Source organism: Nannobrachium achirus (genome assembly GCF_963921795.1).
Source record: "Nannobrachium achirus genome assembly, chromosome: 17".
NCBI classification, from domain to species: domain Eukaryota; kingdom Metazoa; phylum Chordata; class Actinopteri; order Myctophiformes; family Myctophidae; genus Nannobrachium; species Nannobrachium achirus.
The window spans coordinates 32,288,605-32,419,754 of record NC_137824.1 but is presented as its reverse complement, the minus strand read 5'-3'; the positions used below and the strand labels follow the sequence as shown (position 1 = coordinate 32,419,754).

Sequence of the window (131,150 nt, the reverse complement as noted above, 5' to 3'; positions counted from 1 at the left end):
TTTTGTAATGTATACTCGAAGAGTTTTGCAAATGTTTTGCCCAAACAAGCGAAATGAAAACATGGAGTATTGGGTTAAAGTTAGATAAAATCAGCCCTCCGTCTCTTTGGTTTTGAACGTGACCCAGATTCTCCATCAAGCTGAGAAGGGAGCTAATTAAATTTCCTTTCTTCAAACTGTCTCCATCTTTGTAGAAGAACTCTGAAATGTTAACAATAAAAATTGTTTACCGTGGATGTTGGGAAATGTTTCGCATTTACAATCGACACTCAACCACGTCTGCCATTGTCTCTTTTTCTTTCCCTAACAGAGTTTTTCCGCGAGCTGCTAGAAAATGCTGAGCGCTCCCTCAACACCATGTTCGTGCGCACGTACGGCATGATGTACGTGCAGAACGCCGAGCTCTTCAAGAACTTCTTCGCGTCGCTGAAGAAGTACTACCTGTCGGGCGGCGCGGCCGTCAACCTGGACGCCATGCTGTCGGACTTCTGGGCTGACCTGCTGGAGAGGATGTTCCGGCTGGTCAACGTGCAGTATGAGTTCAGTGACGCCTACATGGAGTGCGTGAGCCGGCACACAGAGCAGCTGCAGCCGTTTGGCGACGTGCCCCGCAAGCTCCGCCTGCAGCTGACGCGCGCCTTTGTGGCGGCGCGCACCTTCACTCGTGGCCTTTTGCTCATGCCAGAGGTGGTCCATAAAGTCTCTACGGTATGTGTGTTTTTTTTAATGCTCGCACTGTGTGTCTCTCATAAATGTAAAACTGAAAAGCCCCGACACAAACAACAACCACTTTTTGTTCATCACAGTCAATCATAGCTGTGTACACACTTGAGCCAATGAGCAAGCGTTGGGTATCACAAACTCTAATATATGATTTAATCAATGATGTTGCCATCTGGCTCAATTGCAAGGTGACTGTTATGAATCATAAACGGCTTTATTATGTTCCAAGGTGACATGTCAACGCTGTCGGGTGGAAACCTTGTATGTCCAAAACCATTCCTTTTCAAGATGCGAGTAAAGCGACGCATTGTGAGCTTGTAGATCGGCTATGTTCGCTTCTTTTGCTTGCCTCACTTGTATCAGTTGTATGACAAAGTAGGACATTAAAAGATGAAAACCTAAAAAGATTACATTTGGAGATAAATGGTTTCTGCTCGACAGCTACGATATGCCAACTGTTCATGGTGAACTGCCCAAATTTGCATAGACCAGTGCAGTACCTCAGCATAAAGTAGTGTTTTTTTTAGGGTTTCTTTAGAAAGGTTTTCCTGGTAAGTTGATTAAAAGGAACCGTGATGTGCACTTAAGCTCTTTGTTGATGTGGAAGCTTCCATGAATCCATAATGAGGTCCTAAAATGGAATTATCACCAAGTAGATACTCTGTGTGTAGCCTACTGCCTAGAGCTTTGTAATGGAATACTTACATAGTGTCAATACGTTTTGCCTAAACAAGCAAAATGAAAGCATTGATATATGGGTTGATAAAAATCTTCCCCCAGGCTCTATATTTTAGTGTATTGAGTGTTGCGAGATAGTTTTTACACAACAGCTGTCTTATCAGGAGAGCGGGTCTGAACTGCAGGATTCTTTCGAGTAAAGTTCCTTATGTTCTATCTTCTCGGTCTGTTTTTTGTGTCTGCTGGGTCTAAAAGGTCAAGGTTCCACTACAAAGAAGACATTTGTGTGTGTCTGTGTGTGCTTTGATGCCATGACAACTTTATGATCGCTCAGCAAGTGTTTTGGAGGACTGATTAGATGATGCTGATCTTTGAACTTTGGCTGTAAAACTACTAGTGAACTCACCCCTCTCCCAACACCCAGCGTTGATGTACCGTTGAGCAAAGCAACTAAACCTTAGACTGTGGTTTTACTTGGCAGCTCCCAGGTGTGGATGTGTAATGAAGTGTATGAGTGTGAAAAGGCCCCGGTCCAACAGGACGGAGATAATTGATATTTGTGGCACAGACAGAGAGATCAGACAACCGAGTCCATTTCTTAGTGTGTGGAAAATATAGTTTGCCAATCAAATAGATTGTGGTGGTTTTCAGTAGAGCCCGACCTATGCCAAAGCTTTGCTTTCCGGTCCCGATTTGGGCGAGTTCTAGACTACTGATGATTGCCTACATTTTGACCAATATTTAGTCTAAAAGGTCAATAAAAATTGAAATCAATTTGAAAACTTGTCGGAAATCTCTCCTATAATGTCATGCCCAAAATAAGGATGCCAGGTTGAAAAAACAGGCCACGTCGACTGCATAATTGTAGATACCGATCAATCATCCGAAAGGTAATGGTGGATATATTGCTTTCAATGACAACCAGCTGCCGTAGACTGACTGTTGCTTGCTCTGGTCCCTCAGGTCACCGCCTCACCCAGCTGCGTGCGAGCAGCCATGAAGATGCTGTACTGCCCCTACTGTTCTGGCCAGGTGGCCCTCAAGCCCTGTCAGAACTACTGTCTCAACGTGATGCGAGGCTGCCTGGCCAACCAGGCTGACTTGGACACGGAATGGAACAACTTCCTGGGTGAGGACACTTCTTCTGTTCCCGTGAGCCTGTGATTCAGCTCTTTACCTTTCAAGGACTCACAGTTTCATGATCATTAGGCCACAGACACTACTGATCTGTGTGCTGTAATGTTTTGCTTTCAGTCTTGTCCTTTTATTAAGAGCAGGATGACTGTCAACTGTTATTTAATGCTGCAATCTGTGCCTTATTCAAGGAATACATTTTAATTTTGACCAGTCTGTATGGTAGAGTATGTTAATACAGTATAATTAGTACATCTGTAGTGGTTGGAGGTTGTCTCCAGACTCTTCTATTGAGACATTTAGAGTAGACCCTGATGTTGAGTGGGAAAACTATTGTTTGATAATTTCAATAGAGTTATTAGACAAGTAGAAAAGGGCAGAAACAAACATCAATGACGTCTGAGGAAGAGCCACTAGGCTCAAAACGTCACGCTTGATCGTAATAAACCCATCGTTTGGAGCATGATCCTATTTTCTTTTTCTTTTTTTTTCAATAACGTTTTTTGAGGCAGGAGTCACACCAGATTGGACACTAGATATGCCGCCATCTGTACTATAGTTTAGACAACGTTGCACATACCTCTGTCCATCTGGAGAAACAAAACATACAGACTGCAGATTTAATTCTAACACAAATAAATGGAATATAGTGTTCTCACAGTATGTTATTCCAAAAGTATTATATAATACTGTTCATTTATTTTTAGTATTATATAATACTGTTTGCTGTTTTATTCCATGTCCCTCTCAATATGAGATTACATGACAATTATTTACATGACAAGGCAATACTTGCATACAGTATACAAGAGGCCTCTTTTATTCCTGGGTACACTACTGGATTCTGCTGCCACCTGGTGGATGTGTCCTGTGCCAAACAGCATGACACAACTTGCTGTATGCTTCCACCTAGTGGTAGTTTCATGCAACTTCAAGAAGTGTCTTTGTGCCCATATATGTGATTCATGATTCATTTTTATATTTTTTCATGACATTTGATGGTTGTTTTTTTTGTTTTGTTTGTTTGTTTTTTCAGATGCCATGTTAAGTCTGGCTGAGAGGCTGGAGGGTCCGTTTAACTTTGAGTCTGTCGTCGACCCAATCGATGTCAAGATCTCTGAGGCCATCATGAACATGCAAGAGAACAGCATGCAAGTGTCCCAAAAGGTATGTAGTCACATTTATAAAGAGTGTGTGTGTGTGTGTGTGTGTGTGTGTGTGTGTGTGTGTGTGTGTGTGTGTGTGTGTGTGTGCTTGCTCACTGTGCTGACCATTCCCTCCCTCTGTTCTCCAGGTGTTCCAGGGTTGTGGACAACCCAAACCCAGCAAGGTTTTCCGTGCCCGTCGATCCGTCAAAGAAACCAGCTTCGCAGGTCGCTTCCGCCCCTACAGCCCTGACGCCAGACCAACCACCGCTGCTGGTACCAGTTTAGATAGACTGGTAAGTCCACATCAAACTTAACATTTATCCATGTATCTTATTAATTAATTTATTTCAACAGTTGAACCCTAGCATCCCTATTATTGGCCTGTCATAGTAAGCCAACGTCCTGCAAAAATAACCGATCTACAAGCTGAGAACGCGTTGCAGTGCGTGTGTTTGTAGAAGAGCTATTTTTGCCAGAGATTTGGAAGAGAAAGAAGAGGGCCAAGTATAGACCCCTGGGGGACCCTGGTCAACAAAGTATATAGGGGTTTAAATGGTTATGGTTTCCCAGCTGACTTCCTCTTGTTTTTCTTCTCCCAGACAGGGGATGTCAAGAAGAAGTTGAAACACGCTAAGAAGTTCTGGTCCACGCTGCCAGACACTGTGTGTGCCGGGGAGAGGATTGCACCTGGAGATGAGTGCTGGAACGGGACAGCAAAGAGCAGGTATGCATGGATTCAAGTTCTGTCGAACTCTCATAAGTTTAAAGAGTATTAGAATGTGTCACATTAGCAATGGAATATATGTTCTATTGCTTAAATTGTTAGTTGATGTTCCAAAGCGTCTTCCATAAAACCCTAATGGTCTGGTCTCAGATAGAAGTCTCATAGAAGCAAAGGTTGAAGCCTCAATCTGCAATTTCCTCCTCTGGTTGGCTGAGCGTAAAACGGCACAGCTTAATCTCTGCATCCCGTTGTTCGTCCTTCCGTCGCAGGTACGAGTCTGTCGTCATCGGAAACGGACTGGCCAACCAGGTGTCGAATCCGGACGTGGATGTGGACATCACCAAGCCAGACATTGTGATCCGCAGTCAGATCGCCGCCCTGAAGGAGATGAGCAGCTGGCTGAAAGCAGCACACAGCGGCAACGACATCTCTGTGGAGAACGGCGAGGATGGTGAGCTTCCCGTCCAGCCGTCTGTCTCTCTCTCACTTTTATCAGGGGTTGAAGATATATTTTGGTTATTTTGCAAGTTTAAGTGGTTAATCGATTTGCTGATAAAACTAATTCTGACAGGGAGTCCACAGATGACAGGTGAGGTGACAATTTAAGGACTTAACTTTTTTTCTTTTTTAAGAAAAAGACCATTACTGCATCAAAAGTAATTACCCAACTATACTATAAAAACTGGTCAAACTTTGGCCAATTTGTAAAATAATTTAAGGAGGATGCAAAACTTTTGAAAATAGCGTGAGCTTGCTACTGCGATCTGCTATTTTACAATATTTATCTGTGGAACCAAGTCAAATTAAATTACCTCAACACCTACATTCCAATTGCTTATCAGGGTGGGGGGGGGTCCTCAATTAAAATATGATTATTTTGGGGGGTGGCCACGGCCTGAAAAGGTTGAGAACCACTGCTCTAACCTCCTGGTTTGTGTCTGCGTGTGTTTTCAGACGAGGACGGCAGCACAGATGACGGGAGTGGGAGCGGGAATGGCGAGACGGACAGAGACATGTACTTCTCCACGCCCCCCTTGGTGGCGTCGGTGCATCCTGTGGTCAAAGGGATCGCGCCGGCCGAAGGAGGCGGCCAGCGCGCGGCGTCTCAGAGCAGCCTGCTGCTGCTGGTGGTGCTGTGCCTGCTGGGCCTGCTCGTCCCGCACCTCAGATAAAAACAAAACAAAAACGCACACCGCTTTGGAAAGGAACTATGGATGGAGTGAAGGGGAAAAACTGTGTCAGAGAGACTTTTAAAGACAAAAAGACTGCCTTCAGGACGTCAGTCTGTCCATCGCTGGGGGGAGAGACTCTTATTAATATTACAATAACTTCACTTTAAAGATTTCTTTTTTGTTGCTATGTTTTTTAAAGGACGTGTACAGAGATTTTACTTTTCTTCAAAAAAAAAAAAAAGAATTCACCTTTTTTACCCTCCTTGATGTTTTTCGGGGGATAGATGCTCACTCCTCGCTGCCCCTCTGAGCTGTGATTCCTCCTACAACATTACAAACAGTGTTCCTTTTTTTATTTGACAATTTAATCCCACAACTGGTTTGTTGTTTGTTTGTTGTCACGATGGCGTTTGGTTGAGCGCTGAGTGCCTGTGCTGAGACATATCTGATTCTGTGCATTTCTCAAGATATGTTCATTTCTGTTATCTAGAGAGCAACCAAGGAATAATGTAGCAAGTAGTCCTTCTGCGTGAGCGTGTGTGTGTTTGAGAGCGTATGTGTGTGTATCGTTGTTGGATGTGTGTGACAGAGACTGTGCTTCCATTTGAGATGTAAGCCACAGTAGACCGTTGTGAAGCCGATCAAAGCTGAGGACATTGATCCGGTATGATACCAGTTTTATTTTATTGACTGGCCTTTCACCTCTGTCAGAAATACTTATGAGAGAAATGACAACACAGGCATTTAGCTAGTTCAACTACAGATGGAATCATTGTGTGGTGGAGTTTCAGGGCATGCTGTGTGCTGAACATGCAGTTAGCATGGACACATAATGTATGTACATGTACACAGCCTCATTGTCAGTAGAGACGAGCAGCGCGCTACCTGAAAGTGTCTTGGTTTAGTTTAGTCGTGTGGTACAGTAGGTATCCCCAGTGTTTTGGAGCAGAGATGGACCCACACCCCCCCTTAAAGAAGGTTAGCTGACAAAGACAAGTCCTGAATGCCCTCTGGTACTGTAAACTCAGTCCATTACAGAGTTCTCTGACTCCGTAACAGTCCGACCCGTTTGAAAAAGGACAGGATGTGACTTGTGTGTCTGGAATGTTGGAGATAAAACCAGATAAGAAGAACGAAAGACGTGATGGCTTTGATCAAATTAAATCAGATCAAAATGACTTTATTTTTTTTTAAATACAGGGTTTTATGTTGAAAGCTGTTGAAAGTTTTAGCTATTGTTACTATGAAGATATCTACTAGGTACTACAGTGAGTTTTACTGCTAGTTATTAGGAGCTGATGGAGGGGGGGTGGTCCATTTACCCCCCCAACCCCACTCCGCAATACACATTCGTACCTCTTTAGATTAATGGACTGAATGAGTGCAAAAACACACTTCAACAATTGACCCACTTAATTCTTTCATTTTTTCATTTCAAGGCAACATTGAATGTCTTTATCACAAGTGCTACCAAATTTGATACATGCGAGAGTATCGGAGTTTGTTTGTATTTTTATAAACCTTGGTACTTTATTAGCTTCTTAATGTCAGAAACAAACGAATGTAGACGTTAATGACTGCTCAAGGTATTCATTTATAATCAGTGATCTGCGCAGATTTTCTAAAGTTTGTTATGTTCAACTCAACATTCAGTTGTAGTTTGATACTCTGGTAATTTCTCCTCTTGACATAGTATGTCATCTCCAGTTGCTTTTGTACAGTAAATTATGTAACTGCATGTTTTTTTATGGATTCGCAAACATGCTTCCAGAAATGACAAACATAATCATCTAAAAAATACAGTATTCAGAATACATTGATATACATAATTTAGATGGAAAAGAATATTAATTTTACAAATTAACTGACTTATTTCTACTGGTATCAGATGTCTTGGTTTAAATATGCATTTTGTAAAAGAATATATATATATATATGAATGGATTTGCATGTTTCAGGATTGTGTGCAGGTCTAAAGTGATTGGCTAATGTTAAGATGCGTGGTGAATACTGGACATGGCAGTTTGCTCACAACCTTCGTGCCTCTCGTGTATCATGACTGTCAGGATGATTGTACGTTAAAGGGAGATATCCTTATGAAAGGTAAACGCTCCCGATGATCAGTACAATCAAGAGGACTTGAAACGAATCAGTGAAGGACATCAAAACATCGAGAAGTTGGACTTGGCGGGACTAGATGTCCAAGCAGCAGAAGAGCTATGCAACCCCCATGGAAAGATATCCAAGCTATGTTTTTCGACAACTGAATTTGGCCCCATGTCTGTATTTCCACTGTTTCGGTTCCTCTGTTCCCATGTGTACCACCAACATTTCTACAAGGGATTGCGCATGTGTTAGTGTCATGTGGGAGAGCTGCGCTTGTGCACGATGAAACACCAACAGTCTACAACTGTGGTTCTCACTGTAGGGTCCAGGGAACCTCAGGGGTTTCCTTGACTTGGGTTGCAAACGGACCCTTAGAGGTCCGTAACTCTGAGAGTATACAAATGGGGTCCATTTGGTTCCATTTGAATACTCTCAAAGAGTTGTTGGGGTTCGAGAGTTTGAGAACCACTGGTCTACAACTCCAAACTGGTGAGGAGATGTTTGGGATGATGATGATGATGATTGATTGATGGTGGTGGTGGTGGTAGTAGTGAATGTCTGTGCTTGCGGGCCACAAGGCGGCAGCATTTCCCAGCTGGCTGGAGGCCATCCAGCTGCAGGGAGTTGTTCCATCTGATCCACAGAGACGACTTAAGGTCTGGTGACCGTTTAAGTTGAGCTAGAGACGGAAGAAGAACGTCCTCCATCTGCCTTTGGCCCACAAGTACGGTTCAGACTCTTCTTTTTCTGAGAGGAGAGCGAGTGACTGAAAAGAATCAACAATATGTAAATATAAGGAGCAGCCGTTTTTAGATGTCTCTAAAAGAGGCCATCAAAGTCCATCAGATTTTTACTTGTCAGAGTATCTCCTAAATGTTATGGAAAAAACAAGATGACATAGATGTTAAATTGTAAGAGAAAAGGTATATTAAACATTTCCTAGTCTTGTTGAAATAAAGACTGCCAATATTTAAATTGTTGTGGATGCTTGTTTTGGTTTTGTTTTTTGCAGAATACCCTTTTAGGATATTTAGGTTTATAGAAGTGCAATTTTAGGAGAAATGTGATTTCATTCAAATCTAATATGTGATTGTAAATGATACATTTGAATGTATAATAATTATACAATGTATATATGCAGATCTTAATAACTTAATTATACATAAACCTAACAACTAAATACGTTATATTACTTTACCACCCCCTGCTACCAAATGCAGTGCAAAGTCTCCGGCCAGGCATTCAGTAGAGTATGATAGGAAACCTTTAAACAATTACATTAGATCAATTTGTTCTATAAAAATAAGTATACATGAGACAAAATAAATGATGGAGAATGGAATTTCTATACTTGCCTCAATGTGTAGCGTACTTGCTAAACTAAAAGAAAAATGCATGTTCTTCATAAATATGTAGTTAATGACCAGCAGTAGCAAACACACATACTACATACATACAGTTCATACATACATACAAAGAGAGAGATAGATATAGATATCTATATATTTCTTTTTTTTTTTAGTTTACACACAAAATATCATGGTTTTGTAGCCTTTATTTATTTAGGTTTTATGCTAATACATATATTTTAAGATTTAAATGACTTCTAGGAGTGGTCGGTTTTGCTGTGATATTATATAGGGATAGATTCAATTGTTGGACATCCTCCAGTTGTCTTCATGACAGCTATATTTTTCTTGATTCAGACATTATTTTACATGCTGATATTGGAGTATCTGCCATTACACTTTTCTGAACTTTTAAAGGGGTGTATTTCAAATATTTTATATTCATGTTCAAGCACACTCATCTCCATAGTAAGCTGAACGTTTTAAAGTTTGAATGGGGTTTCTAGGTGTTAGTATGTGAAATTAAAATCAAACCTCGGTTCGAAGTGGAGTGGTGAATCTGAGCAGCTATACCATGTGTGTGCGTGCGTGCGTGCGTGCGTGCGTGTTGAGTGTGCCTGGCCTGCTAAACAGCACCCCTCCTTTGAGTGTGCCTGGCCTGCTAAACAGCACCCCTCCTTTAACATGTGTGTTGTGTGTGGCCACTAGAGGTATTGCCAGGCTACAGACATAGCCAGCCAGCCAGCCAGCCACCCACCCACAGACATACCTGTCTATTGGGAGTGCTTTCACCACTCCAAAAACTGAGATCCACAAACAAACCTTGGGTGGCCACTGGCCAGTGCTGGTTATTCTACAGTAGTTTCACCTGGTGGAGATAATGTTATCATCCTGGTAATGTTTCAAGAGGTTTCTTTGCTGCCCTCTGGTGGACCTTTTCTTTTTCATCTTGGCCACAGGGCAACGCCATAGGTTGGCCTTGGCCTCGGATCACTGCGCTATAAAAAGTAGTTCGCAAGCCCAAGTTGCTCAGCGTTTTCACGTGTTATTTTGTTTTTAAAACTACGTTCTATAAATACCTATGCCATTGCCATTCGTTTAGAAATGCGTACTGTCCATATTGGTGAAATAATTCGAAATGTAAACCTATGTGCAAAACTGTTTTGCGGAGTGATACCATGACGAATGATACGGACTATGATAGCTGATTGAGAACAGAAGTTGATGCTCAGTAACACAGCTGGTCCATATCACAGTAATTGATCGGAGTCTCTACTGTAACACGTTTGCAAAGGTTAGTTGGCATTTTGGCAATTATTAATCTACACACACGGTACAGTTTGCAGAGAACTGCCTTTTCCTTGATGTTCTACTAAGATGTTGTACTTTTATGAGCAGTTCAACCGAGTGGTGAATGATAATAATGATAGTTTAATGATGAATACTGGTCAACCAGTAATCATACCGGGGCGTCGTGTAGAAGCTTAGTTCAATGGGAGCAATAAGACTCTTTTTTTATTTGGCCTACCCAACAATTTGACAGTTTTATACTAACAATCATTTTATATACACTATTTTCTTTTAACAGTGGTGGAAAAAGTACAATGTTGAGGAGGTATTTATACTTGAGTATTTCCAGCTATTTCAAATTTGAAAACTAGTGTGACATATTTGCACAGTTAGTACTTTTACCTTTGGTACTTTTAAGTACATTTTGAATTATGGACTTTTACTTGTAGGCCTATTTTTACATTCCAGTATTGATACTTTTACTTAGTAAAACATCCAAGTACCTTTTCCACCACTGTTATCTAACGCCAAGTCGATTGGTTTCATTTGATGACGGACGCCATCTTGCAGGTGTAGCACATGGCCAATTTGTGACATTTCATTTATAGTTATTGTTTTACCATGTTAAGAATGGTAAACAGGTCTTAAGGAAAGGTGACGTTTTATAGTCCTCGATAGCCTTATTCTTGCTGACAAACGAAGCATAGGCCTAGATCTTACACGTCTGGGTAGCTACTAGCTGCATGTTGCACCTGAACAGTAACTAACTCCATAATGAGTAGCCTAGTGTTAACTTTTTAATGTTTTTCTTCAAATGCAGGATTGAAAATTGATCAAACGTCAAAATGAGTGGACGAGCACGAGCCAGATCCAGGGGCCGAGCACGTGGTCAGGAGACCGCAGCTCCTGGAATGGTAGGCCTACTGTCACTGCATAACAACATGTTTAAAATGACTAAACATATGAGTTTAGTTGCCTTGCAGAAGCATTGTACTTGGAATTATATTATAAATACACACGTTCAATACAATTATTACCATATTCTTCTGTTGGTATTTACTCATTTTGAGCTTCAAGTGCTGGCAGGTGTGTGCCAGTGGCACCTGAGTATGGGTCCAGCAACTGTTCTGTTTGCTCAGGATATAATAAGGGTCATGCAATAGAGCAGTGGTTTTCAACCAGTGGTCCTTCAGGGGGTTCCAGGTGGTCCCCAGATAAATGATGGAGAGTTGGTAACCAAATGGACCCCTATAGATCTTTAACTCTTGAGTGTAAAATGAAACCAATGGTTTGCTGTGTAGCTCTTTCCATTAATGCAAGAGCCTTATAAGCTGTAAAGGTGATCAGGCTTTCTAATTATATAAAATAAAAAACATTGGGTATCATTGAAGGGGAGAAATAATGGACAGAAATAAAGTTGACAACTTTTTTTATAGGAGTTTATCTGTGTAGGGAAAACCAAATGATGATGTACAATCAAGCTTGTGCAAGTGTACTAGATGTTAACAATAAATCATGCAGCTTACTTGACAAATTATTCATAAGCTCTTCCCACTTTTGGAACTGTAAGGCAGACCTAGTTGTAAAAGGAAGGGACTATAGAGTAGTTCCACTTCCACCCTTATCTGGGTCTTAGAACTGATAAAGTAGCCTAAGAGGAGAATCAAAAATGTTATTTTTTGGGGGCGGGGATATCATTCCAATGCCACGTCCAAATGAGTCTAGTAGGATTCACCTCGAAACATGGGCTGCAGATTGTTGTAGTGTTGGTTGTTTGATTTCTATTCTGAATGTTTTGAAGGTTTACACAGGGCTCTACATCCGGTATGGGTCAGGCTCAGATTCTGAGCCTGGGACAGCTTCGTGGCCAGGAATATCATAGTTTTGGCCCAGAAGTTCTTCTCGCCCCCCTAGTGGCAAAAAAAGAACTTCTGGGATAGGAACTCAGATTAAGTCCAAATAGCTTGGAAGCTACATGTATAGTAAGGACATTGTTCAATGTTGAAAATTAGTAGTAATGCATGCAGCCCATAACAACTTCCTTAAACCTTATATTCTTAGTTGAACAGGGTCCCCCAGCTTGGCCCCTTCGTTTCTACACTTTGCTGTAAATTGCTGATCTCCAAGTAACGCTTCACAAATGCGTTGTGAGCTTGTAGATTCATTGGCTATTTTCACAGAATGTTTTATTATGACATGCTCAGTATCACAACTGTAGGGTTCATGTACTATGTCGGTGGTTCTCAACCTTTTCAGGCTCACAGCACAATCTGAGCTTGCCTTGTAGATCATCTATTTTCAATGTTTGCCTCTTACTTTTGATGCAGTAAATGGTATTTTTATATATATATATTTGTTATTAAAAAGGTCAAGTCCTTATGATTGGGGGACACCCCTGGGGGTCCCGAGACTCCCGACCCACAGGTTGAGAACCACTGTACTATGTAGTGAGTGATGCAGCCTAACTCATTGACATCAATGTGTTTCTGAAGACCCCTCAAGAAGCTGCAATGGAAGGAGCTGTTCCTGCTCCTGCTGAGGTTGAGCTGGTTGGCAGAGGCAGGCAGAAAACTGCCCCAGGAGCTGTAGCTACAGAAGGTGCAGTCTACCTTCTATTCTTGTGGTGTTTCTGCCTTGTCATTCTTCAAAATGTAATATGTACAATTTTGCATGGGAAATTTAGATCTGTTAAATCAACTAGCCCTTACCCGTTCAAAGATATGAGCTCCGAAATGATGTGCAGTGTGTGGGTTATGGGATGTGCACTGTGCACACAGTATATGAGGGATGGAAAGTAACTTTAACTGGTGCTTGCATGCTAATATGTAGGAGCATCAATGTAAGAAATACCCGTTCCATTTAACGGCTACAGAGATACTGTGTACCGATCTGCATGATTTTTGGACAACATCTGTAACAGGTCCAGAACCCCCCCCCGTGTGTGTGTGTGTGTGTGTGTGTGTGTGTGTGTGTGTGTGTGTGTGTGTGTGTGTGTGTGTGTGTGTGTGTGTGTGTGTGTGTGTGTGTGTGTGTGTGTGTGTGTGTGTGTGTGTGTGTGTGTGTGTGTGTGTGTGTGTGTGTGTGTGTGTGTGGGGTAGAGGTCTTCACGGGTCCAATTTGAACTACCCGAACCCAAAAGGACCCGGGGGAAATGGACCCGGACCCATATGGCCCCGTCTATCATTTGGAATTTGAGAACCGTTACCCGATCAGCCCCGAGACGTGATGGATCCGATCCGAACGGCCCCGCCTGTTATTAGAAAAATTGGATCCGAAACCCGAGCAGAACGGGAGATCCGAGACCCGAACCTGTCGCCCCGAAATGAAAGAATGCCAACGTTATTATATTAAGAGTTGTATCAGACATATTTCTTACCTAACGTCGCCACGGTGCTGCTGTTGCTGTCAGCGGCGCTGTGCCTCTCGCCAAAAGATGATCTTTTCCCAGACCAGTAAGTCAATGCGGACAGTTTGTAAATACAAATAAATCCATGTTTTTATTCCTTCTTCTTTGGCTAGCAAATGCTAATGCTATCGTTTTCTGTCGCATGTGTTGTTCATTATATCTTTCTGCTTTGAGTGTCCATTTTGCTCTGCAGAGCATGACAACACGCAATGACAACTCCATTGTAAACCGTTAACCAAAACGTTACGTTAATATCTTTGATAATAATAACAATCCAACTGATACAGTCAGTGTTGTTGTGACTGAGTGAGTCAGTTCTCACAACCAATGCAACAGATTACATGCTGCATCTTTAGTGCCATCGTGTGGCGTTATCTATTTGGTGCAGTTGTTGCGTTCGCTTTCACTTCAATCTCGGCCTGTCTCGGCTCCACTCGGGTAACAGGAGATACCCGGGGAACCGGGGCAGACGGCCCCGGCCCCGGCCCGCCCCGCGGTAAAAGCTCGAAAACGGCCCCGTTACCCGGCTCGGGGCGGTTCGGATCGCGGGTAATTTCGGATCTCGGGCAGGTCCGAAGACCTCTAGTGTGGGGGTTTGTGTGATTGTGCATGGCCTGAACAACAGCGCCCCTCCCTTAACATGTGTGGTCACAAAAGGTACTGTAGGCTAAATAGATATAGATACACCATAAAAATGCTAATATACAGCATACGATTTGTGAAAGTGACAAACGGGCTTCACAGTTATGTCAGGTGTGTTCATATGCTGATGGTGATGCGATTTCAGATCAATTGCTCCAGCCACCGAGGAGAAACGCTGTGACAGACAGACAAACAGACACTCACTCACTCACTCACTCACTCACTCACTCACTCACTCAGACATTCGCAAAATTATAGTATAGATGGAAATGAGTCCCTAAGACTTTTCTGTATACCTTTCAACGTCTTACTGTACGTCTTACTTTACATCATTTGTGTCATGCGTTTCTTTTTTTCTTCTTCTTTTTTAGAGGATGTGCTTCAGATCTCTGGAGGCTTCCAGAAGGTGAAGATTGGAGAGCGAGGACGTCGCCGTGATTTTCATGATACAGGAGTGAACACCAGACAGGCCATGGAGCATGTCAAAGAGTGCAAGGCTGGTCTGTATACGACACATACGAAATATGAAAACAATAATCGCAATAAACTAATTATTATCAGAAGAAACAGTTGATGAAAGGGATGTTATTCACAAATGCTTATTTGTGTACAGTATATACTTTTTTCTTTTGGTTCCTATTTCTGAAAAGCTATAAACTCATGTTTTACTTACTACTTACTAACCTTAATTTAAAAAACACAATCTTTCTTCTGCTGCTATCACATTTCAATTTATACTTAACCCTGTATACAACATGAGACCCACCTGCAAACATTTTGCCATAAATAATATTTCTTCTTCGTGTTCACCGATTGCTTTCCAAGGAACCACTGGCTCTGTCATTCAGTTGAAAGCCAACTTCCTGCGCATCATATCACGTCCCCAGTGGGCTCTGTATCAGTACCATGTGGACTACAAGCCTCCCATGGAGTCCCGCCGCCTGCGTAGCGCCCTTCTCTACCAGCACGACGAAACGCTTGGCAATGCACGCTCCTTTGACGGCGCCCTCCTCTTTCTTCCTCGCAGACTTCACAACAAGGTACTAAAACCCAGGCAGTCACATCTCACCTGGCACAGACATTTTGCACTTTACATTTTTTTTATTGAGAAGTCTGGCGTGGAATCTTGGAGAATTCCGGTCTTTAGAAGTTATCTCCCAAAAAAGTAGTCCAGGTGTTTTCTTTTGCCATAAAAGGCAATCTTGTCTATTTGCCCTACCAGACCACGGCTCCAAACGAGTGATTGGTTAAATTTGTATTTTATTTTTTCTGTAAATATCTGCCGCACATAATGCCACTTGGCAGTAAACGGTGTCTATTTCCAACAGGTACCCCATTATTGTCATGAAGCCTATACTTTAGACACTGTTTACTGACCAATGGCATTATATACGGCAGACATTTACAGATTGAACAATATAACCAATCGCTCCTTTTTGGAGCCATCATCGGGTAGGGCAAATGGACAAGATTACCTGTTATGGAACAAAGAAACACCTGAACTACTTTTTGGGAGAACTTCTAACCGGAATTCTGCTTTAACGATCATATAGCCCAGCTGATAAGGCCAATAAATAACAAATACCAGTCTTGATATTGTGACAAAAAGAGACTAGACAACTGTTATGCCTTATCACAGCATTATGATGAACAAAATCCCAAACTCTGTCCCATAGTGATGATGATGTTTGTAGCCCTACTGATGATGTGTTGATGTGTGTTCAGGAGACGGTGCTTCACAGCGAGACCCGGCACGGAGAGAAGGTCCAGATAACCGTTACACTAACCAATGAGCTACCTCCTACCTCACCTGCTTGCATTCAGTTCTACAACATCATCTTTAAAAGGTCAGATTCAAGAAAAAGAAAAGGGGGCGTCTCATAATAAAATCAAAATACTGAAGCAAACAACTTAAATTACCCCAAACGTGTTTGAAAGTGAAATATCCCTTTAAATGTAGTTGGATCTGCAATAGGTTCACTGAGGATATACACTGCATTAACCAACTTAAACCCAATTTTATGGTATCTATTCTTGGTGTGCTAATTTCTCCCTCTACAACAGATCTCTTGGCTGGAAATATCCCATCTACAAGCTCGCATCACGTCAACGTGTTTTGAGCTTGCTGATGAGCTATTTTTGGCGAGTGTTCACCTATTTGGCTCTGTAACTATGCCTAGTTCTGCTTAGCAGAAGGTGGCAAACCGGTTTCCTGTTCCTGGTCGGTTTCTCATTGCTTTATGATTGTCTAGATTTTAACCTGAAAACGCATAATGGTATCGTGTGGTTGCAGTTCAAATCTACTGCTGAGCCAATCAAATGAAGCTATGAGAGGCTTTTGGAAAAAACTACAGCCATGCATGGAATCGACAATAAATAATAATGAATCCTTATTTTGGTCAAGTCAAAAATGTACACCCCGATGTAAACATGCCATAGTACTTTATTGGGTTTGAAATCTATTAGTAGATCTTGTGTCTGAACTGTACTATCATGTGCTTTTCTTATGCACACAGCTAAAATCAATAAAAAATATTCTGCGTTGTGAGCTTGTAGAACTAGTATTTTTGCTATTCATTGTACAACAAAGTAAATGAGGCTTAAGTGGTTAAATAAGCATGTTGGGACCAAGAGTTTGATGTTGTTGGAATGATAGTTTTGACTTCTCTTGTCAAAGGGTTATGGTGTTAAAGAAAATTAACATTCAGTGAACCTAATATAAGAATTCAACTTTGCACTAGTACATTTCTTAGTGAGTCCCATCATTTCGCTTTGTGAGCTTGTATATCAGCTATTCTATTTTTGAATGTTTTTGAAATGTTTGTCATTTTTTTTATAATGATCAATTAACACCCTGCTTTGAACAGCTAATTATTTCTTCACTTTGTAATTATAATACATTTGTTAGGATCCTGAGAATGCTGAACATGCAGCAGATTGGACGGCACTATTACAACCCAGATGATCCCCTCAACATTCCACAGCACAGGTACTAATCCACTCCACACAACATGGTTAACTGATCCACTCCACATCCCACAGCAGAGGTGCTGTATGAACCATATAGAAAATATAGTCTGCACCCTGAAAATTATGTCCTTTCAACACATTGATTCTCAGATTGACGATCTGGCCAGGCTACCAGACCACGATCTTGCAGTACGAGTCGAGCATCATGATGTGTGCAGACGTGAGTCACAAGGTGCTGCGCAGTGAGACGGTTCTGGACTTCATGACCAACCTGAAGCAGCAGAGTGGCATGCAGCGCTTCAAGGAGGCATGCACCAAGGAGCTGGTCGGCCTCATCGTCCTGACTAAGTAAGAGGAGCTTCAAAGGTGTTCTGGGGTTCTTTTGGCAGACAGATTGATTTAGGTTTCTGAATATTGTGATATTAGTCTAAATATTGTCTGGTAGTTGGCGTTTCTTGGTTTTAACTTATGCCCTATTTTATACTTAAAAATGTTCAAAGATTGCAGATCTACAAGCTCAGTTTTAAGCTTGTAGATCTTCTATTTTTGAAAATCTTCACAATGTACACCTTCACCTGAAATGGATGCTACTGAGTTTCTATAATGCACTGATATATTTCTGCAGAAATCCCATTTAATCTTACTTTTCACAGGTACAATAATAAAACATACAGGATTGATGACATTGCATGGGATCACACTCCAAGCAACACGTTCACCAGGGGAAACACAGAGATCTCCTTCTCCGACTACTACAAGACAGTACGTTTTCCAGCTGTCAACAAATGTATATGGCTGTCACCATAATGAGCATTATCTCTCTAGGTCATTTGATTTGTAAATACATAAGACTTTACAGCAAGCACTGATTTTTCTTTATTGTGAGCTCAACTGGACTGTCTGTGTACTGTATTTAACGGCCAACACTTGACTAATGGAATCATTTGAATCTTTCTGAAGCAATATGGGCTGGAGATCCGCTGCAGTGACCAGGCGCTGCTGATCAGCCAGCTGAAGAGGAGGGGTCCTGCTGGGGCACCAGACCCTGGACCTGCCTTGCTGGTCCCAGAACTCTGCTACCTCACAGGTACCAGCTCGTTCACGCATCTTTCATCTCCATAACCACTTGACACCCCTATTCAGGGCTAATATGTGGTGAAAATAGCCGATCTACAAGCTCAACACTTTCGGTGAAGGATTTGTTGAGTGGGGAAAAAGTAGCGTACCTAGTATATTCAAATAAGCTTAGGATTAAAGGGGCAAGAAACCCAAGGCCCACGGTTTGTTTTCTTTTGTACAGAAAGGTAAAAAAAACACTAGGATGACATATTAGAGGACACAGTATAGAACACAGTTGCAGCCAATAAAATAAATAATGTGTTTGTTCAATTTAGTTGTGCCAGTGTGCAAGTATAGACAATGCAGTTGACTACTGTCAATGCATGAAATTTGGTGCACCTGCTACATATAGCATAAATAATATAGAATAGAGTTGACTTCAAAACCAGAATGCCATTACCAACAGGTCTGACCGACAAGATGCGCGCCGACTTCAACATCATGAAGGACTTGTCCTCTCAGACCAGACTGACCCCGGAACAGAGAGAGGGACGCCTCAGCACATTCGTAAACCAAATTCAAAAGTAGGTAACACTCATATATTTGGCAGCAGGCATGTGTACAAGACTTAATACAATCCTGGTACAAGAGTGCAACGGTATGTTTTAATTCTGGGGTTTCTAGCAGACAACAGAGATACCGTTTTGTTGCCAAAAAGTTGACTTGAGCTATAGATTTTTAAAACATTTGTTTCTGTTTTTCATCAGCATCTGTCTCCTAACTTTATTTTTTAAGGAACACTGAAGCCCAGACGGAGCTGAACACCTGGGGTCTCAACTTCGATAAAGAGCTCCTGAACTTGAAGGGCAGAGTCCTCCAGTCTGAGAGGATCTTCCAGGGTTCTCGCTCGGTAAAAAGAAAAACGGCTTTGGCTCATGGTTTTGCATTGTGCAAGAAATCTGGAAGAGTATTGAAAATGTCATCAGTCCTTTCCCTTCTTCTTTGGAAACTATCCTTTGTACAAATATGACTTCATGTAGTTATTATAAATTGTATTTGTTAGACACTTAGTACCTGTCATCCCTATTTTGTGCATGTCATAGGCCAAAACCATGTAAAATGTTCACGAAGGAAATGGCAGATGTAAAAGCTCAGTTAGCTCACAAGTTTTAAGCAAATGTCATCAATGTCAGTTGTCTTAAGCATAATTTATGCTCTGCACGGCGAAAATAGTCGACCTACAAGCTCACAACACGGTGCATCTGCGCTGCATTGGGTGCTTGTAGATCGTGAGACGAATTATGAATTGGGCTTTAGAACTTGTTGAGACCCTGTGCAGAAGGTTGAGGATGCAATTAACTGCTTTTGTTTTCAACTCAGTACGACTACAACCCCATGCAAGCTGATTGGTCCAGAGAGATGCGTGGGATGCCTATCATCAGTTCCCCTCCTCTGCGTAAATGGGTGGTGTTCTGCACCAGACGCAACAGCAATGAGGCCCAGGGACTGGTGCAGACCCTTGGCAAGGTCTCCGGTCCCATGGGCATCCAGCTGGACAGACCTACCATGTGCGTTCATGAAATGTGTTTTTGTCCACATGGGGGCAGTATTATCCTTAAATTATAGACCTAACAAATTCCATAGTTTTTGGGAGAGTTTTGAATACATCTTGTAAGCTGTCACAACATAACAAGATGTTAAAATGTATAATTATGTCTGTGTTGAAAGAACATACTGTACGTATGTAGGTCACATTAAACGGTTACGTTTTCTTTTTAAAGGGTGGATTATGAGGACCGGCAGGAGGCTCTCCTCAGAGCTCTGCAGCAGAATGTGACACAGGACACTCAGATGGTAATGGGGCTGCAACTATCCATTATTTTTGAGATTATTCAGATAACTTAATTTGAATAATCAACAGAAAATCTTTCTTGTTTATATATCAACCAATCATGAAAATATTGAAATAGAATTTTTTTACTAAATTGATAGTGAAGATGCACTGAACAGTACACAGTAAGGTTTCTTTGCGAGACTTCACTGTAAATGTAAAGTCATTTTCTGGAGGCTATATTATTCAAAGAGGATATCCTGTACGGTAATTGCAATCATGCATTACTGAAAAAATCCAACAAAGCATTTTGATAGGCTAAGAATCTCACCTAGGTTTTAGTTTCAAGTTCTTAAAATATTAGTTACAATAAAAGAAATGATGAGGAACAGGAATTGTGACCGAAGTAGACGTGCATGTACACTGTGGTTCTATGGGTTTGTCTGTGTTTCTATTGGTTTGTCGCTCTGACATCATGCTCTGATGTCACTGTGATGTCATGGGAACCACTCTGGGGAAACACTCTTAACAGAATGGGTTTGCCGCTCTGACGTCACGCTCTGGCTTGATGTCTCTTTTATGCCCATATATGGAGATCGCTGATGTCATCACGAGTCACACTTGCAAATGAATTGCATCCTTGTCCGTTTTATGCCCATATATGGAGATCCCTGTCCCAATGTCAATATTAAGGGCATTTCTGGGAATGCCCATATTTGGTAATGCCCATATATGGGCATGTTCTGACATCACATTGTAGACTATCATGCAGGGGTCTCCATATATGGGTAACTGGTCCGATATACATCACTGGCCAGATGGCCAAGAATTGGCACAACCTCGCCCTATGCGGTCACATGTTTCCCTGAGGCGTCTTACTAGTCTATACAAGTTAGTGTAAATACCGTAGCTGTCACAGATTCTGCATTTGAACAAATATAGCTATTGGCTAACAAATGGCAAAGTAATCATAATCTTGTGTAATGTGATGGAATCCATGTGATCCATGAGCTGTTGATCCCATGCCCATAACATGAACCTGGAACTGTTCAGCCAGTGTTGTCATTAATGTACTCCCATAGGTTGTAGTGGTCCTCCCAACCAATAAGAAGGACAAGTACGACAGCGTCAAGAAGTTCCTCTGCGTGGACTGCCCCACCCCCAGTCAGTGTGTGGTGGCTCGCACTATCAGCCGCCCACAGGCCCTCATGACCATAGCCACCAAGATCGCTCTGCAGATGGCCTGCAAGATGGGAGGAGAGCTGTGGAGTGTGGAGATCCCGGTTAGTCCCTGTGTTAAATGCAATCATTACAAGATGCATTCATACCTGTCGACTCAACTTCTGAAACATTACACCTCCTCTCCGTTGTTGTAGCTCAAGCAGCTGATGATTGTAGGAATCGACAGCTACCACGACACCACTGCTGGGAAGAGGTCCATTGGTGCTCTGGTGGCCAGTCTGAACAATGGCATGACCAGGTTAGTACAACATATGGGGTCTAATTATCTTATTATAGCGATCATTCTATTGATAACTTTCTTTATTGAGAAGCACAGGTCTTTATTTTATTGAGCTCTCAACATCTGATAAAACGTGAGATTGTAGATTTGCTATTTTTTTTGTTTTTGAGCATTGATTTTTATTTAAAAAAATCTTATATAATGAATTAACTGTTGCAACCCTAGTCTGAACATTGTTTTACCTCAACACCTCCACCTAACAGTGAGTTTAGTTGGCTTCTCAGTCTTAGATTTTGTGCATTAGAAAGTCGGAACATAATCTGTCTACGGTATATGAATCACCAAATCTCTGCTTGTCAGACTGTCTGGGGCATAACTCAGAGGGCAGTAGACAAAATTGCACAAATGCAGGGCTTTAACAGGTCGGTTTGCATTGTTAACTATAATATCACAGATAATGCATGAAACTTTGCGTGCAGACTCCCTAGAGGCCAAGGAAAAACCCCTGCCTTGCATTTTTCATCAGCCTGTTATAGCGCCACCAGGAGGAAACATCACTAAAATCGGTATACATTATCTCCATAGTCATGTGATCAAGAAATAAGAAATGCCCCCCTTTTTGCATTGGCCTATTATAGCGCCAACAGGAGTCCAATTTTTCAAGACACTGTTACTCCACATTTTTCCAAACATCATGCAAATCGGTACACATGTCTATAGTCATGACTGGATTCCGAACATTGCTGGCCCACTACAGTAACCTACCTGACCTGGCGGAGACCTTTAAGTGACCTTTAGGTGACAGTCTTCTCCAGAGGTTTTCACATGTGCCACTGCTTCCATTCCTAGATTCCCAATATCATAATCGACCAATATTGAGGACGCCAAACTGTGCTTGGTGTTCTTGCTGAATCAATGTGTGCGTCTGTGCTGTAATATGTAGTAGCATTCTTGTCTAAGATTGCCACCCATCCGACAGCACAAGTATCATTTAATGTCTTGTGAATATATCTGTGCTGTTGAATAGGTGGTACTCCAAGTGTGTTCTGCAAGACAGAGGCCAGGAACTCATCGATGGATTGAAGATGGCATTCATTGGTAAGTTAAGCTAATTTAAATGTTTTACTGTTGTGAGTCTGTGCCCTCATTCATCTGATTCAGCCTAATTTGTGAAATGGAATTTGTTTTTGCAGGTGCACTCAAAGACTACTACAAGTTCAACAACTTCCTGCCTGCCCGCATCATCGTGTATCGAGATGGAGTAGGAGACGGGATGCTGGCAACCGTGGTGGATTATGAGGTTGCACAGCTCAAGGATTCCATCAAGACGATGGGGACTGACTACGCGTAAGAACTTTGAATGGACAAAGTTATGACTTTACATGGCTTATTGTTGGCTTCTAACCATGTGTAGTTAAAAAAGGAGATAAGCAGAGACATTAGTAGGATAATTGTATACTATTTAATATGTGCCAGAATTGACAGCTTTCCTGTAATGTAATTCTATGGGAGCAAAGGTTGGAGCGTCTTGCTGGCAACTTGTTGACGGCTTTGAAGCGTGTGTGGAGTGCAATGAGTTTAAAGCTTGGAGTTAAACATTGAACACTGACCGAGCGTTCATTTGGCCAGGGTAGTTATCCACTTATGATTTTTAGTTATCTTGTTTTAGATTCACACCACTTTATTGTGAGATGGTAGATTGTGTTGTTTATTCTCCTGATATTTAGATGTCTGTTTGACATTTCAAAGGTATTCATGCATTTATTTTTGTGTATTAGTTATTGTTTGTGCCTGATTAATCAATTGAAATAATTAAACTACCTCAGGGTGCTCCCTCCTCCAATGACACTGATCTGTGTCCTGTCTCTGATAAATGTCTTCCTTACCTGTCCTTTTTGAAACCCTGAAGATTTTGAAACCCTGAAGATTTTGATCTCATAATAATAATAATAGCTACCTATCTTATCCCACGGGGGCACTTCAGTTTTAAGCTTAACCCACTGCCCACAGGAGCGTGGAGGGAGCACGGAGGGGGGAGTAGTTATGGGTTAATTGTCTTGCTCAGGGACACTTCGACACATTGCTGGAGCTTGGAATCGTACCTGGGACCTCCAGACCTGCCCCAATCTCTAACCTTGTCCTCTGTTCTAGGCCCAAGTTGTCTGTGGTGGTGGTGAAGAAGCGCATCTCCTCCAGGTTCTTCGCCTACATGAATGGCAAGCTGACCAACCCTCCCCCGGGAACTGTTGTTGACACAGATGTCACCAGACCCGAGTGGTAAGTTCTCTCAATTTAAGGTGAGGAACTAAACCATAGCAAGTGTCTGGTATTTCACCAAACGCACAAGCTACATTACAGGATAATATACTTTTTAATTTGGGGATTGACGTTGCAGGCATCCATGCATTAAATGCTTCTCACGTGATCCACATTTCTGTCCTTTCATAGTTGAACCCAAATGGCAGATCTATAAGCTCGATCACGTATTGTGATCTTGTAGACCTGAAGACAAAAAGATATGGTGTAAAGCTGGAAAACGAGGGACCACAATATGTATATAGGGTCTAAGTGGTTAACATAAAGATGTATTTATGAGGGTTGATTGTGTAGTAAACGGTTGGGTACACGAGTGGTTTTGTTTTTCCATCTCCCTCCACCCTGAACACTTACAATAAATTATTTCTTGGCATTTTTTCCTCCCAGGTACGATTTCTACATTGTGAGCCAGGCCGTTCGCATGGGAAGTGTGTCTCCTACCCACTACAACGTGGTGTACGACACCAGTGGACTGAAGCCTGACCACATGCAGCGACTAACCTACAAACTCTGCCACATGTACTACAACTGGCAGGTAACTGCAACTTCCTGCATTGACTCCTTGAAATGCAAGACATTCTGTTGACAATGTTTGCTTATGTTAGCCAAAGATATATTGTCTTCTGCAGTTTTACCTAACTGTTATGTAAGCGTACCACATGATCTTTCTTTTGTGGATGGCATATACAATGGTATGTTTAATTGTGGAAATTCATTGGATAATGCCTGGAAAAGCACTCGCACACACACACAGACGTGTGCACTGTTCTATAGTTAACTTTGGTGTACTTCTCTCGGTTTCCCGCCTGCACTCGACCGGCCAAGCTGAGCTGTTGAACCTTTGCGTCACAGAACAGCTATTTTCACTTTTTTCATAATTGTTATGTATTAGGTTTCTATGTATCGGAGCCTTTAGTCAGTCAATATGTTTAGGTCTGTGGGTAAATGATTAGTGTATAGTGTAAATCTTAGTGTATAACTTGTATTTTGCTTTAAGGGCATCGTTGCGGTTCCAGCTCCCTGCCAGTACGCTCACAAGATGGCTTTTCTGGTGGGTCAGAGCATCCACAGGCAGCCCAACATTCACCTGGATGATTACCTGTTCTACCTGTGAGGAAGAACAGATGGATGTTCTACTAGTGAGGAAGAACACATGGAGAAGCCATTACGCCTTTGCACATTGCATGCATGTTTGAGTAGATAGCTTGAAATAGTGTTTGTTTGGTGACCATTGGAGTTTCAAACGTATCGTTTTATTAGTGAAACAACAGTTATTTTGCCTGTGATTTCCTTTATTTTATTTACTACTGTTACAGTATTTATTTTGCCTCTAACGAACATTTAAGTTAATACTGTATATTATTTTACAGCTTAAGTAAGTCTTAAAGAAGGTTTATTTTATTTTTTACATTTGATTTAGAGTGTAATTTGCTCACCCGTTTGTGCTCACGAACCATGTTTGTGAGCATGGTTACCTGGGTAGTTATGTTTTTTGATGTACACAAATACAAAATAAAAACTCTGGCACCTACACAGTTACATGTCACATGTATATTTTTAGAAGGTATGTTTAAGCTGTAGCATAGTCTGACATAATGTGACAAATGAGCCTGATTTATACTTTGTATGAAGAAGCATAAATTGCCTTTGGGTGTTCTCATTTTGAATCTCGGAGAGAATGATTACTTGTAGGAAAACGTATTGCCAAAAATACTTCACTGATGGCCAAGTCTGACTCCTCTGACTGCATATCATCTTGCATAGTCTCACTAGTTAAGTTACAAATTGAATTGAAAATCTGACTGGAACATGGATAGAATTACATTTTTAAATTCTCAGGTCTTTAGAACAGTAAGGGAATAATACAATATCTGCTTGTAGTTTAATCTGTTGGCTCCATGTAATAAAACCACTTAAACTATAGTTTACTTGACTGGGGTAGGGTTCCCCAAGTCTCTAATATTTACCTCTACACCAAATGTCTTGCTGAAAATGGCAGTCTATAAGACGGTTCATGAATCTTAATGTCAACTTGTACACATGTTTTTGAGTGTTAGACCCAGAATCGGGACGCTAGGATGTACCGGTATGTGGTTTCATCAGTACCAGACCATGGGCAAACCACTGTGGTAGTCTTAAATTATACTTAACCGCTTTAATCATCACATCATGCAGGTCAAGAAAAACACTGAACTGTTAGATGCCAAGGTTTTAAAATGAGATATTCCTCTAATCTGGGAATCACGACCTGTCAGCCACATTTACAAAATACACTTTTGTCAGGTGCTCCATCGAGATCCATTGTTAAATGATGCATTTTAATTTATAACCAGAATCTGCACAAGAGTCTAAATCTCCAATTCTTTTAAATCCTAAACCTACCAACTAAATATGTTTTTTAGCACAAAGCCAGGCATTCAGTAGAGTAGGATAGGAAACCTTTGAGTATGGCAAATACACAACAATTACAGTAGGTAACTTTTATTCTTTAATATATAAAAAAAAGCATACATGGGACACAGTAAATGTATGACATTAGCAAGTATGCTACACATTGAGGTAAGTATAAAAATCCCATCCTCCACCATAAACAACTTCATAACTGTTCTGCATTTTTTTGTAATGCATTTTAGACAAACCAACATTTTGGTCTTTATAAACATGTTAATGGCAGAGGGAGAAAAAAATAGCCGTCGTGCAGAAACCAACTATCTCCATTGTTCAACTTTAAAAAATATATATAAATCAGTGCTATTGAATACCCTTGACATCTGTGTGGGTAAAATATTGAACCAATGAAAAGTATTAAGAGGTTTATTGACAAAATCTCTTAACCTCAAACTGTCCTTACTGATGTAATTTATGCATCCTACTTGGGTCATCCCCCCCCCCCCCCCCCCCCCCCCAATCCAGAATTCCCATAGATGTGTTTAATTTTGCTAATATAAGAACTGTTCCAAAAATAAACAAATGAGCACAGAGGTTTGACTCGTATGGATGAAGCATCAACCAAATGAATTACATTATCGCCAGAAACATCCCGGGACAATCTTTTTTGAACCACAATTCTTATGAGATGGACCTAAGATGACCCAATGTTATTCTCCATAGAGAAATGACTTCGGTGACCCAGGGGATGAGCCAGTGACGCTAGGACTTCGGTACTGTGTTATAAAAAAGATAATATAATTAATATTTTAGACATACAGTATTTGGGCTCTGTCCGACAGCAGAGATACACTGTGTGTGTGTGTGTGTGTGTGTGTGTGTGTGTGTGTGTATACACACACACACCTTTTCTTTTATGTTTTGCATATCTCATCATTGAAATGTAATGGTAAGAGTCATGATGTATTCCTTTAAAACGAATTGTCCCTTATGCTACATCTTATGTCATGAGAACATTCTAAAAGGCTATAGTGTTGTGAAAGTTAGGGGGACTATTGGCAGCTTGGACCAACCTTTGTTATATAAAAGACGTGTATTGGCCACAATAATGTGTGTGACAAATTAATACAATCAAAAATCAATAAATAAATGTGCATAAATTAAAACTGGCCATTGTTGATATTAAAAAAGTTTAAAAGGAACCTGCTAAGCAAAACGGTTGACAAGGCAAACCTGGCAAAGTCATCAAATATTAATAACTTGACCCCTATATACCAGGTCCGCTAGTACTTCCCTCTACACACAGTCTGAAAAATAGCAGATTTACAAGCTCACAACACGTTGTATAGTGGCACTTTGTGAGCTTGTAAATCTGCCATTTTATGAATGTTCGCCCCAGAATAGGGAGGCTAGGTTTCAAGTAGTTATAACCACTTGAACCCCAGCATCACAGTTCTGGAGAAAACAATCGCCAAAAATAGCCACGTTGCATTGTGAGCTTGAAGATCGTCTAGTTTTGGCAAAGAGATTAGAGGGGTTTAAGTGGTTAAGACCCCCTATTGCCACTACCATTGTTCCACGTTGTCCAGGTAATCCTCCAGGGTGCTGTTCTCTTCTAGATCCCACCACTGTGGGAGCTGCACCTCAGGCTGCACTGTCTCTCTCTGCCTCGTCTCCGTTGGGGGAGGGCGGCCCTCAGGCGTCGTCGGGGGCCTCGTCGGCCTCGACAACAGCCGGCCCCGGAGCCGCCGCCTCCTCTCCTGGTGCCTCCTCTCTCTGGCCTGCCTTCTCTCCTGCTGTCGCGCCGCCTGGAAGCGCTGGAGGAACAGGTCTCGGGCGTACTCGTACAGCTCCACGTCCCAGCGGTTCAGCTCACGGATCCTCCTCTGCGTCTCTGGCGCCACCTCCACGCTGGCGGCCCGCGTGCCGTTGAGCTGGGTGAACGGCGCGATGAACTCCAGGCTGAAGGCGCGCTCGAAGAGGTACTGCGTCTTGCGCTGGTACTCCGTCAGCCCGAAGAAGGCCATCCCCCGCAAGTTTCGCTTGGCGCTCTCCAGCAGCACCCCCCAGCGCTCGTCCTCGGTCATGGCGGAGACGTTGTAGCAGCCCACCAGGCTGAGGTCGGCAAGCATGCGGGTCTGCCGGTTGCTGGCCAGGTTGTAGGGGCAGTCCATGAACTCCTCCAGGGAGCAGCCCGACCAGTCGTCTCCGGGGTAGCAGCTGGGCAGCTCGGACAGCGTGGGGGCTCGTCCGTCACACACGTGCAGGGAGGCCTTCCACGTGGCTCCGCGCTGCACGTGGCGCCACTCACTCAGATAGCGCCACACAGGATCCCGTAAGATGGTGATGTAATAATAGTTCCTACTAGAAAGAGAAGACGACATAAGGGACACAGTAAAGATATGTCAATCGGCTATTACTGAAAATTACAATGTGCATAAGTATACCAGGCCAGGATTATTATAGTCAATTAAAACTAAGGGAAACCTAGTTGGTTTTAGTTTTTCCACCAACATACCGTAACTTATGTCATGCAGTCTTTCATCCAGACCAGGTATTAAATGAAAACGTCCTTAGCACATAGAGTACATAATATGGGGGGCACTCAATTAACTGATGCGTTACTTTTGGTGTGGGGTACATGTATTTGGGATACAGTAAATGTATGTAATATCACAGCCATTCTAGGGCCATCTCCCATCCTCTCTTTTAGACTAAGTTTTACAGCTTCTATAAATCAAAGCTTTCCTCAAACAAAATGCTGCTGCTGCTTGTACCCGACTGTATTAGTAGGAAAAAGGAACATAACCCCTCTTGTTTCTTGCGTTTGTTACTCAATACTCACCTCGGCAGGGTGGTCTTGGGGGTTTCGCCATTTGTGTCCATGCGCGACGGGACACAGTTGATGAGTTCTGTCCAGTCTGCATGAAGTCCACAGCTCCAGCCGGTGGAGAACCGAGAGAAGAGCCACGTCTCTCTCCTCCCGGGCCGGTAACAGGTGCATTTCTTCTGCCCTGCGTGACACTCACACGGTCGCTCCAGCTGGATGTTGCGCACCAGGTGGCGACCAAACGTTGTGCCCCCGGTCTTCTGGATGTGCAGGAACACGATGACGTCCTCTCCTATGATTAGGGATGGGATGATAAAAGTTTAAAAAAAAAACACTCAAAATAATCGTGTCGTGGAGATTTTCATTTATTGTGAAATTGTCCTCCATCATGCACTGGGATCAATTCACCTTTATTTGCTGAGCTGCATACCTGGTACCATTTAAACTCGATATTGGTGAAACATACTTGTAATATATGTACTTGATACACTTTTTTTCCCACTATCTACCAAATCTCTGCCAAAAAATAGCAGATCTACAAGCTCACAACGGAGATTGTAGACATTTTTTTGGCAAACGTTCCGCCCATGATAATGGATGTTGGGGAATGGGGATATTTTGATTATCGCGATAATATCGTCAGTCGCAATTTCTTTGGTCTCAATATCGTGTCATGACACATTCATATCGTCCCAGTCCCATCCCTACCTTTGATGTCGAAGTCCACGAAGCGGTTCAGGTCGGCCTTGGAGAAGTTGAAGCGAGGGACAAAGCGGACCAGAGCCCCGTCCTCCGCCACGTACGGGTCCTTCTTCGTGACCGTGCCTCGCGTGTCGCTGCCGCCGGACCCGGGGATCGGGGCACTGCCCGGCGCCCAGGAGGCCAGGTGTAGCAGCTGGCAGTCGGAGCCGCCGGGACAGACATACTGGAGCACGATGACCCCGAAGAGGACCAGCATCAACAGGAGGATCAGGACCCGGTGGTTCTGGCTGCTGGATTTCTCATCCATCTTCCAGGTACAGATAAAACATCACTGAAGCGGTTCGGGGCCCCTCCTGGGGGCAGTGTTAATTTGGTTGAATAAGACTAAAAGACTAAGATTTTTTTTATATTTAGTCCTAAGACTAAACAATTTCAGAAAACTTGTGTTATTCAAAAGGCTAAACTAAATCAGAATTTGCTGAAAGAATGAACACTGCCTGGGGGACACTGTCACAGTGCTCTGTGGAGACTGGTTTTAGTTTAAGTTCCACTCAGCAGCCATAGAGTTATATCTATAACTTATGATAACCTAACAATTAATAGCTACCCGCATATGGTAGCAGCTACCAAAACAATAACAAAGCTGTTGCTAACGTTAGCATAGCACTGATTTCCTGCGATAAAGGACGATTCGCCCCGAACCCGTGACGCGGCTGCAACATAAACGTGTTTCCTTTAATTCCAGAACTGGGGTTTCAATGAAGATCGTTACATTTATGTTTTGTAGTAAAAGTTACTACAGTCTTTTTAGCTCACAGAAGAATGTAACGCTAGATTGTCCGTCTGATCCTGTCCACCGCCCAGCAGGGAGCCTGGCTTTCTTCCCACAAGTCAGTGCGCTGGATCCCATAGCCTGAACGGACGTCAGCTCTGTCATTGGCTAATTGGTTGTCTAGGTAACAAACCTATCTTATTCTTCTATTATAATTTTATTTAATTTTATTAAAATAATAAAATAACAATAATCACACTAACTGTCACACACTGTGTGATAGTTAATTGCTCATGTGTTAAAATAGAATACATGAATTGATTTGGCACATAGGCTATATTAGCGACCCGACCTCTACTGGAGTTATGATTTATGGCTAGTGAAGTGAAGGGGTCACACATTTGGCCAATGCACCTGAAACCATAGATATATGCCTGAAACACTGATTTAAAAATGACAAGCACTTCTTCGATGTCATGTGATATATAATATACTGGAATCTGGATAGCCTACTAAAGCAGTGACAATAAAGCAAGTCAACTTTGATTCACCATGGAGTGTGTTTTTGGAGCTGTGTGAAACACAGGCTCCCTATACGTGGCCGTGTGGGTCTGTGTGTGTGTGTGTGTCTGTCTGTGTGTCTGTCTGTCTGTGTGTATGTAGCCTGAACTTCCTAAACTTCGGCACGCCACTAGTCCCACAGTTTTGCCACCACACACTCGCGCCATATGTCAAATCGACCGGCTTACTCGGGAATCGTGGGCTATTACTTTTCTAAGAGAAAGGTTCTATAGTTTAATTGATATTAATTTATTAGTGAATTAATTTTCCCCATTGACTTATAATGGGAATCGCAAAAACTCACATTCAATTATTTGTCTCTCGCAAACCACAGGGGCTAGAGTTTCAAGACTTGGAGAGGAGGTTCATAATGATTTCAAGGATTAAATAAAAAATAATTTTGTCATTTGGCCGCATGGTGGCGCCATAACACCCCACTTTACGTTTTGGCCTGTAACTCTTGAACCGTAGGTCGGAAAATTAAAAATATTTTTCCCCTGGATTCCTTGGGTCATGACGCATCTCCCCATATAGGCCACGCCCATTTGCGCCATGATAGATTTTCCGCCATCTTGAATTTTCTCCAAAACACACTTTTTGCTCCTTTTCCTACATATTTTCTTCAAATGTCACAAACATCGGTACACATGATCCACACACACACACACACACACACACACACACACACACACACACACAGCTCCACTTCACACGGGTGTGATTTTATATCTTATATCAGATATATCTAAAGGAGACACATTTGACTGTCTATCTCTCTGAAGTAGCAAACACAATGGAAACAAGCCACAGTGCTTTCTTGTCAGTAATTGAACTCTTCCCTATGCTTTTCTGTTAATAAAGTATTCAATCAAGCTTTTCTATGATTAATATATTTGACTTTTGTCACACAGCAAGCACAATAGCTCACTGTGTTGAGATGCTCTAGTCTACATGTACAAAGGTCCTCAGTTTAAATTTCATAGATAGCAGATTAACATTTTAAAGTTTTAAACTTTGGCCAAGTACGTATACATTTTAGTAAGAGTGTTCACTTTTGAAGCCTGATTTCTCCCACTTTTCAACAAATAAGCTATAGTATAGTGTTATGTCCTTACTGGTGTAAGGAACAATAACATCCAGCCGATTCCAGTGAAATGATGGCTTGAAACAGAGGGATAAAGTGTGCTAACTGTTTTATTTAGGCTACAACCTGCATGTGTCTGATTCTCAACAAAAGTACAGGTGGTTACACTCCCCTCTAAACTAACACTATAATACAGGTTGTACTCTTTGAAAGTTTAAACTTCTGGCTAATATGTTGGCAACAACATATTTTTTCTAAAAGTGAAGAAAAGGCAGAACAATGGAGGATCATTTAACTTATTTAAGCCCCTGGGTAGAGTGGTGTGAAAGTGGTACTAAACATGGTACTAAAAAGTATCCAAACCAGAGTAGGTCTGAGCTAGGCCAAACACGGTCAAACACTTCATAATGACTGATCACTCACTGACTTAGACCACCAGGATATAGTTGTAATACATGATAATATATTGTGTTATAACTACTATTATAATCTATTATAGTGTATTATAGTTAGAATAGTTGTAATACAAATTTATATTGTATTATAATCACAGTTAAAAGGGTCCATTTGTTTCTTACCGATAGGAACATGTAGATATTTTGATGTGGTGCGATGTAGTGTTGTGTATAGTGTGGTGCTAAAGCTGCAGTCGAAAAGATAGAAAGGTTTCTTCTGCAGGGATTGACACCTGGACACAGGTGTGCTTCAGTGTTATTTTGAAAGCAATTTTTGGTTTAGCTTAGTGATAGTCTTTTGATTAAAATGACATATTTTAGTAATTTGAAAAGTTTTAGTTTTAGTCTTTTAGTCAACTAAAATCGTATGAGGGACGCCTTGTGATCTTGTAGACCTGCCCCTTTTTGAGGGGCCTAAAATTAAATGAAACGCTGTTGACTTAAGTTTATAAAAGAATAATTTGAGGAAATCTTTTGAGGCCCCAGACAGCTGCCTAACCTCGCCTAATGGAAAGACCGTCTCTGCACTCGACATTGTAGGAGTTGAGGCATTACATTTTGTTTGACTGTTTTAACAATCTACAAGCTCACAACGCCTCACGTTGCAAGTTGTGAGGTTGTAGATCGTCTATTTTCTAAATGTTTTACTCTTTCTTCATTATTATTATTATTTTTTATTATTGGCCAATGTCTGACCAGTTTATATTGTATAGTTTGTTGATTACTTTTGATGCAGAATGGTATTTTTTCTTTTTGAAGCATTACAAAGTCCTTAAATTGTCACTTAAAGGAGTAGTTTACCCCCAAAATGATTTTTTTTCTAATGATTACTCACGCCATGGAGACTTGACTTCAATAATATATGTATATATATTATATATATATATATATATATATATATATTGTTTTGTTTTTGTCGCATTCCTAAGACAATAATGTGATTATAGTAAACTTACCCTGATGGTTTCCCCATCCAGTGCCATGCATTTGGGTCCCCATCCAGGGCCATGCATTTGGGTCCATCCAGAATCAATGGGGGGGAAATTACTATAATCACATTTTTGTCTTGGGAATGCGCCAAATACCAAAAACATATTATTGAACTCAAGTCTCTATGGCACGAGTGATCAATAGGGGGAAAAAGTCAATTTGGGGGTGAACTACTCTAACTAACTACTTTAACTGTTATCTGGGGACCCCCGGGGTCGGGGACCGCCCGGGGGCCCTGACCCACAGCTTGAGAACCACTGATTCTAGCTGAGGACCCTCTGGAGGCCCTTGAGGAGTCCTGGGAGGGGGTCCTTGGACCCCAGTTTGGAAACCACTGCACTGGGCCATGGGAGGGATGCAGTGACGTCAGCACAGTGTTGCCTGGGAGAGGAGAAGAGACAGCAGAGCAGGGTGTGGATCTATCTCTGCCTCACTCACACCGCTTTGCTTTACTGTTCATTACGGCTGCTAGACCCATCATCGAACACCCTGCATGCACATAATACCGTTAGCTGTCCGCCGCTGACCTGAGATCGGTAGCTCCTATCTTATCATGTGAATCAGACGATCAACGTCCCGGACGAATTTGCAGGGCCGTCCGTCCAGGCAGCTGACGCATCCTCCACACTGCACAGATAGATAGACAGCTAACACTGTAGCCTATTAGCTAGGCTTGAACACATACAGCAAGTGATATATGTTTCTATTATTATTAATTAGCATTCGTGTTATTATCATTTTGTCGTTAGTTTTGCTGGTAGATCTATTAGCTGGCTTTTTGCTATCGAGCAGCAAGCATGGACGACAAGTCATTCACCAAGGAGCTGGACGGATGGATCGAACAACTCAACGAATGCAAGCAGCTCTCAGAAGACCAGGTCAAAGTGCTGTGTGAGAAGGTAACGAGATGAAAACCCATATTTTTTTAAATGTATTTCAACGCCTCTGTTGCCTAGTTCGTCTCGTCGTAAATGAGAATCGGTTGCCTGCCCTGTAACGTTAATGCTGCCTGCCTGGTAGCATCCATGTGCCACCACCGTCCGTAGCAGGGCAGCATCCCTCTCCTCTCCTCCTTTCCTCTCCATCACATGCAGGGACGTTGTTTTTAGGCCACGGCACATGCCAAGAAGATGGAGGTTGGAGGAGAGTCTGTTATCATCTGCTGCTACGCCCACTTTCATTCATTCACCTCGTCACCACCACAAACATCATCCATCCCAAATAGCCTTCAGTGACTCTCAACCCTTTTAATTTCAAGGACCTGGCAGTTACATAATGCGTTAGGCCAGTTCTCACTTCTCAAACATTTTCATGTCAAGGAGCACCAAATTGATAGGTAGGCTAGGTATTATATTTATAACAGTAAAATATAGATTTGGCCACGAATCCCCAGTGGTGGAAAAAGTACTAAATGTTTTACTTAGGTAAGTACAGTACTTAACTTAACTTTGTTACTTTACACCAGTGGTTCTCAAAGTGGATTCCAGGGACTTTGTGGATTCCTTTATAGGGGTCTAAATTGACCCATACCAAGTCTGTAACTCTAACAGCATACAATGGAAACCAAATGGTTTAATTTGTATAATGTCATAGTTAAGGGGAGACCTTGAAATGTAAAAGTTTGAGAAACACTGCTTTACGCCACTGCTAATTCCCCTTTGATTGGATATCCAATCATCTCAGCTGCACTCAGCTCTCCTCCTCCCAGGGGTGAGATGCCATGGGCTCGCGTGGGCTCAGCGAGCCCACACTTATTTTGCTGCACGCACGCGCGCCTCATATGCACACACTAATTAACAATAAAAACACTAATTAACAATAAAAAACAGCGTGCGCGCATGACGTCATGAATTTAGAGGACCCACACTTCTAAAATCCATATCACACCACTGCCTCCTCCTAAGCTCCTGGTCCTCCTCCTTCACAGGCGAAGGAGATCTTGACCAAGGAGTCCAACGTGCAGGAGGTGAGATGTCCGGTGACGGTCTGCGGAGACGTGCACGGCCAGTTCCACGACCTGATGGAACTGTTCCAGATCGGCGGGAAGTCTCCCGACACCAACTACCTCTTCATGGGAGACTACGTGGACAGGGGCTATTACTCCGTGGAGACGGTCACACTGCTGGTGTCACTGAAGGTAAATGACGACAGCAGTAGGGATGGGACGATAACCGCTATTATCGTTTATCGTGATAAAAAACACTCACAATAATCGTATCGTGGAGATTTAATATATCGTGAAATCGTCCTCCGTCATGCACTGGGATCAATTCACCTTTTATGTGCCGAGCTGCATATCCGGTACCACTTAACTTAAACCCTCTATAATTGGTAAAACGAATCTGTAAATAACGTACTTGATACAGTCTTTTTTCACTCTCTACCAAATCTCTTTGCCAAAACATTGCCGATCTACAAGCTCTGCGAAGCGCTGTGAGTTTGTAGATTGGCAATTTTTTGGCAAATGTTCTGCCCAAGGATAATGGATGTTGTAACAAGCTTTTGAAAATAGCAGATCTGCAAGCTCACAAGGCGTCGCATAGTGGTACCAAAGTAACTAGTAACTAACGTTTTCAACTAATTGTAGTGGAGTAAAAGTACAATAGTTGTCTCTGAGATGTAGTGGAGTAGAAGTAAAAGTACTTATAATTGGAAATACTCCAGTAAAGTAAAAGTACCTCAAAACTGTACTTAAGTATAGTTTTTAAGTAAATGTACTTAGTTACTTTCCACTACTGGACAACAGAGTACAGCCAAAAAAGCTACAGTGTTGAAGAACAATGTTATGGCCTGGAATGGGAGACAACTCCTCGTTTCCATCCACTGAACTCTATGTAATGTCTGTAATCTTTGTTTAACAGTTTTACTGCCAGATGTTGTTATTTATTTATTGGGTTTTGTGCCAGCAAAAGCACGTTACCTTTGCGATGTTATAGACAAAGATGTATTCATTTTTTTCATCATTATTATTTTCTTTTCTCCTTAAATAGGTGTACTTTCGCTATACTAGCAGTAGAGGGCAGCCTCATGCAAGAATTAATGTGAAATGGCCGTGGTAGGCTACCGTCCGTCAAGACAGCTCAATCGCTACAGAGCAATAGACCCAGAGAAAATAACAAGGAAGAGTGTTGTTCCTCCATTGATGCTAACGTCCAGTGGGTTTTTGAGAGCACTTTTACGGGAGCTGTCTCTACGGTACACACCCGCTCGACCCCTCATCAGTTTACAGACATCAAAACAAGGTACAAAAGAACGAGCCAAAGAACGTACAATTGGCATCGCGCCGCCGGGAAAGATGGGGCGAACGGGAACGTCCAAAGCGGTAAAAGAGTTAATATATGCAATATTCCCTCTAGTGTTCAACACAAGGACATACAGTCATTTTATAGATTAATCAAAATGATCATCTTAAATGAATTACCGGTACCCGCAAAGCACTCAATAAATATCTTAACATATTCAAGCAACTGAATTGAATGAAATTGCATAATAGAAGAGCCCAAAAACTAATAATAAAAAACAACCCATTTTATTTATAAAGCACATTTAAAAACAACCAGATTTGAATAAAACCGCATAAAGATGTAGCGTGCAATAATCAACATTAAAACGTGAGATCGACAGAACAAAAGATAAAAACATTAAACGCTCTTTACATGTGTTTAAGATTCAAATGCTAGAAAAGGTGTTTTGACAACCTTGACAGCAGGGTCCATCGCAACAATTTAATGAAAATGTCTCTGAAGTATGACTAATGTCTTTCTAACTAACACAGATCATATTTTCAGGTACGGTACCGTGAACGAATCACAATCCTTCGAGGGAACCATGAGAGCAGACAGATCACACAGGTGTATGGCTTCTATGACGAATGCTTGAGGAAATACGGGAACGCCAACGTGTGGAAGTACTTCACAGATCTGTTTGACTATCTGCCGCTCACTGCACTGGTAGACAACCAGGTGAGATGATGATGATGATGCATTCAGATGTTAATCACTGTGTAAACTATCGATCATATTTTTAGCGATTATTCTGTCCATTGCTTTTTCCATCAATCGAATAATTGATAAGTGTTTTTTTATATACAATATCAACAAATCAATGATAAAAAAGTCGAATAGATAATTACAAATATTAATTCGATTAACTGTGATTAACCACTTAAGCCCTTGTTGTACAATGGAGTAGTGGAAGAAATGTCAAAAATAGCCGATCGATAACCTGTATAACCTCACATTGCGTTGCATTGACAGGTTGTGAGGTTGTAGTGTAGTGTCTATTTTAGTTATTTTTGAAAAGGGATTATTTTACTGATTTTCTAAAAAAAATATTTGTTTGATTAACTGTTGCACCCATAGATAGCATGAACTTGAGCTTTCAGAAGTCATAGCTGTATTATTTCAGTGTCTCTGATCTTCTCTTTCAGATCTTCTGTCTCCACGGAGGACTGTCTCCATCAATAGACACATTGGACCACATCAGAGCGCTGGATCGTCTACAGGAGGTTCCACATGAGGTACTGTAATGTGTGCTCCACATTCTTTCCTCTGTAGTTTGTTTAATGGTGTTATGTGATATTTTATTGTTAAAGCAAAAAGGGTTTCTTTTCTGGTTGAACAGCATCCATATTCTGGGGGGTACATTTAGCCAAAGATAGCAGATATACAAGCTCACAACACGTCCCCGACGTGACGTGTTGTTAGCTTGTGCATCAGTAACAATTGGCTTAGAGATTTGGTGTAAAGGGAAAAAAGCATTCTTGCTACAGAGCAAACCCAGGTCAAATTTATTATGTCTAGAGCAGTGGACCAATCTTTATGATAGGCGCGGCGTATGTAAATATAACATAACACAACTGTGGTGGCTCAAACTGACTTTCTGTATTAGCTGCTTTCACTGCTTACCTGGGTTCGAATCCGAAGACATGATAGTTACAGACTGCCGCTTTGAGTGTGAAAAACCTAAAGTTGAAAATGTTTGAATTGCCATCCAACCATTACCATACGGTATGTGTATGTATTTTCTCACATGCCAGTTCACTACTAGACCCCTTTGATCTAAAGTATGATCTAACATATGTTTTTGACCATCGTTTAGGGTCCTATGTGTGACTTATTGTGGTCAGATCCGGATGACCGCGGTGGTTGGGGTATTTCTCCCCGTGGTGCAGGCTACACTTTCGGGCAAGATATCTCAGAGACCTTCAACCATGCAAATGGCCTAACACTGGTCTCTAGAGCCCACCAGCTGGTGATGGAGGTAGGTTGATCTTCTTTAACCCCTAGTGGCTCTATTATAACAAAACAAAAACAATGTTGTCAGTTACCGGGAAGTCGGAGGTCAAGAAATTCCACAGACAAGGGAGAATCTCACGAAGGGGAAGTGTACCGGATTGCCTGCATGGTTGAGTCAGTATCATGATGGAGTCTCTAAAACTGAATTTAACTGAAACTAAATTCCTGGAAAGATTTTGTATCTGAAAATAGTGGAAATTGTCCTTTTATGTCTTTTAAACAGGGTTATAACTGGTGCCACGATCGTAACGTGGTAACGATCTTCAGCGCGCCAAACTATTGTTATCGTTGTGGCAATCAGGCAGCAATCATGGAGCTGGACGACACACTGAAGTACTCTTTGTAAGTACAGATACACTATAAGTACACATTACTAACACAGGTGTAGCGGCTCAGCAAGTGCAGGTCTGGTGTACACATTTCAACCAATCAAACAATCAAATTTATATACTACATTTCATAGATCAGCTGCAACTCAATGTGCTTCACAGAAGAAAAAAATAGAAGATGTAAACCAAGGAAACATTCTTACAAAAGGAAGAATAAAATATCAAAAAAATCAAACAGATGCTAAAAATGTTTGTCTTAAAATTTGAGCCCACTGTTTCAAAGTCTATAGGACCATAATAGCTAAAAAGCCTTCTCGTGCCTCCAGTGTCGGAGCAGGATCTAAGGGCTAGATTCACACCCTAATGCCTCATTCACATACAGAAAAGCCAAGCTAATGGTTTGCTTGGTAATTCAATGTATTCTCTATGCAAACCAGCTTTTAAAATTTCCAAACTGGAAAAAAAGCTTGGAATTTTTTAAAGCTGGTTTGCATAGAGAATACATTGAATTACCAAGCAAACCATAAGCTTGGCTTCTCTCAGTGTGCATGCAGCATTAGTTGGATAGACTTGGAGGAGTGAAGTTGCAACATTGTTGCATTTTTAAATTAGTGCGTTTGCGTTCGCACTGCACTTCGCTTGTAAGCGAAGCGAGACCACCGCTTAGTTTTTTAGCGAATTAGAATTAGTTTGTTTGATCCGCACCAGTATTCGCATGAGACTTCACACCAGCCCAAATGAAGCACACTTTCCGACAGTACGTTCCAGACTTCGTTTTAATCGCAGTAAAACATTGTGGTGTGAATGCCCCTTAAGTGTCCTACAGGGCACACACAAAAATAGTTATAATGATAAAATAATCAGTTATATTTGGGACAATGTAACTGATTATCGCTGTTGATTGAGTGTGAGGGCTTCGTTGTTTACGCGTCCTTTACATGTTTCAGCTTACAATTTGACCCGGCACCACGCCGAGGAGAACCCCACGTGACCCGACGCACGCCAGACTACTTCCTTTGAGCGTCTTTGTTACTGTCGAGGAGGTCAAGAAAAGGGCAACTGGTCACACAGAGGTTTGAGGAAAAAGTATTCATTACCCCATGGACCAAAAATGTGTGCCATAATTACAATAAATGGAAAATATGCCACATGTAGTCAAGACCACATCCATCCTGGCAACCTTCTCCTCTCTGTGCATGACGTTTTTATTTCCAGAAACGATTGTCATTATAAACGGAACAGTCACACATTACCTGCTGGTTTTGTCAGGAAAATATATTTGCAATGAATAAGATAATACTGAGATATAAATGCCTAAATGTAACTTTTTGTGTTAGGATGTTAAAGATGACAGGTGTGTCACCATATACAGTATAAAAGCTGCATCTTTCACTTGGCATGGCCTCAAATTAAAAGTTGCAGTAAATATGATGTGAAGTTTCTTTTTTTGTTTGTTTTTGTAACTGAGCGCAATGATTTTTTGTGAAGTGAGATGATTGAATTAGATGTTTAAAAGGAATTTGTTCTCTTTGCACTTTTGTATTTGATTTTTATCACATGGCACTGACCAACTGCATTGTTTTTATACCCCATTTTAGTGTTTAAGTTGCCCTCTCTGCTCTGCTGTCTCTCATGAGAATTACACTTGATTTATATTTTGTCTTACTACGGTGTCATTCGCCGAAAATAGACGATATACAAGCTCACAACATACCGCAGATGCGACGCATTGCGTTTGTATATACGCTATGTTCAACATGTGACACTATCGTGCGACGGAGCATAAATTAGGCATTATTGTATTTAATTTCAGTAGGAAATATTGTTACAAAATAAATCCACTGTACAATAACTTAATGTTTTGCAGCCCCAGCTATATGAAATAAAGATTGAAGTTACTCCTTCATTTATGTATTGTTGGTGTATTTGCCTTACAGCTTTCTAGAAGGATCCCAAAAATCACCACTAGGTGGAGTTATAATGTCAGAAATGTCTCATGAATCATACCATGATTGTACTTCTTCCATACAAGTGACTTGTGCAGGAACTATTAAGGTAACAAAAGCATGAATAGTATGACACATGGCTGTTTGACATAGTCAAGTTGTTAAAGGTGAAGCAAGATTATAAATAAGTAAAGCCCTTGTTGATAAGAGCCTATTATGTAAAAGCTCTTATCAGCTCTTATCTTATTAGCTCTAAGGATTAACAATATTTTACAGTCAGTCGATATCAGTTATTCTGAATTAACTCTGTATTGTTAATAGCTTTAACTGTTTTCCCATGACTTCTTTACACAACGCTTTTGTGACAATAGCAGTGACACGGTGATGCAACCCTCCTGTCTAGCTTTACGTTCTTGAGATCTTCAGTGTTGTCGCGCCGTCGTGTCTACATTGGTGGTGCGCGTCTTTCTCTCCTAGCTGAGCCTTCAGTTGGATACCACAATGGCAGTCAGTTTGCTCACTGCCAGCCCAGTTCCAAGTGCCTGCTGACACAGTGCCCTGCCAGCCTTACCCTTCTCTCTCTGACCTTGTCCGTGACCAGCGGGAGGCCTCCGTAGTAGAGGTCCATGTTTCTGATGTGGTCCGCCCATGTGACGTCAAGTACCATTCGTAGTGCAGATGCAATCAAGTGCCTTTTTCCTGCTGTGCTGTGAGTGTCCATGTCTCAGGCCTGTACAACAGTACCACCGTAGCCACGATCAGCCTCTTAAGGTCATCTTCCAAGTCCACACCATCATCCCGTGCAAGGCATTCCAAGTGCCCACCTCCAGATCAATGACACATACATGATCTGTATGTGCACACGCACGCGTATCATTAATCTGCTTACTTTTTTATTTCTCCATACAAATACAAATACAAACAATAGTAGTTAAATGATGTTGACACATGGGTAGGTATGCCTCGGTTTGATTGATTGAATACTTTATTAACAGTTTGCTAAAAGTACAGTGGTACGATCATCAAGACATTTAAAGACATGCATAACATACAAGAAATCATCAACACTAGGAACAATAAAAGCACATGTACAGAAAACATTGTGGGTCATTTCTGCAGAAGCTTGGCAGACTGGTGCTCTTTTATGGCAGATTGGCCTTCTAGAGGTCTGACTTGGACCTCATTTGTATGAGTTTTTTTTTCTCCTCCGGGTGTTTCGCCTTGATGGACTCACTTTTCTCCGGGTGTTTCGCCTTGATGGGACTCACTTTTCTCCGGGTGTTTCGTCTTGATGGGACTCACTTTTCTCCGGGTGTTTCGTCTTGATGGGACTCACTTTTCTCCGGGTGTTTCGTCTTGATGGGACTCACTTTTTTCCAGGTGTTTCGTCTTGATGGGACTCACTTTTCTCCAGGTGTTTCGTCTTGATGGGACTCACTTTTTTCCAGGTGTTCCGCCTTGATTTTGGGACTCACTTTTTGGGGATTTTTGGGTATTTTGGGACTCACTTTTCTCCGGGTGTTTCGTCTTGATGGGACTCACCTTTTTCCAGGTGTTTCGCCTTGATTTTGGGACACACTTTTTGGGGGATTTTGGGATACACTTTTCTCCGGGTGTTTCACCTTGATGGGACTCACTTTTCTCCGGGTGTTTCGCCTTGATGGGACTCACTTTTTTCCATTTTTTTCGCCTTGATTTTGGGACATAGGTCTACTTTTTTGGGTCGGTGGGGGTGCACGGAACTCCACAACGAGGGTCTGTTAATTTTCTTTACATGTTTGATACTTTTATCAGGCTTGCTTTAGTGTGGGTACAATTTCAGCCTTAAAATGCCAAATGGTGTACAGATTTGATGCAAAGTAAGACATCTTGACTTCTCATCTTTCTGTTTGATCTGTTTGACCACTGGGAAATAAAGCGCCCCAGTGGGAGATGGTGTAGTGGTGCAGATCTCAGACTCTCAGTGCTGAGGTTCCATGTTCAAATCTCAGTCCTCCTACATTGCTCTTGAATGTTGACATTTTCATTGTTAAAATACAAAATAATTACTCAAAAGCACCTGAATTATTTTAGGTGGGAGGTTGTGTAGTGGTCTACAGATCAGACCTTCAGTGCTGAGGGTCTGTGTTCAAATCCCAGTCACCCTGCTGATTGCTTCTCTACTTGGACCTTTTCAAGAATAAAATACAAAATAATTACTCAAAACAAGCACCAGATAATTTACAGTGAAAGATGGTGTAGTGGACTAACAATCAGACTCTCAGTGCAGAGGTTCCAAGTTCAAATCTTAGTCCTCATACATTTCTGTTGTGCTTTGACATTTTCAAGGTTAAAATACAAAAGAACAATTCAAAAGCACCTGATTAAAGCTGGAGTGGAATAGTGTAGTGGATTGATCATTGGACTTTCAGTTTAGAAATTCCATGTTCAAATCCCAGCCCTCCCACAGATCTTTGCTGTATTATTTGGACCTTTTCAAGGTTTGAAATACAAAATAATTGCTCAAAAACATCAGGAGATTTCCAGTGAAAAATGGTCTAGTGGTCTAACGATCAGACTCTGTGTTCAGAGGTTCCATGTTCAAGTCCCAGTCCTCTTACAGTTCAATGCTTGTGAACTTTGATCTTTTCAAGGCTAAAATACAAGAGAAAAACTCAAAAGAACCAGGAGATACCTGTTGAGGGCCCAAAGGTGCCTTGGCTCAATGGTATGGTCGCTTGATCGGTTGTCCCTGTTACAGGCAGGTTTCAGACAGGTTCAAGTCCCATGCCCAAGGTACACGGAGGACCATTGGGAGAGGTGTCTCTCCCCCTGTTTCCTGAGAGCTAAAGGTGGGGGGTTATATCTGAAAGAACTCTGTCTAACAAGCCTTTTACATAAATTAATTCTGACTTATATGCCTTGTGAGCATTGGAAGAAATTGAGGAATTTAGAAAATGGAGACAATTTTAGCCTTAAAAAGGTCAATGTACTCCAGCGATGAACTGTAGGTGTAGTGGGACTTGAACATGGTACCTCTTAGCTGAGAGTCTGATCTTTAGACCATTAGGCCATCTCTCACTGCAAATGTTCTGGTGCTTTTGAGTAATTATTTTGTATTTTATTCTTGAAAAGGTCCAAGTAATAGAGCAGCAATCAGCTGGGTGACTGGGATTTGAACACAGAACCTCGGCACTGAAGGTCTGATCTGTAGACCACTACACAATCTCCCACCTAAAGGAATTCAGGTGCTTTTGAGTAATTATTTTGTATTTTAACCATGAAAATGTCAACATACAAGAGCAATGTAGGAGGACTGAGATTTGAACATGGAACCTCAGCACTGAGAGTCTGAGATCTGCACCACTACACCATGTCCCACTGGGGCACTTTATGCTTTTGAGTAGTTATTTTGTATTTTAACCTTGAAAAGGTCCAAGTAATATACTGTAGCAATGAACTGTAGGAGGACTGGGTTTTGAACATGGAACCTCTGACATACCTGCCAACCCTCCTGTTTTAGGAAGAAGTCTCCTGTTATTTGACCATGAAACACCCGGAGGGAGAAAAAAAACTCATGCAAATGAGGTCCAAGTCAGCCTAGAATCTCTCGATTACAGACAGATTGACCTTCTAGAGGTCTGACTTGGACCTCATTTGCATGAGTTTTTTTCCTCCGGGTGTTTCGCCTTGATGGACTCACTTTTCTCCGGGTGTTTCGCCTTGATGGGACTCACTTTTCTCCGGGTGTTTCGTCTTGATGGGACTCACTTTTCTCCGGGTGTTTCGTCTTGATGGGACTCACTTTTTTCCAGGTGTTCCGCCTTGATTTTGGGACTCACTTTTTGGGGATTTTTGGGTATTTTGGGACTCACTTTTCTCCGGGTGTTTCGTCTTGATGGGACTCACCTTTTTCCAGGTGTTTCGCCTTGATTTTGGGACACACTTTTTGGGGTATTTTGGGACACACATTTCTCCGGGTGTTTCACCTTGATGGGACTCACTTTTCTCCGGGTGTTTCGCCTTGATGGGACTCACTTTTTTCCATTTTTTTCGCCTCGATTTTGGGACATATGTCTACTTTTTTGGGTCGGTGGGGGTGCACGGAACTCCACAACGAGGGTCTGTTAATTTTTTTTACATGTTTGATACTTTTATCAGGCTTGCTTTAGCGTGGGTACAATTTCAGCCTTAAAATGCCAAATGGTGTACAGATTTGATGCAAAGTAAGACATCTTGAATTCAGCACTAAAGAATGACACCCTTTTTATATATTTTTTCATCATATGGGGTGCCAACTTCACAGAGGTGATCAAGTCCCATGCCCAAAGTACACAGAGGACCATTGGGAGGGGTGTCCCTCCCCCTGTTTCCTGAGAAGTAAAGGTGTGGGGTTATGTCTGAAATATATAGGCCTATAGTAGGCAATTTGTTATTGTTCTGTTAACAATCACATGAGCCCTATAAGATGTTGAAAAAAAGAAAGAAACAAAGAAACAAACAAGCAAACAAACAAAGAGAGAAAGAAAAAAGTGTGCTATGGAAATGCTTTTAATTTGAAAGGGAGATCACTGGGGGCGGATGTCTTTCCGTGGGCTCACTACTCCCACCGTGACGCTGCTGCTGCGTGTCAAATTAGCTTCGTGGAGCCTGTTCTGGGGCCAGCCAGGAGGACCGTGGTGGTGGACTGACTGACTGACTGACTGCTGACAGACACGGAGGAGAACCCACGGTGACAGTAAGTGCCATACGAATGCATCAATCGTGTTTTTCTTTGGTGAAGCCAGATGTTCGCGTCAGTGGACTGTCATGCGCCTCCGTGCGTCACATCTGGATGGATGGATGGATGTTTCAAGTGGAGGAGGATGATGTGTGGATGTGGCAGCAGCTGGATGAGACTAGTTATCGCACACCACCACTGAACAAATCCATGGATTGTTCAGTGGTGGTGTGTGATAACTAGTCTATGACTAATAATAGATAAATAATAGTCTACTCTGTTGAATAACGACTGCATAACTGTGTGATGATGATAGCAGGCTGCATCGTTCCGCTCGATGCTGAAACAGGTCGACGTGCTGCTGTGATTTGGTCCAGATCTGGCTGGTCTGTGTCGGACTGGACAATCACAATTTATAGCGTTTATACTCCGCGGTCTGGGGAAATACAATAAATAATGGATCTATAAATTAATCTTTACGGTGAGCCATTCAGTCAAGCAGGCGCCTGCTTTGTCGCCGTCCGTCATCACCGACGAATGTGAAAGTTAACACGCTGCATAATGACATGAATGGAATGAGTTGTTATGAAGCCAGCCAAGGTTAAAGGTGCGATCCGTAAGTTTCATTACGTCGCTTAATGGTTAATCGCATCGCAAAACTCGAGATTCGAACCGTGCATGTTATCCATGCATGTGTAAGCTTATTACAAAAATAAGAAGAAGAAGAAAAAAAGAAAAATCCACCGCCGCTAATGATACCCTTTTGGGTATGGGCTTATGTGCTCCAGGCGGTACTACTATTGGTTGGGTGGGTGATGGATGTCCTACCCGACACCATGGTCTAAATGTCTCAGAGAAATAGTGTATTCCTATGAGGCCACTGCAGCTCAAACCACTGCATGCAATGCAGATGTAGGAATGTAGCTATGATTGCAATGCATTAACATGTTCTACCATTTTACGGATTGCAGCTTTAACGTGTATTAGTTAATGTGTAGCTACGCCGGTTGCGTTTGATTGGCTTAGAGAGGGGGGCAGGTGCTGGGGACAAAAGGGGTTAGAGATCAAAGGCCTTCTGCAGGCCAAAGTTCATTCTGTCATAATGTCACTTTCCATTAACTGGCGTTTCATAATAACTCTCACTGCACGATAATGATTCATTAAGAATAAATCATATGCAGAACACCAGCAGGGCATGAAGGGAGATGGACTCTGTCTTGTGAGAACCTCATGGGCTTCTAATTCAATTTAAAGGGACAGGAGCAGCTGAAGCCACTTGATTCCACACAGAATTCTTCTGCTTTATTATTGTCAGTCCAGCGGCCATCTTGGATGCAATTCCAAGAGGGATTTCATCATCCATGCAACCCTCCTTTGGTGGTGGTGGTGGTCTGTAGTACAAGTGACTTGTTTCACATGTGTGAGACCCTGTCAAACTGCTCATGTGGCACCACATGTTGTCCTCTCTGAAGGGTGCAACAGTTAATTGAACTAATCAATTTGACAGATTATAACAAATAATTAATAACAGTATCGACCTTCTAAAATTGCCGATCAACAAGTAGTAGAGTAGTAGATCAGCTACTTTTGTGTGTTGCCATTGTACAACGTGTAAAACAAGGCTTAAGTGACTTATTTACTGCCATGAAAAAGAGCGCGTTTCACATACCTTTGAAGAATCACTGATTATACTGCATCGCTCGGATCTGTATACAGGAGCATTCAAAAGACTCCCACGGATCTTCTAGAATCTGAAAATAATCCTTGACGACGTGCGACGTGACGTCCAGTAGAACTGGAAAATATTTGGAGACCCATAGGCTAGCGAATAGCACCATCCAGTGTCAAAAAACAAAACCTGTCAAACTCATCACTTGGCAGAGAATGACTAATCAGACTAATCGATTCAGTCGATTATAAAAGAATCGATTCGAAATTTTCTTGTTGATTCGTTGATAAAAAAGTAAAGATGTCTAAAAAAAGTTCTTCTTGATTATTCAATTAATAAGTAGTAATCGACAGAATAATCACTAAGAAGATAGCCTAGTTGATACAGTACCCATCATACTGTGTTATGCGAGGGCTGCTATATTCAGTTTTGGCCTTATTTGCATCGGGAAGATCAAGCATGCCTGCATGCATTTGCTATGCATGTATTGAAGCATGCATGCATTTACTGTGCATACAAGCATGCATGCATTTACTGTGAATGTATTGAAGAGGGTTCCTATTCAGTCTGCTCTGCTCTTAGCATGTTAACTGGATCGGTTATTCTCATATAACAACATAGCACATACATGCAGACATGCTGTACACGCACACATACATGTACACGCATTTGTGTACATACACATACTACTGTATTTGCACAAGGTGTTGTCAAATAGTTAATGAAGTAGACCACTTTTCACCAGTATACAGACACAGTTTGGGGGAGGGGTGTGAGCCTATTCCAATTTAGCGCTTCAGAACCCTTGTGTCAGGTCAGCCATCGCCATAGCAACATAATGCTGAATCAGCAGCAGGGAGGAACAGTTTCACAAGACAACATTCAACTAGGAATTGCAACAGAGACGATAATGATGTAGCCATAAATTATAACACTCGTAGAGGACTTTTATTTTGTAGATATTTTCACTCTTACGAGCGTTATAACGACTAGAGGAAATGGACTGTTGGACAGCCTGTTTGAGTCCCTTACTGCTCCAAACATGTACAAATGCAAAATATAAGGTGCTTACCGTCTTGCCCCAAGTGTAATCTATCCATCAGGAAACTCTCCGTAATGTGTCATTCCATATTTTTCAATAAAGAAGTGTTTTACTCAAGCTTGTCTTGGAATCTCATTGCTTTTCCTTGTTTACCACAATGTTGGGTGATCATCATGGCCACAAATATCACGTGACGTTGATCCCATTCACCTATTCATTCATACTAGGACATGACGTACCGTATGTATAGGCGGAAGAATTCCAAGAGGAAAAGCAAGATTCAGAGACAAACTTGAATCAGAGTTCAAATGTGTAATTATGCCAGGAAGTCGAGCTGAGAGGGATTACAAATAAATACAACACAACTAAGGGACCAAGAGGGTCTGAAACAGACAGATCAAATGTGCTGCATGCAATTCAACATCTTGTGACAGTTTATCTGAAATGTTTTATTTAGCTGCAACAATGAACATCCTGTCCTTGAGATATCCCAGTCCTTCAAAAGACGCAAGTAACTTGAGACAGATGTAATTGTTTGCGTTTATCCCTAGATAATAGACATGGCAGCGGAGCTATCCACCTCCATAAACATCAAGGAGCCACGATGGGACCAGAGCACCTTTATGGGTCGAGCCAAACACTTCTTCACTGTCACAGACCCCAGGAACATCCTGCTAACCAACGAACAACTAGAACATGCACACAAAATCATCTCTGAGTACAGGTAAGACAACGCAGCTGAACTCCTACACAAATACCACCAACATTAGAGAACAAACAGCCCCAGGGACTAAAGAGCAACAAGTCAGACAGCAAATGAACAAATATATGTTCGTCCATATGCATTTCTGTCAATAAAAATGAAGTGGAGCTGTGTGTGTGTGTGTGTGTGTGTGTGTGTGTGTGTGTGTGTGTGTGTGTGTGTGTGTGTGTGTGTGTGTGTGTGGATCATGTGTACCGATTTTTGTGACATTTGAAGAAAATATGTAGGAAAAGGAGCAAAAAGTGTGTTTTGGAGAAAATTCAAGATGGCGGAAAATCTATCATGGCGCAAATGGGCGTGGCCTATATGGGGAGATGCGTCATGACCCAAGGAATCCAGGGAAAACATATTTTTAATTGTCCGACCTACGGTTCAAGAGTTACAGGCCAAAACGTAAAGTGGGGTGTTATGGCGCCACCATGCGGCCAAATGACACAATTATTTTTTATTTAATCCTTGAAATCATTATGAACCTCCTCTCCAAGTCTTGAAACTCTAGCCCCTATGGTTTGCGAGAGACAAATAATTGAATGTGAGTTTTTGCAATTCCCATTATAAGTCAATGGGGAAAATGAATTCACTAATAAATTAATATCAATTAAACTATAGAACCTTTCTCTTAGAAAAGTAATAGCCCACGATTCCCGAGTAAGCCGGTCGATTTGACATATGGCGCGAGTGTGTGGTGGCAAAACTGTGGGACTAGTGGCGTGCCGAAGTTTAGGAAGTTCAGGCTACATACAGACACACAGACAGACACACACACAGACACACACACAGACCCACACGGCCACGTATAGGGAGCCTGTGCTTCACACAGCTCCAAAAACCTCAATCCAGCAGAATCGTCAATGACGTGCATGTATGAGTGACTGGAATGCGATCACACACACACATATATATATATATATATATATATACACAGTATATAATATATATTATATATATATATATATATAATATATATGTGTGTCTTTTCTGTTGCCCACACACCAGTTCCCACCTGAAGTGCGGGATTCCTGACTGCTTCAGACTGTACTGAATAACGCGTAGCTTAGACTTAAGTTCATCAGCGGGTGTGGATTCCTGAACATCCACTTATATCTGTATCCTCCAAGGAGGATAGTGATCTTCCACCATGCATGTATAATTGATTCCCACCGTATCGGTACATAACTCTGACAGACAGTGCTGAGTTGACAGTGCTGCCATCGCACCACTTGGCACAGGCACTCATTCAGGCGTGCCTAACTGGGCTCAAGGCCGCTTCTGTTGGCGTGCCCGATTTGTTTTCAAAGCATTTTAATGGAGTTTGCAGGGTCATATCTCATGGTGTCATGGCTTGGGGGTTAAGGTTAGCATTAGATATAGTCTATCAATGATATCTTTCCAATATTCATCTATATAGTTTCACGTCCAAACACAATGAATAAAACTTCCCAGCTCAGTTACATTTCAAACACAGATCAGACTTGCTATGATACATTTTGTGTCTAAGCTGTGGACCAGTTCCAATGAATCCCGATTATAATGGCTTAATTCTCATGTTTTATTTATTGTTTGCTATTATTATTGGCTATTGCATTTTCTTTTGTCAATTTGTGAGCATACGTTAATGTGAAATGTCTTTCAGACAAGGTGTGGTCTCTCCGGGCCTGACAGAGGATGAACTGTGGAGGGCCAAATATATTTTCGACTCTGCCTTCCACCCAGACACCGGCGAGAAGATGGTTCTGATCGGACGCATGTCGGCACAGGTTCCCATGAACATGACGATCACCGGGTGCATGATGACGTTCTACAAGTGAGAGCTCTTCCTCTGAAGTCTGCAGGTCCTTACACACCAGGAGCGCTTATTTCGTGTGATTCATTTGCATTCGTTTAAACAGGTGTTTGTGTCATAAGTACATCCAACAGAATGCACATATAACGAAGTGATGTAATAAGTTAATAATTCAGTGCAAAGAAGAGCATCAACCCACCAGGCACATCAGGCACCAAATTAATAGCGGGATGTGAAATATTTATATATTTCTTTATTCGTCACGCTCGTGGTGTATAAGGACCTTCAGAAACAGTCATAACACGTTCCATTATCAACACTCACATGCTCTGTGTCTCATATGCAATAAAACCCTCTGTGCACACAATGGAACCAAATGGACCCTCACAAGTCTGTAACTCTTGAGAGTGCACAAATGAAACCAGAAAAGTACAAGCAAAATAGCTGCCAAGTGCAGTCAAATGAATGACGCGACAGAAAACTGCCACTGCCCACAAGACAATGGGAAATTGAGGCATGACCAATTGACCATAGGCATATGTTGTCTACAATGATTCTGACACTGACCGGAAGAGCCTCTTTCCTTGGTGTTTCGCCCAGGTGGGCGTGTTTATATGCATTAACCAAACGTTAACCCTAACCGTAACCTCACAGAAACTAAGCCTAACCTCAAGTCCATCTGAGGCAAAACACCTGGAAAATAAGTACGGTCTGCGACGCAGACCGTACCGATAACACAGTGTTAATGTACAGTGCAGCTTATGGAGATAACATCCTGTGTACTCTTATAACCTACAGGACAACTCCAGCAGTAGTTCTATGGCAATGGATCAATCAGTCCTTCAACGCAATAGTCAATTACACCAACAGGAGTGGAGACGCCCCTATTTCAGTCAGGTAAGAGTTTTATATTTTACATTCACAGTGGTTCTCAAACTCCCGGACCCCCAGGGGTCCTTGGGTGGGTTCCCCAGCTAAACGATTGATAGTAAGAACCAAATGGACCTCATAGTATATAACTACTAGAGTGTACAAGTGGAACCAAATGGACCCTTACAGGTCTATAGGTAAATAGTAAATGGACTGAATTTATAGGGCTTTCTCTAAAGCCTTTACATTACAATGTACTTCACATTCACTAATTCATATACAGATGGCGGAGGAAACAATGCAAGGCACCATTCTGCTCATCGGGAGCAGTTAGGGGTTCAATGTCTTGCTCAAGGACACTTCGGCACTTTGCCAGGAGGAGCCTTTGGATTCCAAGGCAGTCGCTCTACCTCATGAGCCACTGCCACCGTAGCTGTTTGTGGCCTGATGCATACCAAACAAGGGGTCCTTGAGATTATTATTAAGATATGTTTTGGTCTTTTTGCCTTTATTGATATTATAGTAGGTAGACAGGAAACAGGGAGAGAGAAATGGGGAGTGACACGCAGCAAAGGCTGTCGGGATTGGAACTCAAACCCACAAGCGCTGTCAGGCATCAGAGCCTATACTGTATGTGGTAATATTGTGGTATGCGCCTGCCACCGCTAGGCCAGCGGCTTTGAGATTATTTTGATTATTTTGAACACTGGGTGATTATGAATCCTCCGTCCATTGAGCTTTGTCTTGGTGTCTAACTAAAAGCCTTTGGTTCTGTTTGCAGTCAGCTTGGCACAGCCTATGTGTCGGCCACCACAGGGGCTGTTGCCACTGCTCTGGGACTCAACGCACTAACAAAGGTAATCCGTTCATGTAACAACCCATTGTTCTCATCATCTCCCCGCTAGAAAAGGCCAGGAGGCAGAGATTATGTTTAATTACTGTATTGACATGGTGAAATTAGTCGTGCATAAATAGCTTCTCTGTCATGAACGTGGAAAGTGATTAATACACAGCAACACAATGCTCTTGTTGTAGCACATCTCTCCTCTGTTTGGACGATTCGTTCCATTTGCTGCTGTAGCTGCTGCTAACTGCATCAATATACCACTGATGAGACAGAGGTATGCACACACACACACACACACACGCGCGCGCGCAAGCATGCACACACATGCACACACGCACACATGCACGCTAACACATAGCAACACGCTAGCAATTAAAATAAAATGCTATTTTTAAAATGTTAACCCTAAGTTACCCAACACCTATTGTAATCCTAACCCCCAAAAGGAATATTTTCCTAATTGTAAACCTACTTCCCCAAATCTTTTTTTAACCATAATACAACAGGACCAGGAAAAATGTTTTTTCTCACATTCTAATATACTTACTATACTATAAAGTATAGCACGCACGCACGCACGCACACACGCACACACGCGCACACACACACACACACCTCTGTATAATACATAGTTACTCATCGTTATATCTTTTTGCATTGTTTCCCTGCTTATACAAATCATTACTTATGGGACATACTGTGTGTTGTTTGCAGGGAGCTGAAACACGGCATCCCCATAACAGACGAGAATGACAACCGGTTAGGAGAGTCAACCAAGGCGGCCCAGCAGGCCATCAGTCAGGTGGTCGTCTCTAGAATCCTCATGGCCTCACCAGGAATGGGTAGGAATATTAATATTCTATACTAGAGTTCAAGTTGGCTGTGAGTTTGTGAGTCAGGACATATACAGTATGGGCCCTATTTTCGTCTGTGCCTTATCCCTAAACTTCTTAGACTTTTTTTTTTTACTAATTTGACAAACATTTTAAATTGTTCAAAATAGCCGATCTACAAGCTCTACAAGCTGATCTACAAGCTCACAACGTGTTGATGTAGAGCAGCTTTTAGGCCCATATATGGACAAGGCCAATATGGAGGTCCCTGATGTCAGCGCAATCAGTGTTGTCAGGCAAAGTTCCAGCAAAAGGGGGAGAGGGGGGAGCCACACATACATAGGGTTGCCAACTACCTGAAATTCAAATAAGGCAGAGGTTTTCAACTGGTAGTCCGTGGACCACTGGTTGTTCGTGAATGTACTGCATTTGGTCCCTGACCATGCATTAAGTCATGTAGGAAAGCGAAGGTTTTTTCATATTTTTTATTTTATTTTTTTATGATGGAGAAACGTAGTTATTTTATATTTGTGTGATGTGAGGACAGTGGAATTAATGAGATACAGTATCTCCATAAAAAATGGGTCAATGCAGGGAACAATTCAATGCAGGGACAACAAAGAATATACAAATCAAGCATGCATACCTTTAATTAACACTTTATCGCTGACTTCTTCCGTCTTGCTGTAGTTGTAGGTTGCAGAATGTGGTTTTCTTAGCAGTGATAGAATGTGTGTAATAATTAGGATCAGCAGACTCAGACTTTTGTAGAATCTAGAATCAACCAATGTTAGTTGTGGCCTGTAGCCTTCAGGCCAACACACCTGTGCCAATTAATTTCCTGATTGTGTGAATAACTGCCCCCTTGTGGCATGGCATATACCCTGAAAATATAACTATGTAAATAAGTATTTTAAAAACAAAGAAAGACAAGAAAGACAATACATTCAGTGTTACTGTACATAGATTGTTTTGCATTGTACACTGTGTTGAAATGTTAACGTTCTCTTTCAGCTATCCCACCATTTTTAATGAACCATTTGGAAAAGAAGGCCTTCTTGAAGGTGAGTGTCTTTCTGAAGCTTTACATTTTTAAATTTAAACAAAAAATACCACGAGCTTAAAGTGTATTCACTATACCACTTGGTTACATCCGTACACTCTCTGAGTGAAATGAACACTGAGGCATTTTTAGACTAGAGTGTGCTGCTCGTACATCAGAGGAGAGGAGTGAATGGAGTCACGCTGTCTTTGTGTTTCTCTGGTTGGTCTTTTCAGAGGTTTCCATGGATGAGTGCTCCCATTCAGGTCGGCCTGGTGGGATTCTGGTGAGTGGTCCGATGCTACCCCTGATAAGACACTCATTTACAAATTATTCTGAAATGTCAACATAGTAAACATTAGTAAACAACAGCTGAAACGAAAAATATCTTTTTAGATACACATTTAGAATATATCCGTGGTCACAATGGGGACATAGATAATGATGGATGCCAAAAACTAACAAACAAAGAGGACGGACAGCTTTGATTTAAAAGAGCAGAGTTGTAGCAGGCCTGCAGATTCCTGGGAGTTTCATTGTTCCAGGAATGTGGTGCATAGAAACTGAACGCTGTTTCTCTGCATTGCGTTCTGATTCTGGGGGGACAGACCTATCCCAGATGACTAGATCAGAAATGTTAAATCTTAAACCGTTCAATACTTTATAAACCAACAGTAGCATTTTTAAATCAATTCTTTGACAGACAGGAGTATCAACAGAAGTTATACATTTTGACGGAGACCTGTAGTGGAGTTTACTAAAGATGAATTCATGGACACGTTTTTCAAAATCTTGCGGATCGAGACTTAAGTCCTTTAATCCTTATATATATAGAAAGTAGGCTATATTCTTCTGGTGATAGTAGACTGAGTTTGTAATTCAGTTGTGTTAATGTGGCTGTTGACTACACCATGATTTGCAGCTTGGGTTGTGGTAAACCGCCTCGGCCATTGAAGCTGAGCAATGACTTTTAATAATTCTTACTTGGCTCCAAAATCAATTACATCAGTTTCATCTTTGTTTAATGGAAGAACATCCTGGCACACGCAGTCATTGATTTGTTCAATGACTTTGCTCAGTGCTTGTACTGGACCATAGTCTGCTGTAATAATGAAAGTCTTCTATCCAAATGTTTGACTGTAATATGATTGTGTTTCAGTCTGGTGTTTGCCACTCCGCTGTGCTGCGCTTTGTTCCCACAAAAGAGGTGAGTGGAAGATGTATAAAACCTGTACACTATATAATAATATGCATAAATACAATGCTTTGATTGTAAGGGTTGATTAAGGGCTTGTACACACTGCAAGACATTTGCTCCGATTATGCTGTCGCTGTTCATTTTTGGCACTTGCCAACAAAACCGCAGATCTGACGCAAGATTAGGCTTTGCTCGCCGAGGTTTTGCTTCTTGTTGATTTCTAAATTCCTGTAGTGTGTGAACCCAGCTTTAAGCTGTGTAATCATCCTGTATAGATAATGTTCTTGTATTATGTGCTATTCTCCTTATCATATATCTGTATGCTCTGCATGCAGTTTGTAACATGTGTGCTCCTTATCTTCCCTAGTACTCACATATCTTCTAATATGAGTTATTACTCATATCATCCAACTGTGTAATGTAGCTTATATTCTCATATGTAGTGTCACTGCTAACTAGTAACTAAGCTAAAATAATTGTAGTGGAGTAAAAAAAACAAAAAACAATATTTGCCTCTGAGATGTAGTGTAGTAGAAGTGTAAAGTATATTAAAAAAAAAAAAATACTCTGGTAAATCCTGGTCAAAGTTGTACAGAATTACACATACGGTATGTACTCTCTCCCCCACTGGTCACCACTCAGCACCCATAGTAGACAGAATGCTTTTAGGATCAGCAGCAGAGGGCAGTCAGTTCATAGCATCTCCTCTGTGTGTGCATTCCTCAGCTCCATGTCAGTAAGCGGTTTGGAAGCAGAGCTTCAGGAGAAGATCCGGGCCAACCATCCGGGGGTTGAGAGGGTCTACTTCAACAAAGGACTATGAGCGTTCCGCCCCCTCATGGAAGCACTGGCGTGAGTGGCGTAGCCGCCATGCTTCACGTTGCTGCGTAGCTGCCAGCTCAACGCGCTCTTCAGCTCTCCTCCGGTCCCCCTCGTTAGTCAACGTGCCAAAGTTAAGTTCGCTTTTCTGTCTTCATTTCAGGTGCACTTCCCAGGACATTTTTATTTTTATGTTTTACTGTAATGATTAATTCTTTACGTGCAAAAGAAGATTTATTCACAATGGACCTTGATGAAGCGTCTGATGTTCAAGAGAGTGCTTATGGTAGCCATATCTTTATTTTTTAAACACATGCAGTATTTTTAGACTTAAATGTATGCTGCTGCCATTTCCTTATGATCCAACTTCACATTGTTTTTTTTTATGACCTGTGTTACTTGATGGGGTCACCACAATCTATTTGTATCTCAAAGACGTCTTCAGCTTAATTTATACTTTTGTACGACAACGTGGCGCCTAGAAAATGCCAGATTACAACGTGCAAATCTGGTATTGTCTGTGCGCCACAGTCATCATCTGCCAAAACTCCCTTACAAGAGGTTTATGACACCTCTCATCCATTTTAACCTCTTAACTCCTCACATTGTTTTATTTTCCAGAATAACGCACATTTAGAATTAATAATGAGTTCATTTTGCCAAATGAATGAATTTCACCAAGCCTTTACAGCGCTTTATGGCAGCGATATATCCAGGGTTCCTCCCTCCGCAATAAGATGCTGTGATGTCACCATCGAGGTTAATGTAACGATGTGATGCAACAATGGTGACATCACAATGTTGCAATGCATTATGTTAACTCGGTGGTTCCCAACTTCTCTTCTCTGGATCAGGACCCACTTGAAATCATTTTCAGAGCATGTTTTAATGATCAATCAATCAATGTGGTTCTGGCTTGCATCAATGGAACCAACAAGAGATTGTCATTTTTATTCTTGTATTTCTTAATGATATTTTATCATTAAAATCGTATTGTTTTGCCAATTTTTGGGGGCCCAATTGCAATACCCTCACCCTCACCCATCCCCACAGGTTGGCAATCACTGTCTTAATGTAATGAATCTTTGTCATAGGTTACTATTTATTCCGGTTGCCAAAAGGTGTATGATCAAATCACTCCTCATAAGCATGACATCACAGTCATGGCATCAGTGCGATAACATCACAGTCATTGGCATCACAGCGATGACATCACAGCGATGTCATCACAGTCCAGGTGCTTTAAAGGGTCTTCATGTGTTTGGACTCATCAGGGCTGCGTTCAGGAGAGCTGAATTACCGGTTCGTCATTGCTCACGTTTGTTCTTTAAAACAGTCACATTTCATTTAAGTATGACAAAAATAAGGTGCCAAACTCCTGAAAAAATCCCTTGCTTAGGGACAATATGAGTGTTTAGGATGCGTTGCTTTCATATATTCTTGCCTTAAAAGGAGCAAATACCTGGGACTCCCATCTGCCGCTCATTCTTTTTTCACTGTGCCTTTTCTCAGCTGGGGTCGAGGGACAAGGGCTTTTATGGCATAATGGCACTTATCAGAGATCCACCGAGCATTCTATTGTGTTATATCGTATACTTTCAGATGACAATAGATTACGTGTGGAAAAAGAAAGAAAAACAATGTAAACAGGGCAGATATTCTAATATTCTTGAAATTAGTTGAGGTTCTTGAGGTATTGACTCCTTTCAAGGCAATAAAGATATAGGAGCTACTTATCAAAAGCCACATTTTACACTTTAACCTCATATAGGTTGGACACTTTGCCAAGAGCAAAAGTCTGCTATATCCTAACAACGACCTAGTTATTAGACTCCCACGTTAGATTCCGAGGTAAAGAATATATTGAGCTAAACTATTGCTGATTACAGCTTGATATGACATGGTATCGTTCTAAACACTGCAGTAGAAGCATTCAGCTGAAGTTTGGGACAAGTCTCTACTGCCAGTGTTTTGTGTAAATGTGTCTCTGTTTTATCACAGTGGTTTTGGTTGGCAGGCAGATGAATCAGTTGTATAATAATGTATAATAATATTAACAATGGATCCTAGATGAATTGGACAGATTGTTGCGCTCTAAAACTGTGTTTGGACAGATTAACAGATTGTTGCGCTATAATTCTAACCCAGAGGAATACATTACAAACACCCAGCATCTTTACACACCTGCATTAATGGGACAGATCCATCAATATTTTACTCAGAACTTGAATTCTAGGCTGATCTCGTACCTCAGTGTCTATGTAACAAGAAGACATCCACTGAAATGTATTGGCCAGTTTTAAAATCAGGGAACGGGGTGAGAACCAAATCTTCAACAAATCTTTTGACAATTACATTAAGTGTTTTTTTTTTTGTTGTTTATCTTTTTCAGTCAATGGGCCAGAAATATAAGGGGGCAGCTTTTATGTTCCACTCTATGTTCCCCTCAGCACCTATGCACCAGTGCATTTTTCCAGCTAACAAAATTAGCTGGATTTAGGCAAACAGAAAGAAGAAGTGCTCCAGGTTTCACCTTTTGTATGCTGTGGGCAGAACCACACCGGGTTCAATTTAGGACCTGTTTTTACAGCACCAGAGCCATCAAATCACCTCTAAATTATCTATTTGTAAATTGTACATGGAGTCAACATGGTCTGCATTGTTTCATGGTACCTTATATGGTACCCTCAACTTTAGCATGGGGATGCAGAGGTTCCAGTCAGTGAAATTACATCTAAAGCGTAATGGAACATAGGTCTGAGGGAACATAGGACTGAGGGAACAATGAATGCTCCCCATATACATACTTAAGTATTTACAGTTTTATTAACGCACAAATTAGAAAATCTAATTTTGTAAATTTGCTGAGTACATTCCATTTGTTCGATCTTGATTCTTCTCACCAGTCTGTGGTTTTTGTAAGGTGTTAAATGTTTAAAAGTATTGAAAGTATCTATTTGCATATTGTCGTCTACTGTAGGTACAGTAACTTTATTTGAGGTGGTTGTCAGTGTTTTCAGAGAGAACCCACAGCTGTTCCCTGTTGTAGCTGTTTGAAGTGAGGCTTGTTATTCTAGTGTTAATTGGTGACTGAATGTAGCATATTCAATTACAACGGTTAAGTCTTTCACACTGGTACTACGTTTAATAGTGTGTGTATAAAAGACTGTGGAAGCACAATGTTGTGACAGGTTTAAACTGCTGCATATTTTTGTAAATGTCACATAATGCTATTCTTTAACATTGTGTTTTTGCGCACATGGCTCTACATACACCAGTGGTTCTCAAAGTGGGGTCCAGGGACTGTCAGGGTTCCCAATGGACTGAGTTATGGGGGTCCTTCAAATTAAAAATGACTGCTCTGAACCAAAATATGCTTGAGGGAAGATGTGAAGTGAATTATCTGGAAACCTTAAGGATTCAGGCTATTTGAGCATCCTCCTGACTTCTGACCTCAGCTAAATCTAGATAAACCTGCTGAAAATATTAAACGTAACTCAAATAAATAAATGACATTTTCCACAGGCTTTCAGTCAGCCAAATCATCTCAAAACTCATGATAGCCAAAGCGATACAAATCCACTCAAAAGGATTAAGTCATTCAGTTTACTTTATATCAATTGAAATGCTTATTTTTTAAGTATATAATGAGAAAACTGTATCTAATTGTTTTGCAGTACACTGGATTGGGATGCTGTAATGTTGAGACTAACTAGATGAAATAAAAATGGATGAAATCTTGCACAAGGATATGGTGTTGTTCATTGTGACTATAGCTCCACCCTCTGGTTCAAATTGGACAGCCTGCTAGGATCATAATATTTCTATCCAATCCACACCTCAAGGAGGGCAGCCATGCATGCAAGGCACCAACTCATTGGTTGGGTGCAGTTAGAGGTTTAGGGCTCTATTATGATCCAGGTCTTATGCCTTAACTTCTTTGCCTTTTTTTTTTACTATATATACAATTTTTTAAAAATATTTCAAATAGCAGATCTGCAAGCTCACAACGTGCAGATGTAGATCAGCATTTGAAGTATTTAAAAATGTTTTTCAAAATAGTAAAGAAAAGGCAAAGAAGTTAAGGCGTAAGGCATAAGACCTGGATCATAATAGAGCCCTTCAGTGTCTTAACAGTGAATTAGTTAATTTCAAGACAATAGAACACATTAAACTATCACATTGACTGATTATCTACACTCTGATTCCAAGACTGAATTGTCCTCAAAAACTGATACACAAATACAGGAGGATGAAACAGGTTTGTTTTGATGGAAATAATTTATTTGACACGAGTGGACGTAGAAAGCAAAGTGAAGACATTATGATTACCAGGTAATCTTCTGGTTTCACAAAGACCTGATAAAAATACACAGCAGCAAATGGATAACTTCGGTTGTGTTTATGATACGTTACAGAAAAGATACACATAGACAAGTTATACTTGTTTATTTCCACAAAGCCAAGACATGGCAGGATCTCAACATCCATCCATAAAGAGTGTGTACGCCTGTCCTTTATGTACTGCATCTCCAGATCCGTCCAACTAGTGCAGTGTGAAAAATAAAGCAAAAAATAAGATTTCAAAATAACAGTAAAATAGAACTGATGGGCAATCAGGTGAATGGTGGTCACAGGCCTGTACTGATGTCATAGTACAAAGTACCTGACAGCACTAATAATTATGATTACATCTGTGCTCTATAGGCAATCTTTTAATTTAAACTCAAGTTTATGTAAGTCGTTTGTGGTAACTGCATTTCACCTGTACTCACCCTGGTGGTGATACATCCAGTATAAACCTTATGGACACGTATAGGAATGAATGACCTGTTTCATCGAATAAAAGCTCAGAAAGATAAAACACTGCATCGCTTATTGTTTGGACAGAATATGAAACCAATGCATTTACATTTTGGTATTTTCCATCGTAGACATGATGTAGCACTAGTTTCACTTTGTAACCAGCAAAAGTTCATTACAATCAAAACACATTCACTTAGCATGTAACTACAGTTTTATCCATACCAAGTAACACGTAGGAACTGGACCATCGTGTGTGTGTGTGTGTGTGTGTGTGAGTGAGTGATATTAGATTGTGTTCAAAAAGATAGAACACAGCCAGAGTCATCCAGGTGACTTCATACCATCCATCTAGATCAGTGGTTCTCAACCTTTTCTGGCCACGACCCCCAAAATAATCATATTTGAACCGGGGACCCCCCACCCTGACAAGCATTAAGAGTTGAGGAATTACAATCTGCTATTTTCACAATTTCTGCCTCTAGAGGTATTAAAAAGTCCTTAAATTGTCACTTTAGAAATGTGCATATACCCTCTATACACTTACATTTTATTTTGGTTTGTTTACTGTTGAGTGAGAAAACAATGTTTCACATTAAGTTAATCGACCCACAGGTTGAGAACCACTGATCTAGAATACAGATTATCAGGGACGGGATCATAGGACAGCGGGTGGAGCCTGTAGTGTCATTGGACCCTGAAATTAACCACATTCACCCTGGCTTCCTTATTCTGGCCTCGTCATTATGAATGCGCGAACATTTTCAAAATGTTGCAAAACAAAAATCCAAAACATTCTTTCCCCCATGATTTGTCGTATGACAAAGTAAATAGGGCTTAAGCGGTGAATGCTAATTTTATACTTAGTTACACAACCATATGTGGCAACAAGAAGGACGTATTTTTGTTGAGTGAAAAGGTCAAACACAGTCACGTCTTGTTTCCACTGGTGGACCGTAAGGGCCAGAGAGCAGCAGTATCCACATATAATTGCTGTCGAGCGCGAACATGTAAACCGTTACTTTTCAGGAAATACTTTTACTTTTCAATGGGTCAATATTTATAAAACCCACAGATAGACTTAACCATGAATGAGTCAATATTATGGTGAGCAATACGTTAAATCTTCTTTGGATAACAATTGTACTTCAGACTATAGCATATAGGTTTTCTCTCCGCTATTGGGGAATCATTTGTTCTTACCCACAATAAGTTACCTACGTCACATTTGAATTTGAAGTCACTGATAACTATTACTTCTATGTATTAACAGTAACACCATGTGTTTTCACTGTTACAACCATTATTTTCTTGTCTTCCCAATATTTGTCAATGTCCTCATTGTAGAGAATGTTTTATTTGGTTGCCACCCGACAGCGTCAATATACCCAGTTGTGTTGCATTGGAAATGTGCCCAAAATAAAGGCACCAGGGTCAAAGTGGTTAAACTACTGAGGGAGAAAACTATGGAATGGCTTGCTTTTTTCCAGCCTGCCCTCCCGTTGAACCTCCTCAGAACAATTGTGTCCGATTCAGTGACTGTCTGACTGAGTGACTTATCACAGTTCAGTCTGTTCTCTCAGTTCAAGGTAACCTGGCCCTCCGCCTCAACAAAGTGCTATCTTTGGAATGTGCTTGGACTTTGCCAGAGTGGCATATAGATTGGCACTTGGGTAACATTTACACGAACAACTAAACTCTACTACAGGCTAATACACTTCGTCGAACGACAAAGTGACTGTAAAACAAAACGTTTTGCCTTTGAGGATTACATTTTGTGTCTGTACTACTTTCTCAACGTGTTATACATTTTGGGAACCTGACAACAAACCTCTGTTGTCAAAAAACATTACTTCATTTTCCTATGTACAATATAATGAAAACAATGATAAATAAAAGATAATATAAATAGTCTTTGTATTAGAATTGTACTATACAACAGCATTAAAACAACTGTCCATTGTCTTATAAGTTGACTGTGAAGTGTCAACTCCAACATGAGGCACCATGTCTTTGGATTGATGTTACAGATTGTCTCTGAGAGGACGTCCCACTACATGTGGACCCCTGCGTCAGTGGTTCCCAAACTATTTTAGCAGAATAGCAGAAATAGCTGATTTACAAGCTCACAATGTGTCACATGAGATGTGTCGTGAGGTGCGCCATTTCCGCTATAGTTGAAAAGTTTTGAAACATTTAGAAAAATGTTTTTCTGTATGATTAGTTGCACTGATATCAAAACAAGTTATGATTTTGTGCAACTATTGTGGACTACCTCCAAACAAGGCCTCATGCCCCCCCCACCCCCATGATCATTTGGGGCCAAGGGGGGCCCCCGGACGCCAGGTTGGGAACCACTGGACCCGCGCCACACTCTGCTACATCGTCCCCTCCCCTGAGGTCACAGCGGTGACCAGAAACGCGCTGTGGTGTGTGCACGTGACTTCCAGCATGTCTGAAGTGCATGTCGTTAGAGGATCGCCGCTACAGAGAAAAGCTTCTGCCCCGGAGGGCTTTCCTGCACTAGATACAGACAGACCATTAAAACCTCTCGACTCCCCCACCCCCCCTTAGATCAGGTTAGCTTAGCGTTACATTACAGTACAAAAGGCCCAGAACCGGCTCCGACCGGCCTGACCTGGCCCTCGGGGCTCGCTCAGACCAGTGGTTCTCAAAGTGGATTCCAGGGACTCTGTGGGTTCCTTTAGGAGGGGGAGGTCTAAATTGACCCATACAAGTCTGTAACCCTGACAGTGTAAAAATGGAACCGAATGGACGGGTCCATTCGGTTCCATTTGTACACTGTCAGAGTTGAGGGGAGACCTTGAAACTTGTAAGTGTGAGAAACACCGGCTCAGACGAACTCCTCGTCGCACAGGGCTCCGCCCACCAGCAGAGAGTGCTTGTCGGCCTCACTGAGCGCCATGCTGTTGAGGGAGTGCTTGTCGGAGCGCATGGAGTTGATGGAGGCCTGGCTGTAGTTGATGATGCGGTCCAGCAGGCTGAGCTTGGGGGAGGGGCGGCGGAGCTCGCCGATGCCGATGTGCACGCTGACGTCCGACAGGCTGCCCTGCCTCCTGGGACCGCCGCACAGCTGGGACTCCAGCTTCTCTGCACTGGGCTTCGTGTAACTGTACGGAGGAAGCATAGAGATGATCATATAGAACACTGGTTCCAGAACAGTGGGTCGGGACCCATTTGTGGGTCACGGACCAATTTTTATTGGTCACGACTCGAGTCCATCCATCAATCCGTTTTTTTATTTTTATATAATTTTTTACATTTTAAAACAAAAAAATCGAACAAATTCCATAAATGTAATAAATAAATAAAGAAGTAATGACAATAGCCAATCTACAAGCTCGCGACGCTGTGCAAAGTGACGCATCGTGTGCTTGTAGATCTGCCATTTTCACTAGTTTGGGTCCCAGGCAAAGTCTTTGGGGGTCTTGACCTGAAAAGTTTGGGAACCACTGATGTATAGAATGTAATGGAAGTGATATTCATCTCTATATTGAAGACTAGGCTGTATACTTGAATCCAGCATAGTTCGGTTTCACGTAAATCAGTGGTTCTCAAACATTATCATGTCAAGGACCTGTAAATATATATACGTATTTAGCTGCGGACCCCCCATGTGAAAAGATTTTGTGCTAGCCTTATTATTAGCAAATCTATAAGCTCACGACGTGTCACATTGCAACACGTTTTGAGTTTCTAGATCTGGTAGTTTTGAATAGCTTAATTATAAGATAGGGTTAACATTTTTAAACTGTTCCTCATTTTATCTTTAATATTATATATTCTCTGGAAGTATAGACTATGTATGGGTTGAACCACTGATTTCTATCCAGTCTTACCATTTGAGTAGGAGAGAAGACATAACTACTGAGACTGAGGACAGAGCCATGGCAGCAGAGCCCATCCAGGGCTGTAGCACCAGACCAATGGGCATGAACACACCTGAAACACACACAATGACAACACACAGTCAGTGCAGCAAGATGCACTCCCAGAGAAATACCGCAGTGTGTACAAGTCCTGTATTTATTCAAATGTTTACTTTACTTTAAGTGAAAGTACTAAAGTATTGGCATCAAGAAAACATACTTACAGCACCAAAAGTACTCATTATCTCAAGAATGTTCTAGTTTTTTCAAACATTTTCAAAATGTAAAAGCTCACACTATTTTTGAATAAACAAAATATAAATTAATGATTAATTTGTTAGTTTTACAATAATTGAAATATGCAAAGTAACTTGTTACTAAAGTTTTCATATAATTGTAGTGGAGGACAAAGTACAATATTTGCCCCTGCGATGCAATGGAGTAGAACTATTATGCATTGAAAAATAGACACACACAAGTAAAGTAAAAGTACGTAAAATATTTACTTAAGCAAAGTACTTGAGCAAATGTACTTAGCTACTTTCCACCCATGAACACAATCAATCATCTGGCTACATCTCCAAACAAACATGACAATGTGTGTCCTGCTGCCACCTACCTGCAGCGATGGGAATGCCAACCAGGTTGTATATGAGAGCAAAGACAAAGTTGATTCTGATCCTCTTGACTGTTTTCTTGGACAGATCGATACTGGCGACCACGTCCAGCAAGTCATTCTGACACACGGTGGGGAAAGGGAAGCAACATTTAGATGAACACACAGATCAAATAAAAATATATCCTTTACATAAAGGTACCAACTCTAGTCCAACTGGAAAGATGCAATTGTAAATTGCATGTGTGGTTGCCATGGGACCCTTTCAAGTCAACGGGGAAAATGAATTCACTGATATTTTAATGGCCATATATGGAGCTCTCTGTGTCAGTCCATTTCCCTTTCATGCCCATATATGGAGATCCATGATGTCATCAATATTAAGCCCATATCTTGGAATGCCCATAAATGGACATAATATAACGTATCTCTTAGCAAAATAGCACGCATGCGTGTCCTGATGAAGCCGGTCGATCTGACATATGGCCCAAGTTCCACCAGAACTGTGGGAGGAATTCCGCAGCAAAAAATAAAAAGTTTACTTGGAAGAATAAAGTCGGACAGAATAGATATAACAGACAGAATAGAAGCCCTATTGGAGGAGGATTGACCACCTCCATTTGACAGAAAGTGCTCTTGATAATTGGGTGAAGAAATGCATTTGGAATAGGGTTAAAAGGTCTGCAACAGTTTACCAAATTTCAACCTGACATCATCATTTCTTTTGCAGTGAAACATTTCTAATTTAGCTTGACAGCTATTTTAGCGTGATGAAATATAAAATTAATAAAAATGTAAAACTGGTTAATAATAGTAATAGATTTAGTCAATTGTCAAAATAAATTAAAACAAAAATCACTTCTACAGCTACTACAATTAAATGAATGTAACGGTGACTTGGTGAGATGACAAAGTGTCCTTACTCCATACAATTACTGGTCTGATAAATCAATATATTCAACAATAGACTGGACAGCAGTTTGTGACCGGTCAGACTCTCACCCTGATCAGAACCACGTCAGCAGCCTCTATGGCCACGTCCGTGCCCGTTCCAATGGCGATGCCCACGTCAGCCATGGCCAGGGCGGGCGAGTCGTTGACGCCGTCCCCCACCATGGCCACCCTCTTCCCCGCCAGCTGCAGCTGCTCCACCTTGGCCACCTTGTGGGACGGCAACACCTCTGCAAACACCTTCCTGATGCCCACCTGTGTCCAATGTTATCCAATCAGGAGAGAGATATGGGGGGGGGGGGGATTTTAAGTGATAGAAAAAAGAGCAGAGAATCCACGGATGGCTGAGAAATGCACGATAATTCCCGTGATCGCGGATTCCTGGGGGGAGTACTACTATATTTGACTGGGGTCCCCAGGCCTCTATACTTGGTTCGCTCCTTTTTTCCGTCTTCACCTTCTTACATGTACGGTATATTTTCATTCATCAGCTTATGAAACAGGCCGCACATTTAAACTTCTGGAAGCATCTAGACATCTAGAAGATCTCATGTGTCATGTGTCAAAATCAACTGGCAAAGCCAGTTGATATTAACATATTCTTTGGGCTAAACAACCTTTTCATTCACGCCTGCTTCAACAGTCACGCTAGCCTGTAATTTAAGTGCTGTCAATAAACACTTTTTAACCAATAACAGTTACAATTAGCTAAAACAGCTACATCGTCATTTGACATGCAAAACACATCTTTACACTCATTATAAGTCAATACAACATTCCTGTTTTTAATAGTCTTGTCTCTCAGAGTTTGGAACTAGCTGGGTAGGGCTTTCTTCAGACTGCAGGCAGATGCAATTTGTTTCCCAAACACTTTAGAAGTGGTAAAAACGACATACTGTCGTAAGCGTTGAGTGATGCTTAATTTTCAACAGTGGAAATGAGCTCATAATGCCACATGTGTCTTCAGTGTCCGATGGTCCAGACTGTGACACATCTTTAGAAATCAGATTGGAAACACATTCCAAACCACCTAGGAATGTGGTTCAAATCTGATAAGGAAAAGTTTGTTTCGCTGTGATATTTTGCTATTCAACATGACATTTTGTGACACATCTTTAGAAATAAAAAATTGGAATCACATTCCAAACCACCTAGGAATGTGGTTCAAATCTGATAAGGAAAACTCTGATTTGGGCTGCCAGCGTGAGCAGAGCCTAAGTCTCGTACAGCTTGTGCTGTTTTGTTTGTGTTACCTGAGCAGCGATGGCGCGGGCCGTCTTGCTGTTGTCACCCGTCATCAGAATCACCTCCAGACCCATGTTGGTCAGAGTGCGCACGGCCAGCTCCGCCTCCGGCTTCACCGTGTCTGCGATGGCGATCATCGCACACAACAGACCTGCACAAACGGCAACAATGGAAGGTTTCTTTCTCAGTAGGTTTTTTTTTTTCTTCTAATGGTATCGCTTCTCTTAAAAAACATTCCACTCGATCATTCTGTTATAATTGCAGTTATTGATTCTAAATATTGATATTATTTTGGGTTAATTCACCAGCCATACACCACCGAGTATGTGACAATAAAGGTTGACTCACTGTCTACAGCCACCAGGACTGCAGTGCGTCCTCTTCGCTCATGCTCCATCATGGCCTCATCCACGTCAGCAGTGATCTGAAGACCATTCCTCCTCATCCACTCTCTGTTCCCAATCAGAACCACATAGGAGGCCGTCTGGACCATGGCTATAGAAACACCACAAACACCTCTGTATTACTATACTTGCAGGACATACATATTTTAGGGCATATTTTAAGACACAGTTATAGGCCTACTACCCAACAACTAAACCTACCAACCCAAACGCTATTTTTTTATTGATCAACTATTTTGGGAAGTCGCTGTCATTTCCGTAAGCAAAGGACAAACAAGAAATGCATCATTTTAACCCCCAAACGAATATTTTCTTAATTGTAAACCCACACCGCAAATCCTTTTTTTAACCATAAAACAACAATTTAACTTGTGAGGATAAGGAAAATTCTTCTCACAATGTCTATTTCTCAAATGATACACTAACTATACTATAAAGTATAGTAATCCAAGCACACAGTACACGCACACGATCGTCAGATGATCGATAGATAATCGACGTCCAATTTGAACAAAGATTTGCATCTTTGTACTGTGTTAATGTGACTACAACAACATCCCCAGGACTACATCCCCCAACCTACAGAGTGGCTGTGGGTCCATGATGAGCGGATGGGAGCCCGTGGAGGTTCTGGAGTCAGCGATGTGGATGAGGATGCCGTTCCTCTGGTTGTTGTCCTCGCTGTCGCTGTCCTCCTGTCTCAGCAGGGACTCTGTGTTGCTGACCAGACATTTGATCCCACAGCCCGGCACCGACTGGAAGTCTGTGCACGACCCCAGAGACTCTGTGCCCAACTCCTGCCAACACACAGAAACACAACACATTCAGCAAAGATACATGGGTCATACAGAGGACATGGCTCATACACTGAACTAGAGCTGCAACTAACAACTTATTGTTGATTATTTCATCAATAAATGTAAGTGATTACTTAAGTCTAAAATACATAATCTTATAATGATGCCAAAAAGACTGCTGCATGACGAACAGTACCATGGAAAGCGCTCATGCGGCAGCCAGCGGAAATGCTACAGAATAAGGAAACCATTAAGACCACTCTCAAAAGCTGCGGTCTCGATTGATTAATTGAGTACTTTATTAATCAGAAGTGTAAACAGCAGGAGGTGCAGTCAGACATTTAGGCTAAAAGGATAACACAAATCAGTCCTGGGGACTTGTTGTTTCCATTGTGGTCCTATCCAGAGAGCTGCATCGCGGTCAAGCACGCTGTAGCAGAGTTCGAGAAGCGCAGCCGCCCACCAAGCCGAACAGAGCGGACGGCTCTGCAAGAGCAGAACCACTATCTTCCGCTCACCTAGCCAGCCCCCAACCATCAGTCATGCTGTGTGTGTAAGTAACGGCCCCATCAGCCATCTACACACCCACAAGACATTGTGAAGTCTCTGTCATTTCCACAAGCGAAGGACAAACAAGAAATGTAGCAATCTTATAATGATCTTCAAATACATTTTATGGTCTACATTTTAGATTTAAGACCAGAAAAATAAAGCAAAAATAATTCAATTGATTAAATGCTCATCACAAGTTATCTGCACCTAAACTGAACTAAACCTTTTTTACCCAGCAGTTGTACTGTAAATAGAACATAATAGAAATGTCACTAAATAGATTATATGATTATTTTTTTTTTAAAGCATTTTATTATTTGTATTTGTTTTCAGTTGATCAATTCACTGATTATTAATTTTAAGAAATTCACCAATACCTGCCAATATTACGAACTTAAAAGAGTAATGTTAAGGTGCTTGCATCAGGCATCTTGCCAACACCTGGGTATTATTCCAGTTCTGGTCAAGATCTGAAATCAGATTTATACACAATACTTGTTTTTGTCCATTGTACGCCTGTCTCGAAATGTTCGACATTTTATTATCATAAAGAAACATGGGAGATACAGACAGAATGTGGGACATCAGTACTGTCAGTATTGAGGTGACTGACCTGTTTGCAGTATTTGGTGATGGCCGACCCCAGGGGGTGTTCACTGTTATTTTCAGCCGTCCCCACTACAGCCAGGAGGCGTGAGCGCGGCATCTTGTTCCCCTCCACAACAATCTTCATCTGAATGACCTTTGGAGCACCGTATGTAATGGTCCCAGTCTTATCAAACACTACACACCGGATCTGCATGGAGATAATAAAACAACAATTTAATAAGGAAAAAATATGAAGACTAGAATGATGGTCTTACAAAAAGCTTAACCATTTAAACCCTACTTAGTTGATAGGTCCTCCAGGGCTCTATCCTTGGTCCACTGTTATTTTCCTCTACAAGAAATAAGCTCACAATGCATTGCAAAGTGTGAGCTATTCTCATCAAATGTCTGCCAGAGAATAGGGATAGGGATCGCTAGGATAAAAAAAAAGACTCCCTAAAACCAACTTGACAGATAGTGAATGATATAGTCTACAGACAATCAGAGATCCCTGCAAGAACAGCCACAAACACATCTAAGGTAGCAATGCAAGGCAGTTATTTTTAACTCTCTAATTGTTTCCACCTAGTTTAAGCAACAAAGGCTGGGAGATTGTTAAGTGATGTTTTTGGACATGAACTTGTGTATCTATGAATTCCATAAGAACATATGGTACATTATGACAGCTCCTTGCGGTTCTGGTTCACCTTATGGGCCATCTCCAGTGGCTCTCCTCCCTTGATCAGAATACCGTTCTGGGCTCCGACGCCGGTCCCAACCATGACAGCTGTGGGGGTCGCCAAGCCAAGTGAACAGGGACAGGCGATGCATAACACGGTGATGGAGGCCTGGAAGGCGAAACGAATCACTGCCTCCGTCTCGGATATGCTCTTGTCATAACCCTGCAGGACACAGACAGTCGCTCTCAACATCAGGAAGGAATATACATATCTTAACAACAACACAGGAGAGTGCAAAGGAAGAGGAGATTGGGAGTGAGGCACACAACGTTTATACTTCATAATAAGTGATTGCAAGTGGTTTATTTGATCAGAATGCTCCTAGATTTCAAGGTGGATAAAGGTGTTCTTTGTCATGTCTTGTGTACATAAGGCACAGACAATGCTCTCTGTCTTTGAAGAGCTGGAATGAGGCTCAGACTCACAGGGAAGTACTTCTCAACCAGAGGAAAGTCCACGAAGCCGATGAGGATCCAAGCCAGCAGGGTGAGAACAGAGACCACCACGATGAAGGGGACGAAGTAACCGCTGATCTTATCTGCATACTGCTGGATAGGAGCCTAAACAGTAGAATAAATAACAATGATCTTATCTGCATACTGCTGGATTGGAGCCTAAACAGTAGAATACATAATAATGATCTTATCTGCTTACTGCTGGATAGGAGCCTAAACAGAATTCATAAAGCCAACGTTATACTTCATTCTATGATGCAAAAAGTGATATATATATATCTTTGTGAGCTTGTAGATGGTCTATGTTGCTACTTTTGTGTGACACTATAGTATGACGAAGTAGGGCATTAATTTACCCAGCAGAAAAGTTGAAATATGGAGATATGGAGGTTTCTGCTCGACAGCATGGATATAATTTATTCATCACGCCCCCGGTGTGTAAAGACATTAAGCACAAGTATCAGTATTAGTTAGCTACAAGACCACCCCAGGAAAAAAAAATTCAGGATGACTTGCCTTTGAAGTCTGAGCCTCCTCCACCAGTTTCACGATCTGTGACAGCGTGGTATCCATGCCGACGTGGGTAGCGCTGATCAACAGAGCGCCGTTCTGGTTGATGGAGCCAGCGATCACAATACTGCCCGGCTTCTTTGTCACCGGCATGGCCTCACCTAGCAGCACAGGTCACACGTTACAACACACCAGAGGACAGTGGAGAACAGCATTCAAGTTCTCTGGGTAAAAAGGGGAGAGGGTCGTTTACAGACAGTGCATCTACCCCGGTCTTCTGTGTGGACTATGTCCCTTTGTTCCACGGTACTCTGGAACAAAGGGACACTGGCTCTGGCACCGATGCTGGAGGTGGCTCTGACGCTGATTCATACTTGGTGTAAAGAGAATAAGTACGTCATAGCCGGATATTAGCAAGCCAATGAACGGACAAAGGACATAAATAAGTCCCCCCTCATTGCAAGTTTAAATCAAAGTGTTGGTTAAAGGCCATTTAATCAGTTAGTCTGTAAGAGGTCAAGTTAACAGTAACCTCAGTAGAAACACCAATACAGTTGAAAAACAAGAACATTAAAAACAAGACGGTTGTATCAACTCATGGTAAGAGTGTGTTTTATCTGTCAAATGACGAGTGACTTGACTGTATAGCTTCAGTACAGTAGTTAGCTTTAACTGGTATTGGCTAACAAGTGGTTATTGACATCAGTTATCTTACAGGCTAAGCATGCATGAATGAAGAAAGATGTTTGTTTAGCCTAAACATGACACATGGGATCCTCTCTAGATACAGTGCAAATGAAGGCGGGTCTGATCCAACCTGTGATGAGAGACTCGTCAGCCATGGAATGACCCTCGATGACCCGTCCGTCGACTGGGAACTTTCCGCCAGGAACCACTTTCACCACGTCACCCCTCTGAACCAGTTCTACATCCACCTGCTCCTCACTGGAACACACGCATTGTCACAGAGCATACATTTATCACAAAAGGAACTCAGACACGGTGCAAAATATCTCCCATTCCCACACTGCACCAAAGCTTTCACAATACAATGAAAAGTAAACTAAAGGATTTCTAACATGGGGGTGGTTTGTTTATGCTCTACTTGTCCTTCAATGTACTTTACCTGAGATTTAGGGCTAGTCCCAGTTGTCCGACGTCCCAGTTGGGCAAACAGACTGTAAAGCAAGCGATCTTCATCCCATTCATGCGTTTATCGTACGCTTGCCCAGGCCTTACGGCCTGGGCATAAATATAACGATTGCATTCACCACGGCTTCGTAACTCGCTTCTTTGCGGGCACTCGCGCCTGCGGCACTCGGGCGCGAAGAGCAGGACCAAGGTCCGCTGGCCTTCACGCCGCTTGCAATGTCGTGGACAATAATTACAGTCTGTTCGCCCAACTGGGACGTCGGACAACTGGGATTTTCCCGAGATTTATTCATTGCAAACAAGTTATTGTGATCATCATTTCAGCATGAAATGTGAGAGGTACTTTCAGAGAACATGAAATGTGAGAGGTACTTTCAGAGAACACGGTGCACTCACTGTACCTGAGAACAGAGCGGTCACTGTTGAGAGTGACCACGGTGGCTTCAGTGGCCTGCAGTGACATCAGCTTGGACAGCGCTTCTGACGTCTTGCTCTGAATGAGAGAGAGAGAGAGAGAGAGACTGTTTATGAATCACAGCCAATAAGGTCTTTGTAACACTGATGAATCACAGCCAATAAGGTCTTTGTAACACTGATGAATCACAGCCAATAAGGTCTTCTGTTACACCGTTTATGAACCACAGCCAATACGGTATTCTGGTTTATGAATCACAACTCTTCTGTATTTGTACTTCTGTATTAAATACAGTTTTTAATGTTCATAAGAAGAGTTACAGATTCAATGGGATGAGATCCCACACTTCGGAAATATATTGAATGCTCAAATTACAATTCTATCATTAGCAATATTTAGACATAAAATAATCTCAGTTTTATCAATAACAAGCATATGACTTTTACAACATATTAGCCAGCTGGAACACCCAAACACACACACAAAACTCACACACATAATCGATATTTGCAGGCATATTATATAGACACATTGAATTTGGATTTTTGCTGGATAGGTCGCAAGTTACTATGAAAACCTCCACCATCTGTCTGTTAGTCAGTCAGTCACACTTTTGGCCCTACTCCTATCTCCGGCACCGTTGCCCCTATCCATGCCAAACTTTGCACACACACTCCTTGGCTGGAAAACCATCACCTCCATTCCTGATTTCTCACATCAGGCCCCTGTTCTAGCGCCACCATGAGGCTGCGTGTATACAAGTGACCTGACGGTCGCTTATCTCCCGATTAGGGAGTCTTACTGGTGATAACAGTTTTGTGCAGTAAGCATACCTTCGCTATCTGCTCCAGCCAGCGTCCCAGGGCGATGAAGACGAACAGCATGGGCGGCGTGTCAAAGAAGGTGATGGGGTTGATCTTTGCCTTCTCCACCATGGCCACCAGGAGGATAGCCACAGAGTATGTGAAGGCGATGGTCGTGGCCAGAACAATGAGCACGTCCATGTTGGCTGACCGATGTTTGACCGCCTTATAGGCTTGAATGTAAAAGTAACGGCCTCCAATCACCTGAGGAGAGAATAATTAATATAAGAAAAAAAGTCCACACTATTGTTTCTTCTATTTATACTGTTTTTAGTCCAACACCCAGCCTAGTTCCCCTTTGGCTGTGTTTCAGCCTCTATTTCAAAGTAAAAACTAAAGAATATCGCAACCTATTACAACACACTAATTTAGCTTGACAATGTTGTAAGACTATGGCTTGAAGTAGTTAATCAGAGTGATCAATTTAGTTGATTATATGCCCTTCAAACAAATGGCATGACCTGAGGCTACAGTGGCCTTAATGCTCCAGCCGACTGTACCACTTTCTCCTCTGCCTCTTTATTGTCAAGATGTATACACCAGTGTCTTTTGTGGAGTCTCTTTTTAAATCAATCCAGAATCTTTGATTGGCGCAGATAGATAGATAGTTTACATATTAAATTAAAAATCATCCATGACCCTTAAATTCAATTAATTCTTTCAATGGACTAAAATCTTGTTTTATTTGATGGCCTTCCTGCCCTGGCATTTGGCCTTTGTTCCCACAAAAAATGGACAACACCAAAAGCCAAGTAGCCTTGCCCCTAAAATGACCAAATTCCAGGCCTGGTCCCAGCCATGATGTGACGTACCTGCACAGGCACACAGAACAGGAAGGAGAGCAGGTTCATGATGGACAGGCCTGGGAGCAGCTGTCTCTCCAGGAACATGGTGGAGTGGTAGAGGACGCGGTCCTCCGCCGTGGCGTTGTGGTGGTGGGACGTGCTTAACTGGTGGTCCACAAACATCATGTACATCATCATCCCCATCACCGGCACGCAGAACACCAAACTCACCAGGAACGACTTCCTCCATCTGGGGACAAGAGAGAGACCATGGTGCTTTAGGACAGTGGTTCTCAACCTTTTCAGGCTGCGACCCAAAAAATAATGATATTTTAACTGGGACCAGATTTTGTCCCGTATTTGGTTTAAAACTGGACGTGAGATTTTGTTGCCAACTATATGGAATAGTTCTTACTGATTTATCTCTGTGCTGTGGTCCAGGTGACTCCCAGTGCGGTCCCTCTTCACCAGAGATGCTTCAAAGCCCAGATTCTGTCAACAGTTACACCGTCATCTCATCTCTCATTACACTCCTTTTTTTTGTTTAAATACATATCACAATATGCAAAATCCCAGACAATATCTATATAATATGGATATATTGGCCAGCCCTAGTATACAGTAAATATGATCCAGAAATGAAGTAAGGATAAATTAATACCTCAATCAGTTTGATGACGTCTCTTGGGCCTGTTACCTCAGGATCGTACTTAATGTGCGCTTTGTTGGTTGCCAGGGCAACGGAGGCATAGATAATTCCCTTCTGTTTCATGAGGTTGGATTCAATTTTGTGAACACAAGATGCGCAGGTCATTCCCCGGACCTGAATGAAGAAGAAGAAGAATGGAGGCAGCCAAGTAAATGACAAATGTAAAAGCTCCCAACAAAGCAGACTGTTGGTGGCGTTAGAGACCCATCTAAAAATTACAATCAAATATGTTGGTTGCGTCTTTTGATAGATCACAAATTGTTGTTTGATTATGGAGAAATTTGAATGATCTCTTGATTGTGCACTGAGCACTTCTGCTTCTCAACACTGTCTGTCGACCACCGACCGGGCATGCTCAAACATGCCCCAAGCGGAGCAGCTTGGAGTGGCAGGCGGTCCTTGCTCCAAGCCGTTTAAAACTCACTCGCTCTCAATTAAAAATAGCCCCCCCTCCACTAGTATGCTCTGTATAGCCTAGTTATTTTTGGGGGGATAAAAAAATACATTAAAATAAACGTTTATTTTACTGCGGTAAGGAACCTGAGACCGTGGTATGCGTTACATAACCGCGGTATGGTGGCATTACGGTTACCTTGCCCAACCCTACTCACCACTAGTTCCAGACTTCCATCAGAGCCCTCATAGTTCTCCATGACGGATGCGGTGAAGCCCAGCTCTCTAACACATTCCGCGACCTTCAGGGGGTCGATGACATCCGGGTTGTAGCGCACCTCCGCTTTACTGGCCATCAGTGCCACAAGTACAGAGTACACACCTGCACAACATACCATTTTAAGGTTATATGAAGCCAAAATGTTTTGTCTTTGCATGCTGTCATGCATTAACCACTTAAACCCCATACTGTATACTTTGTTGACTGGGTTCTCCAATTTCAAGACTACCTCCTTTCCCACCCCCTCTAAATCTCTACACCAAAAATATCCAATCTACAAGCTCACAACATGTTGTGTTGCGATGTTTTGTAGCTCTGCTATTTTCAGCGACTGTTTGCCTATGATGATATACCCAGAAAAGAGATGCCCACACAAACGTTGATATCCTCCTAATTGTGACATTCACATTGCAATTTTGATATTGGATATATAAATATTTGTGTCTTAGGGAAATTTGCCACCGACTTTTAAGATTACAGGCCAAACCACTAAACCTCTGTAATACAATTTAGAAAGATATCTGGGGCTCTTCCATATATGTGTAAATAATGTACTCTATTATAACTAGCTACTGTATATTAAAATAAATCATGATCATTCTAAAACCACATTCTGATTGGAACGAGAGTGAAATATCCAGAGGTATTTTTTATGATGCACTTTTTGCTTTCCTGTCACTGTCAGGAGAAATATGATCTTAGGCGTTGGCTACTCTACTGTCTATTGGGATTATGGTGCCATAAACACAGCAAATCTCTCCCAACATGTCACTGTGACATGTTGTGAATGTGAACTTATACATCGACAATTTTCACCGTTGTATGACGAAAAGTTATTGCTGACATGACAAGTCTTTATCGTAGACGGCCGTGCCATTACCCTAGCGAGTACACGTGATCGTTTATCTATTTGACTTACTTGTCTGCATATGTAGTCAATGATCTACAGATATGACAAAACACATCATTTTTAGCTGCATCATATTCAAGCCAACTCCAACGGTCAACATTGTGGTTGAAACTTCCTCTCTTCCACTCGTACGCCCGTCACTCTCCCTTGAATCTTCCGGTGACTTTTTTTGCCTGGCTTTCGGCCAGTGACCAGTGGTTTTAAAAATATTTTACAATTGGAAAGGATGAAATAAATACCACATCTGTGGCTGTGTGCAGGCTGGACTGGACGTAAACCAATGCAATGTTGTAGTGGTGCAGTAAATCATTACCGAAATCATTACAAAACACCAGTACTGCAGGGAATGTTGTTAAAATTAGATACCCAAACAGGCAAGTGCCAGGTGTGTTCTGCTGGACCAAACAGTTAAAAAGAAATGCCCTCCGGGCCAGTGAGCCATTTATAATATCGAGTCCTAATGTTGACACTGATAATGGGTACTGCACTAAGTACTTTCCCAATGGGTTTAATACAATGTAAAAAATGGTTCACCCACCGGCTTCGTTTTTGAGGTTGCGTTCGATGTTGGCGACACAGGAGGCACAGGTCATGCCTCCTATCTGAATGAAGCATTTGGAAAGGCTGCTTTCGGGACTTTTCTCCGGGTCGCTGTCCAGCTCCAGTTCCTTCACAGGTGCCGCTGGGCTAAATGCGACCGAGCTACTTTTTGGTGTAGGCAGCAGGGAGTTGGTCTCTGTACACAGCAAAAACATCCTGGGAGTTAGAATCCACTCAACATTTAACACTTGCATTGTGAGAAAACAAGAATGGAACCGTGTCAAATGCTAAAAGCAAAAACATTTATTAAAGCTATTGTTAAATAGTGCAAATTCAGCCAGCACCTTCAAAGCAAAGAACACAAAAAAAGACCGGTCAACAATACAACACACAGGCAAGAAGAAATCTAGTGGTTCGGATATTATCGACAACTGTTTTAGTGTTCCTTGCTTTCATAAATAACCACTTAAGCCCAGAATTAAAGTTCTTTATGTGCCGGAAAGAGCTGATATACAAGTTCATAACATGACAATCTTTGAAAATGTTCACCTTTAATGACATGCCCAAAATAGGGATGCCAAGTTGGAAGTGTTTAAAATGCTGGATGAACTTTGCATTACTTACTTAAATGTATTTTGATTTAATGCAGTAGCCTCCAATTTTTTTAATTATTTTTGGAGGTCATCCCCCCACTATGAGAAAAAACTAAATGTGCTGGAGGTTTCATTTACACCTTGCTGGCATCAACATACTGTACACTTGCTGTATACGGACTGTGTCCTAGATTATTCATATGAGTTACAGTCACACCTGACATTAAAATGCTTCCTGGATAAACAACATGAAATCAGATCTGGCTTTACTGTAACTGTATCACACAAAATACAGATCTCAAGACTTCAATCTCTTCCCATTCATACCCTTTAGAACAGTGTTTCCCAACTGCCAGTGCACACCATTCATAGCCAAAAGATCCCAGAGCACACCTAAGTATATGGTGTATATAGATATGTACTATATACACTCACTCTGCGCATCTAAACCAATCACAGTAATTGACTGGGAATGTGTAAACACAGAATTCTCCAATAAAAAAAACAACCGGGCACAAGATTTATACACAAATTATTATTATTATTATTATGATGTGTTTGAATGCGTCACTGACCACCTTCAGAGCTGGGTTGTATGATTAAATCTATGTGTGTTCCATCTTGGCTACAGGACAATAGAATCATGTATGTATTAGAGTTCTCCAATTACAATGTGACTCACCCTACGGTAGACTGGTTTACCACTTAAACCTCATATGGTTTATAGGGCTTCATAGGGCTCTATGCTAGTGTATTTTTTGTTTTCTGTTGTGGGGAAAACTTACTGTGAAAATAGACGATCTACAAGCTCACACCGCATTGGTGATACCGGTTACTCCAGTCAGACTGCGTTGCTGAGATGAAACGTGTTCTTTAATTCCTTTCTTTAGCCAACTGGGATGTAGGCTAAACAAGCTGTCTGTACAATGACCCAGCTGTTAGCAAGTAGCTATTAAAGCCCAACCGATATCGGATACCGGTCTGGCCAATATATTGGCCACTATCTGACTTTTTCACAGCAAAGGTAGGAGAACATTTTCAAAGGTTTTCACAAATGTTCAAAAATAGATGTACAAGCAAAACAAAGTGTTGTGTAGATCAGCTATTGGATTTTTGACTTTGACTCAAAATAAAATAAAGTTCAGTTTATGTGTATTTGTGTTTATTCCAATTTATTTGTGTGCTTCTAAATGAAATGCTTTCGATTTCCTCACCAGGCAGGAAGGCATCAAAGCCCATGTCCTCTATGGCTTCTCTCAACTCCTCCGGCGTGGTGAGCAGAGGGTCGTACTCAAATGTCCCTTTGTGATCGGCCAGAGACACCTGGGCCGACCTCACCCCGCTCCTCTGGGAGATCATGCCCTCGATGGACTGGACGCACGAGCCGCAGGTCATTCCCTCGATGTGGACATGAGCTGTAGCCACCAGGGGCTGGCTGAAACAGGGCTGGGGGGCTGTGAGTTGGGCCTGAGACAGAAGTGGGGAGGAGGGTGACGTGGACTCGTCAGCGACACTGGGAGCCTGGGACTCCCAGGGCAGTGTCTTGAAGTTCCCCGGTGGGAGAGCCTCGATGGCCTGCTGAAGCTGGGGCACGGTGATGGTCTGGGGCTCGTAGCAGATGGACGCCTTCTCCTTCTCCAGGGAGACCACCACAGAGGAGACGCCTGGCAGCGTTGACACGTTGTCCTGGATGTAGGGGTGCAACAGTTCATTAAAATAATTGATTGAATAGATTATATGCTTTCGATTTCTTTAAATTTTTTATCTTTGGGACGTTTTCTGCCTTAATTGATAGTAGATAGTGGAGATGGACAGGAATCAGGGAGAGAGACAGGGAGTGACACGCAGCAAAGGTCATCGGGAACAGGATTCAAACCCGTAACGTGCCGTCAGGCATTAAAGCCTACAGTATGTGGAATGCACCAGGCCAGTGCTCCTGCTTTCAAATTGTTTTTAGATAGCAGAAATATGTCATCTACTAAGTCACACCGCATGGCATCGACACGCCTTGTGAGCTATTTTTGCTTGACACATTGTATGACAATCACAAGTCAATCATAAAAAGACATACCTGGATGTTGACCACACAGGAGCGGCAGTGCATGCCCGTCACCCTGAGTGTAGCCACAGCCGAGTCTGTGAACATCTCCGTCTCTGTCTCTTCCGACGTCTCGCTTGTGGGAGAGACGGCCGGCGACCGCTGAGAGCTGACCAAGCGTTCCAGCTCGGCGGGGGACAGCTGCAAGGGGCTGGGCTTGGACTTGACGGTGGCCTTGAAGCCGGCAACGGCGATCTGGTCGACGATGGTCTGGGTGGTGGTGAGGTAAGGCAGGTAGACAACGGTAGCTTCCTGAGACTCTAAAGCAACTATGTACACAAGAAATATGAATTATACATGATGAGCACCTACAACAATAAGACGTTTACAGTAGAGCTGGGCAATACGGACAAAATTAATATCAGAATATTTTTGACCAAATACTGTGGCTCAATATTGTGACGATAACATCAATTTAAAGTACCTTTTATTTTTCATTATTAAAATAGCTAGATCTAAAAGCTCACAACGCGCCGCATCGTGATGCAAACTAGATACTGTATTTTCAAAAAAGGAATTTCTAATAGTATTTTTTATAATGCACTTTCTGCTTGCCTGTCACTGTCAGGAGATAGAATGTTAGGCGTTGGCTACTGTACTGATAGCCCTCCATTGGGGTTATATTGGCATAAACACAGCATGCATGTACATACATTTGTGCTTCTGCTTCAGTTTATCAGTTAAACAATATAGGCTGATTTAGCTGATTATTTCAGTACACGTTAGAACCTGATTTATACCTTGTGATACGACGGTGTCGCTCATAAAAAGCTAAGATACAAGCTCAAACACGTCACATAGAGACATGCTGTGAGCTTGTGAATTGGCAATTTTCACTGTTGTATGATGGCACGTCATTGCTGACAGTACATGTCATTATCATACGCTGCTGTACATAACCCTGGCCCTCGTTATCTTTTCTCTATTTAACTTACTTGTCTGCAGCATACTGTATGTTGTCAATGATCTACAGATCTGACAAAACATCACATTTTTAGCTGCATCATATTCAAGTTAACTGAACTTTCTCTCCCTCTTGCTCTCATATTTATCGTGTTACTTTAATATGTAATACTCTAGCTTTTGAATGCACCCAAGACACTTTTTAAGTTTCTTAATTCAATATAAAAAAATAAAATGTGATCTTCATTTTATCAGACACACCCACTACCTATATACCGTAAACCCATTGTAACTTTCAACGCCATTCAACCATGTTCAACTAATAGAAAACACACCTTCTTTCTGGTTACTAATCCGTCCTAATCCTAATCTTAAAGCGACGTGTTTTTTCCATTACTTTTTCATTTATTTTATCTAGTTTCTTTATAAAACATTTTAAAAAGTAATTGAAAAAACACGGCCCCTCACACATTAGAAGGACAATATTTAAGGACGGGTGTTTTCAATTAATCTAAAATGGAGATGCCAAAGAAGGTTCTTTGTATGAATCCTTTTATCCTTGGAAATAAAATGATTTGACGTTCAAGGTACAGGAAGTGACAAAAAGAAGATGTAACCGGTCTATAAAGCAAACAAAAATCTAGGACAGCCAGTACCTGTGCAATGATAGTGGTGCTACACTCAATAGTCCTACAGTCAAATAGCCCTATAAATAACATGCCACTCCTCATAATAGGGCTGAGATTAAAGGATTTCATGAGTCACAATCAAATCCTTGCAAACAACCTCCCTGAGGCAAATCTGCGGAAACGGTGACATGCAGAATCAAGATACAAGTACTATAGGAAGACATGTGCATGCCTCCAAATGCATTAGCACCTCAGGGAAAAGGCTTGTTAATTTACCACTGTGCTGCTTAAATGGATTAAAACAGTGTGAAAGGGGCTCTGCACACCAGTTCTCGCTTTCCTAAACCAGTTGTTTAGGAAAGAATTATGATGTTTTGGTATTATTCTTTTAAGTACAGGATACAGATTATCAGATTAGATTAGAGAGGGTTTATTAAAGATGCTTCTGACATGCATTCTATTATTACTGTTAGGCCTGACTTTACCAGGCAAAAGGGCTAGGGTTATGCCTGATTTATACATGGTTATATGCGTTGTGTTGCACACTGAACATAGCAGATCCAGCTCACAACACGACGCAGGTTTGAGCTTGTACATCTGAGAAACACATGTTGGCCTCTATGCAAACAGATGACCACACCTTTGATCTTCTGAACTCCTTTCAGCTTCCCGATTCTCCCCTCAATGGTAGTGGTGCAGGAGTGGCAGGTCATTCCCTCGACACGCAGCTTCAACAGCGCTGCCCCTCCTCCTGCTCCTGCTGTGCCGGGAGACGAGGCTGGCGTTTGGGCTTTCTGAGCGGCGACGCCATCCATGGGGACGTCCGGAGACGCCCCCACGCCGGCCACCACCTCTCCCAGCTGCAGTTCAGACGTCAACGAGGGGACAAACGTGACACTGAGCCCCATCGGGTCCTGGCTCTCCCGGACGTCGAGCACTCCCTGGACCTGGGACAGCCTGGTCAGGGCTTCCTGTTGGCCTTCGGCGGCCAGGCCTGACGTGGGAAGCAACCGGGTGTCTGTGGTGATCGGCGTGGCTGAGGTGGACTCTGATAGGCTGCATTCAAAGCCCATGTCGTCGATGGCCTCCGACAGGGACTCTGGGCTCTGCAGGCTGAGGTCAAATATGACGGTTGCATTCTTCAACTCTAAGGATACCTGCGATAAGACCCGTCAGAGATTTAAAAAATAAATAAATCAATAAATGTTCAAGTACCATGTAAGAAGATCAATTTGCTAAAACCATACATGTGAGATTGTTGTCAGTGTGGATGCCATTCAATCAAAAAGCAATGACATGAGCAAAGTCTAAGAAAAGGACACACAGCTATATACTATCAAATAACATATACAATTCTATCAGCTAGACTACTGACACTGCAACATCACCGTAATAAACACCACTAGATTCATCATGACTAGACATTTGACTAATTGATCAAGGGAAGTCGCCTGCTCTGTTTATGCTAGATCAGACACCTGGTTTAAATCAGCGAAAACTGGGTACCCCAGGTTATCAGACAAAGGAAACATGAGAGGCAGGTTATTTCAGCTACCAGTGTGATCAGTAGCGCCGGTCAAAAAGATTCCCGCACGGACGGCACCGAACGGTGCACGAGCGTGTAAACGCGTGCATAGTACCCCCACGAAAGCCGCGACAACCCCCCACCCAGCGAAAACTTCAAGCTGTACTTTAATCAGTGGCTACTGCATAACAGGTTTCTAGTGGTGAATATGTGAGCGTCCTCAAGCCCCCTCTATATTCATAATTATGGATATATAGCCTACTTTAACACCTAGGTTTCCAACTGTGACTGCATGTGCATGTGTCGATGTGTGTGTGTCCTCATACATGGCTCCATTACTGTGGTTGGGTATTTAGTGTTTGAGATTCGTAATCGTTCAAGGCAAACTTTGTTTCTCTAGCCTACTGCAGCGCTGTATTTTCTAAATGAATTAAAAGAAAGTAGAACATAACATCTTAAGTAACAATGCAAATGTAATTAAGACTAGAAAACTATTGTTTCCCACCATTAGATCTGCTGACATCCTTTCTATCTAAATAGCCTCTAGAGGCGCGTGCACGCGCGTGCACGTGACGTCAATAAATGACCGTCCGCCCGGAAAAGAAAATCCCAAAGCACCACTGAGTGTGATATGCAACAACATACAGCTGTCCTGTTGACCTGAGGAGGCTGTACAATAAAGGGTGACTGAGTTCATCTGCCTTGCAAAGGTCACATCCTACTTCCACTTCCATATTCAACACTCTCTCTTTCCAGTAAAGCAGGAATCATGTGACGGACTCACGAGGGTCACTTGATTGAGCCACCGGTTACAAACCACAGTGTGTGCTGTGGGGGAAGTCTGAGGGGCGCTTCGGGGGCTTGGTAGAGAAAGGGAAAACTATCCAAACTACAGAAATCAATTCCCTCCTTCCAAGTCGCATCACATACAATAACAATGCACATGAATGGAGGCAATGATTCTTTTAAGGAAACCTAACAATGTTTGCTTGTGCATGCAGGCTGTCTATCGATCTGCTGGAACAGAAATCCGCAAAGGGCAGAGCTCTGCCAGGATCATACTATTAGGTTATCTTCTCATTTGACCCCTGCCTGGGGGTGAAACACACCATGACGGAAAGGCCAGGTCGCATTTATTTCAATCTGGGATCTCTCTTGGTTACATGGATGACTGTGTATCATCAATTAGACCAGCCTTCCCCAGAGGGAATGAGTCTGAGACAAATTAAACCTGACTGTCCTCAGAAAAGGAAGGACCTTTCCAGAACCAAATAGATTGAAAATAACAACCTTCTGAGATCTTAACCACGTAAGCTGTATATACTTCACCATACAACAAATAGGAAGAAATATCAGATATTCAAGCTATAGATCTGAGGACAGTGTTTGTTAATGTGGTTAAAATATTCTTAGCGTTTAAGACAACATTGAGGCCACACTGGAATTTTTACCTCCTATTTTGGAGTGGTTGATTTGAAACCTCACAAGATGTTATTAACGGTCAATATTTTTCAGGAAATAGTGACGTAAGCTACTACTTGTGACTCTTGTCACAAGTAGCCCAAGTCATCATTTCCTGAAAAACTGGCCAGAAAGGACAAGTAGAATCTGTGTTTTGCTGGCCCAGAGTGTTTAAATAGTGCTTCCAAGCCAGCAGGCCATTTTATATTGACTCTGGGCTGAAATCTTTCCAAAGAGTAGTTCCACATTGTATCTACTTAAAATAAAAACAGATCTATTAGGTGTGCGGTTAACACCATGGTCGCTAAAATACAGCCTCGTCTGTTTCTTATACGTTATGGATATGTTAAAACTAACAGCAGTGCAGAGTAAGAAGAGACAATAACTACAGCACTCAACCATACAACAATACATAGATCATATTACATTCTACAGTCACTCACATGCACATACTACTCGCTCACAAGCACACCCACACACATCAACTATCTATACTATAATTTTGCGAATGTCTGTCTGAGTGAGTGAGTGAGTGAGTGTCTGTCTGTCTGTATGAAACAGCGTTTCTCCTCGGTGGCTGGAGCAATTGATCTGAAATCGCATCACCATCAGCATATGAACACACCTGACATAACTGTGAAGCCCGTTTGTCACTTTCACAAATCGTATGCTGTCTATTAGCATTTTTATGGTGTATCTATATCTATTTAGCCTACAGTACCTTTTGTGACCACACATGTTAAGGGAGGGCCGCTGTTGTTCAGGCCATGCACAATCACACACAAACCCACACACACACACACACACACACACACACACGGGGGGGGGGGGGGTGCCCTGTTACAGATGTTGTCCAAAAATCATGCAGATCGGTACACAGTATCTCTGTAGCCGTTAAATGGAACGGGTATTTCTTACATTGATGCTCCTACATATTAGCATGCAAGCACCAGTTAAAGTTACTTTCCATCCCTCATATACTGTGTGCACAGTGCACATCCCATAACCCACACACTGCACATCATTTCGGAGCTCATATCTTTGAACGGGTAAGGGCTAGTATTATAAACAATGCAACAATTGATGCTAGTGATGCGTGGGAAAGCAAATAATTTACTATTTACCCGTCCCAAATAAAGCCATATTTAACATTTTAAACCAAGCAAGCAAATATATGAGTTATATGCTTCCTCTCTACTTTATTTTATTAATTAATTATTATTATTCTGTTTATTATTAATTAATTATTAATTGGTTTTTGTTTTTTCTGATCTCTAAATCTCTGGCAGCTGATGTTCATCTGTAAGTGAGGTATTTAAGAGTAAATCTTAAACAGCGTCATTTCAATGTTGGAGGATTATTGCCAATCACCTTTATATGTATGACTCCAGGCAAACCTCTGACACGTTGCTCTATGGATTGGACACAGGAGCCACATGTCATTCCCTCCACATCCAGCGACACGGAGCACAGCTTCACTCTCTGTGTCATCATGACTCGTCTAAAAACAGAACAAGAATGAAGAAGGGTTTTATTTGTCACTTACACTTACAATAAACAGGTACTAGCAGTGAAATATTGGTAGGACTTGTTCTACAGAACTGCTATAAATATACAATACAACATCTTATCCTATAGCAGCAGTGTCAAAAAGCGCACTTAAGCAGTGGTATAAAGCTTGTATGTTTCTAGCTTGTATCTTTAGAAGTAGTGCCAAGTCAAATGTGCAAATAGAAAGCTGGCATACATAACATAAGAAAGAATAGTCACTTGTTCTCTGTAAGCCTTAAGATGCCCATTTGTTTAAACAAGCACAACATAAGCAGAAAATAGAGATGAGATAATGGTATACAAATACAATTGTCTGCCAATTTATTCTGCAAACAGGCTGCCTGACACAACAAGAGGGCCACACAAGTAACACGGTCATACCACACTGATTCAGTTGTTTGTATTTCAATAACATACCACCTATTCTTAACAATGTGAAAAGAATTGTGCATTCGTAAATTCTGTCAAGTTCAAGTGCATCATAGATTAGTGTCAGTCTCCTAAAGTTTCAGTAATGCTCGTGATTACTCAGAATATATGCATAACACAAGGATTACAATCATTACTTACTGGTCCACTATTGCATAATACACGTTTAAGCACCAGCATTTTACTTTTTCATGTCTCTAATTACTATTTATTAGTTATTATTATTATTTAATATACACATTTACACACTAACATCTTTAATGTGTGCCATTCAAAGAAACGCAATTATATCCCTTGTTCTATTCATCCCATATGATGATTGGTTAAGCGTGTCTTTTGTCTTTGTTCATCATTTTGTAACAGCTAGGGAATTACCTCATCCAAGTTTTATCTAAACATGGGCTAAGTGACCAAAAGCCCAACAGCAAACTTAATGTGTTTATACTTATGGAAACACCTTTAAAAAGAAAAAAAAAAAAAAAAAAAGACTAGCATACCTTATGTTTTTTATCACGTTTTAAACTTTTTCCTTTAATGTTCTACAATTATGACATTTTAAGTAACCATTAACACATTATTTTAACCCACATGGAAGGTTAGATGACAACCATGTCAGATTTCAGTGTAATTCATGTATCTACAATTTAAACATAATAAGAATATTGAAAGAATAAATATATAGTGGCTTTCATAATGGTACATACAGTACTTCACTTCATTTACGCACGTAGTAATGTTACAGTACAGTAGGCAGTAGCTGCCTGACATTAACGATAACATGTATGGTATTAACATTACACAACTTTAACAATCAACAAACAAACTTTATCATTGATTGAAAAGTATCAATAACTCTCACCTTTATGGTTAGTTTTCAAGTTCTGCTGGTTACGTTGCAGGTTAAGCTAACAGGCTAACATTAGCCTCCCAAAGCTTCCATCATAAAGCAGGAATAAATACAAACATGGGGGACATCCTAAACACTGACGAACCGTTCAAATATATATTTCCCCACAATAAATAATAGATTACCAAGTAAACAAGGTAGTTAAGTCCATAATTAGGCAGCTCCTAGTTCCCTTCATGCCGACAACCAGACTGGAACCATAGTTAAAGTCACCCACCGTCAACAACTAAATAACTTCCGGTCACTACGTCGAAAAAATAAAACCCAGTTTGAGAAAGTTCTTGGAATGTTGTAATAACCGACAATAAAACGGTTGACCCTTTAAATGACACTTTACACAACACATTTGTAGCAATATACAGGACTAGTACTGTATATGAGGAAAAACTAAATAAAGTGAATAAAAGTCGTCATACCAGATATTCATAGGTGTTCTTTTCTGTGTTCTCATTCAATGAGTCTGGTTCACTCCTGGGGGCTTTCTTTGGGTAATGGGTGCATTATGTGCGTCTTGGCACGAACGCCGCGGAGTAGCGCGGGAGGCGGGGCTGAGCGAGGCAGCGACCACCCCAACCCCCCACCCATACACCAGATTTCAGAATCAGCAAGTCAGCCTTGTTTAACCAGTCACATCTACGTTGCTAAATGCCTTTATAATCGTATTATTTGATTATATATGAATTGGGGACAAAGGGACCTCAATGTTACTGCATTGTGCTTTCTTGGGTTTAAATCCTATTATTGGACCTTGCCTGAAATGAACTGTCCTCTCCTGTGCTTTTCATATGCCAACTGCTAATAAAGTATTCAATCAATCAATAGATGTATAAGAAAAGTGAACCCACCTCTAGGAGAACACTAGAACTTATTCTAAATGTCCAATAAACAGGGCTTCTTTACAGAAAACACTTCAAGTCAAGTCAGACAGACACAGTCCTGCTATTTCAATCCATGAGGTGACAAGCTGGCTTCTTCTCTGAACATCTGGTGGATTTTCCGGAAAGAATCACTACCCCCTCCTCTTGTAGGGGAAAATGGGAAATGATACATGTGCTGCAATAGTGGATGTTTCTGCATAGTATTAGTCATGTTCATAAGTTCAGTGCTCATAGCTCCATAGCTCCTAAATATGAGTTGCCACAAAGGAAAGTGATGATTTTTGCTTTACCTGTGATGTTTAAAACTGTTAAGTAATTACAGACAGTGGTGGTTTACCTCAGGGATTGATCAGGCTCATTTGTCACGTTGTCAGACTATGCTACAGCTTAAACATTAATTTCATCATGTCCAATGCAAACATATACATGTGACAACATGTAGTATGGGTGCCACAGAGTTTTTATTTTTGGAGCGGTGAAAGCGCTCCCAATAGACAGGTATGTCCGTGGGTATGTGGGTGGCTGGGTGGCTGGGTGGCTGGCTGGCTGGGTGGGTGGCTGGCTGGCCATGTCCGTAGCCTGGCAATACCTTGAGTGGCCACACACAACACACTAGTTAAAGGAGGGGCGCTGTTTTGTGCAGGCCAGGCACACTCACCACTCACTCACAGGCACAGTTTACTCACTCACTCACTCACATAGGGTACAGCTGCTCAAATTCACCGCTCCACTTCGAACCGAGGTTTGATTTTTATTTGTGTACATGTACATGTACATGTCAGAATTAAAACCCAGGTCCTCATGCTCACAAAGTGAACATGGTACGTGAATATCAACGGGTGAGCCAATTACACTCTAAATGAAATTTAAAAAATAAAATAAAGTTACAATTATTTTAAAGACTTACTCAAGCTGATTTGTTATTTTGTGTCAAAGCTTCGCTGTATAATTCAGCCGAACGACCGTTTGTTCATTCAGTGTTTTTACAGTTTGAAACAATCGGACTAGAAGACTTGTGAGACATGAAACATGTCATACACAAATGCACACACTGGTGCTAGATACACTGTGACAGCTGTTCTCTCCTGCACAGCCAAAATAATATAACTACAGTAGTTTGCTAGAGGCAATAAAATAAAGAAAACCACAGGCAAAATAAAAACTATAAATTCAGTAATAAAACAATGGGTTTAAACCTCCAATGGTCACCAAACAAAAACAATTTCAAGCCATCAACTCAATTTCAAGCCATCTACTCAAACATGCATGCAATGTGCAAAGGCTTAATGGCTTCTCCATGTGTTCTTCCTCACTAGTAGAACATCCATCTGTTCTTCCTCACAGGTAGAACAGGTAATCATCCAGGTGCATGTTGGGCTGCCTGTGGATGCTCTGACCCACCAGAAAAGCCATCTTGTGAGCGTACTGGCAGGGAGCTGGAACCGCAACGATGCCCTGAAAGCAAAATACAAGTTATACACTTTAAGATTCTCATAAACAGTATTCTCATTGTTAGATGTGTTCCCTACAGACCAGAACATATTGACTGACCTAAGGCTCTGATACATAGAAACCTTACAATTAATGGACAATTACGAAATAATTAAGTAAAAATAGCAGTCCTGTGACGCAAAGGTTCAACAGCTCTGCCTCAGCCTTACCGGACGAGTGCAGGCGGAACCAAGAGAAGTACACCAAATGTAACTATATACTGTATGTGTGCGAGTGCTTCAGTAGTTAAGTACCTCCCTCGCTTCATTTGGATCGGTGCAGTTCAAATTATTAATTGTAATGCAATCATAGCCGTGGTTTTATTATAGCCACGAATCAGCGTCTGCTGTCTGTCCGCCGTTTCTTATTTAGGGTTTACTTTACACCAAAGCCTTCTACATTGAGTCAACAGGTTGTTTACAAGAAAATACATTATTTTTATCGAGTTGCTGACATGAGGGGATTCATTACCGTCACCTAAGAGGGCAAGAGAACATTTGGAATATTGTAAGCTCTATTGTACTGGAATGTGTATTATTATTTGGGTTTTGTAAATAAGAAATTGGTCTTGACTTGCTGTGTGTAAAATGTATCATTAAGCAACATGTTTTGCCGCTGTGCCAAACTGTGTTTATGTTCTGATGGGCTGCCATTCCAACTCCTATAGCCCACTCGGGTCAAAAGTAGTTCTATGGGTGCAATGTAAAACTGTGACGTTTGCATCTGTCTGGGCCTTAAGAAAATTTACTTTTCCAGGCATTATCCAATTCATTTCCACAATTAAACATACCATTGTACATGCTATGCAAAGCAAAAAATCATGTGGTAAGCTTAAATAACAGGTAAAACTGCAGAAGACTAACATAATCAAAGATTGTGGCCCGTCAACAGAATGTCTTGCATTTCAAGCAGTCAATGCAGGAAGTTGCAGTTACCTGCCAGTTGTAGTACATGTGGCAGAGTTTGTAGGTTAGTCGCTGCATGTGGTCAGGCTTCAGTCCACTGGTGTCGTACACCACGTTGTAGTGGGTAGGAGACACACTTCCCATGCGAACGGCCTGGCTCACAATGTAGAAGTCGTACCTGGGAGGAGAAAAAAAAATAATTTATTGTAACAGTGTTCAGGGTAGAGGGAGATGGAAAAACAAAACCACTATCGTTCCCAATCGTTTACTACACCAATCAACGCTCATCAATACATCTTATGTTAACCACTTAGACGGTTAGACACTATATACATATTGTGGTCCCTCACTTTCCGCTCTACACCATATCTCTTTGTCTTCAGATCTACAAGATCACAATACGTGATCGAGCTTGTAGATCTTCCATTTTTGCCAAATGTTACAAGAACAGGGATGCTAGGGTTCAACTATGAAAGGACTGAGAAATGTGGCTCATGTGTGAGAAGCACTTGAATGTGTGGAATCTGTGGATGCCTGCAACGTCAATCACCAAATAAAAAAGTATATTATCCTGTAATGTAGCTTGTGGGTTTTGCGAAATACCTAGCAAAACAGTCTCTTGCTGCTGTTTAGTTCCTCACCTCACATTGTTTAGTAACATACTGGTGAGTAGATAACTTACCACTCGGGTCTGGTGACATCTGTGTCAACAACAGTTCCCGGGGGAGGGTTGGTCAGCTTGCCATTCATGTAGGCGAAGAACCTGGAGGAGATGCGCTTCTTTACCACCACCACAGATAACTTGGGCCTAGAACAGAGGACAAGGTTAGAGATTGGGACGGCTATAGCTTGAATGGTTAGTGAAAACTCTGTGGAGGTCCCAGGTACAATTCCAAGCTCCAGCAATGTGTCGAAGTGTCCCTAAGCAAGACAATTAACCCCCGACTACTCCCCCCTCCGTGCTCCCTCCACGCTCCTCTGTGGGCAGTGGGTTAAGCTGAAAACTGAAGCACTCCCGTGGGATAAGATAGGTAGCTATTATTACGAGATAAAAAAAAAAACACTGCACACTAGTAACCACACTGCAGAATGTGTATTAAAACCAAGGTTTTGACCAAAGGTCTTCTTCGGGGTTTCAAAAAGGACAGGTAAGGAAGTCCTTTATCGGAGATCAGTATCATTATATTAGAGGGGGAGCACCCTGAGGTAGGAGGGAAAATTAATTAATCAGGCACTAACAATCACTAATGCACAAAATAAATGTAGGAATACCCTTTGAAATATCAGAGGAATAAACAACACAATCTACTAACATGCAATAAAGTGGTGTGAATTTGAAACGATCATTAAAAATCATAAGCGGGTTAGATAACTACCCTGGTCAAATTAATGCCTGTCAGTGTTCAATGTTTAAACTCATTGCACTCCAAACGCTTCAAAGCTGTCAACAAGTTGCCAACGAGACGCTCCACCCTTTGCTCCCATCGAATTACATTAACAGGGAAGCTGACAATTCTGGCGCATATGTGGTACATGTGGCCGTGCCTTAAATTGTATACAATTATCCTACCAATGTCTCTGTTGATCTCCCTTTTTTTGGGACTACTCATGTTTAGAAGCCAACAATAAGCCATGTAAAGTCATAACTTTGGCCATTCAAAGTTCTTACGCATAGTCAGTCCCCATCGTCTTGATGGAATCCTTGAGCTGTGCAACCTCATAATCCACCACGGTTGCCAGCATCCCGTCTCCCACTCCATCTCGATACACGATGATGCGGGCAGGCAGGAAGTTGTTGAACTTGTAGTAGTCTTTGAGTGCACCTGCAAAAACAAAATCCATTTCACAAATTAGGCTGAATCAGATGAATGAACAGATAATATAAAGACTTGCAACGGTAAAACATTTAAATTAGCTTAACTTACCAATGAATGCCATCTTCAATCCATCGATGAGTTCCTGGCCTCTGTCCTGCAGAACACACTTGGAGTACCACCTATTCAACAGCACAGATATATCACAAAACAAGATTACCACCTATTCGACAGCACAGGTATCATTTAATATCATGACAAGAATGCTACGACATACTGTATACAGCACAGCACAGACATACAGGTCACTTTAAGGTCTCCGCCAGGTCAGGTAGGTTATTGTGGGCCAGCAATGTTCGGAATCCAGTCACGACTATAGACATGTGTACCCATATTTGCATGTGTTTGGACAAAATGTGCAGGACTAACGGTGTCTTGCAAAAATCGGCCTCCTGCTGGCGCTAGAATAGGCCAATGCAAAAAGGGTGGCATTTCTTACTCTGCCTTTCACTCACATGACTATGGGGATAATGTATTTGAGTGATGTTTCCTCCTGGTGGCACTATAACAGGCTGATGAAAAATGCACAAAATCTAAGACTGAGATGCCAATTCAACCACTTACAGAGGTGTTGAGGTAAAACAATGTTCAGACTAGGGAGGCAACTGTTAATTGATTATATAAGAAATCATTTGTAATAAAAATCAATGCTCAAAAAAAGAAAATAGCAGATCTACAATCTCACGTTTTATCAGATGTTGAGAGCTCAATAAAATAAAGACCTGTGCTTCTCAATAAAGAAAGTTATCAATAGAATGATCGCTATAATAAGATAATTAGACCCCATATGTTGCCAAAAGACAGGCTGCGGTTGAGCTAGAGACACGGCAACGACAAAAAATCAAACAACCTTCCATTGACAATGCATTAGTACCGCGCCCCCAGTGGCCATTCTCAGACAATACGGAGAAGATGTTTCACGCATATGTGTGAGTCCAGCCTAATGTGTCAGAAGTTGTGTCAACAGGTATGAATGTAACTTGTGATGATTGCATGCAACACAGGGACTAACCGGGATCTCCACACTCCACAGCTCTCCTCCCATCTTGCAGGCCATCTGCAGAGCGATCTTGGTGGCTACGGTCATGAGGGCCTGTGGGCGGCTGATAGTGCGAGCCACCACACACTGACTGGGGGTGGGGCAGTCCACACAGAGGAACTTCTTGACGCTGTCGTACTTGTCCTTCTTATTGGTGGGGAGGACCACTACAACCTATGGGAGTACATCAATGACAACACTGGCTCAACAGTTCCAGGTTCATATTATGGGCATGAGATCAACAGCTCATGGATCACATGGATTCCATCACATTACACAAGATTATGATTACTTTGCCATTTGTTAGCCAATAGCTATATTTGTTCAAATGCAGAATCTGTGACATCAGCTATTTGGAACTTTACAATGACTTGTATAGCATTACTGTTCCTCATCATTCCTTTTAACTTCCTTATTACTTAATTCCTTCAAGTCACCATGCTTTAGTGCTTATGTATTTTGCTGAAATTTTCTAGGATTCCTAGGAAGGGCACGTGACAAGCCCGTTAGTGTTTCTTTGTCCTCTCCGGCACAGATTTCTTTGGTTATTGTACGCTAATATTTTAAGAACTAACCTGGGTGAGATTCTTAGCCAATCAAAATGCTTTATTGGAATTCTTGCCGTAATGCATGATTGCAATTACAGGATATCCTCTTTGAATAACATAGTCTCCAATTGACATTTACAGTTAAGTCACGCAAAGAAACCTTACTATGTGGTCAGTGCGTCTTCACTATCAATTTAGTAGATTATAAAAAATCCATTTAAATATTTTCATGATTGGTTGATAGATTTTCTATTGATTATTCAAATTAAGTTATCCGAATAATCTCATAAAATAATGGATAGTTGCAGCCCTACTTACCATCTGAGTGTCCTGTGTCACATTCTGCTGCAGAGCTCTGAGGAGAGCCTCCTGCCGGTCCTCATAATCCACCCTTTAAAAAGAAAACGTAACCGTTTAATATGACATACGTACAGTCTTGTTATGTTGTGACACCTTACAAGATGTGTCCATGATTTTTGTAAAACAAAACTCTCCTAAAAGCTTTGGAGTTTGTAATGTCTGTAATTTAAGGATACTACTGCCCCCATGTGGACAAAAATACATTTCAAGAACTCACATGGTAGGTCTGTCCAGCTGGATGCCCATGGGACCGGAGACCTTGCCAAGGGTCTGCACCAGTCCCTGGGCCTCATTGCTGTTGCGTCTGGTGCAGAACAACACCCATTTACGCAGAGGAGGGGAACTGATGATAGGCATCCCGCGCATCTCTCTGGACCAATCAGCTTGCATGGGGTTGTAGTCGTACTGAGTTGAAAAGCAGTTAATTGCATCCTCAACCTTCTGCACAGGGTTTCAAAAGTTCTAAAGGCCAATTCATAATTCGTCTCACGACTGTGTCCTACGACCTACAAGCATTGCATAAATTATGCTTAAGACAACTGACAACTTTATTCTCAAGATTATTGTGCATTTACCTCTTATGTTCCATTTTCTACTTCACAACAGATCTACAAGGTCACATGTCGTGATGTGAGCTAACTGAGCTTTTAGATCTGCCATTTCCTTCTAGGAACATTTTACATCGCTTTGGCCTATGACATGCACAAAATGCATGCCAGGTACTAAGTGTGTGTAAAATAATTTATAATAACTACATGAAGTCATATTTGTACAAAGAGGATTGTTTCCAAAGAAGAAGCGAAAGGACTGATGATATTTTCAATATTCTTAAAGATTTCTTGCACAATGCAAAACCATGAGCCAAAGCTGTTTTTTTTACCGAGCGGGAACCCTGGAAAATCCTCTCAGACTGGAGGACTCTGCCCTTCAAGTTCAGGAGCTCTTTATCGAAGTTGAGACCCCAGGTGTTCAGTTCCGTCTGGGCTTCGGTGTTCCTTAAAAAATAAAAAATTAACTGTTAGGAGACTGATGCAAAAAAAATGTTTTGAAAATCTATCCACAAGTTTCCCCGGGAGTTTACTGGAGACTATCAGGACCAAACCTCCGGGTTTAACAGCAGACATACAAGCTCACGTCGCGTCGCAGATGCAACCCGTTGTGAGCTTGTAAATCGGCGGCGGAAGCTCGGTGCAGACGTCTGCGCAATGCACTATGGGGCGTTGGAAACTCGTGGATAGCTCAAGTCATCTTTTTGGCAACAAAACGGTATCTCCGTTGTCTGCGAGAAACCCCAGAATTAAAAAGTACCGTTGCACTCTTGTACCAGGAGTCTTGTACACATGCCTGCTGTCAAATATATGAGTGTTACCTACTTTTGAATTTGGTTTACAAATGTGCTGAGGCGTCCCTCTCTCTGTTCTGGGGTCAGTCTGGTCTGAGAGGACAAGTCCTTCATGATGTTGAAGTCGGCACGCATCTTGTCGGTCAGACCTGTTGGTAATGGCATTCTGGTTTTAAAGGCAATTCTTTATGCTATATACAGGAGGTGCGCCAAAGTTCATGCCTTGACAGTAGTCAACTGTATTGTCTACACTTCCACACTGGCACAACTAAATCGAACAAACCCATTATTTATTTGATTGGCTGCAGCTGCGTTCCTTACATCACTGTACTATGTCATTCTAGGTCATCCTGTCATGTTTACCTTTCTGTACAAAAGAAAACAAACCTTGGGCCTTGGGTTTCTTTCCCCTTTAAACCTATGCTTATTTGAATATACTAGGTATGGTAGGTAAGGTTGAGCTTGTAGATCGTCTATTTTCACCAGACATTAACCCTGAATAGGGGCGTTACAGGGTTCAAGTGGTTATGGAGATAAAAGATGCGTGAAGGAGATGGTACCTGTGAGGTAGCAGAGTTCTGGGACCAGTAAGGCAGGTCCAGGGTCTGGTGCCCCAGCAGGACCCCTCCTCTTCAGCTGGCTGATCAGCAGCGCCTGGTCACTGCAACGGATGTCCAGCCCATATTGCTTAAGAAAGATTCAAATGATTCCATTAGTCAAGTGTTGGCCGTTAAATACAGTACACAGGCGGTCCAATTGAGCTCACAATAAACAAAAAATCAGTGCTTTCTGTAAAGTCTTATGTATTTACAAATCAAATGTGTCCATTAAATCTTCATGCTGCAATTATGGCCCCGCTCGAACAAAATTAGTTGCTGAAGGCACATTTACACAAACCGTACAGGGACAATTTGATTATTGATGTCCTATAATGCTAATGCTCATGATGGTGACAACCCTATACATTTGTTGACAGCTGGAAAACGTACTGTCTTGTAGTAGTCGGCGAAGGAGATCTCAGTGTTTCCCTTGGTGAACGTGTTGTTTGGAGTGTGATCCCATGCAATGTCATCAATCCTGTACGTTTTATTATTGTACCTGTGGAAAGATTACAGTATATGGGATTTCTGCAGAAATAATATATAATAGAAACTCAACTGAGCTTGTAGTATAAAATAGGGCATAAGTTAAAACCAAGAAACGCCAACTACCAGACAATATTTAGACTAATATCACAATATTCAGAAACCTAAATCAATCGGTCTGCCAAAAGAACACCAGAACACCTTTGAAGCTCCTCTTACTTAGTCAGGACGATGAGGCCGACCAGCTCCTTGGTGCATGCCTCCTTGAAGCGCTGCATACCACTCTGCTGCTTCAGGTTGGTCATGAAGTCCAGAACCGTCTCACTGCGCAGCACCTTGTGACTCACGTCTGCACACATCATGATGCTCGACTCGTACTGCAAGATCGTGGTCTGGTAGCCTGGCCAGATCGTCAATCTGAGAATCAATGTGTTGAAAGGACGAGAGAAAGGGAGAAACAAGACAGTCTAATGTAACCTGTCACGAAAAATATTAAGATGTTTCATGATCGAAACATTGAATCGACTATTAAGGAGGTGCAGACTAAATTTTCTATATGGTTCATACAGCACCACTGCTGTGGGATGATGAGGTGATCAGTACCTGTGCTGTGGGATGTTGAGGGGATCATCTGGGTTGTAATAGTGCCGTCCAATCTGCTGCATGTTCAGCATTCTCAGGATCCTAACAAATGTAAGTTATCCACTATTACAGCTCATCCGCACTGCAAACAATGCGATGTCGCGCAAAATACTGTCCTCATATGGCGTCTTGGCCATTGCGTTGCGATGTAGCCTGAACCAATCGATAAATAATAAGAAGTGTTTGGGACATGGCCACAAAATCTCGCTCAGTACAATGAATAGCAAAAATAACAGATCTACAAGCTCACAACACAACATAATTTATTTGCAGTTCACAAAGCACGACAGTACAGTTCAGATACAATGTCTACTAGACATTGTATCTGAACTGTATTTAAACCCTAGGATTTAAACACTCAAAAGCACTATGGCTTGTTATATTGGGGTCCTTTGTACTCAATTTTTTGACTTGCCCAAAATAGGGACCAAAGGTTGTCAGAGTTTAATGACATGAACACGAGCATTCCTATTCTGGCCATGTTATGTAGGCTCTGTTCATGACTATGGTTTCCAGAAGCTGGCAATCTCATTTCCTTTTCCAGGTCAGTTTCTCATAGCTTCATTTGATAGACTCAGCAGCAGATTTGAACTGGAAACACACAATACCTTTATGTGTTTTCAGGTTCAAATCTACTGTTGAGCCAATCAAATGAAGCAATGAGAAACCGACCAGGAACAGGAAACAGGATTGCCAACTTCTGCTAAACAGAACTACAGTCATAGTCACAGAGCCAATTAGGCGAACATTTGCTGAAAATAGCTCATCAACAAGCTCACAACACGTTGACATACCGGTATGTGAGCTTGTAAATATTTCCATATTAGAGATCTGGCATAGAGGGAGAAATTAGTGCACCAAGAATAGATACCAGTCAATAGGGTTTAAGCTGGTTAATGTAGCATATCTTCTGTGAACTTGCATAGTGTTAGACGATATTGCAGATCCAACTCTCTTTGAAAATCTGACCTTTTAAAGATGATGTTGTAGAACTGAATGCAAGCAGGCGAGGTAGGAGGTAGCTCATTGGTCAGTGTAACGGTTATCTGGACCTTCTCTCCATGCCGGGTCTCGCTGTGAAGCACCGTCTCCTAAACACACGTCAACACATCATCAGTAGGGCTACCTTAGAGCTGGGAAATCAACATTATCACTATCCTTATGGGACAGAGTTTGGGATTTTGTTCATAATGCTGTGGTATACAGTAGGATTTTGTTCATTATAATGCTGTGTTAAGGCATAACAGTTGTCTAGGATCTTTGTCACAATATCAGAGAGGTATTTGGTCAAAAGATGTTATGTGTTGGTCTAATCAGCTGGGCTATATGATTGTTAAGATTCCACACCAGACTTCTTAATTTAATGTTTCGGCATTTATTTTATTTTTTTAAGGTGCCAAATGATGTCGGTGCCAGGTGAGATGTGACTGCTTGGGTTTTAGTACCTTGTTGTGAAGTCTGCGAGGCAGAAAGAGGAGGGCGCCGTCGAAGGAGCGTGCATTGCCAAGCGTGTCGTCGTGCTGGAAGAGAAGGGCGCTACGCAGGCGGCGGGACTCCATGGGAGGCTTGTAGTCCACGTGGTACTGATACAGAGCCCACTGGGGACGTGATATGATGCGCAGGAAGTTGGCTTTCAACTGAATGACAGAGCCAGTGGTTCCTTAGAAAGCAATCGGTGAACACAAAGAGGAAAAAAGATTTATAGCGGCATGTTTGCAGGTGGGTCTCATATTGTATATAGTAGGTAATTTTAAATGTGATGGTTCCAATAACGCTTATTGTTCTTCTAAACAGTTCCCAATCCAAATAGGAACCAAAAGAATAACACAAAAGTTTTAATTAAAGAAAGGCCCTGAAGTGAGGATAAATAATTGAATCCACTTGGTGCTGACATTGAGATGCTTCATATCACCATCATGTGTGAGCTCTGAAACATTACATTCAGATGCACACCCCAATAGTTACATACCGGTACATAGCCATGTGTTCTGCTCTTCCTTTAAGTTACCTAGAGAAACAATTGTGCATCTTATGTGTATTATTTCTATACGATCATGTCATAAACAGACCAGCCTTGCACTCTTTGACATGCTCCATGGCCTGTCTGGTGTTCACTCCTGTATCATGGAAATCACGGCGACGTCCTCGCTCTCCAATCTTCACCTTCTGGAAGCCTCCAGAGATCTGAAGCACATCCTCTAAAAAAGGTATGAAAATAATAATAAATCACATTACACAAATGACTTGCCTACTGCTTAACTACGGTATATTTACTTAGCATTTAGCTTGAAATCTATTCCATAATCCTTTAATGTTACTACTTAAACTACAAGATCCGGCAGTTGATTGACTACTTTATATGTCAGAAATGCACACAGCATGTGATACAATAAGACATTAAAGCTATACGGATAACACAAGTCCATTGTGGTCCTATTTAAGAGATTAAACTGATCTAAACTTTCCATGCACATTTTTACAGATTACATTTTTAAGAATGGCAAGGCAGAAACACCACAGGAATAGTAGGATACAAGGTAGTCAGACTGCACCTTCTGTAGCTACAGCTCCTGGGGCAGTTTTCTGCCTGCCTCTGCCAACCAGCTCAACCTCGGCAGGAGCAGGAACAGCTCCTTCCATTGCAGCTTCTTGAGGGGCCTTCAGAAACACATTGATGTCAACGAGTTAGGCTGCATCGCTCACTACATAGTACAGTAGTTCTTAACCTGTGGGTTGGGACCCACAGGTTGGGACATGTCATAATAAAACATTACGTGGAAATAGCCAATCTACAAGCTCACAACGCTTTTGTGAAGCGTTAGTTGGCGATCAGCTATTTACAGAAAAGAGGTTTATTGTAAAGGGGGAAGAGCTTATGAATAACTTGTCAAGTAGCTGCATGAGTTAAAATCTAGTACACTTGCGCAAGCTTGATTGTACATCATTTGGTTTTCCCTACACAGATAAATTCCTAAAAAAGAAAGTTTGTACATTTTTCGTCAATTATTTGTCCCCTTCATTGATACCATTTTGCTAGCCCCCCCAACACACATTTCTTTTACCATAATCCCCCATTTGCTCTATTGCAGTGGTTTTCAACCTTTTTCATAATAAGGTCCATTATATATTCGGCATTTGAGCCACAGAACATCATTTGATGAGATATACAGTAGCCTTTCAGACCCAAAACTTGATATTTTGTTATCGTTGGATAGGATTTTGTCCACAATTCCATGCTGTATTGATGTGGTGCCATAGGAGAGATGACAGGCAAATGTTGACCAAAATAACACATTTTCTACATTCTCTAATTGTGTAGACTTCAATAATTTAAGTCTTAAGGGTGTAAAATGAAACCATTGGTTTCTATAGGGGTCCATTTGGTTACCAACTCTCCATCATTTAGCTGGGGACCACCTGGAACCCCCCGAATGACCACTGGTTGAAAACCACTGCTCTATTACATGACCCTTATTATATCCTGAGCAAACAGAACAGTTGCAGGACCCATACTCAGGTACCACTGGCACACACCTGCCAGCACTTGAAGCTCAAAATGAGAGTGAATACCAACAGAGGAATATTGTAATAAGTATATTGAACGTGAGTATTTATAATATAATTCCAAGTACAATGCTTCTGCAAGGCAACTAAACTGATATGTTTAGTCATTTTAAACATGTTGAGTTCTTTAGTGACAGTTACCATTCCAGGAGCTAAGGTCTCCTGACCACGTGCTCGGCCCCTGGATCTGGCTCGTGCTCGTCCACTCATTTTGACGTTTGATCAATTTTCAATCCTGCATTTGAAGAAAAACATTCAAAAGTTAACACTAGAACACTCATTATGGAGTTACAGTTCAGATCAGATGCAACATGGAATATAGATACCCACACGTGTAAGGTGATCTATGCTTGGTTTGTCAGCAAGAATTGAGGACCATTAAACTTCACCTTTCCTAAAGACCTGTTAACCATTCAAAAGAAAAGAAATCTACAAATGAATGTCAAAATGTTAATTGGCCATGGCCATGTGCTACACCTGCAACATGGCGCATGTCATGGCGTTGTCAGTGGTGAAAAAATACTCACCTTCTTTACTTGAGTAAAAGTACTCAAGTAGCCTAAATGTACTTAGTTACCTTACACCACTGGTTATTGTTAGTGAAAATAGTGTCTATAAAATGAATTTAAATATAAAACTGTCAAATTGTTTGGTAGGCCTAATAAAAAAGCCTGCAAACTGTCTTATTGCTCCCATTGAAGTATGCTTCGACACGACGCCCAGGGATAGTGGTTGACCAGTAATTATCTTTCACCACTCGGCTGAACTGCTCATAAAAGTACAAAATCTTAGTAGAACAACAAGGAAAAGGCAGTTCTCTGCAAACTGTACCGTGTAGATTCATAACTGCCAACTAACCTTTGCAAACGTGTTACTGTAGAGACTCTCCTATCAATGGTAGTAATTAAATGTGCAGCTCCGTCACCCACTCAGCATCTAAACTTCTGACGGCTGATGCTCCTTCAATCAACTATCATCCATGACCATGATTCGTCTTGTTATCACTCCGCAAAACCGTTTCGCAAAACCGTTTCTACTTTACTACTCAAATTATTTCACCAATCTTGACAATACGCGTTTCTAAATGAATGGCAATGACAGAGGTGTTTTTAGAAAGTAGTTTTTTAAACAAACCTACGAGTGAAAACTGAAAACGCTGAGCAACTTGCGCTTGCGAACTACTTTTTTATAGCGCAATGATCTATGGTGTTGCCTTGTTGGCAAGCTGACAAAGAACAAGTCCACCAGATGGCAGCAAAGCACCACTAAACCTAACACCAGGTAGGTCCATAACTCTGCCATAACTAGAATAACCAGCACTGGTTCTACAGACCTTCTGACCTTGGATGACCTAGTGGCCAACTGGCCATCCAAGGTCTGTTTGGACCTCCAGTTTGGTGTACAATGAGTGTACATACTGTATATGCCACACAGTGTCAGACAGTGTACACATGAATTCAAATAAGGGTCCATGTCCATTTAGTTATCCATTTTGGTTCCCAACTATCAACCATTTTGCAGGGGACCCCCTGGAACCCCTTCAAGGGCCCCTGGGGGCCCCTCTGTTACTGTAGCTCAACAATGAGCTCAACTGGTGCAAGGAAGGATGCATTCCTAATGTATACCAGTGAAGTGTGCATGCACACCCAGAAGGACTTGACTTGATTTCATATTTAATTATTGATTGTTATGTAGAAGTGTACCAGTAGCCTATTTACATTTTACATTGCTTGTAAACCCAGGTTGGCTGGCTAGGTTGGCTGGGCATGTTTTAGTGCATGACTTTGCACAATAGGCTACTGTAAATGACCTTACCTTACAATACCTCTCTCTCTCTCTCTCTCTCTCTCTCTCTCTCTCTCTCTCTCTCTCACACACGCACGCACGCACGCACGCACGCACACGCACACACACGCACGACGCACCACTAGTGACTAATCTCTCTGCCAGAATGGCGCGCACGCACACACGCACGTGCCCCAGATTGACACACTGCCCTACTTTCTCATCTCAGTGCACGTGTAGTGGTCTGTGTTAAGTAAACAGAGCAACACACTGCCAGTACGACACTCTGCTATAGCAGGTAAGTCCTGAGAAATGATAACGCTGCTACCTGACATTATGTTGTTACTGTACTGTCTGTATGTGTGATGTGTTGAGCTGTCTGCAAAGCGTTTATAATGGGATGGGTCTTTGTCTCCAGTTTTTCATCCTGCCGTTCCTGAGTGATGTTTGTGCAAAAACCTGAATGGAAGTTATGGAACATTGACCTATATGTTATCCAATCAAGTAAGTAGCCTACTGTTTTTATTTAGGAAGCTTCCTAAATAAAAACTAGTTAGATCTTTTATTTTTTATTTTTAGCCTATTTCCTTTTTGTTGTGTGTGATGTGGAGGCAAATATTTCAATATTTCCCAGACTATACCATCTCTATAGTGTGTGGGGCATCACACTTTCAAAAAACCTTTGGTCATTTTATCGTCTAATCAGGCTTTTATGAACACCCTGAACAGTTTTTAATTTGCTTGATTCAATATTTAACTTTCATTTATTTTTTTATACATTTTTATTGTATTTAATTTTTTCCATTTTCACAAATAATTATTAAAAATAAATTAAAAAAGTTATTGAAAAAAATACCTCAAAATTGTACTTAAGTAAATCTATATAGTTACATGTGTTGTGCTTTATTATCTTTGCTATTCTTTTGGTTAAAACTAAATGTGTTGTAACTTGGTATAACGTTAAAGCTCTATAATCTGATAGTAATCATTGCTATAGAGATTTTGTTTAGAAATAGGAGCTCCCTGTCTCTTCAGTTAATACAGAAAATACATGTTCAGGTGGGTCAGCATTTTCTTCATCCAATCAGGAGGAAAAACCCATTTATCAGCTTCAAATTTATAGTGTTCCAGCGCCAATTTTCTTTTACTTCATCACATCCAATTTCACTTGTTTATCCTGTATGATTGGTCACCTGACATGAACATTTATTTTCATTTGACTAAAGAGCTGGAGAGAAATACAGTCAGGGAATGTCACTGAATAAAACACACTATAGTAATGATTACTCATTAGAATATAGAGCTATTTACCTCTTATTTTAACAAACAAATATAATATAATATAATATATATTATATATTATATTATTAATATATTATTAAAAAACTAAAAAAAAACATTATGGACAGTCTCCTTGCTCTGCCTTCTTTCAGAATGAAGCGAGGATTGATGAGTCGAACATTCCCTGCCCCTGAGGAGGGCGCTGCCAAGAGAAATAAGGCCAGTGTTTCCACTTCGGGCCTCCAGGGCAGACACATGGAGGACTGGGGGAACCTGCCTCATCACGTGGTCCTACAGATCTTCCAAAACCTGTCCCTGGTGGACCGCACGCAGGCCTCGTCCGTGTGCCGCGACTGGAACGAGGTCTTCCACTTCCCCGCCCTGTGGAGGAGGTTCGAGTTTGAGCTGAACCAGCCGGCCACGTCGTACCTGCGCTCCACGCACCCCGACCTCATCCAACAGATCATCAAGAGACACGCGCATCACCTGCAGTTTATCAGCTTCAAGGTGAAAACCGTGTCCCGCCTCTCTGTTAGGGCTGGGCGATATGTGGATATTATATCGATAATGTGCATATTAAATCGATATTGTGATATGAGACTGTGAGTTATATTTTCGTCCATGCCTCTTTTTTTTTACTATTTTAAAATACTTCAAATAGCCGATCTACATCGATTGTGAATCAGCTATTTGAACTATTTTTCTTTTTTTTAATTGTAAAAAAAGGCAAAGAGGTTTAGGGATAAGGGTAAGGCATGGACGAAAAAGGGCCTTATATAACAAATGGCATATTTTTCTTGGATTTAATCATGTAAAGGTGTATTTTACTTCAAAACACTTATGTTGGCATTTTCATATCCACTCAGATTTTTGTGTGCCCAGACAGTTTTTTAATTAGCTTGATTCAATATTTAGATATTTTATATTAATTTGATCAGATATGCCTCTCTCCTACTGTATATAAGCCCATACAACTTCGAACTCTTCTGGTGACTGATATTGTCCTTCTAATGCATGCAAGGACTGTTATTTTTCAATCACCTTTCTATAAAATGAAGGGCAAAAGACTGTGGTGTCAGAAGCTGGCGCTCAAGTAGAGCTGTCATAAACCATGTGGGATCTGCTTTCAGACCATCTGTCGTTAACATGTTCATGACGCAGCAACTCTCTGTCTGAGCTAATTGGTTTAACACATCATTGAGACTCCCGCCTCACCATTTCTGCCCAAGATTCTTAAACCTCCTTCTTTGAGTTAATTCCAGTTTTGTTTGTTTTTTGATTCCCAAAACGATGAAATCAAATGTAAACAGGTGGACAGCTGTACGGAGTCTGCAGAGGCTGCGTGCGACATCCTCTCTCAGCTGGTGAACTGCACCATTCAAACCCTGGGGCTCATCTCAACAGCTCGGCCCAGCTTCATGGACATGTGCCAGGTACACGCTCATAAGCACGCACGCACGCACATACACGCACACACACACACACACACACACACACACACACACACACACACACACACACACACGCACACACACACATAAAAGCAGGTACGCTGGTGTGCACATTTCTGATCACTTTTATAGTCCTATTTACTGTATGTTAAAGTTATACTATGTAACTTTTTTTATAAAACGTATCTTAAAATTGTCCTAACTATTAAATCGCTAAAGTTTTAGAACCCCCACTCCGTTAATTTCAGCCCCAAAAGCCTTTTCTTTATATGTTTTCTACATAGTTGTGACAGCAACTGTGTTTACATTGGTGAAGGAATCTTGCCTGCTACTCCCTCAATCCTGGTCTAAAAATGATGGGAGACGGCTCTACGGATGCGTATCGGCGAGGCGGAGGTGCTCGCGGTGGTCCGCGGACCCCCGCGACTCCGGCCGAAAAAAGCAATACCGCTACTGACCACTAGTTGAGCAGCTTCCACAGTACAGCTTTAAGAGTAACATCATATATAACTAATGTGACTAATCCAACTCTAACTTGTGAATATAATAGACCATCGATGGTCCTAAGTAAGTAAGTAGCCTTTTGTGGCCCATAGGGCAGAAGCCTACCTGTTTCTGTAGCGTGAGGTGGCTTGATTTACATCCCCCAGCGATGATGTACAAGTACACCCTCTGGACAGTGTACATGATGACGCTAGTACTGTATGTAGACCCCCAATCCAACCCTTGGTGCTGAGTGCCAAGCAGGGAGGTATTATGGTCTCTGCTATGACCCGCCCGGAGGATTGAACCCTGACCTCCTAATCTCAGGGCAGACCCTCAAACCACAAGAACACTGAGCTGGTGCTAAGAGTATTGCTTTATTATAGGTGATGAATGTTAGCAAAGAGCAAGCGTAGAGAACAAGATGACACCAGGCAGTATCTCAAACAGAAAGTTCTGAAGTTTATCAAACATACTGTATAGAGGTTCATAGTGCATCATCTAGAGCAGTGGTTCTCAACCTGTGGGTCAGGACCCCCAGGGGAGTCCCCAAATTATTTTTGGGAGTCCCCAGATGATTAACTTAACTCATTCTGTGCCAAATGCCAAAATGGCTCCAAGGTAGGTGTGCCACGATTTTGTATGTTTTTCTTTACTATGCAATGAAAAAAAATGTTTTTTTTTATATATTTTTTTCCCCACAGAAACAGACACAGTTGTTGTGATTCAGTGGCAAAAAGAATTTTGTCAATCAGACAAATGGTTCCAGAGATAGAGCTGTTTGAATGAAAATCCACTAGAATGAACACACATGAACACACATTTTCTCAATCAGCTAAACGAGGGAGCGAACACACAAACAGAGAAAAGCATCTCTCTGATCTCAGGTCATTTTGACATCTTAAAAAAAAAAAAAAAAAAAAAAAAGATTTTTTTTTCTATACAAAAAACACAAAAACCGTCATAAACCGTCATTGGCACCCAGGGCTTTTAAACCGTCATTGGCACAGAATGATGTGCAATGTTGTTTTCTCACTCAACAGTGTACAAACCAACATAACGTTTAAGTGTATATAGAGGGTATCTACACATTTCTAAATTGACAATTCAAGGACGTTTTATTACCTCTAAAATGACAAATTAAACATTGGCCAAACTGTCAAATATTAGAATATTCATCGGGAGCAATTAGGGGTTCAGTGTCTTGCTCAAGGACACTTCTACACTAACTCTGAGGGAGCCACCACTGCCGCCCCATACTGTAGCAGCAGAACGCAGCAGCAAAACAGGAACACATACAATAATAAGGTTTTGTTCATTTCAGTTACAATCTGCCACTGATCAAATTAAGCTATGAGAAGACTCGGAACAGGAAACAGGAATGCCACCTTATAGAAAATGGAACCCATTACTGGCATAATAAATTGGGAGACAAAAGTGGGTTAAAAATTATTCAAGTTTTCTTTCTGTCTCACTCAGTCCCACTTTGCGTCTGCGTTGACGGTGCTGTTTGTCAACTCCAAGTCGCTGTCCTCTATTAAGATAGAGGACACGCCGGTAGATGACCCGTCCCTCAAGGTGCTGGTGGCCAACAACAGTGACACCCTGAAGCTATTGAAGATGAACAGCTGTCCTTATGTGTCCCCGGCAGGTCAGTGGATCAAAGAGAGGATGGCTGCTTCAAATAAACGCATTCAAGGTTTTACACTTCATCATACGGCGAATAGCGAAAATAGCTGATCTACAAGCTCACAATGTGTTGCGTCGTGATCTGCCATTTTTAAGGTTTTCAAAATATTAGAAACAGTGTAATCAAATTAAATATTTCTTTATTATATTAAATTATTAATTATATTTGAGAGTCAAAATGTGGATAATAGATACAAAAAATAAGAAAAAATATATATAGCAAAATAATACGAAACCTCTGTATCTAATTTCATCCCATTTGAAAGGCATTTTAACATGTGACCATATATCGACTTTTTATTTTATTTTATCCTTTATTAATAATAATATGTATCCATATACATACAAATTACAATATATTTTATGTCCATACATGGAGATCCCTATCTGAACCAGCGACAGATATGGGCCATGTCTTGGCCATCTGGCCAGTGATATATATCGATGACATCAAGGATCTTCATATATGGGCATAAAAGGGATACCCATACAGTATATGGACTTTTACATAGGTGATGTCACCTGTGATATCACCTGTGATGTCACAGTGACGAAGCAACCAACCCATAGACTGTAAATATGTGTACTGAGTCTGACTGACTAACTGACTGACAGTCGACTGACTGACTGACTGACTGACTGACAAGCGGCGACATTTCTCATGGTATACTGCGACCTTCGTGTGTGCGCGACTTTGTGTGTGTGCGTGCGTGCGAGCTTGCGTGTGTGTGCGCGCGCGTGTGTGTGTGTGTGTGTGTGTGTGTGTGTGTCACTGTGTGTGTGCGTGTGTGTGTGAGAAGAGAACGTGTACGTGTGGCCCTGAGCCCAGATACAGCGTGCTACGATTAGACAATTGGAAACACCTGCCAATCAAATTTAAAGCTGGCACTGCTCCCACAAGGCACTCCCCCTGTCTCCACCTACATCAGTGTTAATTGAAGAGGAGTTCACAAAAATGCTAATAAACAGCTTACAGTAGTACATTTGGCAAAAGTGGAGAATTGGCTTCCTCACTCACTGCATATGCCAATGGTCAATGCTCATGTGCAAGTTCAGATCGATTGGTCAAACCCACTGAGGAGAGATGGGCCTCATGGCTCGGCCGAGCCATATGGGCCTCATGGCTCGGCAAGGCTTACTTACTTACTTATGGGGCTGTTAAGTATGACATCATTTTGTAGGCAGAGGAGAATTTCTGCCCCCAGTTTCCGTGAATCTTTTTACTATTTTTACTATTTACACATTTTTCTTCTCTTTGTTATTGAAAGGAAAGTGTTAGAATGATACTTTAGTCGTTATTTTTTAGTCGTTGTTTTTTGAAATAGCGAGGGACAGAAAATGCTCTGGGGGCAGATTCTCCTCTGCCTACAAAATGATGTCACGGCTTAAAAGCCCCATTGTGGAGAGGATAGCACGAGTAGGATAGTAGGACGTAGAATTGTACTGTGGTACGAGAGTAGCATTATATTGTAGTAGGCCTATAAATTAGCCAAATATCTATTTATTCATAAAAGTAGTGCCCAGAACGAGACAGTAGAGTAGACAATAGACACTGTCACTGTCAGAAGGAAAGCTTGTCCAAAACCGTTACTTTTCAAGAAATGTTAGTACTTTTCATTGTCTTAAACTATTAAGACCTGAGGGCGATTCTAAAAATGTCTTTCAAAACCGTTTTCGGAAAAACTTATGTTTCTTTATCAGTGGTGCTCAAACCTTTTAATGTCAAGGACCCCCAAAATTATATGCATTTGGCCGCTGACCCCCATATGTCAAAATATTTTGTTCCAGGGGCCCAAAGCCCCATAGCGCGGCACATATTTTTTAAAATATGAACCCTTGTTGTAAAAGAAAAACTAAGTCCTTTAAAGAGAATGCTATATGTACTTGTCGGTTTTTAGTCCCACCTATTTTGGCCCTGTGTGCATCAGGTATCCTGTGCGTGGCAGACCAGTGCCATGGGCTGAGGGAGTTGGCGTTGAACTATCACCTGCTGAGCGACGACCTGTTGCTCGCCCTGTCGTCCGAGAAGCACGTTCACCTGGAGCATCTCCGCATTGACGTGGTGAGCGAGAATGACCAACACACGACACCCTTCCGTCCCATCCAGAGGAGCAGCTGGCAGGCCCTCATCCAACATTCACCCAAGGTAAAGAGGTGGACAGCAGTGGTGGAAAGAACTACTCAAATGTTTTCCTTGAGTAAAAGTATCAAAACTGCAATGTAGAAATGCTCTGTTACAAGTGAAAGTCCGGAATTTACTTGAGTAATAGTAGATAAGGATTGGTATCAAAATGTACTTATTGTACCAAAAGTAGGAAGTACGCATTATGCAGAATGTAATTCAGGAAAATAAAATGTAGGCCTATAAATTGGCCGAAATGTATATAGGGGCTGAAGTGGTTAATGTATGTTTTGTAATAATAATGGAAATCTACAAAGTAACAAAAGTAACTAAAGCTTTTTTTGGTTTTGTCGCATTCCTAAGCCAATCATTTGAGGAGACTCTGTGTCTCCATAGGGAACAAAGCAAGCTATTTGTGTCTCCATAGAGAGCCACTGCTGGTCATAACATTTTTGTCTTAGGAAAGTTGACAAAAACAAAAAATGTATATCCATGAATTGAAGTCTCTATGGGGAGATAGATTATTTGGGGGGAACTATCCCTTTAAGCCACATTTATACTTTACATTAGAGCTATGAGCTTGTAGGTCTGCTATTTTCAAAGGTTTTTGACAAAATATTTAAAAACTGAAATGGGATTAGGACAATGAGTACTTTTACTTTTGGTACTTTAGGTACATATATTGATTGATACCTATCCATGTTTGTACTTTTACTCAAGTAAAACTTTTAATACAGGCGTTTTACTTTACAGAGTATTTCTCCATTCAGAATCATGGTGAAATACATTTTGTGGTATGTCTACTTTCACTTGAGCAAGAGAATCTGAGTGCTTCTTCCTCCGCTACCCATAAAGGTCAACATCGTCATGTACTTCTATCTCTACGAGGAGGAATTCGAGCCCTTCTTCCTGGAGGAGACGCCCGTCACCCACCTGTACTTTGGCCGGGCGGTCAGCAAGGAGATGCTGGGTCGCGTTGGGCTGCACTGCCCTCGCCTGGTGGAGCTGGTGGTCTGCGCCAACGGCCTGGAGCCCCTAGACGAGGAGCTGATCCAGATCGGCCGGCGGTGCGGGAGCCTGGCGGCCGTCGGGCTCGGCGAGTGCGAGGTGACCTGCAGCGGCTTCGTGGAGTTCGTGAAGCTGTGCGGGGGAAGGTTGACACAGCTGTCCATCACGGAGGAGGTGCTGGTCCCAGATGGCACGTACAACAACGTGGAGCAGATCCACAGCGAGGTGTCCAGGCATCTCGGACGCGCCTGGTTCCCGGACATGATGCCTACCTGGTAGTAGACGGATGTACTGTGACGGGTCTCATGTGCAGTATGACCACTTCATGAGATAAACCATGACCAAACGTTTACGGACAGACTTGGTTACAGACGGACAAGGGTTAAGTTGTTAACTCATCTAGTGCCATTTGCGTGATGTCACGCAATAAGTACTAGAGTACTTACAGTGCCGAATGCGTGATGTCGCGCAAAAAGTAATAAATTACTGTAACGTTGAGTACATTACCGAGTAGAATGGCCGGATGTCCGGAGACGAAAATCCGCGCTGATTTGTCATCATCACGGCTCCACGAGCACACAATAGTCATCCCATAACATTGAGGTGGACGGCCGATCTCATCTTTAATGTCCATTATCTCAAAACAACACTTTAGAAGCGAAGATGGAGGCAGATGCTCGCTTATATAACACATGTATAAACGCTCCATTGCAATCCAGCATGGCACCACGTAAACAATGATCGGTTCCGGCGCACGACCCGATGACGTCAGACCGGAAGTGATCACGCTGTGGCACTTCTGGCTTTCAAAATAAGAGAGTGCAAGCGGATGGAGCCTGCGTGAGGCACTCTGGACATCATTGCGACCGAAAATCGCGGGCACAAAATGAGTTAACAGGCACACAGCCATGCAAAATCAAGGTGTTGGTTGCTGATAGGACTGTATGTCAAATAATTACATTTTTAGTTACATAATCTTCAGTCTACATATATTCTTTCTTTATGCTTTCTTATTCGTTTCTGTACATTATGTATGTACAGTATGTATATATATTGTATTAAAGTATGTTTTTATGCATGTAATATATGCATACAATTTTTCTTTTCTTTTTTGGAGACACTTGATTACACAATGATTAAATATAACAAAATGGGAATAACTATTATATCAATAGTACTCTGTTCAAAGGGGAGGCCTTATTGACCAATATCTAATATTTAGATTATAATAATAGTGTTTCACTTAATGGAATGATGCGATTGGGTACTCCTGGATCGCTGCCCTCCACTCCCTCCTATCAAGCACTTAATGGAACAGTTCTGATTTCTGCAAAACACAGACTCAGTACAGTATCCATCACCAAGAGGTGTAATTAATAATTATTTGTAAGTATTGGTTTGATTGTCTTGACTTGTAGACATACCTTGGGGAGAATGTCAAAGCAATCATGATTTGTTTAACTAATAATGAATAATCATATGATACTAATAATAATTTAGTTGTTAATTAAAATATATATTTATAGTCGATGTTAAATATTCTTTGAGCTCCCACATTGTACAACTTATTATGTTCGTGTTCTTTTTTTAAATTTTTTTTTAATGTTTTTTATCCCACGTTTTTTGCAACCCATTTTTTCTCACCCGGTGACTACCTAACCTGTAGTCCTGGTTTCCGCTCTCCCCCTGCCGCGCCAGGGGACATTGGGGAGCACCCGGCTGGCTAGGGGGAGGTAGTATAGAAACCAGGACTACTGCATGTTTTTGCGTGAGGGCCTATGCCCAAGGAGACACGGGGAGAACATGCAAACTCACCACAGAAAGGCCCTATCGCCAACCCCACCTATGGTGTGGGTGCTGATGACGCGGGTGGAGGAACACGTTGTTTGTGTTCTTTTAACCCATTTAGGCCGGGAACGCGTCTTTGTCACTTTAGATTTTAACCACTTCAGCCATTATTTTATGCTTTAACTAATGAAAAATAGCAGATCTACAGCTTGTAGATCTATTTTTGAAAAATCATGAAAGTTTGTCTTTGAATATCAAGTCTTCGAATATTTTTGAACCGATTCTGTAAATGTCTTCTAAATCAGAAACTTGTTCATGTCAAGGACCCCCAAAATTATATGTATTTGGCCACAGAGTCACAGACCCCCCATCTCAAAATATGTTGTTCCAGGGACCGCCCAGAAGCAGAGATTGGGGTTACAAAAGTTTGCTTTGAAAGAAAAAAAAGATTTTCACAAATTTTCACAATTTAAAAAAATAGCAGAGCTACAGTACAAGCTCGCATACAGTGGGTCTGTATCTTTCAATGACATTGTCATAATTGACCTCTGTGCTGCTCACCATCGGACCACTAGAGAGCAGCCTTGTCTCAAAATGAAGGCAAGGTACTTGTTATATAAACAATTGTATAAAGAGTTATCTCAGACAGGTGGATTCTGCTGCTTCACATTTTTATTTCATAAATAAAGGCAGCTGACTTTACATTTTAATAGCTTTGTCTCTTGCTCTCAATTTTGTGATGTTGCCATTTTATCTGGGGCTCGGAAATAGGAGATGCTGTTCAGTGGGGTCTATTAAGATATATCTACAGCAGTGTCATTATTTGAATATTGATCTGTGTGGAACTTTTGAAGAACACACAAAACAAACAAATAGGCCTACACGCTGTATTTTCAGGCCCAGCCTTAATAAACACTAAAAATCGCCATTTTCCTCCTCTCTGACACAGTCATATGTAACTGCTCTAAATATAGACAAACGGGATGAAAATCTCAAAGCATGTTGTGCCATCTGCAAAACCATGAGTGCATCGATGGGATGCAAATGAAGCAATGCATCATGTGGGGACGATACATCCATTTGAGCAATTTTACATCAGGGTTTGTAGGTGAGGGGAATGTTTTAAATGTCCGTGAGCCATTTTGTTCTGGAAAAGCCTTTTTTTTTTTTTGGCAGGGCGGGTAGCGTGACTGATTGGGTTACCAGTGTGCACTCAAAACCCATCAGGAAAGTAACAGGCTTATGTGTTCACTTTGGAAGCTTGTTACAAGGAGAGAGTGGGGGGGGGGTTTCTCTCCTCAAGCATTCCATTACAAAATGAACTCATCACCGTAGCTGATGATTTGTCACAACACAGACAGAGGAAGAATTTTGTTATTGAAAAACAGCTTCGTTTTCCAGATTGTTCTTATGTAACACCCCCCACCCGCCTACTCTCCAAAAAAACGTGAAACACTATTTTACACTGAGACATATCCACATATGAACCAGTTCAAAACTCTTTTAGCCACCTCAACATTGCCGTGAATAAATTAAACATGAAATCCTCCTTTTATTTCCCTCTACACAGTAAACACACCAAATCTATTCGCCAGGAAAGAGCCGATCGACAAGCTCACACCGCGTCACGTTGGGGCCCGTTGGGAGCTTGCGTAGATTGTCTATTTTCGTAGAATGTTCCCTCCCAAGAATAGAGGATGTTAAGGTTCATGTGGCTACCGCTCTGCTGGTGTAGCATGCTGCCACTGACACTGTGGCTCCTTCTTGTCCATCAAGGAGGGGACCAAGGACCCGCGACACTCCAGGAGGCCGTAACCGGGTCCACAATGATGACACCATCAGGTCATGAAGGGGGGCGGATCATCGTCGTCTTCGTCCTGGTCCAGGGTGGGAGAGGGAGCCGCCTCCCCCATCTGCCTGAGGTTCCTCCACTCCTTCATGCCGGGCTGCTTGACGGAGGTCTCCAGGCGGTCCAGATGACGCGCCCGCAGCAGGGGGGAGGGGGCCATGGTGTTCCTCACCACGTGGAACATGTACCTGGGGGGGAGAGGAGAGAGAGGGGGGTGTTGGCGGTGGTGGTGGGAAAGTAGGCCAGTGGAAAATATGCGTCTCTTTGATGTAAACCCAGAGCATTGTGAGCTCTTCTGCACGGAGAGGGGAACAGCGAGCCATCCTGCTCGCTCAGCCCCGACCTTCACTATTTAAACGTTATCCGGTTAGGAATCTGCCCACGAGATCTTGATTAAATACGTTAAAACGACACCCCGTTACGTTACATCTTTAAGGGACGTTGCCGCGAAACCATTGCCAGGCAAGACTTCTGAACGTAGTAGCAACCATCAGGCTGCTGAACAAACCCTAAGTCTTGGTACCTTTTTACTTGAATTGAAATGTGATTTAGGTGATTTCGTTGTTGCTTTATGTGATTAACAACACTGTAATTTCAACATTTTATGTTGATGTTTTATGTTGTTTGAAACTTTCACAACGCTTCTGCTACTCTGGACAGGGCCCCCTTGATATCTCAACAGAACTGATCAATAAGGTCCAATAAATGAATAAATAAAACAACATTGCTTCACTCTTTCACAGCGGTTGGCTTTACGTTCGAGTGGCTGACACTCACACATTGGGTTTTAGAGGGGAATCACACAATCTGGGCCTGCAGATGGTATTACCTGGGCAGCAGCGCCACCACGGTGGTGATCAGGCACACCAGGTAGAAGACGGGCTCGGCCATCTGGCGCTGGAGGGTCCAGTAGGGGTTGGACGGAGGGTTACAGGTAACGCAGATGGCGCCATAGGCCAGGGTCACAGCGAAGTAGACCCCCACGCTGCCCGCCATGACGACCCAGTGGACCACCGTCTGACAGCCAATAACACGCACCGCCAACAAATGTCAACGTTAATACTCATCATCACTGCCCGTTCATATCAGCAAATCATACAGCAGCTCTCCCTTTCAACAAACACACTCAATAATGAAGAATGATGAAACCAGCACAGATTTAACAGGTGTTTTTGATGAATGAATGCCCTACTATGTCAAATGACAGTGTGGCGGAAATAAATAAATATTGAACCAATTCAAATTATTAACAAGAGCTTGTGAGTAAATAATAAATATGTTGGGTTCACGGAACCATTTCCTGAAAAGTATCAGTTTTGGACACTTATACGTTCAATGTTTCCACCCAAGAGTGACTATATGCTAAAGTACCGTACATGTTTTTCAATATATAAATTGAGCCTGCGGAAGTTATTTTATATACAGAAGCCCCCCCTTCGTTAATTCGCAAACAAGTTAATTCATTCACACTCCCACAATTGCAGTCTGTCACCTCATGTTCATTCTCATTAGCTAACAAGCTCATACGCCCTCTTACCCACAGTAAATCTCAAGCGGTTTATTTAAGCAGTCCTCTGTCTATGTTCATCCTAGGTGTTTAGTTGTTACTACTGGTTGGGCAGCTGTAAGAGCTAAAACATCCCTAACACTAACTATGTTTTAGTATTATTCAAATCAATATTATGCACATGGATGCCTTTATTGTTTTGTCGGCTCGTATGGCGTTTATTTACGACGCTTGTCTGCGGCAGCTGTAAAGCTGTTAGACTCTCCCTCTGGGATAAATAAATCTAATCTGGTGTCGATCCTCAACTTACCCAAGACTTGATCTCAATGGAGAGATGCAGCAGAATGGTAAACAAAGACACTGTGTTCATCGGCATTCCGAAGGTATAGATGTCGATGTCAGAATCTCGATAAGTCTGAAGGAAGAAGACAGTGTGTAATTAAAACAAACAAAAACACTATATAAAAATATTATGTAAATAGCTCTATATTCTGATATTAATCTAACAGGGTCTCTCTGTCTCCACAGCTCTTTAAAAAGAAATACTTTTTAAAAGGTAGGGATACCAATTTCATCCAATCAGGAGGGAGAACTCATACAAGATAAACACGTGATATTGGAAATGTAGGCCTACAAACAAAGAAATTAGCAAACAACATTGGAATTGGAACTCTGAAAATGTAAGGTGATGAATGGGTTCTCTCCCCTGGTTGGAAGAAATTGGTGACCCACCAGAAAATGTATTTTCTATTCATTAAAGAGATGAAGAGACATAGAGACCCCTGTTACCAGGCCTGGAATTTCATCATTTTAGGGGCAAGCCAACTTAACCTCTGGTGTTGTAAATCTTTGGTACAAAAGGGCAAAAAGCCAGGAAGGACAGAAAAATAAAAAATGCTTTTAGGTCCCTTGAAATAATCAATTCAATTTAGCATAACATCAATGAAATAAATAACAAAAGCTTTTTATTTCAAACACAACACACACACACACACACACACACACACACACACACACACACACACACACACACACACACACACACACACACACACACACACACACACACACACACACACACACACACACACACACACACACACACACACACACACACACACACACACACACACACACACACACACACACACACACACACAGCCCTGCTTTACTGAACAAGCACTGTATTGCAGTTATTACTATCAAAACATAGCGCTTAAAACCTATACTGTACTTATAGTATACTGTAAGCCAGAATCCCCAAGGGCCCTACACTAAATAATAAAAACACCAACTAACGGAAATAGCATTATGTACAGGCTCGCAATGTCATGTAAGTTAAAGAAAAAATGGTTAACAAGAAAGCAGAAGTTATGAATGCACTTTTCTACTATCTACCATCAGATTCTGTCTTACCAAGTATGGAATGAAGAAACACACTAGGCTTTGATAGAAGGCATCTAGGATGGCATACCAGAACGTCGAAAATTTGTATTCCTAAACACATCCACACGCACGCACGCACACAGATGCACATATACAATACACACACAATGTGTAAATTCATTCTTAGACACAATTTCAATAATCAAAAGGGAACTTTTGGCTGTAGTATTTAGACTGTACATTGTCTTAAACTTAAAGGAATTGTTCAGCCCCAAAGTGACTTATTTTCTATTGATTACTCGACCTATAGAGACTTATAGACAATATTATTTTTTAGTTTTTGTTGCATTTTAAGACAAAAATGTGATTATAATAAATGTACCCCCATTGATTCCGGATGAGGACACAAATGCATTGTCTTAAGAATGCAACAAAAACATTTGTATTTTATTGAACTCAAGTCTCCATGGGACTCCATAATCCATTAAGCACATGTACTCAAGTTCTGATATTTTTACTTTCTTCAGTATTTAAAAATGTTCAATACTTTTACTTCTACCCCACTACACCTCAGAGGGAAATATTGTACTTTTATTCCACTAAAATTATATGAAAACTTTAGTTACTCGTTACTATGTAGATTTTTGATTATTATTCCAAAACACACTAACCACTTAGCTGCATAATATAGGCCTATTTCAGCCATTTGAAAAGTAAGCCATTTACCATGAGAAGGAGTGGGTTGTTGGCTGATTTACCACTGTTTCAGGGTTGTGGCACGAGGCGAACGACCCTCGAATGGTAAATTGCTTTTCTACCACTTCTACCATATAAATGAAAGAAAACAGTTGTAACTTGAAATGTTACAACTGCAACACAACAGTGGGCGGGGTCCATGAGCCAACTCAAGGTTGTTGACTGATTTACCACTGTTTTAAGCCAATCAGAATCCAGTATCTGAACATGTGACCACAAAAAGTGGTAGAATAGCTGATCTACAATGAACTTGTAGATCAGCTATTTTTGAAAGGTTTCTAAACATTTTGAACTTGTGAAATGGGACATTCTGCACAATGAGTACTTTGACTTTTAGTACTTTAACTATATTTTGATGGCAATGCTTTTGTACTATTACTCAAGTAAATTTTGAATTCCGGTCTTTTACTTGTAACAGTGTTTCTGCATTGCGGTATTGATACTTTTACTTAAGCCATTTAGACCTGGAACGCATTATTACTTTAACCATTAATGTTATGCTTTAACTATTAAAAGATAGCAGATATACAAGCTCATAACGCTGCAAGCTTGTAGATCTGCAATTTTTGAAAAATCATGAACAAATTGTGTGCAAGTCTTTGAATATTTTGACCCGATAATATAAACGTCTTCTAAATCCTTTTCTAAATCACCGGTTCTCAAACTTTTTCATGTCAAGGAACCCCCAAAATGACACGTATTTGGCCGTCTCAAAATATGTTGTTCCAGGGACCCCCAGAAGCAAATATTTGATCTACAAATGTTTTCTTTTGAAAAGATATATTCAAGGATTTACAACAACAACAAAAACAAAAAAATCAAGTTTTTTCGAATATAGCAGATCTACAAGCTCGCAGCGCGGCACTCAGTGCCGTGCTGTGAGCTTTTATATCTGCTATTTTTCAATAGCTAAAGCATAAAATAATGGTTAAAGTGGTTCCTGACCCCCAAGCCCTGTCCGGTCCTGTAGAGCTCAGGAACGCCCAACAGCATCTCAGCAGAAACATCTCTGTCCATCATCCCAAACATGATGGGCGGCGCCGACGTGAAGAAGAGGTTGAAGAAGATGAGCAGCCAGTAGTCTATCATGGTGGTCCCCGAGAAGCCACAGAAGAACTGATACCAGAACAGCAGGTTCACATAGGCCTGCGGGAGGACATGCAACGAACATACTCTTACTTAAAGCAGTGGTGTAAAGTAACTAGGCACATTTACTTAAAGTGCTTTACTTGATGTACAGTTTTATGATACTTTTACTTTACTGGAGTATTTCCAAATTGTCAGTGCATTTACTTCTACTCCACTACACCTCAGAGGCAAATATTGTACTTTTACTTCACTATACTTACAGTATATGAAAACTTTAGTTACTAGTTACTTTGTAGATTTAGATTATTGTTACAGTACATTAACCACTTCAGCCCCGTATACATTTTGGCCATTTGGCCATCTACAAGCTCATTGTGAGCTTGTAGATCTGCTATTTTCAAAAGATATTGAACTTGTGAAATGGAACATTCTGCATTGCACAATGACTACCTTTACTTTCTGTACTTTAATTACATATTTGATACCAATACTTTTGTACTTTTACTCAAGTAAACTTTCAATTCCGGACTTTTACTTGTAACAGAATATTTTTACATTGCAGTATTGATACTTTTTCTCAAGTAAAAAATGTGAGTAGGCCTACTTTTTCCACCACTGCTATTTAGGCAGGTAAAACATTTCACAGTGTATGATAATGAGAGATGATCATACAATATGTGATGATTGTGATTTGATTTATTTCAGTTATGAAAGTAAGAGAAAGAAAACTGACCACGTTCTTATAGAAGAAATAAATGATCATGTTTGCCAGTCTAGTGTGGCTCCAGTGACCGTGGACCAACAGAAGCTTCTTCAGATGTTTGAAGCGGGAGATGGCAAAGTCGCTCGCCATTACGGCCTGCAAGAGACAAACGTTGTTGGTCTGTGTGCAATAAAGGAGAGATTTTATACACGTATATGTAGACAGACAGACAGACAGACCTGCATCCCCTCCTGACCAGATATCCCAATGCCCACATCAGCTGCCTGGATCATGTTGACGTCATTAGCACCGTCACCTGAATGTGGGGTTAAGAGCAGACAATAATGCACAGAACATAATAATAATAAAATAAAACAAAATACAAAGTGCTTTCGAAAACAGTGTTTAAAAGGTGCTTTACAGTGTCACGGTAAAAACATGAAAAAACATTATAAAAACATTCATCGAAATAAACAACAACAGTCGATTAAAATTCATAGATAAAAATAAATAGTACCAATAATACAGAAAAAAAGAATACAGTTTCACACTTACCAACAGCAAGTGTCATGACCTTGAGTTTCTCCCGGACGACCTTGACAACTTGACTCTTCTGTAAGGGTGTCACCCTGCAGCAGAGGACGGAGCGGCAGCGGCGAGCCACGTCCACAAAGCTTTCCTGCAGGTCAGTGTTGATTTTGACAGCAAATTTTGATTTAGTTTTAGTCATATTTTAGTCATCTGAAATGTTTTAGTCAAGCTTTAGTCGACAAAATATCATACGATTTTAGTCGACTAAATCTACAGTATATATATATTTTGGCGGGCCTTGATGGCGTCATAATGGCTGATTTTACACTTGGTTGCATGCTGAAAATAGCTGTTCTACAAGCTCACAACGTGTCACGCTGCGATGCGTTGTGAGCTTGTAGATTGGCCATTTTCAGAGCGCCACCAAACATAAAATGGCTTGTTTTTTAGTTCTACTGGATCTCTTCTCCACTAGTCCCTCATAAACATTTTAGTCTATTTCTATTTGTTGACGTCAAACTTGTCAGTATATCTAGTCATGGCTTTAGTCATCATAGCTTAGTTTTTATTTCGTGTTTATTTAGTTTTCAGTGAAAAAAGCAGTCTTCGACGGAGTCAACACTACCCTCAGGTCAGACTCCAGAGCCATGGCCAGGCTGCGTCCGTCTATCACCAGAGCCATGCTGGGGTCCAGGCCCACGTTCCTGGGGTCCGCTTCATAGCGCCTCACCTCCTCCATGATGCACTCCAGGATGGACGCACACATGAGCTGGAAAAACAACAGCAAACACCTGAGTATTTTTAAGACCGGAAACGCATCTGTGTCACTTTAGATTTTAACCACTCCAACAATTATTCTATACTTTAGCTATTCAAAAAATAGCAAATATACAAGCTCATAGTGCTATGAGCTTGTACATCTGATATATCTGCAAATCTTTGATTTTTCCTGTGTCCCATGAGCCCTTGCGTGAAAGTTGGGTATCACTTCCTGTTCCTTTTCAAGGAAGTTATTTTACCGCCATGACCGGCCATGACACTCACCATGGGTGTCAAAACTCGGAAGTGCGATGAAATACATGGCAGTGAATGGAGCTGGGCTGGCCACAGTAGATCAGCTCATGAACAAACACTATTTATGAACGATTAATTGGAATTGCGTGATAGCGAAAATGATGTCGGTGTCCCATCCTCTATCCTTGTTCCTTTTAGCTCTTTCATTCTGACTGGTTGCTGTGCTGTTGCTGTGTGAGCCTGTGACACCTGAATCTCTGCATGGTGATTACTTGGTGCTTTGTTAAGTGATTTGAATCAGCTGTGTGGAGGAAGTCAAGCCCACATTAACACACCCCCTTTTCCCCAGTAAGCTTGTCGGGAAACTTGTGGATATATTATATTTCTAAAACATTTGTAACTCAAATCTTTCTTTCACAGGGTCCCTGGAACAAAATGTTTTGAGATGGGGGTCCGCGGCCAAATACATATAATTCTAGGGGTCCTTGACATGAAAAGGTTTGAGAACCACTGACATATAGAATTAGAAACATACATTTTTCATAAAACTGTCAGGATTTAGAAGACATTTTGTCGGGTCCTCATGTCTACAGTAAATGGGTTATGGTCTCTTGCCGGGTTATAGTTGCCTGGCGTTGCCAGCCTCTATCACACACTTCGTTTTGGGAAGAGTCTGGGATTTCAGGAAGAGCTTTCATTTCTACGTCATTGCCCCAAACCACGTGCCCCAAGCCTACAGAAACCACGTGCCCCAAGCATACAACCCTGATTGGCCAACCCTTGAAGCTGGTTGAGGAAATAAAATCTCAATGGATCAGGGCCAGACCGTACTACAACACCACTACCGCCAGGGGGTGGTGTTGTGTTCGGTCTGGTTTTAACCAGGCAAGGATTATAGTATTATATTATATTTCTGAAAGATTTTAAATTTGTGAAAAGAATTTGTTTTTAATTTAGAGTTGTCAATTTGTCACCCTTTTCTCCCATCTGTGTTCATATACAAAGCCAGAGGCACCGTGAAAGATTCAAACCCATTAGTATCCGTGATGGTGGACAGAAACTGCACTCCTGTACCACTGGGTTGTAGTTTTAAAATTCACATATTTTACTCCAGTCACATCATTGGAGTAAACCTGTGTTCATGGGCTCAATCCTCTTGCTGCTAGTGGAACTCAAAGGCAACAAATATAGAGAGATAATGATGAGAAATGTGATCATGTCCCTTTAACAGAATACAAATTGTAAAGATAGTTGTAAGATAATGTACTGGGATCTTGTATGACACAGCTTCCATTATAAAAAACACGTTTGTAATGAACAAACAACACAAAAAGCAAACACAAAAAATCAACAATCAGACAATGAATAAAAATCCCATACGTACTTATACTCAAAGGAAAGTATATGTAAAAATTCGGATAGAGTGCAGGATGGAATAACAAATGATGGAGTTTTCTGCTGAATTCATAATATCCAGCAGTGTGCCTATTCTGGCCAATGCATGTCACAGTGTCATGTTTGTGATGACAGCCCCCTCTGAGCCTCAGGGAAAGCTCATGTGCCCAAATATCTTTCTACCTAAACTAGGTCATATCATTAATTGCTGGAAGGACTTAATTAGTATAGGCACAGTGGGTGGGATAGGGTGGGACAGTGTATTCAGGACATTGATTAGTCAATGTCTTATGACGACACAAAGTGGTCCATTCCATATATATCATACATATCATTGTTGTCAGGTGAAAACCTTGTATGTCCAACACCGTCGTAATAATCTTTTTTTTAATATAATTTAAAATTGTGAAAATACTAATAGCCGATCTACTATCACACACAGGCGTTGTGTGTCTGTTATTTTCATTAGTTTCTTGCAACAGTCTTGTATGATGAAGCAGGGCAGGACAACTTTGAAACTTGGAGATACAAGGTTTCTGCCTGACAGTGACGATATATTCTCTTGTTCAGTTGTGTACTGTATATTGGACCATTAACTCTCAAAGCATGGGAGGTGCAAGACGGTCGGGGTGCAACAGATAATCAAACAAATTAATTTATTTGATTATAAATAACAATAAATGGAAATACCTAAAATAGCAGATCATTATGACACATTTTGAAGAAATCACCTAGTGCAGAACATTCTGCATGAAGAGTACTTATGTATATTTTAATGGCAATACGATGGCAATTACTCTTATTTTACTTTTACTTAATAGAAAATCAGAGTACTTCTTCCACCACTGATTAGAGACAGGCCGGGAGGTTCTTCTGAAGGGACTCGGTCCTCCTCCTGCCTGTCAGCACATCTTTAATGACCAGCCGCGACCACACGGCCCGTCTCTTGACACCTCATCTCTCTGAGGTGGAAATGTGACGATTTGACCTTTAGCTCAAATGCAAATGTGCTTAAAAACAGCACACGGAGGGAGACAGTCTTATGGTGAAACATCTCTTGAAACTTTGGTGCTTGGACAATACATGGCCAAATGGAGAAGTTGAATGGAATAAATCTACAGTTTAAGGCAGTGGTTCTCAAAGTGGGGTCCTGGGATCCCCAGGGATCCTTAAAGGGGATCTGGGGGGTCCCCGGGAAAGAATGAGCTACAGTATAATGATTTAAGCCGTATTTTATACAGTATAATCATAAATGGTGACAGTGGTGGAAAAAGAACTCAAATGTTTTACCATACCACAATGTCACTGTAAGATAACTGATAACATGTTTTAAAAAGCTTTTAGACTTTCATGTAAAAGTGCACTGTGTTGAATATCTACATTGTTACTGAAGTTACAAGTAAAAGGCCTGTGTTCAAAATGTTACTTGAGTAAAAGTACCAAAGTATTGGCATCAAAATATACTTATAGTACCAAAAGTAAAAGTACTAAAATGTTTAGTAAAATAGTCTATCCACGAGTTCCAACGCCCCATAGTGCATTGCGCAGACGTCTGTACCGAGCTTCCGGCGCCGATTTACAAGCTCACAACGGGTTGCATCTGCGACGCGACGTGAGCTTGTATGTTTGCTGTTAAACCCGGAAGTTTGGTCCCGATAGTCTCCAGTAAACTCCCGCGGAAACTTGTGGATATATATAAAATAGGGCTGAAGTGGTTAATGTATGTTTTGTAATATAATAATGTATATCTGCAAAGTAACTAGTAACTAAAGTTTTCATATAATTGTAGTGGAGTAAAAGTACAACATTTACTCAAAGATGTATTTTTCATAGATTTGCCCTATTTCTACGGCCCACAGGAAGTGACTTGTGTGCATTGATGATGACACTTCCTTCCATATGTCTTTTTTACTTGTCTTTTTTCACTCAGAGGAGAAACATTGCTACCGCGTACATCCTACGCTGATCGCCGCAATCTGGAGATAAAGTATGAGAAAATGCTGTTTATCTGCAAGGGCTAGACTGGAAAGCAATGAAGCCGTGGCTTAATGACAACACCATCACCCAAAGCAACATGGGAAATGAAGTTCCTGCACACCAGCGGGTACAGTAGACAGCGATATGATATAAAATATTAATAAGTACAATATCCAAACATAGTCCTCAATGGCATAGAACCGGCAATTAATCAATATCCGAACATACTCCTCAATGGCATGAAAATAAAGGTATGGCAACATGACTGGTGTCTTGCACGCGCGCAAAGCTTTTGCTGAACCGACGCCTACCTTGTCCTTGCAGTTCATGTTGATGACCAGGTCTTCCTGGTGCAGCAGTCTGCAGGTGTAGGCCACATTGACAGCTGTCTCTGGCTTGTCCCCGGTCAGCACCCACACCTGGACCCCCGCTTCCCGCAGAGCCTCGATCGTGTCGGGGACGCTGTCCTGCAGACGGTCCTCGATGCCTGTGGCCCCTATAGGCATGTGGTGGGAAAAGTACAGCAATTCTTTACTTAAATAAAAATGTAGACAATGTAGAAATACTCCAATACAAGTAAAAGTCCGAAATTCTAAATTTACTTGTAAAAGTACAAAAAGATTGGTACTAAAAATACTCAGGATGCACCCACACCAAAGTACCTATGAGAGTGGAATCCCCATTTCGCCAATGCATTTCAATGGGAATGGAGCGGTTTCATGCCAGTAGAGGATATCTGCGTGCCGCGCGCCGACCTTGCGTTTATGCTGGAGTAGATATATTCTCCGGTTTTCCCCCTCTGTCCAATCAGGTGAGTTGAAAGCGTAATGGGGAGGGTTCTGGAAGTGACTGACAGGCACTGGCTTTGGGACAGAACGCGCTCTCTGCATTTTTAGTCAGCCGTGCACAAAAATAGTTTATCCGCTGGCGACCATACTTTGGTGAGGGTGCAACCTTATGCAGAATGTCCTGTTTCAAGTTTTCAAATGTATACAAATCTTTTGAAAATAGCAGATCTATAAGCTCACAATGCGTCACATCGCGACACAATGTGAGCTTGTTGATCGGCTATTTTCAAATGGCCAAAATGTATACAGGACTGAATGTATGTTTTATAATAATAATCCAAATCTAGAAGTAACTAGTAACTAATGTTTTCAAATAATTGTAGTGGAGTACAAGTACAATATTTGCCTCTGAGATGTAGTGGAGTAGAAGTAGAAGTACTGAACATTGGAAATACTCAAGTAAAGTACAGTACTTGAGTACATGTACTTAGTTACTTTACACCACTGCCTATAGGGGACAAAAGTGCCCAAAGAAGAGGTCCAAGTTCAGCTAATCTGAATACAAAGCTGGAGCTATATCTTAACCTCTTAAAACCTCTACACTTAGAAATCTGGACCTTAGTTGGCTCTGAACTGGTAATTGGCTTTTTTTCCATCTCCACCACATCTCTTCGTGTGAGCTTGTAGAGCTGCTATTGTTGGCTAAAGTTCTCCCCAAATATGTATATGCTGGTGTTCAAGTGGTTAACTTCAACTTTAACTTCACTGAGCATGCATGCATGCACAAATGTGTGTGTGTGTGTGTGTGTGTGTGTGTGTGTGTGTGTGTGTGTGTGTGTGTGTGTGTGTGTGTGTGTGTGTGTGCATGTGCGTGTGTGTGTGTGCATGTGCGTGTGTGTGCGTGCGAGCGTGCGTGCGTGTGCATGTGCGGGTGTGTGTGTGTGCGTGTGTGTATGCCTGTGCGTGACGTGTGTGGCTGATATCTGCGTGCGTTACCTAACAGGGTGAGGTTTGTCTCTAGATGGACGGAGGACTCCATGATAAGATGTTCTCTATCATCCATGGCAGCCAACGCGCTTTGTCTGATGGTTGACCACTCATTATATGTGCTTTCACTCATCACCTGCAAAACACAACCACTAATTAATGGTTAATGCTGCAATCCAGAACCCATTTCTTATTAATAAAACATTGATTTAGCCAATATGCCACTACCTGTATTATACTGTACTACAGTATACTGTGTGTACAGAATCAAAACCTGTATAAGCAGGAGCATATTGTAATAAAGTCATAAACAGAACTGCTGCACTAAGTAACTCTTCCCTTCTACCCTGGATTTGAACCCGGTTTCCTGCACAAGTGCTTTTACCATTGAGCTAATAGAGCTGCCTGCTTGCTCAGGGGATAAATTGAATTGAATTGTCAAAATTCAGGTCAGATCCATGTGTCTAGGTGAGACATGAGCTTTGAGCACAATCTAATGTTTCAATAGAAGAGCATGGAGACGAAATACAACCACTCCGATTGTACAAGATATATTGTATTAACATACTCTACCATACAGATTAGACAAAATTACATTTTATTCATAACAGAAAGTTATATTGTGCTGCTTTAACTTTAACATAATTAAATACATTTCCGCTACATTTCTGGTGCCTGCTGTTTGGAGACACATACTGTATGTTGAATGTGAAAAATATAAACGTGAATGATGATATCAAAACTAACTTAACAGAAAAGGTTACACAACATGACTTCAACTTCCAAGAGTGTACAAATGGAACCAAATGGACCTGTAACGATTTGTAGACTCTTGGGAGTTCAATTAACTATTTTGCCAGTGAACATTAATATCCATATTAAAGCATGCACCTTCTTTGCAAAGCAGAGGGTCCGCAGCCCCTCCTTAGCATACCAGTCCAGATGTTTCTGAGTGTTTGCTGCTATGGTCTGCATCTGCTTGCCTTTAAGGTGCTCTGGAAAATTATATTACAACATTAGCAGTACTGAGCCGTTGCGGGTACATTTGAGTTCATTTTACGGTACTTTTACGGTGTATGAGCAGCACTCTTATTTATCTGTTAAAATGATTTCTGTTTGCTAAAGCACCTTGAGCTACAAATGAAACACTCAATACCAGTGGTTCACAAACTTTTTAGCTCATTACCCAAAAGAGAAGTTAGACGTTTTCCCAGAACTGAAAATAACAGATCTACTGTACAAGCTCAGAACGCGTCGCTTCGCACCATGTTATGAGCTTGTAAATGGGCTATTTTCACTACTTCTTAAACATTTGTTGTCAAGTGTATGGAATTTCTTAGATTTTTCTTTAATTTCTTCATGAAATTACTGAAAAAAAAAACAAAAAAAAAAAACGTTGAATTTGTATTATTATTAAAAATAATCTGATGCCATGTCTCTTACAGTACCTACAGTCCTACACATACCTGCGTATGGTGTGCCAAGCAGTTCCATGATGGCAAAATCGGCCCCTTTTGTGTAGAGAACTATTTCTGTGGTCACTGGGTTTCTCACCAGGATGGACATCCTCTTCCTGTTGGAGTCGAAGGTCAGGGTGTCCAGCACCTCAAACCTCACGTCCTCCCCGTGTGGCAGCCTCACCGTGACGCTGCAGGGGGTCCTGGCCAGCAGGGTGAACCCGTACGCTTTGGCCGCGTACACCAGCGCCGCTTCGTCAGGGCTCTCTGCCTCGTAACACAGCTTGTCCAAGTCGACCACTGGCTCGGCGATTTGGGTTTTCATTTGGATGCCCGTCGTGTCGAGGCCTTCGCGCTCATCTGTTATAGCGGGGACGCGACAACGGTCCTCTTCCATCGGCGAGCATTCGTAAGGAGTCCGGCTCCTTGGAGGCGCTCGTTGCCAAGAGGCCATCTTTTGGCGGAGGGAGCCGGCCGTCCTGGCCAGGCTCGACAAAGTCTCCAACGGGTTCCTTGACAGGGACGGGCTTTGGCGCCCACTCAGCTGGGTAATTAAAGAAGGAGACAGGAATTAATAGGCTGCCGCTTGTTGTTTTTATTCCTTATTTTCTCGTCCCATGGTTCCACTTTGATAACTTCACTGTCTGACATTTCAACAATGGGAGATTCTGGGCCCTCTCCACAAAGCACAGGATGCATGCGTTCCACCAAAAGGAACAACCTGTTCCCTTTGCTTTGGAACCTTCCATTACAGCCCATCATCTTGTCCCATTTGAACGTGAAACAGACGAGTCACGAACAACGGGTAATCAAATTAATAAGGGTGACCCGACTCCCCCAGCACTCACCCCTCACTGTGTGGTTCATTTAGAAAAGAGACAAAGCATTTTCATCTGGGGCTTTAGAAGAGCAATTACAGAAATTAGCACTGACCACTGATGAGAGAGAGAGGCAACTTTTGGCTAACATTTCCAGTGAGCATGAAAAATCCAAGTCAAACTGAGAAGCCGATAAGTGGAATGCCAACTTAATTAATCTATTCTCCACCAGGAGATTCATGCATTTGGCCCTGTCGGGGTGTGTGTGTGTGTGTGTGTGTGTGTGTGTGTGTGTGTGTGTGTGTGTGTGTGTGTGTGTGTGTGTGTGTGTGTGTGTGTGTGTTTGTGTGTGTGTGTGTGTGTCTGTGTGTGTGTGTGTGTGTGTGTGTGTGTGTGTGTGTGTGTGTGTGTGTGTGTGTGTGTGTGTGTGTGTGTGTGTGTGTCTGTCTGTCTGCCTGTCTGTGTGTCTCTCTGTCCACAAATAATCTTGCATATTACAGGGCTGAGAGAGAGAGAGAGAGAGAGAGAGAGAGAGAGAGAGAGAGAGAGAGAGAGAGAGAGAGAGAGAGAGAGAGGGGGGCAAGCAGCCAATGGGGATGTACAACCCGTTGGTTGAAATATTATGCTAATGTACAGCATAGAAGAGGTTAAACTAACGGGTAGGCACTCCAGACATTGATTGATTGATTGATTGATTGATTGATTGATTGATTGATTGAACAAACACAACACTTTATTGAAAATAAATTCAAAAGGATAGAAGCACAAAGCCTGAACGCTTGTTTCCACTGTGGTCCTTTTGGGGACCAGATTCAGGGGGCAACAACAATTAATTTTTATTTTTATTACAGACAGACAGACAGACAGGCAGACAGAGAGGCAGGCAGATAGACAGACAGACAGACAGACAGACAGACAGACAGACAGACAGACAG

General features: G+C 41.6%; 8 protein-coding genes across 16 annotated transcripts in view; 5 read left to right on the top strand and 3 right to left on the bottom strand.

The window, feature by feature from the left end:
- The window catches only part of gpc4 (glypican 4), a 54,530-nt gene extending 45,866 nt beyond the window's left edge, over window positions 1–8,664 (top strand). For all 5 annotated transcript variants that reach the window (XM_080745548.1, XM_080745547.1, XM_080745550.1 and 2 more), the window contains 7 exons: window positions 311–708; window positions 2,365–2,530; window positions 3,572–3,702; window positions 3,830–3,976; window positions 4,283–4,407; window positions 4,677–4,858; window positions 5,362–8,664. In XM_080745548.1, the coding sequence (XP_080601674.1) occupies window positions 311–708; window positions 2,365–2,530; window positions 3,572–3,702; window positions 3,830–3,976; window positions 4,283–4,407; window positions 4,677–4,858; window positions 5,362–5,579 (1,367 nt within the window). In that variant the 3' untranslated portion in view covers window positions 5,580–8,664. The remainder of the gene's footprint in view (window positions 1–310; window positions 709–2,364; window positions 2,531–3,571; window positions 3,703–3,829; window positions 3,977–4,282; window positions 4,408–4,676; window positions 4,859–5,361) is intronic.
- Window positions 8,665–11,169: 2,505 nt separating this feature from the next.
- Window positions 11,170–25,124, top strand: LOC308302094 (piwi-like protein 1; the record flags this gene model as incomplete). Its single annotated transcript, XM_080746286.1, has 20 exons — window positions 11,170–11,238; window positions 12,817–12,922; window positions 14,744–14,872; window positions 15,198–15,412; window positions 16,098–16,219; window positions 17,281–17,361; window positions 17,493–17,690; window positions 17,996–18,104; window positions 18,303–18,429; window positions 18,868–18,985; window positions 19,197–19,311; window positions 19,782–19,969; window positions 20,183–20,255; window positions 21,315–21,515; window positions 21,609–21,712; window positions 22,722–22,792; window positions 22,888–23,041; window positions 23,846–23,971; window positions 24,398–24,545; window positions 25,008–25,124. 20 exons carry the CDS (start codon window positions 11,170–11,172, stop codon window positions 25,122–25,124), a joined length of 2,571 nt encoding a protein of 856 aa, XP_080602412.1.
- A 1,820-nt stretch (window positions 25,125–26,944) lies between these two features.
- hs6st2 (heparan sulfate 6-O-sulfotransferase 2) lies at window positions 26,945–30,807 on the bottom strand. 2 transcript variants are annotated; one of them, XM_080746369.1, is made up of 4 exons: window positions 30,747–30,807; window positions 29,937–30,283; window positions 29,244–29,520; window positions 26,945–28,762 (listed from the first exon to the last, which is right to left on the bottom strand). In XM_080746369.1, the coding sequence occupies exons 2-4, from the start codon at window positions 30,235–30,237 to the stop codon at window positions 27,964–27,966; spliced, it is 1,377 nt and encodes a 458-aa protein (XP_080602495.1). In that variant the 5' UTR covers window positions 30,238–30,283; window positions 30,747–30,807; the 3' UTR covers window positions 26,945–27,963. The 2 variants fall into 2 exon arrangements, with proteins under 2 accessions (XP_080602495.1, XP_080602496.1); XM_080746370.1 differs by having other exon boundaries at window positions 26,945–28,759; window positions 29,937–30,793.
- On the top strand, window positions 30,155–41,206 carry LOC308302151 (serine/threonine-protein phosphatase 2A catalytic subunit alpha isoform). Of its 2 annotated transcripts, XM_080746371.1 has the most exons (9): window positions 30,155–30,244; window positions 30,795–30,886; window positions 34,542–34,691; window positions 35,720–35,929; window positions 37,581–37,754; window positions 38,222–38,311; window positions 38,893–39,054; window positions 39,313–39,431; window positions 40,366–41,206. In XM_080746371.1, the coding sequence occupies exons 3-9, from the start codon at window positions 34,590–34,592 to the stop codon at window positions 40,436–40,438; spliced, it is 930 nt and encodes a 309-aa protein (XP_080602497.1). In that variant the 5' UTR covers window positions 30,155–30,244; window positions 30,795–30,886; window positions 34,542–34,589; the 3' UTR covers window positions 40,439–41,206. The 2 variants fall into 2 exon arrangements, with proteins under 2 accessions (XP_080602497.1, XP_080602498.1); XM_080746372.1 differs by lacking the exons at window positions 30,155–30,244; window positions 30,795–30,886 and having other exon boundaries at window positions 34,498–34,691.
- A 4,782-nt stretch (window positions 41,207–45,988) lies between these two features.
- sfxn1 (sideroflexin 1) lies at window positions 45,989–60,665 on the top strand. Its single transcript, XM_080746000.1, has 11 exons — window positions 45,989–46,081; window positions 49,326–49,498; window positions 51,171–51,341; window positions 52,119–52,217; window positions 52,972–53,047; window positions 53,226–53,311; window positions 53,752–53,879; window positions 54,885–54,934; window positions 55,149–55,198; window positions 56,072–56,119; window positions 56,837–60,665. Exons 2-11 carry the CDS (start codon window positions 49,335–49,337, stop codon window positions 56,931–56,933), a joined length of 969 nt encoding a protein of 322 aa, XP_080602126.1. The 5' UTR covers window positions 45,989–46,081; window positions 49,326–49,334; the 3' UTR covers window positions 56,934–60,665.
- A 536-nt stretch (window positions 60,666–61,201) lies between these two features.
- Window positions 61,202–89,108, bottom strand: LOC308302155 (copper-transporting ATPase 1-like). 2 transcript variants are annotated; one of them, XM_080746379.1, is made up of 24 exons: window positions 89,040–89,108; window positions 87,108–87,237; window positions 83,391–83,907; window positions 81,192–81,487; window positions 80,335–80,806; window positions 78,526–78,723; window positions 77,016–77,179; window positions 76,357–76,518; window positions 76,111–76,187; window positions 75,723–75,945; window positions 74,881–75,114; window positions 74,034–74,125; window positions 73,298–73,425; window positions 72,487–72,641; window positions 71,941–72,075; window positions 71,483–71,677; window positions 70,801–70,983; window positions 69,422–69,635; window positions 68,783–68,929; window positions 68,443–68,585; window positions 67,241–67,444; window positions 66,242–66,359; window positions 65,593–65,695; window positions 61,202–64,863 (listed from the first exon to the last, which is right to left on the bottom strand). In XM_080746379.1, exons 2-24 carry the CDS (start codon window positions 87,228–87,230, stop codon window positions 64,587–64,589), a joined length of 4,560 nt encoding a protein of 1,519 aa, XP_080602505.1. In that variant the 5' UTR covers window positions 87,231–87,237; window positions 89,040–89,108; the 3' UTR covers window positions 61,202–64,586. The 2 variants fall into 2 exon arrangements, with proteins under 2 accessions (XP_080602505.1, XP_080602504.1); XM_080746378.1 differs by lacking the exon at window positions 89,040–89,108 and adding an exon at window positions 88,576–88,796.
- Window positions 89,109–90,839: 1,731 nt separating this feature from the next.
- On the bottom strand, window positions 90,840–102,561 carry LOC308302425 (piwi-like protein 1; the record flags this gene model as incomplete). The annotated part of the gene is made up of 19 exons (XM_080746679.1): window positions 90,840–90,956; window positions 91,928–92,075; window positions 92,580–92,705; window positions 93,567–93,720; window positions 93,823–93,934; window positions 94,784–94,984; window positions 95,677–95,749; window positions 95,936–96,123; window positions 96,599–96,713; window positions 97,092–97,209; window positions 97,621–97,747; window positions 98,050–98,158; window positions 98,365–98,562; window positions 98,749–98,829; window positions 99,757–99,878; window positions 100,233–100,447; window positions 100,857–100,985; window positions 101,340–101,445; window positions 102,493–102,561. The coding sequence occupies 19 exons, from the start codon at window positions 102,559–102,561 to the stop codon at window positions 90,840–90,842; spliced, it is 2,508 nt and encodes an 835-aa protein (XP_080602805.1).
- Window positions 102,562–104,415: 1,854 nt separating this feature from the next.
- Window positions 104,416–112,813, top strand: fbxl3l (F-box and leucine-rich repeat protein 3, like). 2 transcript variants are annotated; one of them, XM_080745777.1, is made up of 7 exons: window positions 104,416–104,434; window positions 104,555–104,640; window positions 105,570–105,924; window positions 106,728–106,850; window positions 108,831–109,002; window positions 110,969–111,186; window positions 112,018–112,813. In XM_080745777.1, the coding sequence occupies exons 3-7, from the start codon at window positions 105,571–105,573 to the stop codon at window positions 112,447–112,449; spliced, it is 1,299 nt and encodes a 432-aa protein (XP_080601903.1). In that variant the 5' UTR covers window positions 104,416–104,434; window positions 104,555–104,640; window position 105,570; the 3' UTR covers window positions 112,450–112,813. The 2 variants fall into 2 exon arrangements, with proteins under 2 accessions (XP_080601903.1, XP_080601902.1); XM_080745776.1 differs by lacking the exon at window positions 104,416–104,434 and having other exon boundaries at window positions 104,505–104,640.
- The last annotated feature ends 18,337 nt before the right edge of the window (window positions 112,814–131,150 follow it).

Coding starts and splice junctions, on each gene's coding strand:
- hs6st2 (XM_080746369.1), bottom strand. CDS start 30,237: ATGGATGAGAAATCCAGCAGCCAGAACCACCGGGTCCTGATCCTCCTG. Junction 29,521..29,936: donor CGTGGACTTCGACATCAAAG/GTAGGGATGGGA, acceptor CCCTAATCATAG/GAGAGGACGTCATCGTGTTC. Junction 28,763..29,243: donor CCCAAGACCACCCTGCCGAG/GTGAGTATTGAG, acceptor TTCTCTTTCTAG/TAGGAACTATTATTACATCA.
- LOC308302151 (XM_080746371.1), top strand. CDS start 34,590: ATGGACGACAAGTCATTCACCAAGGAGCTGGACGGATGGATCGAACAA. Junction 39,055..39,312: donor CCCACCAGCTGGTGATGGAG/GTAGGTTGATCT, acceptor TCTTTTAAACAG/GGTTATAACTGGTGCCACGA. Junction 39,432..40,365: donor GACACACTGAAGTACTCTTT/GTAAGTACAGAT, acceptor TACATGTTTCAG/CTTACAATTTGACCCGGCAC.
- sfxn1 (XM_080746000.1), top strand. CDS start 49,335: ATGGCAGCGGAGCTATCCACCTCCATAAACATCAAGGAGCCACGATGG. Junction 49,499..51,170: donor AAAATCATCTCTGAGTACAG/GTAAGACAACGC, acceptor AATGTCTTTCAG/ACAAGGTGTGGTCTCTCCGG. Junction 54,935..55,148: donor AAAAGAAGGCCTTCTTGAAG/GTGAGTGTCTTT, acceptor TGGTCTTTTCAG/AGGTTTCCATGGATGAGTGC.
- LOC308302155 (XM_080746379.1), bottom strand. CDS start 87,230: ATGATGACACAGAGAGTGAAGCTGTGCTCCGTGTCGCTGGATGTGGAG. Junction 66,360..67,240: donor CTGACGTGGTTCTGATCAGG/GTGAGAGTCTGA, acceptor ACCGTGTGTCAG/AATGACTTGCTGGACGTGGT. Junction 65,696..66,241: donor TGGCATTCCCATCGCTGCAG/GTAGGTGGCAGC, acceptor TGTGTGTTTCAG/GTGTGTTCATGCCCATTGGT.
- fbxl3l (XM_080745777.1), top strand. CDS start 105,571: ATGAAGCGAGGATTGATGAGTCGAACATTCCCTGCCCCTGAGGAGGGC. Junction 105,925..106,727: donor TGCAGTTTATCAGCTTCAAG/GTGAAAACCGTG, acceptor AAATGTAAACAG/GTGGACAGCTGTACGGAGTC. Junction 106,851..108,830: donor GCTTCATGGACATGTGCCAG/GTACACGCTCAT, acceptor TGTCTCACTCAG/TCCCACTTTGCGTCTGCGTT.